The 144,179-nt window shown below is 40.6% G+C and overlaps 3 protein-coding genes and 1 long non-coding RNA gene across 30 annotated transcripts in view; 2 read left to right on the plus strand and 2 right to left on the minus strand.

Moving 5' to 3' along the window:
• Positions 1-7,559: 7,559 nt before the first annotated feature.
• On the minus strand, positions 7,560-83,149 carry PPIP5K2 (diphosphoinositol pentakisphosphate kinase 2). Of its 14 annotated transcripts, XM_030565873.1 has the most exons (32): positions 83,073-83,142; positions 70,570-70,795; positions 69,960-70,352; positions 66,539-66,734; positions 65,692-65,782; positions 63,237-63,322; positions 57,737-57,891; positions 56,666-56,767; positions 53,965-54,126; positions 49,952-50,073; positions 48,428-48,529; positions 47,774-47,860; positions 46,261-46,336; positions 46,059-46,168; positions 44,054-44,139; positions 43,212-43,337; positions 42,976-43,097; positions 41,536-41,718; positions 36,503-36,644; positions 34,922-35,145; positions 31,782-31,909; positions 31,406-31,520; positions 29,432-29,539; positions 29,231-29,347; positions 28,215-28,388; positions 24,914-25,087; positions 23,588-23,657; positions 21,343-21,462; positions 20,398-20,460; positions 16,427-16,573; positions 12,268-12,396; positions 7,560-9,394 (listed from the first exon to the last, which is right to left on the minus strand). In XM_030565873.1, exons 3-32 carry the CDS (start codon positions 70,101-70,103, stop codon positions 9,300-9,302), a joined length of 3,756 nt encoding a protein of 1,251 aa, XP_030421733.1. In that variant the 5' UTR covers positions 70,104-70,352; positions 70,570-70,795; positions 83,073-83,142; the 3' UTR covers positions 7,560-9,299. The 14 variants fall into 14 exon arrangements, 13 of the variants coding, with proteins under 13 accessions (XP_030421733.1, XP_030421735.1, XP_030421734.1 ...); XM_030565875.1 differs by lacking the exon at positions 70,570-70,795 and having other exon boundaries at positions 83,069-83,149; XM_030565874.1 differs by lacking the exon at positions 70,570-70,795 and having other exon boundaries at positions 83,073-83,148.
• LOC115653127 lies at positions 12,415-20,211 on the plus strand. Its single transcript, XR_004000852.1, has 3 exons — positions 12,415-12,635; positions 15,354-15,410; positions 19,904-20,211. It is a non-coding gene; the product is annotated as an uncharacterized LOC115653127 (long non-coding RNA).
• Positions 83,150-83,188: 39 nt separating the features above from the next.
• GIN1 (gypsy retrotransposon integrase 1) lies at positions 83,189-107,306 on the plus strand. Of its 6 annotated transcripts, XM_030565887.1 has the most exons (10): positions 83,738-83,778; positions 84,111-84,244; positions 84,603-84,656; positions 90,504-90,649; positions 91,461-91,654; positions 94,350-94,655; positions 97,103-97,291; positions 97,394-97,570; positions 97,772-98,060; positions 103,297-107,306. In XM_030565887.1, the coding sequence occupies exons 4-10, from the start codon at positions 90,511-90,513 to the stop codon at positions 103,578-103,580; spliced, it is 1,578 nt and encodes a 525-aa protein (XP_030421747.1). In that variant the 5' UTR covers positions 83,738-83,778; positions 84,111-84,244; positions 84,603-84,656; positions 90,504-90,510; the 3' UTR covers positions 103,581-107,306. The 6 variants fall into 6 exon arrangements, with proteins under 6 accessions (XP_030421751.1, XP_030421748.1, XP_030421753.1 ...); XM_030565891.1 differs by lacking the exons at positions 83,738-83,778; positions 84,111-84,244 and adding an exon at positions 83,189-83,303; XM_030565888.1 differs by lacking the exons at positions 83,738-83,778; positions 84,111-84,244 and adding an exon at positions 83,474-83,561.
• Positions 107,307-126,773: 19,467 nt separating this feature from the next.
• Positions 126,774-144,179, minus strand: part of PAM (peptidylglycine alpha-amidating monooxygenase) — a 237,785-nt gene continuing 220,379 nt past the window's right edge. For 5 of the 9 annotated variants that reach the window (XM_030566384.1, XM_030566376.1, XM_030566378.1 and 2 more), the window contains 5 exons: positions 138,602-138,701; positions 136,343-136,396; positions 130,090-130,293; positions 128,391-128,447; positions 126,774-127,786 (listed from right to left, as the gene is read on the minus strand). In XM_030566384.1, coding sequence (XP_030422244.1) covers positions 127,599-127,786; positions 128,391-128,447; positions 130,090-130,293; positions 136,343-136,396; positions 138,602-138,701 — 603 coding nt within the window. In that variant the 3' untranslated portion in view covers positions 126,774-127,598. The remainder of the gene's footprint in view (positions 127,787-128,390; positions 128,448-130,089; positions 130,294-136,342; positions 136,397-138,601; positions 138,702-144,179) is intronic. The other 4 variants (XM_030566385.1, XM_030566382.1, XM_030566386.1 and 1 more) reach the window with 2 other exon arrangements.

A 144,179-nucleotide genomic window follows, 5' to 3' on the forward strand; every position in this document is an offset into this window, starting at 1 on the left:
TGGCAGAGAGTGCAAATATAAAGTGATGGGGACAGAGGCAGTGAGATGAGCACAAAGTGGGGCTAAATGCCATTGGAAGCTCTTCACTCCGCTCCCAAGAGACAAGCAAATTGCCTCCTATGGAACCAAATAATTGTAATCCCTTGTATTTACCCCATGCATGATCCTGGGATGCTTGAGCTTTTGGTTCCTCTTCTGCTGCTAGTACTGCTTAAGTGAAAAAATAAAGCATAGGGAAATGTCTAGAGGAATACTACATATTGGCTTTCTGCCTCCACCTATCTAGTATTACAATAATCCTCCAGTGCCTGTCATTTTATAAATTATTGTGAAACCAAAATGATAAAGTAATGGGGAAAATTACTTTCCTAGGAACTACTAATATTTAGTTATCATATACTATTAATGTACAGATTTCTAAAGCTATTTTTTTTTGTTTTGCTAAGCTAATAGTGCATAAATTAAAAAATAGCACACACACACCTCTGTACACTTGGGAAGACAACCACAGAAAGTATTACTGCTAGACTATGTGGTTTGATTTTTGCAATGCTAATAATGGGGTCAAAGGGCACTCATTTCTAGTGCCTGATTTCTCAGGCTTTGAAATGGAGTCCCATCTAGTGGTGAAGGTTGAAAGTGAGAAAACTACAATAGTAAGTGACCTCAATAGTGGAAAGAAACCTTTGTGGAAAATTGTAATGCATTTTATCTAAGTAGTTGTTTAAAATATTCAGGTGTTAGGAGGACATATTTTGTACATTTCTCTTTTCAGATTTGCTCCCACAACTCAAGTACTTGAACATCTAAGTGACAATAATTGTACGACAAATTAATGTGGTGTAAAACTGCATCTGTAATTTGTCAATGCAAAAGAGGAGGCCAGCTGCTGAAAACCTGTTCCTTTAAGGTTACAATTATATTTGAAATCAAATGTTTGAAAATCATCTCCTCCTGTGCCTCAGAATCAGGTGTTTGCCTTCTTCGTGCAACAGCTGAGGACATTTCACTAACACCTATACCAATATACAGAATTTTACAAAATTTTCCAGTGTTCGCAAAATCATCTAAAGTTTACACTGAGCCATGAACTCAAGCCTAAGAAGCTGAGCATTTTTTTCACTTTGAAAGTTTGGGTAGCAGGTTAGCTGCCCCACTTATCTCCCCAAATTCCAATTATTATTGATAATTAAATATATCCTTTTTAAACTCTTGCCTCTGCTGACCACTTTTCTCCCAGTACTTTTAACTCTCCAGAAGAACAGCTTGGTCTCCTGGCATGTATTCAAGAGGTCCTGTTAAAGGCAGGGAAAGCAGCAGACCTATACACATCAGCAGCTACTGTAGGACTTTTCTTACTGTCATTGGCCTTTACTTAAAAATAATCTGACAATCGACCAAAGCAGAGATCAGCTGGAGCACACATTGGTAGACATCTGTAGAAGTTGATTTCACTCCTACTGCAGAATTGAAATAATTTTTATATTCATTAGTGGTGAGCTACAAAGGTAAAAAGGGAAGTTTTTTCTTCATCTATAAAGAATGCCCAAAAAGTTTAAAAGGTTTTCTTTTCTTTAACTTTTTTTTTTTTTAAACATTATACATTGCAGTCTTGTCTTCCCAGGAAACTGATATGGTGACTTTATTACATCACAAAAGCTGAAAGCTGAGGAAATGACAATTAAGGTCCTTTTTTGTTAACATGTAGTTAATTCCAATGCCTAACGAGCACTTGGGACAAAGGACATGTTTGTTAAAGATGCAATACTCCAGTCTCTTCAACAGTTAGCATCTGAACCCTCTGATTTTGCTGGAGATCAGAATGGTCATTCATGATATTTCTAGAGGTAAAACACAAACATTTTTTAAAATAACATTTTATGTTTTCTTAATACAATCTGAGAAAATGAAACGGGCATCACCCTCAACTAACAGAGTTATTTGCAGATCAGCTATCAAAATAGATTTTGGCACAATGTAATTTTTATTGATTTTTTAATTCTAAAGCAAAATAAGCAAACAATGGGCAATATGAGTACACACATGCAGCAGTCAAAGCTGAATTGCAGATACAGGGTCACCTACAGTACAGCTGACAGTACATAGAAATGACAGCAGTGTGGCAGCACTGAGATGCGAATGCAGGTGGCTGAAGAACCAATGCAATTTTTATAACTGAAAACATAAAATAATCAGTGGGACCACTGAACATTGTTTATGTCAGTAAAAAAAAAATCAACATTAGGGGCAACACTATCTATGTAAATTTGGGGAAATGAGATCAATTTGCGCTAAACAATTAAAAGCTCAGCCATTATTTTCCAACAGGCCTTTATAAAAGGACTGATAAAAACATGGTGATCATTTGTTTAAATCTAAGTGCCATGCACTGAGCACGTGATTTACTGTAACTCCATTTTTGTATGGATTATAATGACTTACGGAGCTGTTAAAAGTGCTCCTTATTAAATTTATTCTTTGGGCCAAAATTAATCTTAACATAATTGAGCTGACTACTGTGGGAATTATGCCTACTAATATAGGGGTTGAATTTGGTCCTTAATTTCCAGTTGGAATACAAAGAATAAAAAAGAAGAGATTACTCCCTTGGTGCAGTAACTGGGGTTCTTCGAGATATGTGTCCTGATGAGTGTTCCACTGCACATGCACCTCTAGAGCCCCGAGTCAGAGATTTTCTATTAGCAATGCCCGTTCGGTCCATGCAGGCATCCTATATATCCTTGTGCTGTGCTTAGCTGCTATATAGGGCTGTGTGGGCACCCCATCCCACAGAGAACAGTCCAAAGCAGAGGGGAAATAGGGTGGATAATGGAGCACCCATCAGGACACACATCTCAAAGAACCACAGTTACTGCACTGGGGGAATAACCTCTTCTTCTTCTTTGAGTAGTGTCCCTACAGATGCTCCACTTCAAGTGACTCCCAACTAGTATTCTCATAAGGAGGAGGAGGAAGCTTCAGAATTGAGTCCAGAACTGAAGATAGGACTGCATTAACAAGTGCTGCATCTGAACTGGATGCCTAGATCAAGACATAGTGCTCAGAAAATGTATGCACTGAAATCCATGTAGCAGCCTTACATACCTCAGATACTGGCACATTTTTGAGTAATGCTATGAACATTGCATGAGATCTGGTAGAATGTACTATTGACCTTTCCAGGGGTTGAGCACCAGCTGCTTTGTACCATGTGACAGTACACCTAAGGAGCCACCTCAACAATCTCTGGGCAGAGATCATGGACCCCTTGGATCTGTATGTGATAAAAATGAACAGCTGAGGCAACTTCTGAAATTGCTTGGTCCTATCTAGCTAGAAGACCAATGCACATCTAACATATATGTTATGAAAAGGTCTCCTTTGGAAAAACACTGGTATGGACGGACTGGTTAAGATGAAAGTTCGATAGTACCTTAGGTAAGAATTTAGAGTGCGGGTGTAAAAAGATCTTGTCCTTGAAGAACACCCTAAATGGGGATTGAGGGTCTGCCATCAAGGCCCCAGTTTCTCTGACTCTCTAGGCCAATGTGATAGCTACTAAAAAGGCCATCTTCTGGATAAGTGAAGCAAAGAACAGGTTGCCATTGTTTCGAATGGAGGTCTTATGAGATATCTAAGTACCAGGTTGAGATTCTAAGTTGGAGTGGGGTCCCCAACTTGGGTATATTGGTTCCCCAAACCCTTAATAAACCTTGAAGACAGAGTGAGCAAATATATAAAACCTTCCTACTGGAGGAGGATGAGCTGATGTTGCAACCAAGTGAATTTTAAACGAGCTAACTGATAACCCTGATTCCTTTAAGTCCAGCAGGTAACCCTGGATAGCTGAGAGTCACAAGAATTCAGACATGAATCAGTGGCATTGATACCAGTGGCTTAATCTCTTCCACTTTTGCAGGTAATTCATGCTGACTCCTTTCTGCTGTTCAATAATGTATACTTCTGCAGAGCTGGTAGAATCTAAGCCTGTGAACCATCGAGGAACCAGGTCCTGATGCAGGGGATCCCTCAGTCACTGTGAAGTAAACAAGCTGTGTCTTTGGATAAGAGATGATGAATGATTGGAAGCTTGATCGCTGGATGCACAGATGAAGCAGTTAAGGGTACAAAGCTTGTCTCAGCCAGGTTGATACTTTAAGGATAACTCTGGCTTTGTCCTGTCTGATCTTGTTCTGTAGTCTATTAGCAGTGTTGGAGGAAATGCGTAGAACAGTCCCTTTGTCCAAGATAGGAGAAAGGCATCTTTCAGAGAGTGATGGCCTACGCTACCTCCTGAACAAAACAGAGGACACTTCTTATTCCTGGAATATTGAGGAGGTTTACCTCTGGAAGTCCCCAATTTTGGAGAATATCATGGAGAATTTGAGAGCCCAGTTTGCATTCATAATCATGGGAGAAATGCCTGCTGAGAGTAGTGGTTGTGGTGTCCTGAATGCCAGGGAGGTAGAGAGCTGAACTTTGGATCTGATGGGCTAACCACCAGTTCTACAATTTAATTGCTTCAGTGCATTGGGAGGGGTATCTTGATCCTCCTTGTCTGTTGATATAGAACATGCAGGCCACATTGTCATGATCCTGATTGATTTGCCCCTGATAAGAGGTAGGAAGTGAAGATAGGACAATCAGGATCGCCCTGAGTTCCAACAGGTTAATGTGGAGACAGGTTTCCCGAGTTGCCAATCTGACCTGAACCAGGGTCACCATTCTGAACTTCTGAGACTTTATGAATATGTTTAGTAGTCTCAGATTCAAAATAAGTCTCCACCCTCTGTCCTGCTTTGACACAGGGAAATAGAACCCTTTTCCTTTGTGAGGAGCTGGGACTCACTCTATCACTGCTATCGAAGGAGAGTCTATTTCTTGTCTCAGTGCAGACTTGTGAGAGGGGTCCCTGCAGGGGGACGGGAAAAGGGGGAGTGGAAAGGAGGCAGGGCTGCACAGTATATTGGGCCCAATGTTATGACCTCTATGACTCACTTGTCCATAGTAATCCACCTCGAAGCATGCTGGAAAGGAAAAGGTGGTCTCCAAAAGGAGACAAGTGGGCAAAGGGTTGCAGCTGCTGAACTAGAGGTGTGGGAGGATTCGAACCCTTGATTGACCCATCAAAACTGTTGTTTCAATGACTACGTACTCGCGGAAGGAGGATGAGCAGCCCTTTCTCTATAACTTATGTCACTTTGTGGGGGGTCCGATGGATCTCAAACCCACAGAAACGAGGAGGGCGAGATCTCTGGGGGGTTTGAGAGCTACTAAATCTTTTTATTCTAGGTATATATATACACTCAGAGATCTTAATGTGGCCCTGAAGTTTTTCAGCATATGACAAGAGTGGTCCATGATTTCTGAGAACAACTTTTGACCATCAAAGGGGAGGTCCTCAACAATATTCTGAACTTCTCTTGGTAAGGCCGAGGCTTGGAGCCATGATGCCCTGTGAATAATTACTGCCATGGATATGGGCCTGGCAGCAGTGTCTGTGGCATCCAAGGACACTTAAAGAGATGTTCTGGCTAATAATTGATCAACTGCAATTATAGCCTGAAATTGTTCCCTCTCTTCCTGTGTAAGATGATCAATAAAGGTTGTAAGTTTATTATAGTTTGTGAAATTATATTTAGCCATGACTTCCTGATAGTTTACAATCCAAAATTGTAGGGTCATGGATGAATTGGACATCTGTTCCAAGAGGGCTAAGCACTTTTGTTCCTTGTCATATAGAGGAGACTTGGAGTAGTGTTGCTTACCCTACTCGTTTACTGCATCTACCACCAGAGAATTGGGTGGGGGATGGGAGAATAAAAGTTTGGAATCCTTGGAGGAAACACAGCATTTTTTATCCTGCTTTCCCTGTGGCAGTCAAGTATCTTTAGCTGGGTCCCTATCATCCACCCCTCTCCCGCTTCTCACAAAGTCCCACTGAGCTCTATCATAGGTGTCCTTCTGCTTTACGTCTTCCAGTGAACGTACCTATTCACTCGACTTTCAAACTATGATATCTACACTGGTAATTTATGAATTTGCCTCTTTGCTCCCACTTAACTGGGACTGGACAATGGAGTTTCTCTCTTTAGAGGTGGATTGCATTGTTAAATTCAGAAGGATTTTTGGATTTACCTCTGGGAAATCATTGCTTGGTGAGGATGGTCCATTCTGCTGAGTCCCAAGGGCTGAAAAGACTGATCCACTGTTGCACGTCTCTGGAGATGTTCTGGTGGCTGTGGAAGGGATGTGGAGGCCCCAGAAAAGCAGTCCAGCTGTCATTATCCCACTGATTGAATGAGGGTGCTCTCTGTGGATGGGGAGCAATCATGCCAGAGCTCCCCATCTGTGGATCTTGAGAGATCTCATCACGGTTGAAGCACATCTTTGTGCTTTTGGCTTCCTCGGTCTATTCTATTCCACCAGGATGGGGCAAGAAACAGTGACAAGGAATAATATTTGTCTTAAATAATAAAATTACAAGCAGCTGCCATCTTACACAATACTGAGAAGGATTAAATTAGTATCACAATTTGGAAGCACCAGAAGATACTTAAAATTATGAAATCTTCAGTTTTTAAAAACTGGTAATGTAATTATATAAACTTCCTACAAATTTTAAATGATTCCCAAAGCTTTTGAATTGTGAAGCTGATTCTTTTGGTCCTAACTCCACATCAAATTGTGTTGCTTGCTTTATGGTAGAAGGGAAAATCCCGAGTCACTGATCAAAGATAGTGACAGGGTGTGACTGAGATACATAAAACTGATTTTGAAAAATTCTTTACTTGTGGAAGGACCAGCGCCTCTGCATAGTTAATGATTAAAAGTACTTTATTACAAACCCAGATTTTCAGCTCATCTCTATCTTCAATAACAAAGCAATCCACCTCAAATTGTCACATAACATATCTCATGCCAGCATAGAATGTTTCTGGAGTATGTACATTTTAGTAAATTTAGCCATCAAATGTACTGTAACCTACTCTAGAATTTACTTTAAATGCAAATTTGACTGTCACCTATCCCAGGCAGAAGCTATCTTCTCTAAGTAGCTTAATATTTCAAAAGTAGGCTGAGTGTTTGGATAGGGGTTTTGTTTGTTTTTTAATTCTCCTTTTCGACTAATGGAAATTGTACTGAATTTATGTTTCTCTGGAAGTTGTTTCCCTACATTTGATCTGCCCAGATCTTGTTCTAATTATTTTTTCCATTTCATATTTGAGTGACTTTAGGCCCTGATCCTTCAGTTTGTTGCATGAGGACAGACTGTTGTGCCCATATGGACCCCTCAGAAGTCAATGGAGCTCTGCATGGGTGCAACAGTGCACTCACATGCAACGAACTGCAGATGGGGGGGCTAAGTGTTTTCCTATCCCCATTTCAGATGATTGCTTTTAATGATGATATACATGACTGCCTCCAATTCTTATCCAAATTCATATTTATAAACATCTTTTATTTCAGCTTTTTTGAATTGGGATGAGCAAAAAAGCAGGTAAATATACTGAAAGTCAGATACTATCTATTAATGAAAAAGCAGAATAGACATTAAATTAGCCATTGACCTTGTTTTTATTTACACACACATCAAAATGTTTATATCAGAGCTTTGGTTGACTGGAATAATATGTACTCTTAATTTTAATAGTGTTTTTAAAAAACAGAAAACATGATGTGTACATTCAAATGTGTGCAAGACGAACATTGTCCATACTACATGGTTACGTTATAGAAAATGAAATGTTTGAAATATACAGCTGTGAACTCTTTATATTTTTGGTATAATTTATTTAGTCAGCACTCAGTAGGACTATTTTCTAGAAGCCATTTCACGTGCCATGTTTAAAGATTTGTACAGACTCTGTGGCAAGTTCATAGTGCAACTGTAGTTACACTGAGAATTGCTGGATAAGAAAAACAAGGCTCTGATGCTTAAATATTTCTTTGATGCTAAATCTCTTGTAATTTAAATTGGAAAAAGGCTAACCTGCAGCTTATAAAGTCAGTATTAATAATCAGCCACTTGAACTTTCAAAAGTGGACAATGACGTTTTGAATACATTTTATAATTCTAAATGCCACAGATGAAAGCACAAAGCTACTGAACCTGGATGACTGCTCTGCAAAATCTGACCACTTAAAAGTATAAGCTGAGTTGCTAAAGCTTCTCATAGCTCTAATAAAGTCTTCAACAGTCTTAATGAGAGCTGTTCACAACAGCTGCATTTAGAATGCCAATGGTATGAACATTAAAGAAAATGCTGAAGCCTAAGTATTCAGATAAACTTTGAAACATTAAACATTCTGGTAACACTGCAGTTTCTCTTTCATATGAAAGGATGGTAGGACGCACCACCTACAGATGGGATATTTAGACTTTCTAGGGTAATTTACTACTAGACCAACTATAATTGCTTCATAAAACTCCTGTTTTTTATTGTGGCCTTTTTTAGTGACTTTTTAAAAAACAAATCTATGTAGCAAATAAAGGCATCTTTTCAGTAAACAAAAGAATTTCTTAGAATACGAAAATATATAAACAGAATTTTTTTCTGTAGGAGGATATACAGATATATATACACCTTATATAATCATGTATATTAAACAAAATAAAAAGTATATTCAAATGTTAGGGGTCTGATGTAAACACAAAAAACAAGGAGATTCAAAGTGAAAATACACCATCCTTAATTCACCCCAATGTGCCTAGTTATTGCAGCATATATGGTATTAAAAAATTCAAATGCAAGAAGCACTTGTTTAACTCAAAGAGCCAAGCGATTTCTTTGGAAATGTATTGAAATAAAAAAATGCTCCTAGCCAAGATCATGTGCATCAAATTTCACCCCAGGAAAAAAATTCACAGCCAGATTATAAATCCCCTGAAAACAGGAGTTTATAATGACAACTACAGCAGCGCTTTGAGAGCCACTATAATACATACCGTTGGGTTGGAGTGCTTTTCTTTTTGCTTAGTATACATACATAGTAAACAGACACTGAAAAAACTGGTGTGCAGCTTTTTCATTAAAGTTGTGCAATTCATTACACTTTGAGTAAACCTCTTTGCCTTAAATATTTTAGAAAATGAGAAGAGACCTTTCAGTTGAATATATACAATGTGCACTAGTTAAGAGTATTTAAATTTATATACAGGTAAGTGCACCAAGACAAACAGAGACATGAATGGCTTTGGAGAGTGGAGTCAAGATTTAGTCTGCTTTTCTACCATTAAAAATGCATACTGAAGCTTGTTTTTGAAGGAAGATGCTTCCAATTTTGTCTGAAGTGCTTCATTTCTTCTCAGTAAGGGTTTCATCACCACATTTTACAGATTCTTTAGGAGATGGTGCAACATCAGAGATATGATTGGAGGGTCCACTAGTAGCTGCAGAGAAGCAAAAAAAAACAAACCCCACACTGGTAAGATTGTACAGCAAAAGAAAGGTCAGTATTAAAACTTATATCAATCCTGCTGTGAACTGAACTCAAGTAACCCATTATAATCTCTAAGTAACTCAATTAATGAGGAGTCCGGTGGCACCTTAAAGACTGACAGATTTATTTGGGCATAAGCTTTAGTGGGTAAAAAGGCCACTTCTTCAGATGCATCAAGTTAATTAAGTCACTTTTGAGATGTTTGGACTTAAAGTTAGACCTACTTTGACATTGTTACAATGGGTTGAGCAATTCACTCTTGAAATTCAATAGTCTGCCACAGATGAAAAAAATAACCCACCAATAGCAACTGTTTGTGGAACCCTCTAACATCTGCTCTTATAGAAGTCAGACAGCTAGAAGAGGGAACACATTTTAACAAATTATATTGATCTGAACCACCTTGAAAGCCACAGAAAAACAAACAATTCTTTCTGTCCAATGAAGAGTCAGGAATTTGGTAGAAAAATATATTTTCAAGCTTCTCAGCTGTAGTACAAATAAAGGAAAGTTTTTACAAACTGTTCTTGACAGCATTTTTAAACAGATTTACTATACACTTAAGCCAAACAACTTAAAAATGCATTGCAGCCAATTTCTAGTATAAACTGAAGATAGATAAGGCAGTTTCAGTTTGGAATTTTACAATAAGAAGTTCAACCTTTTACTACAGTCATTTACAATAGTGTTGAAGTCATTCATATGGTTAGCTATAGTCAAATAAAAAAAAAATTCTTGTTCATGTACCAGTGCATAGACTTTATAGGATATCTCAGCCAAAGGCTCTAAAACACTGGATCCAATAGGGGAGTTATATGGTATCCCTGCTGTGATAGTTAGACTATCAGTTTCTTTCAAGTAAGAAGCAACAATAGACCACAAATAGCCAATTAAAAAGGACAGAAGACAAACTTCAATATCCCTTAAATCTCTGGAGAAGATAAATGGTTGACTCAGGAGGGTGTGTGTGTAGAGGGGGAGATCACATTGCAAGGGGAAGCAAAAAACTAAACAAGACATATCCTGAAGAACAAGCATAAGACATCTTGAAGGGATAAGATAGTTATTTCCCAAAAATACACTGTTACAACAGCCATCAAAATGATGCAACACCAAAGTATTAAATAGGGAGGGCCAAAAAGTCTGAGGACCCTCCAAATGGAAGATTTTGTAACAAGCAGGTCAAATCTAAAGAACAGTATTTTGTAAATGCACATAAAGAAGATAATTCTGCTTTTCAAATCTCCTGGACAGACATAGGATAAGTAGTTGGCAGACTCTCACAGAGTGAGCCTTGCTTGGCAAATCTAGAACTTGAAGGCTATGTTTATAGGACTCAGTATTTAGACCTGGTTTTTTTGAAGACAGAACCTGTCAATACTGAATAGAATTAAAAGGTGGATGAACTTTACAAAGATTTCAGTCTGTGCTAGGAAAAAACCTAGGATCATTTTTGATTCTTAAATAGAAGCCTGTGGAGAATGGCTTCACTGGAATGGATCTATTGGCAAATGATTAAGGTGAAAGTCAGTCACTCTCTTTATGATTCATCTGATTCACAATATATTTACAGAATTTAGCTGTAAACTGGGTCACTAGAATCTGAACCTTACTATACAAGGTTAAATTTATTGTTAGAAAAACCCAAGAACACAGGAAAAGAGCAACTGAAAAAGAGCTTGCAGTGTCATTTGGATCATATTAACATTGGATAGGACAAGAAGCAATGGGCTTACATTGCAGCAAGGGAGGTTTAGGTTGGACATCAGGAAAAACCTCCTAACTGTCAGAATGGTTAAGCACTGGAAAAATTGCCTAGGGAAGTTGTGTAATCTCCATCATTGGAGATTTTTAAGAGCAGGTTAGACAAACACCTGTGAGGAATGGTTTAGATAATACTTAGTCCTGTAAGGAGTGCAGAGGACTGGACTAGATGACTTCTCAAGATCCCTTCCAGTCCTTTGAGTCTGTGATCCTATAACAATGTAACAAATGCCCCATGTACTTGATAAACAGATGCAAATAATTAGTTTGAATTCAAAATTTGTTTAATAGGTAGTTTTATTTATTTCTGTTTGTATGTGTCATTCCAAGGCTATTAGTGTATCTAAATTTCATCTGTTTAAAAACACAGGGAGAAACAGTGAATTTGATCAGTATCAACTGATTAAGCCTTCCCAAGTCTAGCTCATCAAAACTAAAATCTAAAGCCTGTGGGGCTACTAGGAGCAGTGGGATACTACTCAGACCTTCACCAGCATGGATGGAATGATCCTTTCCTCTCTGCTGATTTATTTAACACACAGTAGCTCGATTATACGTCTGCATTAGGACCATCATCAGAGATATTAGTTTTCTGAAGAGCCATAGTACATAAAAACTGCCTTTATTACCAAAACATTTGTGTGTTGCTGCTTTTTTTTTTAAACTGTGCCTAATTGCCTTGAGTCTAAGTCTGGCAGTCTAGCCCTAAGTGCAGACTGACAGCCACCAAGTCACCTCAATACAATTTGAAAGGGTTTTTTTGTAACCACCAAGGTACACTACATCTGTATTCTATAGAGGCCTCAGATCAGCCATTACTGCTGAAGTGTTATTTTTAAAGTAGCTGTGCAATGCTATAATGCATGTATTTTGTGACTATCTACATGATTCCAAATACAAGGATAAGGCAGCTATTTCATAACATTTGTGAAGAAATGATTCAACAGGGAGATGGCACACTATCTTAATATGTAATAAATCTTTGCATCTTGAATATCTATTGGGCATATTTAAGCAAAAAAAGTTTGCTGTTCTGCCTCTGTGACAGAAGTTACTTACATAAGGTTGGTTTCTCTATTGCTAGCCTCTCAGGCAAGGCTGCAAGTGGTGTTGGTTGGATTTTTGCAGGGTTGTATGTATTTAAAGAACTTTTTCTTCCAGACAGTGAACTCAAATACGCTGAAGAAGCTGAAGGGGAAAACAAAAAGGGCTTTTTTACCATCATGAACAAAACGTTTGTCAAGTATTTGCACATTACCAAATTGACAAAAACATCAAATTCCATACTTATAGAATCTGGACTCTGGCCATGGATTTGGGGTTTTTGGTCTTTATCATGGCTTCATAGTGTGGGGAAGAAGAGGAAAATCTGCCTGATCCATCCTAAGAAAGCAACACAAAAGCTTCACAGCACCAGGAATAATAAGGTTAGTGAATAGTGATTGTTGCTTTGCCAGAAGTGCTCCTGACTTTTGACAGGGCATGGAATGCGGCTAAGACTGGCATTTTGTTTGCTCCACCTAGTCTGAGATGTCTAATTAACAAGCCTATAACGGAGCAAACAGACATTTGGTAACTGCTAGAAAACATCATAGGAAGAGGACAAAATAAATAATAATATAAAAAAATAAAAGTCCACACACAAATGAATTCCCCCCAAAGGGAGATAGGGTGGGAAAAAATACTTCTTTCCACTGCCAAAAGCATTCATGCTCCATCCTGCCAGTAACAAGAGCACTGACCTTTCCTCTCAGGTACCAAAACTTGTTACCAATAAAAGCCAACTTCGCACCAACAGGGGAGTTCTTCCTCACAGCGGCTAACTGAGGGTACGTCCAGACTACCCGCCGTATCGGTGAGTTAAAATCGATTGCTCGGGGATCGATATATCGCGTCTAATCTAGACGCGATATATCAATCCCCGAGTGCGCTTATATCGATTCCGGAACTCCATCAACCCGAACGGAGTTCCGGAATCGACACGGAAAGCCGCGGACATTGATCCCACGCCGTCTGGATGGGTGAGTAATCCGATCTTAGATATTCGACTTCAGCTATATTATTCATGTAGCTGAAGTTGCGTATCTAAGATCGATTTCCCCCCCCAGTCTGGACCAGCCCTAAGACTCCCTCCTCCTTCCAACTGCCAAACACTCCCTCAAAAAACAGGGCAACCTGACCCACTTCTTTTCTAACAGTTAACCATTTAATTCTTTGAAGTCTCACACGCTAAGTAGCAAGCCCTGTAGGTTTCCTCTCAACATCACAAACTATAATTATTTTAGGCAGTTTACATTTCTCATTTTTCTATTGCATCCTGAAAATTAAGATTTCATTTTAAAGGGACACTACCCGCTTAAAATCTCCTTTCCCCCCCCTAAACATAGTATAACTGCTGGTGAGCCTCCCTGTACATTTTTGTCATTTTATAATCATTTTTCTATTTCAAAAAAATGTTTCTCCATCTGTTCATGTATAAAAGACACACAAAACATGATGGGGAATTGACTACACTGGATAAAAAATGAAAGTGACTATTCATAAAGTGCTGTCAAAGTAAAAACACTAGAAAGAGGAAAGCATCTCTAATCTTGTTTGTTATACTATATCAAAAAATAGCAAGTACAATTTTTCCCACAAGTAGTTTCTTTACATGCCCCTCAAAAGTTTGCATTTCCCTTTCACCCTATGCAAAAAGTACAAAAATCACAGTGAAAACCACACATGTTGCAAGTCTAGCATTGCAGAAAACTGTTTTGAGAGAAGCAGCAACAGACAAACAGTGGAAGGCAATCATCCCCAGCACATTCACATCAACAAGATGCAAACTTGAAGTTCTATTCAGGACCATTTAAACATTAACATGTAGCATAGGGAATCTTTTATAGAAACAAAATTAAATGAAAAGATATTGTGCATGTGGAACATTTAGATTCAATAATAAAAAAGAAAGAGGAAATACAGATGTTATGTTTCCAGAAGCAACATTAGCTCAGCCAGGTTGAACATATCATATTTTCTATTCCTGTATTTCTGGTTAACTGTGTAGTTTAACATCTGTTTGCTATAATATACACTCCACAAAGCATACACGATGCACAACACATTTGAGTTTGGTTTAGTTAACATTGGCATTAACAGATATCCTGTAACAAATTACAACCAACGTGGAAATGTAGTGTAAACCACAAAGTACTGCATATTTTACAGTAGTAACACTGATTTTCCCCTGCATTCCAGAGTTACAATAATGTGGGTGGGAAGAGTGATCTCACTAAAATGAGAGAATGATTAATTGGTTCAAGTACGATGTTTCCAACTTTGGTTTCTCTGGAATATGGCAATGATCACATAGTGAAAAAGTATTTCAAACACATTAAGAGTTGATTAACATTTTTGGTAAATTATAGAATCATAGAAATGTAGGACTGGAAGGGTCCTCAAGAGGTCATCTAGTCCAGTCTCCTGCACTGAGGCAAGACTAAGTATTATCTAGCCCATCTCTGACAGCTTTGTCAACCTGTTCTTAAAATGATCGATGATCGAGATTCCACAACACCTACCCCCAGGTAATTTGTTCCAGTGCTTAACTACCTTTCCAGTTAAGAAGATTTTCTTAATGTCTAACCTAAACCTCCCTTGCTGCAATTTAGATCCATTACTTCTTGTCCTGTCCTCAGTGAATAAGAACAATGTATCACCCTCCTCTTTATAACAACCTTTTACATACCTGAAGGCTGTTATGTCCCCACTCGGTCTTCTCTTTTCCAGACTAAACAAACCCAGTTTTTTTCAATATTTCCTCTTAGGTCATGATTTCCAGACCTTTAATCATTTTTGTTGCTCTCCTCTCAACTCTCTCCAATTTGACCACATTTTTCCATGAGTGTGGTGTCCAGAACTGGACACACTACTCCAGTTAAGGCTCCTGCTAATATATCCCAGAATGATATCCACTTTTTTCATAACAGTATTACATTGTTGACTCATATTTAGTTTGTGATCCTCTATAAACCCCACATCCTTTTCTTCAGACCTCCTTCCTAGGCAGTCATTTCCAATTTGGTATTTGTGCAGTTGATTATTCCTTCCTAAATGTAGTACTTCACATTTGTCCGTACTGAATTTCACCCTACTTCTTTCAGACCATTTTGTCAGGATCACTTTGAATTATCCTCCACACTGCTTGCAATGCCTCCCAGGTTGGTACTGTCCACAAATGTTGTAAGTATACTCTCTATGCCATTATCCAAGTCATTTATGAAGATATTGACTAGAACTAGAACCAGAACAGATCTCTGCGGGACCCACTTAATATGCCTTTCCAGCTTGACTGTGAACCACTTAACTACTTTAAGCACAGTTTTCCAACCAGTTGTGCACTCTCCCTTACAATAGTAGGTTTGCCTGTCAGGGATAGTCAATAAGTGGACCGCAGGCCAAATCCAAACCGCCAGACACTTTTGAATGGCCCCAGATCTTTTTTTTTTTAATTATTTTCTCTGGAGTCTAGACTTTGACTATACCTTGACCAAGAAATCTGGACCTTGACAAAAAATAAGTGGCTACCCCTTGTCTAGGCTTTATTTCACTAGTTTTGTTTATAAGAAGATCATGGGAGACAGTAACAAAAGCCTTAAAGCCAAGATATAGCACATGTACTGCTCTCACTCATACACAAGCTTTGTTACCCTCTTGGTTTGACATGATTTGTTCTTGACAAATCCATGTTAACTGTTACGTATCAGCTTATTTTCTTGTAGGTGCTTACAAAGTGATTGTTTGATTATTTGCTCCATTATCTTTCTGGGTACCAAAATTAAGTTGTCTGGTTCATAATTCCCTGGGTTGTCCTTATTCCCATTTTTATAGACCAGTACTATGTTTGCCCTTTTCGGGTCCTCTGGGATCTCTCCTGTCCTCCATGAATTCTCAAAGAGAATCGTGTATGGCTCAGAGATCTCTTCAGCCAGTTCCTTAAGTATTCCAGGACATATTTCATCAGGACCTGCTGACCTGAAGACCTATGAACTGGCTAAGTAATTATGAATTTGTCCTTTCCCTATTTTAGTCTCATATCCTACCCCATTTACACTGATGTTCACTATGTTAGTCATCCAATCACTGATAATCTTTTTGGTCTGTTCATTTTAATAAATGGCCTATGATCAACTATGACCAATAGTATTTATGGTTTACAGTAAAAAAAATTAATTACCGCATAAAGCAGTAGATCTCTCCGGTAGGTTGTCACTTGAAGGAGCAGCAATGGAGGCAAGAAATTCATCCACCTGCTTTAAAGACAGAGAGTTGTGCAGGGTTTCTAGAGGGCAGATGGAAGGCACCATGGAATATAGTTCAAAACCTACAAAAATAAAAAAAGAGAGAGAGAGAAAAAGAGAGAGAGAGAGAGAGAGAATTTCCAGACATTAGAAATAAGACCAGAATGGAACCATTGTACAGACAGGAAACACTGCATAAAAATGAACATAAAGTACATGTCTGATATCAAAACATGCAAACATACAATATCCTTGAAGTCATGACATAGGACGCTATGCAATATGGAGTTAGAACAAGGTATGTCAGATTACATCATATAGTAAGCTCAAGATAGTGTACTACATAGTGCAAAACCCATGTCAACATAAATCAGTGTACACAGATACAAAATATATCTTTGCTCTAGTCTTTGCTCAATACATTAAGTTAATTACTGTTCCAGACAAACTTATTCAATTATTAAAAAAGGCAGGGAATATCAGTATTTTCCCTACTTGTTTCCATAGCAGTCATAATAATATATAGGTAACTAATTCATCCAAGATGGAATACCAGCATGGTCATGCTGTGAACATTTTTAACTGAGTTGCTCTTACAGAGAACAGCTAAAAACATTGGCATTCCTGACAGGCAACACCTTGTAGCATACACTCTATCCTCTGAGGTATTCTAGTAACAAGACTTGCTTTAGGTTTCCACCTTAAGGTCCACCAAGACCACTACCAGCATTTTTGTACCTTGAGACTATATTTTAATTTTATAACACACATTTATACCTATCTTTACTAAAAACAATAATTTACATCACTTGAAATTTCATAACTTAAAACTGTAAACTATATCAAGTCAAAACTGAAGTGATATTTAACTTTGTTTTCCGATATTAGTATAGGCATATTGACATTTCATAAACCAGCCATGCATATTTTTATTCCTAATGAAATAAAACAAGCATTTAAAATACATATCTATGGTTAATAGTGCAGTTCTGTGAACTGATGTAAGCTTGACAGCACTCAGTGAAACGTTCATCCTACAGCATTTCAAAAGAGGTGACACTTGTCCACATTAGTGTTCTCATATACAGCTGCAACATTAAATTTACAATATTGAACTGAAAAATTATAAATTGGTATATTTCTTCCAAGATGTTTATTTCAATGAAAAGACAATACTTAAAGAACGTCTAGAATTTTAGTTCAAGATACTGATACCTTTACAAAAAAAATGTATCTGAACTCTCTCAAAAAACATTACTAACCATTTACATAGAAAATAATTCTACAAAATTTCAACTCTTGAGCTTTTGTATTCATATTTGGACCCAGCCTTGGAATCAAGTGAAAGCCGATCCTTCTATGCAAGCTGCTCCAGCGTACTTAAATCAGCTTCACTTACACTATAACAGATAATGTTGCATGTTTTTAGAAACTCAGTTGTCATGTGCAAAACAAACACCACCACACAACTTCATGTATGCTTTCTTTAATATGACAGCAATGAAGCTGCAGTATAAGCACTAAAATAAATGTGTTTGGCATAAGTGTATACAAATACTATGCATGCATGCAAAGCACAAACCCTTTCTTTGCATTACTGTAAGTTCAACAAGATTTAATTTTAACCTAATGAAAGCGTTACCATCACAAAAATGTTTTCCAAAATATTTACATTTTATTCTAATGAACAAAATAGTGGGACAGTGTCAGGGTAGGTCCGGACACATGCTTTACTAAAAAAAACAAAAACCCCAAACTCACCTATGTTTCAATGCCTATCAGTGATGATGATGATGATTACTACTACTATAACAGCTGTTATAGAAAATCCATAGGAATTTTAAAAGAAAATTGTAGAAGAATTAACTATTTATGTTTACTTTTTGGAATTTCCTTTACCCAGACTACACAAAATACAAGACATGAAAGGGTTAACACAGCAATTTAAAAAGACATCCTGCTGTCCTACATTTAATAGCTAGACACACATACCATTGGAGCTTAGAAATTCCACAGAGGAAATGGACCAGCACCTAAAGAGGTGTGGATGTTCTGCATGAGGCCCAGAAAATAAGGTAAAGCACTGTCAGAAGATTACTTGTTTCAATGTGTTCCTTGAACGAAAGATGAGAGGCGGGGGGAGAGAGAATAAGGGGGTGGAGAGTGTCTGTGAAATAGGTTAGAGGTTGTAAGGACATCACAAAGTTATGGAAATAAAAGAGTGAAAAGGAGAATCAAATGACAGTCCAGAAGACAAAACAAACAATGATATGTTTAAAAAGTTGGTAGAGAACGCTTGGGAACCTGGAACACCTCAAAGAATGCATTTAAGATTCACAGGAGCACATGTGGCATGCATTAACTTGTAAAAGCTATGTGGAAAGCATTTATATTAAATAAATCAGAATATACAATATGTACAATAAAGTAATTGTGTTTAAATAGATAAAAAATTATCCAGTTACAGTAAGTATGTTGCTGTCTGTTCTCTTTAGCACTAACAAATTTTTTGAAACTATTCTGATCCGTGAATCTAGTCTCACTTTACAACTTTCAAAAATGTTTTGCCAACACTGAGTTTTTAAATACAGCATCTGCTCTTTTGTTTAGATTATCTGATTTGATTTTATACAGAGTAAGGCCCACCTTTCTCATTTTCAAGGAGGATGTTTAACTCAGCCTTTAAAAAACTTTTTAATAACTGCAGGTTTTGTGCTGATTCCAACAGTTTTATACTAAACACTTTCTTCAGGAAGCCACTGCAGTACAAATATTGACTAAAAATTCCAAATGGATACAATATTTCAAGTACTACTTCATGACTTAATTATTCAGAAGCAAAATAAAGTGATAAGTATGTTTTGGTTTTTTTTAACCTGAACCATCTTCTAAGTAAAAGGTTTGTTGGAGGGCAATATCACAGATCTTTATGGCTATTTTCACTTCAGTTTCAATGGCAAGACCTTATTACCCTGCCACTGTATTTTGTCAGTAAGTGGTGGTGCACAGTTTTAAAACGGTAATTAAGAAATCTGAAAAAATTTATACTAAGATGTGATAAATGCTGAAGATTGAAGCCAACTTCTATGAAAAGGGCATGCTATAGGGCCTATGTAGTGAGCTATAAAGTTATGAGTAACATTTCATACTTTCAACTTGCATATGTTGAGATAGGTTTCATTAAAATATGGTAGACTGGAGATGAGTCAGCTTTCACCATAGAGTTCAAGAGGTCAACGCAAGACGAAGGCAAATCTAACTGATTATTAGTGAAGTATTTAATTAACTAGTATACGTGACAAACATATTGATAATTACGTATGGCAAGGTTAAGTAGCAGTTTTTCTGTTCAGTCATCAAAATTGCAGATTAACTGAAATGGACCTTAAGTTTTACTTTACTTTTTAATCTAGTGACACTTCAAGAAGATGGTAGCAACCGCCTGTTGTCAGTTACTGTGACTTTATCTAGATTCAGAAGCTCAGGGAAAAGTGGAGCTCATCAGCAGGAAGAGAAAGAAGTGGAATGTTAAGTTATTGAGAAGTATATGCCATTCAAGATCAGAAAAGTTTGTTTTTATCATATACCATACATAGTCTCATCACCTGAGACACTGGAGAGAATGCAATTTGTCAAGGAATTCATGATTATAAGCAATATTTCCATTTTCACAAGATTTTTTGATGAGTGAATTTTGAAATCATATTTATATAAATGAACAATAAAGGAGGTATTTAAGACTATATCAATGTATCTAGTGATTATGAATATGTTTGGAACTATGCTTGGTTGAAGTCAGGAAGGACAGATGATTGGACGAAACTATACACCCCGTGTTTGAAATAAAATGAAATTAAGGGATGAAGCAAGGGAGTATTTTTTTTTTTTAAATAAAAGCAAAACGTACCATTGGTTGGGTGTCGAGCAAATGAGATAGAAAATCTTTTAACAGCAGAACCACGTGTGGTGTCTGAGAAAGAGAAAAACAGGTACCTGAAATTTGTAACAGCTACCAAAAGAGGGACACATTTCAAAAAAGGAAAGAAGAAAAAAGATGAACAAAAGGTTAGAATTAAGTGGCATGCAGAAAGGACCAGAGGAAAGGCTAGAGGCCAAAAAGAGGTTAAAAGTAGAAAGTGTGGCTTTACTGATAACTGCAAGGTGTTTAATGAAGTGTATGAAAGAAAAGCAGGATGAGCTGGTGATTCTGGCATATAAAGTTATACCTGGTTAGAGCTGAACATTGAGAAGAATGAATTTTGGGAAAAATTGCATTAATACTGCTCGACCTCAGCGTTAAAAGAGTAAATTAGCACATGTTCTTTAAATGCTGAAACCTGCTGTGAAAGCTGTTCTACCTAAGATTATTGAAGCCTAAAACCTACCACTCCTCTATCCACACCCACACACCCACCAAAAAGGAATCCTAAAATTTTCACTCAGTAATATTAAACTGGTCTTTTCCTTTTGGCTCCTTGTAAATACACCATGAACTGTAATATGTTTCAATTCAATGTCAATATGTAATTATCAAAATCAGAGGCTTAAGCGATGAGCACTTCCAACTACATTTTCAGCTCTTCATTGTTCTTAAACTGTACATGCTGAAAATCTTTCAATGTATATTATATTCAAGGCATATCAAATAGAGAAGCCAGGAACAAGGATTAACTGTGTCATTAAACTAATATAACCAAGCTATGGGCAGTAATGAGACAATAAAAAGTTGTACAATTAATGCTAAGGCAAAAAGAGCCTAGGATTCCACTGAATCATTAGCCTAGGGTTCATCTTTAGAACTTCAATGTGTGCACATGGATTTGTGTGTGCATCTGAGAGAGTGTGCACATACCATCTAGGCAGCCAGAAGAAGTCAGCTTTTTACGTTGAGTACGAGCATAATCCTGTAGGTTAGGTGCGCTCGAAGAACCCCCGAGTACTGAGGTGCTAAACAGGCCCGCACAGTGAGACCCTGATGGGAGTTAGAGAAAATACATACAACAACCAGGTGCTCTTCCATTCACATTGGGGATGCATGCAGCATGCAAGCACTTGGCTCTTACCACACAAAAGGCAGCCTTTGGCAGTGCCTTGAACAGTTCACAATATGCTTGTAATGTCACAGTGGTACTTGTAGATTGTAACTACTATAATTTATTGTGCTTCTACACATATCAGACCACCCTCTGCTATATGTGACTAGAGGGGACTGGACTTTAACAAAGGGACTTTATTTCCTGTTGTCAGGTTCGGTAAAGAAAAACTACCAGTTAGCATCAACATAAATAAATAAATAAATAAATAAATAGACATGAAAGTTACATGTTTTAGAACCTGCAGTTCTGAAACAAATATAACCTGGAAAATCTTGCTTATTGCTTTCATGGAAATTGACCCCCTTGAAATGGCAGTCTGTAACTTCAAGTACTCACACATTTTCCTCAGACTTTACATAGAAAAATTTCACTTTCCAGCACTCATGATTTAACATGAAACCAGTTAACCAAATTGTCCATTCTTGTATCTGTATTTCAGCTATTGTCACAGCCAACCATAGACATTTAAAACAGAAGTTTCACCAAGTTTAGCTTCACTTCTTTCCTAAAGAAGATCCTTGTATTAAGTAGTCCTCCATGTAAAAACCTGTATACTTTTGTTGCCCAGTCATTAACAAATCTTATAATTAGAAGTGGTTTACCAAATAATTGATGAAATACCATTAATACACGTATGTATGAAGACATTTTCTGTTTACATAGTCCACCATACTACGAAATTATCCAAATTAAGAGAATGGGAAGAAATTACTGTCTAGAATTTGTATTTTCCTTTAATCTTCATTATTATTATTCTGCAAAGCCAATGTTATTACTTGATGGAGGCCCAGTTTAGATTTCATTTCTTTGTATTTCATATACATAGCAGTATATTTAAAAACAGCCATCTACCCAGTGATTTATTTCCTTCCAACAGTGGGAAACATTACTAGCACATGTGATGAATCATGGCCAATATAAATTGGTGCCTGGTCTGTGGCAAAAGCCTTTTCATCAAAGTAATACCTTAAATTATACACAGAAATGTAACAGCTTCTATGAACTATACTGTGTCACATCGAAGAAGGTAGTATAATTTTAGCAAAAAGTTAGAAAGGTTGGCTTCAGTAGTCAAGATCACTAGATATATACCTTTTACTAGGAAAATGTAACAGGAATAAGAGTATCGCAACGGTCAAACATACAAATAAGTGCAAAGCCTTAAATGGAAAGATTGTGGAACTTTTACTTCTAACTCACAATGCAAGGTATTCATGTTTGTGTGTTGTTTAATGTGTTCCGAGTTAGTTATTTCTGAAAACATACAATTTTTTGCATTTACAGAAAAAGACACAATTAACTTACAGCAGAGCAAAATTTCCTATCTAATGCATAACTATACAAAGAAATGCCTGTTTCACGGTAACAGCAAAAGAACATTTCCTGAATTAAACCAAGTTAAGATGTTATAATCCACAGTTAAAATTAATTATTCAGTCCACTGATAGAAATATTTGAGGGCAGGAATGAGAGGGAAGTGCAAAAACCTTAGTCTCTCATTAGAAACTAAAGTTTCTTGGTGAAGGCCAGCTAGGGTTTTTTTTGTTTTTTTGCACCCACTAGTATCTCTTCAGTTGTCTCAACTGGCCAGAGCAGAAGACACTTATTTTCACTTGAGAAGTGTTTTTAAATAGTTTGCCTATTGGGGCTTTTGCTTTCAAAGAATTCCACAAAAATATTAACACGTCAGTCATAATTTAAAATTAAAAAATAATCCTGAGTACTTTCTTTGGTTAGAGTAAAGAATGAGTGAACAGTCTCAACTGTTTTGCTGTTCCCTAAGATCCAGTTTCCATTAAAATAACTTTTGCTGCTGAAATATTGCTCAACTCAGTGGGTTATACTGTCCCAAAGAATTAATAGATACTATTATATTCAAAATACTATTTGGAACTGTTTACACAAGAGTTTTAAAAATCCAAGGTCAAGTGTCTGTGTGCAAAACAAAAGGCATTGGAAAGTCTGCTTATTTGAAACAAAAATTCAATTGCATGTACATACCTAAACCACTCTGCTTTTGTTCCAGAATAGTTCTTGGTGTTCGTAAGTTACTATTGTTGTCTGAGAGGACCTGCATATGAAAAAAAGAAAAATAAGAAAAAATAGAATAGCAGCATGAAGTGTCCATTAAACTTGATATATTGGCCTGCTCCAGACCGATAAGTGTTAATAAGCTGTATGATAAATGTTAGTAGAAATACATAAAAGAAATATGAAAGATCATGCAATATCCCCTTGTGAAGGGAGTCCATTTCACATATGAAGTCCTTGCAATGAGGTGGAGCAAAGCGGGCATTCAGAATTAAAAACGAACACAGACCAAGACAGAGATGAAAACACAGACAGTTGAGATAGATTTTACTTTATTTTACCAAATGCACACTCCTAAACTGCTCCTGTATTGAAAGGGAAACGGGAGGGGGAAAGGAAAGACAGACAGGCTGTTGAAGTCACCATACAGTCACTGATCCATGCACGGGCTCTATCAGCGTAGCCTTCAGACGCCTTTACTGATGCACTCTTTTACTAAATACAAGTTCCTTAAATTTCCAAAAAGATTATGGAAATTACTGAAACTCTTAGAAAAGAAAGGGGCATAGTTAGAACACCATCCATTGTCCTATATACAGACAATATTTTGAACTGAGGAATCTTTAGATCTTCATTGATATTTTGACTGTCTCATTTGTCCTGCTCTTTCCCCAATATTTAGACAAGAAGTCTTCAAAATATTGTACAATTCAATGGATGAAGTACTGTGTTTGGTTTTTTCATTAGATATCTCCAAATATAGGAGTGAAGACAAGAATGGTTAGTGCTAGAGTTTGTTTCCTGCTCAATTAATACTAGGCCACTGAAAATATGATCTATACAAAACAAGTTTTGAATAGTAATATCAGACCCCACATCCTTAAAGTGGCATTGTCTGTCATTTATTTTTAAAAAAAGTTTCAATTTACCTACCACCAAATTAAGCAATGCTGTTTTAAAGTCTTAAAGGACAACTAAGCCAAAGCTGAAGTCAGTTTCATTAGACAGTAGTCTATGCCTTTTCTAGAGTGTTAATGTTTACAATTCCTGTAAAAAAACCCAATTCACTGTGGAAATATCTAACACATTCAGTGAAAATTCTGTGAAAAACATGCATTTGCTTTCTCCTCCTTCCTCCCCCAACATTCTTGGAAGTATTTTTAAAAGTACATTTTAATAACAAGTGGCAAGAATTTACTTGGAATGTAATCCATAACAAGGGATTAGATGTCCTTAAAGACAGTTGGTTGCTGCTTGGAATGCATAATAATGTTTAATGAAGTAAAGTTTAAAAACCTGTTGCCATGAGCCAAAAATACTGGATGTGAAAGCCAATGATTTAGGGGAGACAGGGGAAGAAGTGATTTGTTCCCCTGATCTGCGTCTTCGACGCCCAGTACCCACACCACTGGTGTAATGCAGCCAGGTACCAATACACTCTGGGCTAGACACACTCAGGGGGCTCTCTTCCTGGAAGTGAGAAAGGGGGCAAAAAAACAGCAAAGCATGCAAAGTTAGATTCCACAGAGCCAGTGATCAGAAAAAAAAATACAGTTTGTTTGCACTCTTTTATTTACAGCTTTAAAACTATTAAACAGTAATTAGGAATGACTAACATTTTAAACTACATCTTTTAATCCACTACTTTCACCAAGTTTCTGGTAGACTAAAATTTTACCAATGGCAAGATAGAACAATGGTAGTCAGTAACTGGTCCACGGCTTTAAAAAACACTGTTAACAGAACACATTTGTTACTCTGAACATACTGTTTAATAGTTTTTCCCCCTTCAATGTATAGTAAGCTTTTCTATCTATTATTTAATAGATTTTTATTTTGCATTTAAAGTACTACCACATATTTCAAAGAGCCAGAAGATTTTGAAACGGGACTGGAGATTACAAGACTGACTCCCCAGGTGTGGCAAGAAGGATTTCTTAACCTTAAAGCACTAAGGAACTTCTGGAGGCAAAGAGTAGAAAGAGATTTCAAGGGACAATGTCAGGCTAAAAATAGCCCTATTTGTCTACCTGTGTTAATACCATCTAGATCAGTGGGCCTCGAACTTTTGTACTGGTGACCCCTTTCAGATAGCAAGCCTCTGAGTGCGACCTCCCCTTATAAATTAAAAACACTTTAAAATATATTTAACACCATTATAAATGCTGGAGGCAAAGTGGGATTTGGGGTGGAGGTTGACAGCTCGGGACCCCCCGTGTAATAACCTCATGACCCCAAGGGTTCCTGACCCCCAGTTTGAGAACTCATGATCTAGATTAAACAGCACTGAACCTTTTCAGAAATGTAAATTTCTTTCTCTTTCTCACAATTTATATTCTTTAGTTTTTCCATTAAATTGTAAGCTCAGGGAAATGAGACTAATCAACTTCATTTCTGGTCTCCATTACTAGCACAGTGCTGCCATGTTTGTATTAGACCCTGCTGAAGACTATAATCCAGATAAATTTAAAGTTTTAATTTTATTTTACTGGAGATTATAAAATTTTAAAAAGAAGACTTAGGTTGAGCCTAAACTACCTAACAGTGTCTCTTTAAATGAATGGACTGAAGTGGAAAGAGTTATCTTTAAAGAAATAATTCAAAGGCAATTTAAGATGAAGTCAAACTACACTTTCAAGATATCAACTGGTCAAAATTCTTCAAAGACTGTTTTGCAGATTTCAGTGTGGCAGACACAAATATATTTGCTCTTCCAATTTACCTTCTTTGCACAAAGTTTCACAGCTATATGAGTAAAATCAAAATTCAATAGGAAGCAAAAATTTAGAATTTCCATAAAAGCTGGATGCTGGAACAGATTCTACTTGAATGTTTTACCTGCTGAAAGTCAAAGTTTAGCAATGCATATCAATAATACCTCTTGAAAGCAGCTTCTGAAAATTTACAAAAAATGAAAATGGTTAAAATTTTGAAATACTATAAAACTGCACGTGAACTTCTCTCTAGGAAGGGAGCTTGCATTATTGGAGTGACAGCCACTTTCAAAAACACTGAGATTACTCCTCTCGAACATTGCTTATGGTAAAACAGGAAATGCAACCCTGTAATACATTCACACGTATCACCTCTTAATTTTTTTATGTTATATACGGATCATAATAAAACAAAAACATCCGTATTATTTTCCACACATTGACAATAACCAAGTTACTTGAAATTCTTACTATTCCCAGTCTATATAAGCACCTATTCCTGAGATAATATGCAGGGAAAAGAGTATACAGTTCTTTGAGGTTTTAAGCAACTGAGGATAAGGTAGTAAACTGTACCTCTTAGGTTCCAGTGTCAGGCCAGGTCTACAGTATAAACTTGCATCACTATGTAACTATGTCGTCAAAGGTATGAAAAATCCATACCCCTGAGCAATGCAATTATACCAATCTACTCCCTATTGTAAACAGCACTATGTCAACTGGAGGGCTTCTCCTATTGACATAGCTACCGCCTCTTGCGGAGGTGGATTAACTACACCAACGGGAGTAGATTTCCCCTCAGTGGAGTAGCGTCTTCACTGAAGTGCTACAGCAGTGCAGCTACACCTCTGTGGTATTTTAAACGTAGACCTACACTCAGGGTATGTCTATACTACCCGCCAGATCAGCGAGCAGTGTTCGATGTATTGGGGATCGATTTATTGCGTCTCATCTGGACATGATAAAATCGATCCGCTAATTGATGCCTGTACTCCACTTGGGCAGGAGAAGTAAGTGACGTCAACGGAGGAGCTGTGCCAGTCGAGTCGCCGTCATGAGGATGGTCAGGTAAGTTGAACTAAGATATGTCGAAGTTGCGTATCTTAGTTCGAACCCCGCTGCTAGTGTAGCCCAGGCCTCAGTGTCACTTAGGTACTAGTGTGCACCAACAGTGTCTTTACTGTTCAACTATATTAATAGCATACAGTCAATCATCACTGACTTGCTTCACTATTGTGATGTTAGAGCACCTTTTATGACAGTTTCTCAACTCCTTAGTGTCATGGCCTCTACACTGGGAGCCCAAAAAGTCTTAGGGCACTTATCTGAAGACTCTGGAAAACACACATTCCCCACCCCTCAAAGCATACTGCCAATTTGCTCTCTTACCTTCAACCACTGTGCCACTGGAATCAGTTGCTCCCTATGAAAGTTAATTGTAGATGGCAACATTTTCTTATAGCCACTTCTCCTTCCCTCACCCCAATCCCCACAAATGAAAAAGCTCAATGTTTTGTTTCCATTAGCAGCAGTCTTGTGAGAATGAATATGCAAGCAATGTATGTTAGTCAGCTTGGAGAAGAAGGAGTTGAGACTAAAAAATGTGTATCTTCACTGTCATAGAATAAGAGTTATATAATAAGATTTAAAATACTAAAGGAAAGAAAAAGAATTTATATGGCCGAACAGTCATATGATGTTTCTGAAATTCCTTTCAGACAACCATTGCCATGGACAATTTCCCATGAAATAAAAGCATCACTTTGAGAAGAATGACACCATTCTATTTTTGTGTAATCAAAAACAGAATAGTCTGTACTTTTTTGTTAGAAGTAAATGAAGAATTCATTTCAGTAGACACGCACTATGACAGAAACACTTACTTCAACAGAACCAATCTTCCGGGATCTTGGAAGGGGTGACTTTCTGTGTATGTGAATTGGGTCTGACACCATTGGCTTGAATACCACTATTGATCGATCCGTTTCATCTCTTTTAGAAGTATGTGACTCCTCATCACTATCATTTTTATGGGAGGTTTTCTTTGAGCCTTCATTCTACAAGTAAAGGTATTATCTGTTCAAGTTAACTACATACTTTGTATTATTTGGACATGGAAATTCATTAAGTAAATCAGCCACAAAAAATGCTCAAATTATTCTATAGGTAGTAAAGTGTTAATGATATGCATGAAGTTTAGTGACACAAGGTTCTTAAATCATAAAAATACTGTTTTTTATACACTTAGAAAAAGAATTTGCTACTTAAACTCTCTTCTATCACATGACAATATGACCATAATATTGTTGCTCACACCACGTCGTCTTACAAGTTTCACTGAATATGAAAAGGATAAAATCCTGGTTCCATTTATGTCAATGCTAAACTCCCACTGACTTCAATGGGGGCAAAATTTCACCCACAGTCTCTTAACATGTGTAACACTCAATTATTTAACTATATACATGTACACAGATACAAACTGAAAAATATCATCAATAGTCACTAGCCAATATTCCCTAAAATTCCAATTCGTATTTTTTCTTAAATGTCATCTTGTGCATTTGTCATAACATTGGAGAAACGGATCTCCAACAACAAATTAGGCAAAGCCATAAAAGGTTGCAATTACAAAGGCAGTAAAAGAATAAATGAAGTGAGTATACCTTTAATTGAAGTAAAGTATCTATTTGAAATCAGAGGGCCTGAATTATGACATAACTGTTCCTCATAGTACACTAGTTTATTTTTATATGAATAAAGTACACACAAAGTTAATTCAAAACCAAGAGTCATTCTTTCTAACTAATTCTTCAGTGATTAAAACAAAAGTTATTAGAACATATTCATGAACAGAGAATCTTTGAACTTTTGTTCTAAAGTATGCCAGAAGTATTACCTCTCGGGAGGCAGGTCTATATCCAAAACCAGCTGGTAAGTTTTTATCCTCTTCACAGCCTTTAGCTCCTGGACTAAAGTGAAGCTCCACATGAAAACGTTCCTCTGAAGAAAGTTCCTAAAGATAGTGAATATCTACTCTTTAAAACATGGTTTGAACTAACCATATTTCTGTAGATATTTATCAATTGTATTTACTTACCTTGTTTGGATCCTCATAGAGCATGATAACAATCTGGGTCATGTAATTGAGTTCACTGACAATATTTAGATAGTCCATAGCTCGTTTCCACTGTTCATCTTTTGATTCCTTAAAGAAATGGAAACATTTTGTAACACATTTTAAATTAAAAAACCTTTGAAAATAAAAATGAGGTTATGTAAGAGAAAAATGTGATCTTAAATTATGAATATTTAAGTCATATTTTAAAAATAAATGTTACATTCAACCCAAAATGCTCATAGCTCCTCTAAATTAAATGAAAAGTAAACAAACATTCTAGAAAAACAAACCAAAGACTAGCCCTTCAAGTTCAGGCCACATTTAGAACCTTGCATTTGCTGAAATTTTAGGGCTGTAGAAATGACTAGAGAATTTGCCGTAAGCCACAGAATGAACGACTCAACAAAAATGCCCTTCATTGTAAAAAAATTAAAATACTGAATCAAAGCATGATCAATAAAGCCATTACTATGCTCATAGTAAACTTCTAATAAGTAGGACTGTCAAGCAATTAAAAAAATTAATTGCAATTAATTGAATGATTAAAAATGTATTGTGATTAATTGCCTTGTTAAACAATAATAGAATATCATTATTTAAATATTTTAGATGTTTTCTTCATTTTCATATATATTGATTTCAATTACAACACAGAATACAAAGTGGACAGTGCTCACTTTATATTTATTTTTATTACAAATATTTGCACAGTAAAAAAGAAATAATATTTTTCAATTCACCTAATATAAGTATTACAGTGCAATCTCTATTATGAAAGTTGAGCTTACAAATGTATAATTACATATTAAAAAACTGCATTCAAAAATAAAACAATGTCAAACTTTAGAGCCTATAAGTTCACTCAGTTATACTTCAGCCAATCGCTCAGACAAACAAATCTGGTTACAATTTGTGGGAGACAATGCTGCCCACTTCTTGTTTACAATGTCACCTGAAAGTGAGAAGAGACATTTAGATGGCACTGTTGTAGCCAGTGTCACAAGATATTTACATGCCAGATGCACTAAAGATTCACATGTCCATTCATGCTCCAACCACCATTCCAGAGGACATGCGTCCATGCTGATGATGGGTTCTGCTTCATAACGATGCAAAGCAGAGTGAACCAACACATGTTCATCTGAAGGATCATTGAGTCCAGCCGCCTGCCTTCACTAGCAGGACCAAGTGCTGATTTTGCCCCAGATCCCTAAATGGCCCCCTCGAGGATTGAACTCACAACCCTGGGTTTAGCTGGCCAATGCTCAGACCACTGAGCTATCCCTCCCCCGCTACCCTCAATTTTACCAGTAACCTGGGAGGAGAAATTGTTCTTCTTAAGTTCCAGGAACAGAACTTCGGGAAGTGTTCTGCTTTATTTCTGATTAGGCAGCTACCAGGTGAAGGCTGTTTAAGCTAAGTGAAATATATTCATGTGTTGCATATTAGACACCACCTGGTTAGTGTTAGGGACCAATTATAAACAATTTTGGAGATGGACAGTACTGCTCAGCTTCCCAAAGAAGAATTTCAACCTACTTACAAGAAAGCAAAACATCCTTACAAGATATTTTGCACTACTACCTGATCTGGATATATGTATGGAAGCGATCTAGTCTTTTCTGAGCATGAGGAATTTAGAGCTCAAATGTTAGCAAATACACTAATATTTACTAACTTTCATCAAAAAACCAAGGTAACGCTAAATGTTTTCCATCTTGTTTTCTGCTAACAAAAAAATCTATATAGCAAAGACTGGCAATATGACTTGGGTACATAACACTAAACATATTAGAAATCAATATGTTTAATAAAATAGGTTGCAATTTTCAAGGTAGCCTAAAGGAGTTAGGCACTCAACTTCTATTTAAGGTTAGTGGGATTTGGTCCCATAGGTTCTTCAGAAAAATACCAGCCACGGCTTTTGCTCTAACAGGAAAATGATCAACTTACATCACATAAGGCACCATAACGAAGAGTTGATAATAAGGAATGGACATGACTCTCACTTGTGAAATATAACCGAGTACGAACATGACGTTCAGGAGACATAACGCCTCTGGAGTATCTAAAATAAAAAATATAGTGGAAAAAAGATTATTGTGGAAAAAATATAGTGGAAAAAAGATTAATGTCAATTATTGAAGACATTAAAATATACCCATATTAGAAAACTGTTACTACAATCTTACTATACATTGTTTGAAGTAAGCATAGCTTTACTGATAGCTTAAGCTTATAAGCACATGGTTATCTAGCAAGGTTGCAGGAACATTTAAGTACTGAAGACAATTTGCAGCATACATGTAATAAAAAATTCTGAACTTACAGAGGGTGAAGCTTATTTACAGTGTCATCATCCTGAGTCCTCTGAAGGTCAGAACGAATTTTCCTAACTAAAGGAGTGCAGTAGCCTTTGGCAATCTCCAGTTTCTCAACCTTGGAAATACCATATTCCTGGACAGAAAGAAATTAAGTTTTTGAAACCAAACTATAAAGAACACTGAAATGAGTCTTGAGTTCAAAATTCACAACTGAAAAACAGTAGCTAGCTACCTGCTACTTCTTGTGACTGAAAAACATGGATTTTAAGTGTCTGAACATGGACAAAGAAATTGCACTGGAAATGTATGAACTATGAATGGAAAGAACGTTTCCTTAGGTGGCAGCAGAAAAGTACCAAGTTCCTTTATACCAGGATGAATCTGGTTTTTGAAAGAAGGTTCTCTTTTGTGGCCTGACTGAAAGGAGGAGGCATTTTATTTTTTCACTTGACCTCCAACAGTTGCAAGAAAGGTACTGCCCTTTTTTTGAAGGAAGTATGGCAGTCAAATATAATCTGAAAACAACAGTAAGATATCTCCATTAACATCAGAATGATACTCTCATTAGTCATTTTGGGCACTTAGAATATTCACCTTAAAATTCTATTTCAGGAGTCTCCTGCTCAATGAAACAAACAATCATACACTGCTGGTGATGTACTCCAATGCCGTAACAGAACTTCTGCTTACTGTGGAAAGCAAGGTAAGGGCCTTTTTCTTTGTATGTTATGTTGGTTTGTCAACTTTTTTTTAAGGGAGTATTCTTGTATATACTGTTTCCCCATTGCTACAAATAACCTATTTAAAAGAAAACTTTGCAAATCCCTATAATATGGCATTTACCTGATAAGCCTGTCCTTCTTTCGCTCTCTCTCTACACTGGCATTAGGACAGGTCCAGTGGTACTCTACTTCCCTTCATACCCCAACAGTGATATTCTGTAATCAGTAACATGACCAGCATACTGAGTGTAATTGTGTTATACCCAACCCGACTGATTCTGGACTTCGGGTGATCTAAAAGACAAGCAATTTGAAGTCCATACTATGCAGGACTTCCCTCCCACTTTGCCATGTTGAGTACTCAGTATACTACAAAAGTAAATGGAATCCTCTCTTCTATTTGTAGATCACCTTTAAGCCCACTAAATGCAAAACCTGCAATGTAGTTTAATTTCCACTGAATTTTCTTGATGTAAAAATATATTGAATAGTAATGTCAATTTGCCTCAGTTCCTGTTGTTACAATCAGTTAAATAAAACCAATCCACTTGCATTCCTCTCTATGCACCATCTTATTTCAGTGAGTGATTCAATTTTTAAATATTTTTTTTCATAAAACAAACAAAAATTTGATTGGTAAATACATTCTGAATTTAAGAACATCTTATCTGTGTTAACTATTGCTATACAGACTATAAATAGGCTTACCAAACCAAGTATTCATTTTCAGCATTAACACAAAGAACCAACACAAACAAATCAGGTTGCCGAATGAGCAAAATGACTTCTTGTCTATCCAGCTATTTGCACAAAAAAACTGCACATGGACTTCAAGCCTTCAACAGTTCAACATTTCTATAGTGCAGTATAGCATACTCCACTTTCATAACAATCTTAATTTGTCCAATGGCACCCAACACCTTAATATGAGAATTCAGTCCATTCTTTCAAGAGCTGACAAACTTGTACAAATATACTCCCAATAAGTACAAGCTGTGAAGGTTACAGATGTGCATAAGGTACAATATTTGTATTCCAGTTATGTGTTTATTTGTATCTTCTCAGGCTCTCAATGTCCCATGTCACAATATGAGATCTGATCCCCTGGGCAACTCCCAATAGCCAAGAATTTTAAAGGGGTTATACAGAGGTATTTCAATTAGAGAGTTAGTTCTCTTCATGAAAAAAAGTTTTTTCTCATCTAGGAAAAGAACTAGTAGACAGAATTGGAAATAAGACCCTGCAGAGCAGACATTTTATCAGAAATGATGTTACATATATTAAGCAAAAAAAGAAGGCAAATCCATTACTAGCGTGAATGAATTAGCCTGATTCACAGAGAAAGAATTCTAATAATATGCCAAAGAGAGACATTAACACTGAAGGTTATATTTAGGTTTTTTCTCCCTTAGTCTACTCAGCACAATACTGGATGCAGTTTAGATCTCACTGACAACGGTATCTATTGTCCATCTACATCCAGTGAAATTCCATGTAATGTATATGACTATTTAGTTTTGAAATTGCACTGCAGACAGTAGATTAAAAAAAACTAAAAAGGAAACGAGAAGCAGACAGATCTAGAACCATGTGGCGAAGGCAATACTAATGTGCATTCATTTCCATAATCTTGCTCTGTGTGTTTTTGCCATGCTCTGCTATTTTAAGTTTTGTTTCCTTTACTGACAGAAGACAATTTGCTCCCACACTAACAGTGAGATAACTATTTCCTACCTTCCTGGTTCCCTGTTGAATGCCTTTCATTAGTAGATACTATTTTGTTCAGCAATATGGATGAGTAATAAAAATATAATTTTATAGACATTAACCAAATTGTATTTTTTTGCCTGATGACCACCTGTCTTGTTAGAAATAACAGAAGGAAGATGGTATCTGTATTTAACTGCTAGCATACTATTTAAAACCAAAACCAAAATGCATTTTAGCAGTAGAAAGCTCCATTTTGGTTTAAATTCTTTACCAGTTTGCCTTTTATCACTTAACTGAAGCTAACTGTGCCCCTTACAAACAGCCTGAGAAGGAAGCAAAAGAGCTGACAAAAAAATTCAACTTCAGATAGGGACATCTTTGATTACTCCATTTATACTGCCCTCCTTAATCTGTGAAGAATAGTCATTACGGGGTACTTAGTTTTAGCACACTGGGCTAATGGGCACTAAGACCTAGTCACATTTATGCAAGCTACTGGAAAATTCACTCTAAATTTAATACATTTGATGGACTATGAACTACTAATTTATTGTGAGGCCAGTTAATCTGTACTCTACCACTGACATTCAATCTCTTCAGTAAACAGAAAGTCATCTTGAACCCTTTAGTCACTGTAAAATACAGAAGCCTTCCAAAAACAGAAGACAGTAAGCATTTTTTACAGATTTTTATTCTTGTTGTAAAGTGCTTACCTGAGGGATCACAATGTCAGCTAATGCCTTTGATAGCCTGTATAATTCCATTGTGTTTTCTAATTTTAAAGATCCATTATGTTGGACATCATATTTTATACAGTCATAAATATCAGGGATTTTGCTGATGTCATATCTTCCATTCTTTGTTTTAAAGTCCTTTTCCAGCTTGGCCCATCTGCGCAGCATTAACTCTAGCGTTTCACTATGGTAAAGTTGAATATCTAGACAGATAAATATTTTACTCTTATTTCATTATTTAGAATTGATCAGCCAACAGAAAAGTTAAACTGATTTAAATGTATTATTGAAATTATAGTCTTAAAATGTGTTTTAAGGGTAAAACAACGTTAGCTCACTCCAGATAACAAATTCATTGAGGCAAAGTGGTCAGAAGACTGTGACTACTACACCTCTACCCCAATATAATGTGACCCGATATAACACAAATTTAGATATAACACAGTAAAGCAGCGCTCCGGGGGGGGGGGGGGGGGACTGCACGCTCTGGCGGATCAAAGCAAGTTTGATATAATGCGGTTTCAACTATAACACGGTAAAATATTTTGGCTCCCGAGGACAGCGTTGTATCAGGGTAGAGGTGTACTACAAAAATACTTGAAATCATTATCTGAAGGGCTTGAAAAAGAGGGAGTAGTTATGTGTATGGGTAGTTTTGAACTCTCAGTTTTCATTGCTACTAGCATGGAACTATTACATGGTAACTAAGACAGCAGCATGTCTGCTCTAGCCCCAGCTCCCTTTTCCAAGTGCATCGCTAGATCTTCAGACAGAATTGTAGCATGATTAATCATATACAGTGTGGTTTTAAGAAGTACTCAGGAACTTCTTTAAAATTTTAGATTAAAATATTTTTTTCTGGGGATGTGCCCCCTATTTTCCATCCACTCCTGTACACAGCCCAAGTGCAGAAGACAGGAATATGGGGATCCTGGAGACTGACAGGAGCCGGGGCAGATGCCCCAAATTGCACACAAGAGGTTTGGTTGGGGAAAAGGAGCAATAATTGTAGAACAACAATTCTAGCTATCAGTGCAAGTCCTACAGAGATAAAATGCAATTAAAAAAATGAAGTTGTTTTAATACTATACAATTTATAGAGCAACATTTCTATTCATCGTGGACCTTTTTTAGTGTAGAGCAAACAAAAGCTTTAATGAAGATATTAACATTCAAAGGAAATCGTCACTCAAATTACATTTAGCGCAGCCTACCCTCTTTGTGAACTTATAGTTTTGCAGGATATTTGAGTAATATTATGCCTGGCAATCACTGTAGTTTTTAATATACATCCTGGAAATAACTGGTTATTGCAATGTTACTACATAGTCTTTTGCTCTAAATCTTATGCTAATTGCAGCAAAGTCTCTCAGGAGAAGAGCCTGTATTCTAAAGCCATATATGCTCAACTTCTATGAGTCCCTAAAGTATTATTAGCAAAAATCTGTGAGACAGTGAAGCTAATGAGGAAAGGGTGCCTGCCTTCTGCATATCCATTAAAGTTAGTGGTCTCAAATGGACAGAAGTCAAATTAAACACGTTTTAAAATATTTCAGTTACCCGCGGACTTGGGATCTTCCATTCGCTGCCTGATTTGAGAAGTCAAACTCTGGATCAAGGAATAAACCTTGTCACACGTTCTCACAGGATTTCTGATCACCTTCATTGATTTCATGAGAGAGATGCTTCCAGATGGAGTAAGCTACAGTATGAGATAAAACAGAAATATTGCTTATATCTAAATACACCTCTACCCCGATATAATGCTATCCTCGGGAGCCAAAAATATCTTACTGTGTTATAGGTGAAACCGCATTATATCAAACTTGCTCTGATCCGCTGGAGTGTGCAGCCCTGCCACCCCAAAGCGCCACTTTACTGCATTATATCCAAATTCATGTTATATCGGGTCACGTTATATCAGGGTAGAGGTGTATCTAGGAAATTCTGATGGGATGCATTAACAAAACCAAACCCTCCACAGCTCTCAACTCTCAGATTTCCAGAATCAACATATGCATAGAAGTACAAAGCCCACAACTTCCTTAAAGTCAGAATTAACACACTGTGATATAAATCAAGAGCAGAAAGCTTAACCCAAGTGTCAAAAGCTAAGGCTGTATGAGATACTTAGAGGGCAAACTATTCTGTATGGAATACCATAGCGATGTCAGGAATAGAATTAAACTTCCTCACTTATGTTAAATATTTTATTCTGAAAAGTGAGAATTCTGAGGAAGTTCACAACTTTTTGCACATTTAATAATTTATTGTATTTTGTTTTTATAACAAAGATTTTTTAAAAAGCTTTGTCAAGAGAAATCAGAATAGTATACCGTGGCTAAATGCTCCTAATACATCATAAAAGGAAACTTTACAGAACAAAACATAATTGGAGAGAAGCAGGTACATTTGGATTCTAACAATAACTCTGATTTTTTTTAAAAATAAATACATGGCTGCTCCTGCACAGCCATTTTATTTCTTTTAGAATAGAACATAAAAAAGTTACTCGCAGGAACCAACAGTCAATCCTCCAGAACCGAACCAATCAGGAGCCAAGCATGATCATCATTAAGTAAGCCAATAATGCTATATAACACACTGGAGAGTGGCTGAATGGCTGTTGATTTACCTTCACTTTTTAGAAAGGTGAAGTGCAGGGTAAGCGAGTGGTCAGTCATAATATTTAAACATGTTTGTATCATCTTTGTATCATGAATTACAAATATGTATTGATATATCTGTATTTCAAACTTATGCTGTGCTTCTGGGTGACACCCCGAGACAGACTGGCATCAGCACTAACCAGCCTGCTTGATGGCCTATCCAAGGCAATCAGCTATACAATTAACCCACTGAGAGAAGGCAACAGCTACACCTTATGAAAGTCAGCAAGACATATACGGGCATGCCTGCGGACAGAGAACTCTAAAGTTTTTCCATGGCATGTGCTGTAAAGCTTGTGTTTGGGACAAAGTGCAGGTCATATGCTAAGGATTTAAAAAGGCAGAGGCAACATCTCTAATTTGTCTTCAATCCTCCTTCTTACCTCTGCAGCATCTTCTCTACAACCTGAAGCTTTGAACAAAGGACTGAATGACCCATTGAAGGTTTGGATGTGCTCCAGAGGGCCTTTCAAGCCAGCAAACTCACCAATACTGCTATAAGCCTAATATATGGACTCTGAAGTCTTACGCATGTATTTGATTGCTTGACCATTCAACAACCCTCTTCTTGTTGTTTTCTTCTTTTATAATAAACCTTTAGTCTTAGATACTAAAGGATTGGCTGGCAGCTAGCGTTGCCAACTCTGTCTGAAGCTATTCCAGGAGATTTTTTCCCCCCAACATGACAATATCATTTTCTTAAAATATCCTATTAAAATCTCCCAGATTGCTTTCAATAGTCACCAGGAGACCAATGCCAACTCTGGGAGACTCCAGGACAATCCTGAAGGGGTTGGTAAGCGTACTGGCAGCATAATATTTTGGGTAAGAGCCAAACTAATATCGATCTGGCAATGTGGCTGGTCCCTGGGGGTCAGAAGAACATTTTGTATAGTGAGCAGAGTTTCAAATAATCTCTTACTGTATGGGACCTATCTGCTAATTGGGAGCCAGAGAACAGGAATGCAATAAAGGGGGCTGTGTGATTTCTTTTTTCAGCTTCTTGCTAACCAATGTAGGGGATCAGAACCACAGTTTGTGACTCGTTGGTGAGTCTAACTTCAGTTTTAACCACCAGTTTTGGGAGAATCTGCTCCCCTTTTTGAAGCTTGCCCTGAAGTTTATCATTTTCAGTGAAGGCTACCCCAGGCACCCCGGATCACAACTAACATACACAGTAGTGACAAATATGTAGACCAGGATTTCTCAAACTTCATTACATGGCGATCCCCTTCTGACAACAAAAATTACTACAAGACTCCTGGAAGGGGACTGAAGCCTGAGCTCCCCTGTCCTGATGGGTACCAAAGCTTGAGGATTTCTGCCCTGGGCGGTGGAGTTTGGACTTTGGCGTAAGCCCTGAGCCCCAGCAACTTTAATGACCGCTCCGCTGACCCCATTAAAAAGGGGTTGCAACCCACTTTGGGGTCCCGGCCCACAGTTTGAGAACTGCTGAGCAGCCTAATCTCCCACTGCTTTAATCTCTATGCCTCTTTTCTAATGGCAGCCCGGAATTCAATATTGTTCTGAATATTAGCAAGTTTCCATTTGTTTCTCTAGACAACTGTGACGACAGCCACTGGTAAACATGCTTATCTAATCATGATGAAATTTTCTTAGTGTGTAGAACCAGGAGTGATCACTTCCTTTTCATTTGTACAACCTGATGTAACCTGCATTACAGTGCGTCTTAATATAGAAATGGAACATTTCTTTTATCTTCACTGGTTAGAAAGTAAGAACTTAGATTTAGTGCACTTTAGAATTTCCAGGATCAGAATAGTGTTCGGCAAAAAAATCAGTAATGGCATACCTTTATAACAGATCTATAGTAGCTTTCTGAACACACATTGTCACCGTAAATATTACTACTAAAGATGCAGAGTACAAATGGTTACACACAAAGGCAGTATAGTGTGGAACAGGTTGAAATCTTGCTTATGGAACAATAAGGAAGGTTTGCTGTTTGGTTCCCCAAACACGTGTTCACAATCATATCCAAAAGTGTATCTGTTCCTGTTGTGGGACTAATATAGCTCTATGTGACAAAGTATTAGATGACTGACCATCAACTTCCCACACAGCCACTGCTATTTGCCAGTCTCTTTCTTCACACAAGACGTTAGCAACAAGTGTACAAGATAGTTTTCTAAAATCAATGGGATAAAAACTAGGTCTGTCAAATGATTGAAAAAATGCAATGAATCACGAGATTAAAAAAATAGTCACGATTAATCGCAGTTGTGATCACACTGTTAGCACTGTAAAAAACAAAAGAAATAGTATTTTTCAATTCACCTCATATAAGTACTGTAGTGCAATCTCTAGTGTGAAAGTGCAACTTACAAATGAGGAATTTTTTTTTTTTTTTACCTAATTGTACTCAAAACCATAATAATGTAAAACTTTAGCGCCTACAAGTTGAAGCATGAAGGGGCATACAAATGTTTAGCATATCTGGCACACAAATACCTTGCAACTCTGGTTACAACAGTGCCATGCAAATGCCTATTTTCACTTTCAGGTGACACTGTAAATAAGAAGCGGGCAGCAGTATCTCCCATACATGTAAACAAACTTGTTTGTCTTAGCCATTAGCTAAACGAGAAATAGGACTGAGTAGACTTGTATGAGGTGAACTGTAATACTATTGCTTTTGTTTATCTTTTTCTATAGTGCAAATATTCGTAATAAAAATAATAATACAAAGTGAGCATTGTACACTTTGTATTCTGTGTTATTGAAATCAATATATTTGAAAATGTAGAAAAACATCCAAAATATTTATAATATATTTAAATTGGTATTGTAGTATTGTTTAACAATGCATTTAAGACTGTGATTAACTATATTTTTTAATCTAGTTTATTTGTTTTGCATTAATCACTAGAGTTAACTACGATTAATACTCATTACTTTTAAACAAATATTAGGATCAAGACAATTTTATTTATTTTGCTTCACAGAAAACTAATCCTGGTAAATATCTTGTAGGAAGATTAGCCTACGCTAAGCCCAAGTGAACTCTGGTCTTAAACTGAGTTTGGTATTAGCAAAAGCAATAGGCTCAAAGCATATGACTAAACAGAATTAAACTATGAAAAAGAAGCACTGTTTGAGTTAAATTTGTGTCAGAGGGGTAGCTGTGTTAGTCTGGATCTGTAAAAAGTGACAAGGAGTCCTGTGGCACCTTACAGACTAACAGAAGTATTGAAGCATAAGCTTTTGTGTCTGACGAAGTGGATATTCACCCATGAAAGCTTATAGACTAACAGAAGTATTGGAGCATAAAGGTGCCACAGGACTCCTTGTCGCTTTTTAAATTTGTAGTGACCACTGAAACCACAGTGTTATTTTATTTCAGATTTGGGTTGAGGTAACCATGTTTTCTTTAGTCTGATTAACTGGGCACCAGGTGCAATAAATAATTGGTTATTTATGGTTTGTTTACAAAGTAATGCTTAGTCCTAAAGTTGGGAAGAAATATGGCAGAAGAAGGAAAGAAGATATCTTTGAAAAGGGGGCCCAACCATTAAGTTTGTCTACACCATGCAAAAGCGTAGGGTACAGACCTAAAACGTCTGTCTCTGGCTTTAGCTAAGGTCTTATAACCAGCAATGACATCACTTGTTTATTATAGTGTATAAAAAAGCAAGGATATTAGGGATTTCTTTGTCAGAGCTTTCCCTCACCCTTCTGGAGTCATGCCATGATGGGAAGGTATCTCCCAAGCAAGATCCTGTTGTGAATATTTGGCTGTATTGTTGCTGGGATATAAAAATGTGTATATGCCCGTATTGGTATTTTGGATATAACCAACAGCAAGTGGATTTTGGACTAATAAAGGAATGTTTGTGTGAAAACTGAGTCGTGGTAAACTTTAATAAACTTATGTTGGAAATAATTTCTCTAACATCTTCTAACCTTTTCATAGTCTTCAGGCATAAATTCTCTATCCCTCTGGAGTATTTCATGGAGCCTTGCTTTAACACGATGCTGGCAGCTGCTTAAAGAGTCACTGTCACTGTCCAACAGACCATTCATATTAGCACTTTTCACCATCTGGACAAGAATAGGAGTGAGCTCTCCCTCTAAAGCCAGTAATCCCTGGAAAGAACAATACAGTTATTCAGAAATGAACAAAGATAAAAATGTAGTAATGCATCTATTTCTAAGCCAAGATGTTAATATAAACTCTACATTATATTGTTCAAATAACTTGCCAGTGTCTCAAATGTTGTGAATACCAAAATTCACTCACTCAATGAAATCTTCATGTAACAGCTTACTGTATGTGCTCTCTCACATAAGTTTAGGATACCTGATATATCACTCTTCTTGGAGATGGGAATAAGCTATGAAACTTCTGCTACAAGGGGAATGAGTGGAAAACTTAAGTAGGTACAGAACTTCTGGGCTGTGATCAGATGGCTGGGAAATTTGTCTGATATGAAGACAGGTAAAGCATTGTGAAAGTTTGGTAAAAAAAAGTTTATAATTCTACATGGAAGTTCTGAAGAGTGCATTTTTCACAGATTGTGTCTAAAAGTTCGCAGTGTCCAGGGCTATGGAACAGTTGTTTTTTTTCAATTTTACAAGATCACCCTAGAATTTGTACAGCACAACAAAATCACTATATGTATAATTGAACAGCACAATGATTAAGAGCATTTCTTTTGTCAGTTTGCCACCATATCTCACCAGTTAGTAATTATTTTGAGATCAACTAAATGTTCAGATGTTTCTGCTCTAACAATCTTACAAAAGGATATTACTGTAGTAAAAATGTTTATTCCATCTTGTAATATCTTATATTAAAAAGAAAATGAAATCAGGTTATATTGATTTTACATCTCTGGTGGTATCAAAGCACAAAAGCAATCCAGTCCTCTATGTGTAATTTGCTGTCAGCTGCATGTCACCTATGTAAAGTGAATTTGTGGCCTCAGTTCAGTTCCTAAAAGATATCTATTTCACCCATCATGCCCACAATTTGTCATAGTTTGTTGGAACTTTTAGATAAAGAATTAAATGGGCATGGAGACTAAAATATCTTTTTCATCCTCAAAAGTGGTCTATTGGAAAGGATTGATGCACACTGCTGTGGCTACATAAATAAAAACTGTTACTGCAGCTTTCCATGCTGTATGTCTTCTGAAGCTTGGAAGACTTCAAATGCAAGAGATGTCAATTTGGATCTCCTTTCATGAGCACTAAATGAACTTAAAAAAAATTTCAACTTTTCTTTTTATTTCATAGGCTGCAATATAACTCTGCATTTCCCCTAACTTGCTAGAGAACACAGACAAGATTCTTGTTGAGAGTTTCAGGTTTCTTTTTTGAAAATACAATTTCACACAGTACCTTTGCAAAAGCTGCTGCAGTCATCTGAACTCGTCCCTCATCAGAAGCATAGATTTTCAGATCATGTCGATAAGTACTATGTAATCTAAGCAAACCACACCCAGGAAATCCAGCATAATCTCCTACCAAACAAACAGATATTCTTCTTCAGAGACTCTTTGTATATGTGTGCATGTATTTTATTTTTATGTATATTTAAAAGACTAATTTAATGCTATATAGCACAAGAAGATTACCTTGTCCACCTGGGTACATGCATCTGAAAGCTCTCCCTAGCTCCTCTGCCTGGACCCTGCCTGCAGGGGTCAGTTCTCCTCCCCATTTCAGAACCAGAAGTAGGGATGGTTCATCTCTTCTGTTATCTAATTATATGCAGACAGATCACTTCAAATAGTGTACCAACAAATGCAAATGTTTATTTAATGACTATTAAAGTATTATCATTAAATCAATATTAAAATAATACTGGAAGTGATACACTGAAGTTTGTGTGCTTCAGGAAAATGAACTCAAGGTTTGAGTTTCTTGTTATTCTAATAGAGAAATACCCCTCTAGCACAGTGAAAGCTAATACTTAACTTTGAAGATACCCATAGTTTAGATATTTTTAAAATAACTGAAACTCGTATTATAGTGAAAACAAAGTAAGTGAAAGTAAGCACAAAACTAATCAGCAGTCAGGAAAGTCACGGGTATTAGATTTTAAATACCTAGGCATTATTGTACGTTTTAGCCTTTTCTGTATGAAAGGAATAAGAGCACTAGGAGATGTATGTAAAACCTAATTTTTTTCTAGATGACATCATTTTTGGTGAACAGTTTACAAAATTTCTTCCCTCCATATTTTTGTTACCTAGGAAACAATATTAAAATGCAAAGTATATCTTAACCTTACTAATAGAAACTCAGCAGCTTAGAGATTGCTAATCACAGTATCTCATCACAAAACAAAATGTTGCTGAATACTTGGCCAGAGTGCAAGTCCTGGTTTTATTTAACACCATATTAAACAATTAACCCCCTAGTGATGTTAAGTTCTACATACTCTGTAAGTGAGTATGTATTGGTTATACTATACCTTCTTCTTCACTAGAAGTTTTCTGACAGCCATGAGGGAGATAGGTTAACTGGACTTTACGATTTATGCCAGAAAAATGCCCATACCTAAAGTGAGGTGGAAAATAAACTGACAGATTTTCCAACATATATTCAATACTATCATACCCCTCTATCACTTAGGGACATAATAATTCCTTGAATCTTACTAACCTGCCCATTTTTGCTGATTTTTCAAATTAAAAAAAATACTGAATGAATATTTAAACGGTCATCACCTTATAGCTGTTGCTATATTAAGTACTGTCCATTGCTTCTTTTCATCACATTGCCCAAGAAACTTCATGTCTCTTTCACCAGAAATAAACACTCCCATCCATCCACTCTCTCCAGCTGCATGATTAATTTATTCCATTTTGGCACCATACATCCTTATAGCTATCAGTATGCAGATCTGATCTGTCACATACTGATAGCCACTATTTGTTATCCAATGAAGCCCCAAAATGGGATTCATAACACTTCCAAGTGTAACAAGCTTTTATCACAATATATTATAGGGCAAGTTAACTGTCTAGAAACAATTATTACTATTTAGTTATTATTTAATATCAATTTCAGCACTAAGTGTTAGTTAGACACTGCCATACCTTAGATACATTATGAGATACTAAAAATTATTTAAAGTTTAAAATGAGTTTTCATACTATGTGTGGGTTACTGAAAACAAGATCTTTCATTCAATTGCAACAACTCTTTTTTTCCAACTCTCTGTACTACAGGGAGTATACACACCACAAATTACCATTTGTATTAGAGTAGTGCCTACACAGGCCAACTGAGGTTAGAACTCTATTGTGTAAGACACTGTACAAACACATAGCAAGAGGCAGCCACTGCCCCCAAAAGATTATACCGTATATACTCATTCATAAGCTGAATTTTTTTAGTAAAAAAGGGAAGCACCAGAGATGGGGTCGGCTTATGAACAGGTAGAGAGAGAGAGAGAGAGAGAGAGAGAGAGAGAGAGAGAGGTGGGACACAGCCCCTGCTCCCAACAGAGGGAACAAGGAGAGGCAGCACAGACAGCAGAGACAGAACAGAAGAGGCGGGGCCAGAGTCTCTCCACTTCTGGCCACGCTGCTCTCCCCCCCAGCCTCCAAAGCAGCTGCAGCTCTGGGGCTGGTAGTCTGCAACTATGCCGCTCAGCCCCTCCCCACAAACCAGGCCTGGTCTGGCCCGCCGGAGCAGGCTGAGGCCGCGCCACCCAGCCTACCGGAGCAGCTCCTGCCAGGTAAGAGACATCCTCCCCTGCCCTCCCCAGATAAAGTTGGAAGGGATGGGATGGGGAGAGTGTGGGGGGCCCGGGCTAGCGGTGGGGTCATGTGGGGGGTGGTCACAGGGGTTACTCCCCTGACTCCCAACTTCTCCCCCCCAAAAAAATTTCCCCACCAGTTGCTGTACTGGCCCATTAGGGTAAGCAGCTGGTGTTTCGGGACACTTTGTTTACTTAGGTTTACCTCCATGCCTCCGAATGCTCGAGGTAAACAAACCATCTCAGACCACCTGCAGCTTATCCTGATGGCCTGGGAGCCAAAGTTTGCTGACCCACGAATTATAGGGTCGGCTTATGAACGGGTTATAAAAATTTTCCCATTTTTTACTTTCCCTCTTGGGGGGGAGGTCAGCTTATAAACGAACCGGTTTATGATTGAGTATATACAACATGGATACAGGATAAGGCAAAGGAAGTATTTTCCCCACCATACAGACAAGGAACAGGTTAGATTAAGTGATTCGTACAAGGTCACACAGGAAGTAAAACCAGACCTCCTCACTACCAGTGCAATGTCTTAATCACAAAACCATCCTTCCTCTTAATATATTCAAATATATTCAGATTAGTATTGTTATACATTATATTGTCAGTTGATAAATTAACGTAAGGGAATTAGTTTTGAAAGCTAATGAGATAAAAATAACAGTTATGCCAGTTCCGATGTGAGGATTAAAAATTAGATCCTTACATCTCCAAAACAGTCTTCAGCTGCTCAAGTTTTGCTTTGCTTTCTTCAATTTCAGAGTCATTGTTTTGCCCAAGTTCTATTAAGAGCTGTCTTGCTATATCAAGCACCTCCTAAAAAAACAAAAGCAAAACCACTATATAACAAGGAATTCTATTATTCATCAATTATAGAACCAAGAAAAAGAAAATCAAGATAGACTTGCCTGTAACTGTTTTGGTTTCTTCAGTTTTAGTTTTCCTGACTTATATCCATCACATTTTTCAAAGAGATCAAAAAATCTTTAGGAGAAAACATACAGATTAAAAGAATATCTAATAAATAGGATATCTAATACACTTCAAGGCAACAGGAAGATTTTTAATTAAAACAAAATGAAGAGCTGGAACTAACCTCCCTCAATCCCCAATTTGAACACTGCAAAATAATGAGAAAGTTTGTTCTGACATGAACCTCTCTGTTCAGTGGGGTCTCATCTCATTAGCACACGCCTTAAACACAACTGAAAAATGAGAGAACTTTTTCTGGTAGCTTTCTAAGACTGAAAAAACCACAGGTACTACACAAAAGATATGAAGAATCCTGAGTAAACAGCCATGTCTGTTCAAAATATAACAAAAAACCCCAACATTATTAGCTATAAAATACTGCAGACTTACAGCAAATCTTTCACTTAAAATCTAAGCGCAGAACCTAGTCCTCAAATGATGATATTTTTATTACTATAGGACCCAATCATAGATTAAGGTCCCTGTGTTAGGTCACTGTGTTAGGTACTGTACAAATGCATAACAAAGAGGGTCCCCTAGACTCCCAAAATGCTTACACTTCAAGTATAAGGCAAGAGACAAAAGGCATCAAGAAACAACTAGGTAAGCAATAGTTTATGAAGGCCTTAAAAAGCAGAGACTAGTAGTTTGCAATTGATGCAGTGGAAAAAGAGCAGAAATTAAGGGGAGATGCGGTCAAAGCAATGAGCCAGGAAAATGATCTTTGCAGCAGCATTAGACAAACTGCACTGTCAAGGCTCGAGAGAAGGAGGTTACAGTTGCTGGAGATGTGAAATGACAGAGGCCTGGGCAAGTGAATTAGCTATGTAGATAGAGACGAAGGGATGCACCTTAGAGATGTTATGCAGGAAGAAGCATTAGGATTTAAATGTAGTTTGTGCATATGCATGTGCAATTCCCACTGATTTCATTGAGTCGAACCCGCATATCCAAGGCAAGAATTTTGCCCTAAATACCAAACTTAAGCTATGTCTACAGTTATGGCAGTGCGTTAACATACAAACACTGCATGCCCAGCTAGTATAGGGATAAATAGCAGTGCAAATGGTGAGGCACTGCTTAGGCTAGTAGAATGCGCGACATACCTGAACTCTAGGATACATACCCTACTTGGCTCCCTACTTGCCCATGCCATGCATCCCACATCTACAATACTATTTCTAGCAGTGGAGTGTCCCACTGCTGGAGCTTTTCACCACTGCAATGAACGACTCCAGGAATAAGGAAAGGTTCTGGCAGGGTGGAGGCAGCAGGAAGAAAGGCTCCAGTAATGAGCCTTTCCCCATTGAAGCCTTTCACTGCTAGGTGTAGCTACACACTACACTGAATGTGGATGCAGCCTGCCTCTCACTGCAGCGAGTAGCTCATGTACCCTACACACTACTGCACGTGTAAATAAAGTCTGTCTTTACCCAAATTCGGACTTACTTCTGATGTTTAACTTCCATTTTCATTTTTTGTTTTGGTGTACGGTCCCCATGACGTATTACAGCTATAACACATCTCAACTCCATCCTGAAATTTTAAAAAAGTCAAGTTACATTTCCCAGTTCTATACACCACTCATGGTTTTTATATTATTAAATGTGTGAGTCAGACAGATTATTATTTAGTCGACAAAAACATACTTGACTAAGCATTGAAATGATTGTAGGATATGAAGAACAAAGTTATCTGAAAATGATGTAACAATGTAATTTACTATGAATACTGGTTTTAAAAGTTAGCTAACTACAGAATATCTATTTTAAATAGTTTTTTAAACAAATCCATTTTGAGGTTTATTTAGTAAAAGAGCATGTTTATGAAAAAAGTGTGTTAAATTGATACTAGAATATTGATTAGCAATAAAGCAAGCTATATTTAGAACAGACTACACTTGAAAATCTGCTGTTCTATACTCAGCTTAACTAAGGGTAAAAAACTTCGATTGCTGGAACATCAATTACAATTCACTTCTTGATTTCATCACACAAAACAAGTGTTCTTAGCTGAAGTTGATATACCTTGGGAGAAGAGAAAATTCACACAAAGGTTACGTAAGGACTTTGCACAATTCAGCTAAAGATACTTTTCTCTTACATTGTTCCCGATGTGGTTGGCACAATAGGGATATCTTCAGCTTCCAAAGGTATTGACCATGGGATTTGAAATTGTGGAGCAAGTTCTCGCATTATGATATTTCTAAATGGGGAAAACCAAAAATTGATGACTAAATTAAAATGCTGAAATACTGTATATATTAATTTATTTAAATGGAATAGTCTGTTTTAGTCAACAACTGTTTATTAGACAAACACTGAGCCCTTACAGATGTGTTTTTATTTTTCAAATATTTAAATACTATTATGCTGAACTATTGAAGTCTGGTCACAATAGCTACAAAGACGACAATCTAACATCTGTAAAATGTAGGTATAAGTAGTTCTTCTAAGAGCTTCCTGTGATCTACTCTAGTAAGTGTCATGTTAAAATACACCAATTTGAATATATCACTGTTCATACAGGTTTTAATCTGGAGAACTTTAAAGGATGGTGTAATGTATCTTAGATACTTAACTCAATCTGTGAAGAATGATTCCTAGACTTCCCAAACTTAGTGCAAGTCTACTGTTGATTTAGCTCTGCTATAACAATGCTATTTTTAATATAAGGAAAAAATGTAGATGAAAGCTCTTTGCACCATGGTAGGAATCTAGACTAAGCTGACTGTGTAAAACTGGATAAGTGCACTTGAATCTTCAGACTTCCTGCCACTAAATCTAAGCAACAAGACTGTAGTTGATGTTATTATCTAACAAGAATTATTTCCCTTCTTTCAGCTCAGGTGATTCAGTGTAGTATGGCCTTTCTGCACTACATCACTAGTCTAATCTTGTTGTAAAGACAGTTTAACTAGCCAACACAGAATAACCCTAGTTTATGCGCGACAAATCAGTGGCATGGTAGGAGAGAAAAGGGGGCATGGTTGAAGGAAGGGAAGGCACAGTCAGGATCCTTCTATATCACACCAATCCTGGTCTAAATTTTCAGCCCTTTGGGCTGTTGTAGCCAATATGAATTACAGTAGTCTGATGAATGCCTCAACTCAATGTGGGCAGCAACAGCCAGGCCCAAAGCCGCACTCGGACGAGGGCAGCGCAAAGCTGTGCTTTCAACCAACCTCTCTGTACAGCACACCTTAACTTGCACTTTTTATCTGGGTTAGTTAATCCGTTAGGCAAATTTAACAAGTTAGCGTATTTATTTTTTTCTGTCTAACAAAGATATTCTCAGATTGATTTTGAATTCTGCAATTGTCACTTTTCTAAGGCATAAGGGAATGCACACGAAAATAAAAAAAAAAAAACTTTTATACATTTATTTTTTATTTCTAGTTATTCTAGATGGTGCTTGCTTTAAAAGCAAAGGCTTTTCCTGCTTTAAAGAAAAAACTATCCAGAAGATTCAGTGAACTTGTTTCAATCCTGGAGTAAAAGGAGCCCTCAAAAAAAAAAAATGTTTAAACCAGAAATATTTTGGAAACTGGATGAAAACTTCCACAGCAAAGAAATGATTGCATGAACATATAAACCAATCATATAATATCAATTAACGAACTCTTACCCAAGTATCTTCGCACAATCATCATAGTATTTCATGGAGTTCTTCACAAAACTGAAGCCATTGACGTCACAGACATAGGATTGTCCATTAGCACGCAACAAGTCAAAGCCACAAACTGTTTGCTGTTAAGAATAAATAGTGAAAAGCACAGTTTCCATTTCAGTCAAGGGTCTCGTGTTTCCAGACCTACATGTTAAGTATGGTTCTGATCTGAAAAGGCAACACAAAAATGGCATTGTGGGTTCTATATTTATTGTTCTTCAGTGACTCCATATTAAATTTGTTCAGTTTATACACAACGTTTTCCTAATTACTTGCCTTACATCCCAACCTGAATTCTTAACTTCTCACACATCAGTAGCAACATGAATTCTGCAGGCCAAATTCTGCTTTCCGTTACACTCGTGCATCCACATTATCTTCAGAACTCCCACTGTCCATAGAATTTGGACTGCAGAATCCTCTTTTCTGGTAGTGGTAAGAGACAAGGAGAGAGACAAACACATGCCCACCCTTCTTATCTCTCACAATTACCAAAAAATATGCTATTTATAAAATTGATGCAGTAATGCCATTTTTAACCATCTCTTTTCAGAATATTATTATTTGTATTACTATAGCACCTAGGAGCCCTAGTCATGGACCAGGAACCACTGTGCTAGGTTCTTTACAAACACAGAACAAAAGACAGTTCCTATCCCAAAGATAGCGTGAGAGTAGAACCACACACCTGAAATTGGTGGGAATGTACTGAACATGGCTCAGCCATGCCTCCGCTGTCACCACTAGTGCTATCACAGCTACATTGTTGTTATACTTGTGCTAAGTTACGGAGCACTATCGTGAGTATGCGTACATGAGGAGGGGACTCACACCCTAGCTCATAGTGTAGATGTAAGCCTTAAATAGTTATTAGTAAAGACATTTTGCTCCTTATCCAGATTATTTCTAATTAGTTTTCAAATACAAAAACTATACACTTTATTTGGGACTCTTGGTTCTGATATCACTGAAGACTTTACAGCTTAATATATTCTAGCACTGGGACCAGTGCTGGCACCAGTTAGGAGTCACACCTACGTGATTAACTGCAACTGCATCACTAAAGGCCCATTGTTACCAACGAAGCATATATTTAAGGTTATGCAAGCTGAATGCAAATGGATTTGTTTAATACAAAAAAATCAACCTTTACAAATTAAACAGCGAATGTAAGCTAGCATGCACATGCACAAAACAGGAGAGAAAAATATGCGTGTCGTAATAATCTATAGTTGTATATTGTATGTATGAGTTTTCTGAATTCATCTCTCTCTATTTGTCCACAATGGCAATAGTAGGCATCTCTCAGTCTCAAGAGACCATAGGAATCCACCCCGAGAGGTAAAAAAATGTACTCAGTTGGTTTTATGGCAGCCACGGCTGTGGCTGAAGAGACCCATTCGAGAGAGAATCTCTGCTGCATCTGTCACATTTAAAGGTGACATTTTGACCTTTTGGGCTCTGCCTTCTGCAAGCTCTTTTCTCCTCTGCTAAGCTGGACTGCTTCCCCTCATAATTCAGGAGACCTTTGTTTAGCTCGTTTCCAAAGGCTGCGGTCTTGAGTGTGATCTTTCCAGTTGTCCACATCCATGTCCATTTCTTTGAAGTCTCACTTGCACACATCCTTGAAACACAATTTTGGGTGTCCTCTGGGTCTTTTTCCAGATGCCAATTTGCTGTAGACTATGTCCTTCGGGATGCACCCATCATTCATTCAGCACACATGACCAAGCCGCAGAGGCATCTCTGGTTGAGGAGTGTTTGCACGCTGTGTATCCTGGCCCACTTGAGCACTTCAGTGCTGGTGACTCTGTCCTTCCAGGACATGCCAAAGGTTTGATGAAGGCAACGGATATGAAAGCCGTTGAGCCTCTTTTCCTGACGAGAGTATAAGGTCAACATCTCGCTCCCATAAAAAGAGTGTGCTGATAACACATGCACAATACACACAGATCTTTGTGTGTTCTGTCAGTTTGTTGTTTTGCCATACCCTCTTTCTTTAGTCTAGACATTGTGGCGGCTTTTCCAATGTGAGTTCCATTTCAAGTGAAAGGTTGACTGCAACAGTGGATCCCAGGTATGTGAACTTGTTGTTGATCTTCATGGAAGGTGCTTTCTCAGCTCCTTGGCACATTATGTTCATCCTTTTTAGGCTTATGGTAAGCCCAAAGTCTGCCAAGAACTTTGGAAAAAACATACGTAAGATTTTGGAGATGGGCTTCTCTATGGGCTGTCACTGCTGTGTCATCAGCAAAGAGGAAGTGTTAGATAAGGGCGTCCCAAGTCTTGGTTTTAGATCTGAGTCTTGCAAGATTGAACAGCTTCCTATCAGATCTTGAGTGCAAGTAGATTCCCTTGGTTGAGGAACCAAAAGCTTGTTTCAGTAGCAAGGAGAAGAAGATCCCAAACAGAGTTGGGGCAAGTACACAACCTTCCCTAACTCTGCTATGCATCTGGAAAGCCTCAGAAACTGTGCCATTGTATTGAACTGTGCCATATGTATTTTCATGGAAAGATCAAATCATGCTTGAGAGGGACAGCCAATCTTTTCTAGAAGCGTAAATAGTCTACTTCTACTGACAAGGTCAAAAGCCTTTGTGAGATCGACAAAGGCTGTTGTGACAAAGTTCCTCCTCTGCCTTGGAGGGTTGTGCTTTCTGGTGGATTTGCTCACCGCAGTCCTCAGTTTGGCTCCTTTTGTTAGTGGCACAAACCTGCCATTCACTCGGCTAACCTCATCACTGGCCAGCATGGGGAAAAGGAAGAGAACAATCCCCACAGTCTCTGCTGGCCCACCTAATGGGTTGAGGGACAGGCGAGAGACTTTCCCCTCTGTGGGACCCACAGTCCAGACCAACTCTTCTTATATCGAACAGGAAATTGGGAGGATGGGGGGAACCCGGGCCCGCCCTGTACTCCAGGTTCCAGCCCAGGGTCCTGTGGATTTCAGCTGTCTTTAGTGTCTCCTATAACAGCTGTGAGACAGCTACAACTCCCTGGGGCTACTTCCCCATGGCCTCCTCTCAACACCTTCTTTATCCTCACCACCGGACCTTCCTCCTGATGTCTGATAATGCTTGAACTTCTCAATCCTCCAGCAGTACGCCTACTCACTCTCAGCTTCTTGCGTGCCTCTTGCTCCCAGCTCCTTGCACGCCCCTCACTGACTGCAGTGAGGTCCTTTTTAAACCTGGTGCCCTGATTGGCCTTCCTGTCTTAATGGATTCTAGCAGCTTCTTAATTGGCTCCACGTGTCCTAATTAGCTTGCCTGCCTTAACTGGTTCCAGCAAGTTCCTGATTGTTCTGGAACCGCCCTGTTACCTTACCCAGGGAAAAGGGACCTGCTTAATCTGAGGCTAATATATCTGTCTTCCAGCACTCTCTTGTAGCCATCTGGCCTGATCCTGTCACACTATGTAAAAGGGCATTTTTTGTTGCTGGTTTTTGGTGGTTTTTTTTTGGTACTTATCTCAGTGTTAGTAGACCTTTCAGCTGTGAAGTCGCACTGTGATTCAAGATAGATTTTGTCTGCAAGGGTCTGCAAGTCTATTCAGGACAACTTGGGCAAAGGCTTTTCCCATAATCCTAAGAAGGGAAATGCCACGATAGTTGTTACAGTCACGCCTGTCACCCTTGTTTTTATAGAGAGAGGATGTTGGCATCTCATTTCTTGTGGTACTTTGCCCTCTTTCCAGCACAGGCAGACTAACTCATGAAGACATTGCAGTAGAACAGGTTTTCTGCATTTTATGACCTCTGACAATATGCAGTAAGAATATTAAAAAACTAATTATTTAAAAACAGTAGAAGTCCACCAGAATTTTAAAAAAAAAAGTGAGTGTAATTTCTTTTTCCATCCCAGGAGATCTCTAACAATAATACCTCTGTTTATGAGCACTGACTAACAGAATTTTCACATAGTAAACAATTAGTACTACACATTCTATCAGCTAGTAAGTGGTCTGTTTACCTTAAATGCAAGGCACACTTTCCAAGCAATCAACTTCTCCCTTGCATTCAGAATGACTGGATATCTCACTTCTTTTCCTTCACTGTCTCGTTCTACCTTGCCATCCAAAGCTGGGGACTTCCTAGCTTCAGCATGTGCATAGTCTGGACCAACTGTGTACACCTTTATTTAAAAATTAGAAGTTATTAACTTAGCTACACCGAGTTTACGTCAACTTCAGATCATGTAGCAGCATACACATGTTCAAAAACATTTCGAGGGCTTGTCTACACAGCAAGTTACTATGTGGCCACCCACAGGCCAACCTTCAGTCTACAGCACACCAGCAGATGTAAGTGTTCCCTTATACCTCAATCACACTCTTAACCACAGTTCCCTGTGTGTTCTAAGTGACCAGGTTACCGGTTTCCGCAGAACCCAGTCTGAAGCTGTTAATAGAATCCTGTTATATAGACTCACTGCAAATTAGATGGTAATGCTCTTAACCAATGATGAGGTGGCTTCTAGGCTCCCTCTTTACTTTGTTCTCACAGGACATCCAGCCTGATGGATTATCAGTGATAAACAAAGTAGGAAGGAAGATGGCTAGAACACTAGTCGTGGAGGTCTGTGCCAAGGCTAAAAAAAATATTTATGCTACAACTGATCAAACTCATATGCTGTGGCAGTACAGGAAGCAAAGAGTAAGTTCTGTTCCTCCACCATAGGACCTGCGAAGTCTCAGACAGCAGATATATATATGGAGTGGTAAAATGTCTGGTTTTACTGAACTATCTCAGTTTGGGAGCTAGTCCACGTACCTTCTGTTGTGAGGAAATTGCTTGATTTTTTTGCAGACAAAACTGATCAAATTAGAGATGCTGCAGTGGTGGAAGAATTTGGTCTTGAGAGAACAAGGGCCTCATTTTTTCTTCCAGAATTTCAACCACTAATACTCGCTGAGGTACTTAGAGAACTTCATACCTGAACCTGTATTTTGGATGTATGTCCTTCCTGGGCGATAAGGCCAATGGGGAAGTACTGGGTCTTTTACTTTTGGAGTCTGTTAATGCCTCAGAGCTGGCAGGCTGCCTATTACTTTAAAGGAAGCTGCAGTGTAGCATTTACTCAAGAAGTCATCACTTGACACTAACAATCTAACTAATTATTGACCAGTATCACATCTTTCCCAAGAGAAGGTTGTAGTGAGACAATTCTCACTGTATCTAGAGGTCTTTGACCTCCTAGGCCCTTGTCACACTACATACAGGCGTGGCTTTGGCACAGACTGAAGTGCTCAATAATCTCCTCCTGGATGAAGATCATTTGTCAATACAGGTACTACTACTTCTTTCAGCTGCCTGTGATACCACTGATCATAGGGAGGTGTTACTTGTCAGGACTACTCTGTCTTCAATAGCTTTGTTCTTTTCTCTCCAAGATGTCAATAGGTAGTTGTGGGCAATTGCTCCTCTCCACAAAGAATTCTCAGATACACTCAACTGTATGTCTCCATCACATCTGATGTGATTCAGTAGCTCAGCCAGTGTCTAACTGAGATTAAGAAATGGATAAGGATGAGCAGAGTTGGGGAAGCAACTGGATGAGATGGTGGAGGTAACATCAGTCCTTCTGATTGCTGGAATACATCCATTAGTTATGAGAGTTTGCACCTTAGGGTTAATTTTAGACCCCCAGTTTCTGTTTGGTTGCATTACAACACAGGCTGCCTTTTACCATCTATGTTTCGCTAGGAGGCTCTGACTCAGGCTTTCATAACCTCAAGATTAGCTACTGCAATGTGTTCTATATGGGGTTACACCTTAAAAACATTTGAAGAGAGACAATGGTGAACAATGCAGCATCTTGCTTACCAAGGAAGGCATCTAACTGGGAGTATACAACATCAGTACTCTGGGATCTGCACTGCACCGCACCATCTTTCTACTGGTCTCCAGGTGGAGTTTAAGATGTTGGTTATGACCCATAAAGTTCTACCTAGCCTGGGAGTAGGCCTGCCCGAAAGACTGCCTCTCCATATGCCATACTGTCACAGTTCTGGGCAGCCAAAGTATCCAAGCAGGATCTCCCCCTCATTATAAGAGGGGGTTCTTGGTAAGGCATTCGCAGCAAGGGCTCAGAGACTCTGGAACGTGCTTCCTCCCAGGGTCCAAAACAACAGGAATTTGGTGACTTTCCAGGATCTATTCCCCACACAATTAAGGGAAGGAAATTCTGTAGGTGACTGGCTGAGTTCCTGCTGAAATAATTACTTTAACGCTGCTGGAATTTTATTTTATTAATAATAATGTGAAGATGCCTAGTCTTTTATAATTATTTTAAATCTAAATTAATAAAAACTAAATATATAAAGCAAATGAACTAAAAAAAGTATAATGTATTAACAATGAACTTTTAGTGTATTTTCTTCAAAGCAGTGTACATTTATAATTAGTCAGTTTATTAGTAAATATACTAATACTTCTCAAATGTCTACTAATAATAACTAATAATTTATAATACTAATAATTCTCAAACTTCATTGCACCGTGACCCCCTTCTGACAATAGAAATTATTACAAGACCCCCACAACGGTCTTGTAATAATTGAGCCTGCCTGAGCCCTGCCACCCTATAAGACACATTTCCATCTCAAAAACTGCCAAAGCTCTTGGGAGTATTTGACTGTTCTAAATATAAATCAGAATGTGCAGTTTCATACCTTTACATCAGTGCCATCTGTAGGCATGAACTCCTCATAAATGTACGAGCCCGTTTTTCTCACATTGCTTTCAGGGGAATAAACACTGCTCCTGCTGCCAATCTGAAACAAATACTTTCTATTAAAGCCTCTCTTTAAGATAGACCCTTTCACTTCCTTAAATATGCACAGACACAGAGCTGATTTCTGTCTCTTCTTCCATAATTTCCTTCCTCGACCTGGTTTTGGATAACTAAACATATTCCACAAAGGATGGCTTTATAGATACAAATAAATTAAACTATTTAGAGACTTGACTATGAAGTCATATCTATTTAATAGAGGTTGAAAATATTAAACAAAAAAGTTTCCCAGATGACTGACTACTTCTATACCATAAAATGGTACAATGCTACCTCTGTGCTAATATTTTGCAGCACTACCAGATTAAGGGCACAGATTCTGAAATTACACAGTACTACATTTAGGCTATACACAAAGTTACATTACATCCAGCCTCAGCATTCATCCTCACTGCTAACTGCAATGACTTTTTAATTAATCAATAGTTAGTAGGAATGCATTGCCACTATAAAGAACCTTGTTTTAGTTTTAGTCAACAGATTCAGGTCAACAGATCTCTATAACAGCTTCCATTCTGACCTGTTTGAGTATTTGAGGTGAAAATACAACAAGCTCCTCAAGAGGAGTTTGTGTATGTTCTCTCACCACTTTAGTTTAAACCACCAATATATTAGGCAACTTGTATTCTTGAAGATGAATCCATTCATATGTGCAACAAGATGGTGGGCAGAGAAAACGACCCTGGTTGCAGTGTAGATATTCTAGCAGACCTTCTCTATGTTATGGAAATTGTCAGCAGGTAGATTACAGACCCTTTTTGCACCACTTCTGTGGTACAAAGGCCATACATCTGCTAGAGAATTTGGTCTTTTGATTCTGGCTTGTGTAGATTCTCCAAAGATATTTCAGAGTTTGGTTGTTTTTTTTAAGTCTCTATAATAGAACCAAGATTACAGTAATTCAGTACAATTTTTTTTTCCAATAATTTAAGTGTGGCAATTTCCTCACCTTTCGAAAAAGCCTCTGGCTTCCACCGCCAGCAGATGTTGGATAATAAATGTATACATTGTGGTCCTCGGCACTCACTGGCTTCTCTACAAATGGCTTTTGGAAAACTTCCCCATTCACCTCCACTTGGTCTTCTCCTTCAATCAAACTGCATTCTGGAGAAATGAGCACAAATTAAAGACATATTAAGCAGTAAAGGTATATACAATAAAAGTCACAATTACTCACTTTCCAAAAATTAACAATTTATTATTATTATCTTTAGTCTTCAGTTTAAGACAAGAAAAATATTGAACTATTGAAATTGAATCACCAATTTAAGTTCCTATAAATCATGTTTGGAGCAGTCATTCAAGGAAGGAAGCACTAGGAACAGATCCAGATTTGGCATCAGAACACCTCTCTGGTACAATCTGGGGATGAACCTCTACTCCATCTGTGCTGGACTGAGCCCTAAAACACTTAATAACCAGCAAACTATGGTGCACTGGTGCCTGCTCTTCACCCTCCTCTCCATAACTTAGCATCTCTCTGCCATCCCTATAGGTGCAGGAAGGGAATTCACCTTGTCTCGGGAGAATCTGTGTTTCTTCCCTGCAGGTCACTGGGAAGTACTTTCTTAGTGCAAAGGTGATTTACAAGCAACATCTAGGCACACAGAAAGAACACACCAGCAACTCTACCACCCTCGCTTCCTGGGTGGATTGATTTAAATCAAAGCAATTTAATTATGAGTTAAATGAGCATACATGAAATTGATTTAAGTCACTAATTTTAATCACATTTTGCCTCTGTACTTTATTTTCCTAAAGAAAAGCAGATTTTCAATGGTTGGTATAATTTGGCACTTCTTTTTGCTACCCAGGAGGATACACTTTATCTATACACATTTATTTAAGCAATTATATAATTTAACATATATTTATTCAGGTGCTTAATTGATCCATTTATTATGGCAGAAAATGGTGAGTGATACATTTCTTATGTACTAGATTGATTTTCCATTCATGGTTTTGTCATTTGTGGACGGAAACTTGAATTCAATTAAAAATGTATAAAACTAGCATTTTAAAATTGTTTATTTGTTAAATAAAACTACCTTAAATGGGCATGATACATAAGAAGAATGAGTTTTTCAAAACATGTTTTACATTTAAAATTGACTGATCTGATTAAAAAAAAAGGATGCATTACCAATAGTTAGTGAACTGAGCTGACTGTTTCTGGTCACCATGCCCTTCAAGATTTTAGAACTAATAGATCTCATCCTCTAAACCTCATTTATATTCATACAGTGGAAGAGAAAAATAAACTTTCCTACTTTTTTAGCTCCGAACTGGTTTCTCAACTTTTGATTAACTAGTCGCTGAACTCATCTAACTGAATAAACTGAACAAAGAAAATATTCTCTTCACCTGCAGAAGAAGCTATTGCTATCAAAGACTGGTCTAGCGCATCAACAAACACTGGTTCCACATGCTTAGCCAGTGACTTCCATCAGTACACTGGTCTGTCTTTTAAAACTTTGGCAGCAAACATGCATTGCTTGATTTTTTTAAATTTTAATTTAAACTATTTTTTGATAGATTATAGTAAGTTTAGCTTGTAATGTGAGTTATGATTTCAAATTTAATTGAAAATAGTTTTAAAAGATAAATATTGTATTTTAATAAAAAATGCTATTAAAAAGATTTATTTTTAAATCACTGATCTTTTTTTAATCCAATCTGCTTGCCTCAGTCTCTCAATTTCTGGGAGAGAGAGCGAGCCAGCATCTATGCTGCAACACCTGCTCATAACAATCTCCTTGGCATTACAGAACAGGGAAATGAACCATCATTGTCACATCCTTCCAAACTGGGCAGAGCCAGCCTTGGTATATCAATGTTTTCTTCACCTTAGCATCTCTCCCCTCACCCTCTTATTTCAAGAAGATGCATATACTTGTACATAACCTCAAGAAATCACTCTGTCCCAAAGTGTCTGTTTAATCATCTCAAGCCAATCATGTTCACTGCCATATATTAGAATAGAAACCAACTCTTGGACAGAAATTCAGATTTTTGAGATAACTTATACAACATGCCACAATTCTACCAACAATGAAATTAAAAATACAAAAATCTTAAAATCTCTGAAACTAAGTATTTATTAATGGAATAAACTGTAAGACTGCATCATAATGGATACATAAACACATGGCAAAAGTTCAGTAACTTGCATTGCAATTTTCAACTGAATTGAGTTCCCTTTTTTCAAGTTGCCTATTGCACAAAGTCCAGCCAGCTACAGTATTTGCTTAAGCAGGTCGTGTGCAATTTCCTGGCTGTGGTTTATAGATTACAAAGTTTATGATACAAGAGCTAGAATCTCAAAGTGAGTGCCTTTTTCTGAGGAGGAAAAAGTTGATGAAGAAATTCTGGTCTATCCAATTGTTTAAAATGTTTAAGGAATGTTCAAAAGGAACTTTGAAACTTGATCTACCATCCAACCTTATTTCATTGCTCATATGCCTGATGTTACCACTGTAGTTAAATTACTGGACTCAAATGCAATACACAAGAAAAAGTGGGAATACAAAGAGACTTCAGTAATTAAATGGATGATGTAAGTAAGTGACTTTATGAAATATTTTTGAAGTAAGATTGTTTCTTTTACGGCTATCACAGCTACACTTGCATCTTTATTCCCTCTTCTCTCCCCACTCCTCCAGCAACATCAGGTGTGAGAGAGTATTTGTCCATGTATATTAGAAGGATCCAATGTCTCTACTATAAATGTGATTAGGACCTAATACGCCAGGGACATCCATTTCTCCAAAAATGGATATCTAATGGCCTTCCTGCCAACCATCTTAGTGATATCAGTCTTGATATGCCTTTAATCCATTTCAAATATCCCATTTTCTTTCAAGCTGCCCTTATATGTGGAATGCCTTTCCTGAGGCAAGATATCAGGCCACCAGTCTCTCCTCATTCAAATCCCTTTAACTTTCTATTGCAGTGACATGAAATACTGAGTCTATATACACACACAACATTAAAAAAAAGCATACTTCCCACTAGCTTTTGCCAGGTTATCTTATTGCTCTAACTCCTGTCCATCTAGCTGTGTTATATTTTGTTATACTAAGTCTGAAGTTAGTGTGTCCCATTGTATTATTTTAACAGTTTCTAATCTAGGGTACTGTGGCACTTTCTGATAGTCAGGTCTCTAACAGGAATCAAGTTAAGCTTCCAAATTTTGAGGTACCAATGGGTACAATTTTCCAAAAATGCCTCATTAAACTTATGAGCCCCAGCCCTATTTTCAAAAGTGACTTATACTTCACTGAAAATCAACTGAAAGTGATTGAGGCACTTTGAATGTTTTACTCAAAAATTATCAGTCATTTTGGAAAATTCTGACCTATGCTTTCTGCTTGCCTTCTAAACGTCATAGTTTTTCTAATTTTTATGAAAGACCATTCAACCTCCCTCCAAAGAGGAAATTAGTTATATTCACAGAACACAGTTGTGGTATTTCCCTCAATCCCAATGTTCCCTAAACCCTTTTTTCTGCATTCTTTCTCAGTTTTAGATATAGCGTCTTACAAGACTTATATAAAAACTAAAATTTGTTACATTTAAAAAAAAAAAGTATTAGGGAATCACCAGTAGGCCGACATGCAGTTAAGGATGCACTGAGATTTGCACTTCTAGTGAGAAAGAAACTTCTGTTTTTTTGAAAAACAATGAATAAATCCAATTCCAAGGCAACAATCTTAAGCAGAGTGAATTTTCAGGACAGATGGATTGCCTCTCAAGGACTCAGACTTTAAGGACACAAAAGACCATCATAATCATCTAGTCTGACCTCCTGCAGACTGAAGGCATAGAACCTCATCCACCCTCTCCTGTAATAAACCCCTAACCTATAGCTGAGTTATGGAAGTCCTCAAATCATGATTTAAAAGACTTAAAGTTACAGAAAATCCATTTACTCTACTTTAAACCTGCAAGTGACCCATGCTGCAGAGGAAGGTAAAAATAAACCAAAAAAAAAAAAAAAAAAAAAAACCCCCACCCAAAGTCTCTGCCAATTTAACCCAGGGAGAAAATTCCCCCCCCGACCCAAAATATGGCTATCAGTTGGACTCAGAGCATGTCGGCAAGAACCACCAGCCAAACAGTTACACTTTCTGATCTCAAAGGGGTAGCCTTTCTTGCTAATTATCCCATCTTCCATTCCTTGTAGGCTTTTTGCTTTCTCTTAATCAACTGTTTGAAATGCTTGTTTATACAGTTTGCTCTGCAACCACCTCCTATGAATTTTTTTTCCTTGCTTGGGATGCAGGCTTCCGATAGCTTCTGCAACCTTAACTTAAAGTAATTCTAAGCCTCCTCCACATTCAGATCCTTGGGTCCAGTCCAGTCCACTTCCATAATTCTCTTAATTTTTATAAGTTTTCCCATTTGAAATCAAGGACCTTAGTTGCAGACCTATTGTTGTTTCTCCTTCCATTTTGTTTAAACTGATTTAGCTCATGATCCCTCGAACCAAGGTTGTCTCCAACCATCAGTTCTTCTATGAGGTCCTCAACTACCCATCAATACAAAATCTAAAATGGCATCACCTCATGTCGGTTTGGTGACTATTTGGTGTAGAAATCTGTCAGCTATTACATTAAGGAAAATCTAGGCCCTATTAGTAGTAGCATTTGTCATCTGATCTATATCTGGAAAATTAAAGTCTCTCATAATCACACAATTCCCAGTAGTGTTTATTTAATTAAATGCAGTTTCTATATTTTACAGATGGGAATTGAAGTACAAATAGTAGCACTTCCTTGCCTGACAGGTATGTTGTGAGTATAAATACATTAGACTGTGAAGCATTCAGATACTTTAGAGATGAGGGTCATATAAATACCTTAGTTAGATCAACAGAAGCTTGGATAGCCTATTTTCATTATGAAGTTATTTGCATATTTGCCATAACTGTTGATGTTGACCCTTTTAGCCCAGGAGCAACATCTTTGTTGTAAGTCTGTTGAAGTGTTAATGCACTGACTGTGCAAGCTCCTTGGTACCAATTCATCCCTAGCACTCTCCAGAATGACAGCTCTCAGCCAGCTCAAAATGTTAGCTCCTCCTACTGTCTCCCAGGATCTGTGCCCTGTGTGGTCTCATTATGTTGGGCTGAGGGAGAACAGCCAGCCAGATTTGGTAAAGTTATTCAGGATGGGACTGCTTCTGAGGGACCACGGCAAGCATCTCCACAGCAGAGTTAAAAACTACATTTTGTAGGGAACTTTTGCTGTAAGCATCTGCTCCTCCCCATCTCCTTCCCCCCTGCAATGAGCAGGAAGTCATTGACTGAATTAAAGGAAAGGGGCACAGAAGTGGGTGCAGGCAAGCAGAGGGTTCAGAATGTTAAAGGTTACCATTCAAAAGGTTTAACAAAATATTCCAAGTTGTAAAAATAGAACCTTAATAAGAAAATTAGGAAAATCTGTTACCTTTGGGATTGTTTGGATCACGGTTCAGAATTGCATAACGAGGAAGTAAAATGCCTTCAGCTTTGAGGATGCTATACACTTCTCTCCTAAAAGAAGAGCACAAAGGTTATCCAACCAAAGCAATAAAGTCTGAATATTTACATTTTATAGTCCATGAAACCCAAAGCTTACTTTATATAATCATAACTATCATGGTACTTTGTTCACGTACGCAGTGTTTTAAGGGATGTCTAATTAGACTGTTGCACTTCACACCAATGTCACTGAACCAGTGCGAATTGCAATGCCAACACTTTCAATTTGTCACAAGACAGGAAGAACAGAGTATGGAGAGACTTACTCCATGCAAGTGCAATTCCAAATTTGCTGAAATGCTTGTGCACTGCTGCAACAACTGTTGGTCATTAACTGGTAGGTGTCTGAAATTGTACTTTTTTTACTGTACAAAAGGCTCCAGTGTTTCTATACTTCATTAACTAGTCATTTATTAATATTTGCTTTTCATGATGGAGAGAGAAAAGGTGAGTCAGATAATATCTTTGATTGGATCAATTTCTGTTGGTGAAAGAGACAAGCTTTTGAGCTATCCAGAGTTCTTTGCCAGGTCACGATGCAGACAGAGAAGATACTTTGGATGACAATGAACTCAGAACACTAACATCTGAACAGGCTTTTTCTTTGCATAAATGTTATGGATAAAAACGTAGCAAATAAACCACATGAACTCTACAATCAAATAATGTTGTACGTAAGTATAACAAATAGTATATGAAATGTAATATCTGACTTTTTGGGACATAACTAACTTCTCTGTGCATTTCAGTGAGACTCATCTGTTTAATACAGGGGTAGGCAAACTTTTTGGCCTGAGGGCCACAGTGGGGAATAGAAATTGTATGGTGGGCCATGAATGCTTACAAAATTAGGGTTGGGGTGCAGGAAGGAGTGTGGGCTCTGGGATGGGGCTGGGGATAAGGAGTTTGGGGTGTAGAAGGATGCTCTGGGCTGGGACCGAGGGGTTCGGAGGGTGGGAGATCAGGGCTGGGGCAGAGGTGTGGGAAGGGGTGCAGGTTCTGGCTTGGGGTGCAGGCTCTGGGGTGGAGGTGGAGATGAGAGGTTTGTGTTGCAGGAGGGTGCTACAGGCTGGGATGGAGCGGTTAGGAGAGCAGGAGGGGGATCAGGGCTGGGGCAGGGGGTTGGGGCATGTGGAGAGGATCAGGGCTGGGGAACGCTTCGAACGGTGCCTACCTTGAGTGGCTCCCAGAAGCAGTGGCATGTCGCTTCTCTGGCTCCTATATGCAGCCAGGCAGCTGTGCATGCTGCCCCATCCACAGGCACCGCCCCTGCAGCTCCCACTAGAGCGCATAGGAGCCAGAGCGGGGCCATGCTGCAGCTTCCAAGAGCTGCGTGGTGCAGAACCCGAGCCGGCGCCCAGGCCAGAGCGCTGGAGCGGGGGCCAACCTGCATCATGCAGCCCCGACTCTGTGCCCCGGCCAGAGTGGGGCTGAGCCACATGGTGTGGCCACCAACCCAGTGCCCCGGCCAGCGCAAGGCCGAGCTGCATGGTGCAGCTCGCCGCAGTTTGCCCACCCTTGATTTAATATAATTTCAGCTAAACCTCTCTTTGTTTCACAATCACTGTTTCACAATTACTATCTTGGCCTTTACCATTGCCAATATCTTTCAATGTTTGTCACTAAACGTCTCGTGCAACGACAAAGTGAAATGCTCATGAAATAATACTTTGAGACTGACAGTAATTACAAATGTCTCCACAGAACAAAGTTGAAAGTAAAAAAAGTTAAAGTTTTAATTACTTTTAAAAACCCAACATCAGGATGTCTGCTTGAGCTTCACAGACTCAACTAATGGGGGTAACGGAAGGACATTAGGGACATACCTAAGCGAGATAACTTGTGATTACTATTTCGACTGCAGTAGTACCCACTATATGCTAAATCTTACCAAACTGAGAAAGGCATTGCCTCTTCTCCATTCTAGATTTACTTTCAGACTGTAAACAATTTGAGGCAAAAATTGTCATTTACTATATGTTTGTACAGAACCTAGCACTATGAGGTCCTGACTTAGACCAGACCTCTAAGAGACACCACAACATAAAGCAATAAATAATTCTAAAGGACTGATCAAAGGCAGTACAGTCCAATTCCAGATTAAGGTCAACAAGATACACTCATTATTTACTAGTCATTTGTTTTGTAATTTACTGTCTTCTACATGTATGTAAGAACATAAGAACACACAATATTTTTGAGATAGTGTCAGCCAGTATATTTACTAGACTATTGTAGAATAATGCATATTGGTGTTGCCACTGTGATGACAATCCCAAGATATTACCAGTATTTCACAGTCTTAAATAGTTATTTTATTTGCTGATTTTCAGTAAAACAGAGTTGAAGTGGTTTATATCTGATTTGCAGTTATTACTTACCTGTCTTGTATGTGATACTGCATATTCAAGTCATTGATTACAAATGGATTCCTGAGTTTTGCATAGGCAACTGCTTTGTCCAGTGGAAATCCTAAACAAGGTTTATTAAGGAATATATATTAACTTACTAGTGTCATGTTTTAAGTATTTGGGTAAAAAAACCCTTCAATTTCAATATTATACATATGACCTGAATGAGTAGAGGGTTTTTTTTATGTTTTAATCAGTGTGATCTATAGCTGAATTGAGCTATGCACAAAAGTCAGAGTAGCCTAGTAACCCAGTAAATCAAGTTAGACTATTAGAAAACACTTTTCGTCTGGCTCCTTGCCCTTTCGTTCCAACCATTAGAAAACTGTGTTCTACATCCCTAGTCACTGAATACTTTAGTATTTTGCCAGTGTACAGAGGAGAGAGATAGAGGGATGTGACTATCCAGAATGAATGTTGTTTCTTATAGAGCAAGATTCCTCAATAGATGTACAAAAGTATTTCTTTAAGTGAGAATGGTCCTGTGCTTACTGGGGTGAGGTGAACAAGTACATCTGATAGCTTCATAAGTAAATGTTATTTGTCTGGTCAGCAATTAGATTTCAAATACCACAGCAGACTAGATGATCCCAAACATTTAATACAATAATATTTTAACGCTGTAATAGCTGAAATACTAAAAGCTGGGTTTAAAATATTATAATTGTGATGTTTTTTTTTTCAAATACCCAAAACAAAAAGCCCCTAGAGACTGCTAACTTGTAATTTGGCTAAATATTCAATTAAAAGAATTAAAAGAGAGGCTAAAATGAAGTTTAAAAGTGAGAGATTCATGCTACTACTTGGAAAGCTTTACCTTTAGAATGAAAAGAAATGAGACAGTCACATAAAGGCCAGTTTTCTACAGGTTCATTCAAAATGACATCCTCTTCAAATATTACCACTGTGATGTACTTAAACATGGAGAGGCGTTCCAGAATTTCGTTCATTGGTTTAGACTTGGATTTCTTTGCCATGGAACATATCCCAACCACAATCAGCCTTTCTGGTGGCTAACACAAAAAATAAAGTTAATAAGAGTTAGTGGTGTTGGGTTTTTTTGTTTGTGGTGGTAAGGAGAGTGATTAAGTATTCCCAGGGTACAATAAATGCTTAACTAGCCAATGAACAGGAACATTATATTCCAATCCAACATTTGTGGGTATTACTTTTAAATTATCATCTAGCAATTTGCAATATTAGATGTTCACAAAAAACAGTGTTTGACAATTTGCCTTGCTATTGCCACATGAAGAATGACTTCACAAATTGTCAGCAGCACTAGCATTGCAATAAGTTCTGATGCACTACTGCACACTTATGAATATTGTTATGGGTGCTTTTCTCAGGCACAAATTTGAGAGAATCAAAAACTGAGCTGTGAATGTCAAAACCAAATGAGATCATGCAGAAGAGTCCCCTGGAAATTAATGTAAATAATTTAGACATACCTAGAAGCCCCAAACCTCCTTTTATTTTATTACATACTATTGTTACAAATAAAGTAGGATTATTGTAACAGATTAGAAAAAAATCTTTCTAGTTTTTCTGTTTACTTTGTGCATTTCAAAACACCTCCTGTATAGCCGCTTTCACAGTCTCTCTTTATATTGGTTTCTCCTTTAAGTGGATCTTTCAAACAGCAGAGGAGGAAAGCAAATTTTTTAGAGATAAGAAAATGTGACGATTTTAAGTGGATTTATTTAAATGTGTAGTGTACAACTTTTTCTTAATATATACCACAAATATATCAAAAGCCAATATGGTCCAAGTTATCAAATCCTATTGGATGCTTAGTTTGCCTTTCTAAATTGATTTTAACTGTGCAGTCTTATGATGCATTAACAGTGTATTGCACTTAGCTTATAAGCAGACATGCTCACAATCAATGAAAATGTAGTCTAGTGACCACTTTCTGGAAAAGTCAAGTTATGCATCTTCTAGCATTATTTTGAAGCAAAGGCTGAGCTGAGAACTGTAGTTTTCAAAAGAGTTATAGCATAATGATTTAGATAGACTGAAAAGCAAGAGCTACTATATCAGTCAAGCTAAGACGTTAGCAAATACACCAACTGTAACTCCAAGCTCAGAACCTTCTGAAAGACCATCTATGGCAGGGGTTGGTAACCTTTCAGAAGTGGTGTGCCGAGTCTCCATTTATTCACTCTAATTTAAGGTTTCGTGTGCCAGTAATACATTTTAACATTTTTAGATGGTCTCTCTCTATGTCTATAATATATAACTAAACTATTGTTGTATGTACAGTAAATAAGGTTTTTAAAAAGTTTAAGAAGCCTAATTTAAAATTAAGTTAAAATGCAGAGCCCCCCAGACTGGTGGCCAGGACCTGGGCAATGTGAGTGCCACTGAAAATCAGTTTGCGTGCCGCCTTCGGCACCTGTGCCATAGGTTGCCTACCCCTGATCTATGGTAAACTTTAAATAAATAAACAAATAAATAAATAAAATTAAAAAAAAACAAACAAACCCTACCTCCTTGTGTATTTCTAGAGACCAGTGTAAGGAACAACAGGATAGTGGAAAGGTGGCAGTCAATTACTGGAAAATGAGGAGTAATTGAGGGAATGAAAAAAATCTTGTTTTTCATTCACTACCCTACCATGATAAAGAGTGACCATGCGATCACCCAAATATCAATTTTAGATCACTGCTTCAGAAGTTAAGTACAGTACAATGTAAATTAAATTGCAAGATTGCAGAGGCTAAGTACTTGCTTACTGACTGAAACTTGTAGCACCAGAAAATTGCACATATGTGAACTCTGAAGCAACACACAACAAAAAAAAATGTTCAGAATTTTTTTTAGAAGTTGTTAGCATGTGACTTTCTTCACATAACATGATTTCATATTAAAGCTGAAACAAGGACCTTAATCAGTGATTTTCTAAATTGAAGAATTTTTATAAGTATATTTTTTCCTCTGGGTTAGTATCTTGATTCACCAATAACAGTCATAAGACCTGATCTTTTTAAAGTAATCTGCGTAGTTATGTGTATACTACACTGATGAAGGCCAAAGAAGAGTCCTGTAGCAGCAAGAGAAAGTAGCTACAAATATGCTAGTAGATATACTTATTCTAAGACCATAAAGCTACGGTCTGCAGGCTGGAACTGGCCCCTCAGGGTTTTGGAATTGCCCCCTATGGTGCCGTGGGCCCTGCGCCACTCTCAGAAACAGCCGGCACCACGTCCCTCCGGCCCCCGGGCAGGGGGACAGAAGACTCCGTGCATCACCCTTGCCTCCAGGCACTGCCCACCACAGCTCCCATTGCCCAGGAATGGGGAACCGCGATCAATGGGAGCTTCGGGGGAGGTACCTGGAGGCACGGCAAGGGCAGCACACATGGAGTCCTCCGACCCTCCCTCCCCCAGGGGCCACAGCGCTTCCTGGAGCGGCACGGGGCTGGGGACAGGGCAGGCATGCAGGGAGCCTGCCCTGGCCCCGGTGCGCACCACTGCCATCCCAGAGGCACTTTAGGTAAGCGATGCCGGGTTGGAGCCTGAACCCCTCCTGCTTCCCACCTCCCAGCTCTAAGCCCCCTGCCTGCACCTTGCACCACTCCTGCACCCCAACTCCCTGCTCTGAGCCCCCTTGTACACCCTGCATGCCTCCTGCACCCCAACCCGTCCTGTGCCCCCTCCGCAGTCTGCACCCCTGCCCTGAGCCCACTCCTGCACTCCCCTTCCCTGAGCCCCCTCATATACCCCACACCCCTCCTCTTCCCCAATCCCTTGTCCTGAGCCCCTTCCTGCACACTGCACCCCCTCTCACACCCTGCACTCTCTCCTGCACCCCAACGCCCTGCCCCGGCCCTGCATACAATTTCCCCACCCAGATGTTGCCCTCGACCCAAAAAGCGTTCCCACCCCCCCATAAAGTCATGTTATTTTTACTGATGCCTTTATTTCTACATGTTGCACAAAGGACTCAGTCCTGCAAGATTCTGAGTTGCCTGGCTCCAATCAACCAAAGCACTAAAGCATATGCTTAACTCTGAATTTAGTAGACTACTCATGATTTAAGTTAAGCGTGTACTCAAAATATTTTGCTGGGGTGAGTCTAATGCGCTCAGAAACTAACAGAATTAAACTCCTAATGCATATTATGATCACAGTACCCGTAAATTCTGAGAATAATATTTCTCAGCCTTTAGTATTTTAAAATAAGTTATGCCATAAACTATATCTTTAAAAAAGATACTTTCCTACAGTACTTACAGAATCATACTCTTCATCCTCCTCTTCTGCATGGTCATAGAAATGATCAAAGTCAGCAGATCTGGATGAATCCAATAATTCATCTCCATCTTCACCACCAACAAAGAATCTAGGAGGGTCACTCTCTGTTGCGCTAACCGACATCTTTACAAGCACTAAAACTGATTTATGTTGAAACTGCAGCCACTCCAATATCTGAGATACTGTGCATATTCTCAGTAGCCAGGGAACATTCAAATCCTTTGCAGTTTGTCACTTCTTGCAGTCACTTGTTACTGTGACAAAGTCAGCTGCCAAATGAACTTTAACTGCTATCATCAGTTCATTGAGTTGTTGCTCCAAAAGAAACAAAATCCCACAGGTTAATTTTCTCTGAGAGGGCAATCTTTTATCCTAAAGAAAAGAAAGAACAATTCCTGAAAAAAATTACATTTCATCGAACCATTTTTTTATATCACAATTTTCAAATTTATTACCATCTGGTACAAAAAATACATACCTGGTCAAGAAAAAGTGCCAAAATAATTAAAAATCCCAAGACAAACTAAAAGTAGCCTTAAATAAATGTGTATATTTTAAGAGGAAAAGGTTCTTTCTGAGACTGACTTACAGTTTAATCACCACTGGACATCAATCATGAAACAAAGGAAATAATAGTCAAAAGCAAATTTATTTCCATCAGGAAGGGTGGTAGAAAAAGATGAAGTGCAGAAAATATTTCTTCCCTCTGCCTTTGTTAGAGAAGTGAATAAAATCCTCTTTAAAAGTTCAGAAGTTTAACTTCCATTCTTGACTTCAGCTACTTTACTACACAGTCTTCTGATTACATTATGCATCTAACAAAGATAAAAAGAAAGGTGTTTGACAATAATATTAGCCAAAAATTAAAGAAGGGAATCACCATGATTAGAGATTTTAAAGCCAGTTAAGTTCTGCAGATAGACCTACCTTCAAAAAAATTCTGCAGTAGCAGAGAAACAACTATATTTCTACTTGACAGCATGATTTTTTTGCAGGCCATTAAAAAAAAAAAAGATTGCAAAATGAATGCTACTTCTACACTAAAGAGATAATACAAAGTTAAACATTTACAACAACTTTCATTTCAGTATTAAAATGGTTTATAAATATAAAGACTCAATGATTTTATGAAGAAGGCATATGTTATGCCCATTTAAGCAGAAATCTGAAGCACAGCAAAGTAACTTGGCCAAAATAGTTGTCTATAGAACTAAAGAGCTCTGATGATCAATCCGTTGTTGTAATCTGTAGCTCTTGGGATCCACACAGACAAAACAAAGAATCACAATTATTGTAAGGTAAGCAACTGTTCTTTCTCTGAGTCTTGTGTGGATCCCTCTTATGGAGACTACCTAGCAGTTCCAAATTAATAAGAGGCGAGTACTAGAGGATCCTAACTACAGTTAACTAAGAATCGCTCACATCACCAAATCCAGGGTAAAATTTTTGATAAAGATGTGGGCTGAGTGCCAAAAGGCTGCTCTGCATATCTCAGATACACAAATATTCTAGGCATGTTAGGGGTAGTCTCAACTGTAGTTGAATGGGCCTGAGTTCCTGATGGAAAGGCCGTATCTGCCAATTGGTAAAAGACTGTAATGCACTGAACTGAACAATCTCTGGGATGAGTTGGCCTGATCTTGCACACCCTTCCCCAGTGCCAAAAACAGGGTGATTTCTTGAATGGGTTTCTCCTGTCTAAGTAATAAAGAAACAAACTCTGAAAACATATAAAGTACTTCCTCACAGGTTTCAGGGTGCTTTGGAGAAGAAAACAGGAGATTGATGGTTTAAATGGGGAAGAGAAAAAAAAAAACCACAAAAAGCAAACACCCAGACACCATCTCATCCCAGGGAATCTCACTAATACTCCTGGCTGAGGTGATGGCCACCAGGAAGACTTAAGAGTGAGATGGTGAAGAGAGCACTTGGATAAGAGTTCTAAGGGGAGGTGGCGATAGTCTATACAGCACTACTGCTGATAGGACAAAACTTCCTAAACTGTCCCTGTTATCTTAGCGGTCTTCTCCTGGGAGCAGGTGTATAGATATCCAGGGATTCCAGTGTAAGCCAAAGGCCTAATGGGAAGAAATTGTCTCAAGTAAAATTGTACTCCATTTTGATTATTTTGCCTTATACTCCATTTTGCTAGCTTTGAATTAGTAAGAAGAAATTATTCTGAGTTCATTCTTTGCTGATTGTGTTAACATTTGCTCTCAGAAGGATAGAAGTTTTATGGCTGTAATTGCCTTATTTGCTGTTGTGTGTGAGTGAAGCATGTATGGTGATTAACCGAGAAAGGATAACTGGGCCGGATGATCAAGAAGGGAGTGGAGGAGTCAAGAGGCACCAACTTTATTGTCAATCACCCGGATCACAGATTGACCACCCTAAAGCAAAGGCATACACCTCAAAGACGAGATAAGGAGTTGAGCCAAAGACAGACGTAAGAAACAGCTGTGGATCTTCCCGGTAACAACTCAAAATAATGCTAAACCAGGGATCGGCAACCTTTGGCACGTGGCCACCAGGGTAAACACCCTGGTGAGCCGGGCCAGTTTAACAGTGGGGGCTGCGGGAAGCAGTGCAGGCTGAGGGATGTGCTGGCCACGTTTGACAGAGCCCAGCTCCCCCTCCCTCCTGGCCACTGGACCTGACCGAGCAACACTTAGGACTGGTAACTATAAGATCCAGCTGCAGAACCTTTTGGGGTGTGTGTGTGTGTAAGCATATGCTGATTTCAATGCTTAAATTGTACTCTCATAAACGTGACCGACTGCCTTATCCCCTTTAAAAAGATTAAATATAAATATTTTATACATATATATATATACACACACACACACATATATGGAGATATACCTATCTCATAGAACTGGAAGGGACCCTGAAAGGTCATTGACTCCAGCCCCTTACCTTCACTAGCAGGACCAAGTACTGATTTTTGCTCCAGATCCCTAAGTAGCCCCCACCAGGATTGAACTCACAACCCTGGGTTTAGCAGGCCAATGCTCAAAACACTGAGCTATCCCTCCCCGTTCCGTGTGCTTCTTATAAGCGTAACATCAGAGCAGCTCTAAAGTCATTTACAATATGCAAGAACTCATCCATGCAGGAGCTCAACAGATCTGAACTTTCAAACTGGAGATCATCTTTAGTCATTTGGGCTCCTGAGAATCCTTGAGTGTAATAAGGATGCCCTTCTCATAGTGATAGCTATGGCCAAGTTCTGGCTACTAATCGTTCCTCTTAAACAATGGCTATGAGGTCAGCCCTAGCTTCCTAGGGGGAGCTCAATGAACAGTGATAATCTGTCCCATGCTAAATAGTCATATTTAGCAAATAGGGTTTGACAGTTGGCTGTCTGTAGTTGAAGGGATGCCTGAGTGTAGGTCCTTCTACCTAAGAGGTCTCTAAGGAGCTTTGTCCTCAGAAGTGTGGTTTAGGTGGTCCTGTCCGCTTGGATTTCTCCTGTGCTGCAGATACCAGTAGGGAACTAGGAGTCGGATGCAAGTAGAACTACTCAAATATCTTTTGCATGACTTGAAATCTTTTCTTCTGCTCATTTCACTCTGGAAGTAGAGAGGCTGAAGTCTGCCACAGGTCTTTTGCAGGCTTCTATTACTCCATTTATTTGCATTGCCAATCTGTCTAGCAGACTGGAATGGAGAATGTCAATTTACTTTCCCTATCCTTCCCAGTAACTCCTGAAAGAACTCGACATCATCAGGAGGTGATACTGGAGCAGCTGTCACCTCCTCATCCAGAGAGGAACAAGATATATCTTTAGAGTAAGAGGTATCTCCTGTGGATCTTCAAGAATCTTCAACTCCTCCCTTCTGTTCCTCAATACAGTATGCTTTCAAGGTGCACCAAGTTAGACTGTATGTACCCCTTATACCTTGACTGACAAATAGGCATTCTGTTTTACAGTTTAATCTGTAAATAGCTATATTCGTGAAAAATTGTGGTTTTTCAGAAGATACCCAGCAATGGTAAAATTCCTTTAAAAGGAATGTCAACAGAATGCACATCATGTTCATACTTTCTGCTTTAGTTACAAGCCTTAGCACTTCCTGTTTATGCTCTCCATAGTCATTTCTTGACCATGCATAGCAGTAGCATACCAAACTATTTAACTTTTTTGCACCTAAACACGTACCAGAAATAACACAGCAAATTAATAAATCAAAAACAGGTATAAAATACATATATGTAAACTTAATCCTACCCAAACGAAGGATATGTGTTCCAATGATATTAGACCTTCAAACATTCAGCAATAAAACAGCCAAATCAGACATCTGTGAGGTTACTTCAGTGACACGTCATAGGAGTTTTGGAATACAATGCCACTTCCCTCTTCTCCAAATGTACTCTAAAATAGGAATTATAATCCAAAGAGCATTCTTTGCCAATGTAAAACCTAATCTTCCCTGATTCAAATCTACTTCCCTTTAGCAGTTTTCCCTGTTCCCAGAAACCTCCACAGGAATTCAACTTGGGATTTACCATACTCATCTACATAAAACTTAGTATTTCAGCAACTGCCAGTAACAAAGCAACTGCACCAATAGTAGCAAAAGTGCATGTGCTAGTGTGGAAAGGGTTCTGGGTTTTACTGCTTTTATGAAATCCTGATTAAACCTAACACATAAGGTCCTACATGAAAAGATAAGTACAACTGCATCCGTACCATTACTGTTGGCTGCTGAAATAGGGGTACTAATTTTCCTAGGGTGGACACACAGGAAAGTAACATAACATTATCTCTACTGCATTCTAGGGGGTTTTAACCATCATTTTTTAAAAAAATTAAAATTACAGTATATATGTCCTTTTGTTCTGTCTCATGGAGGGCTGTATCATATTCCTAGTAACTACCAACAATGCTTAGCCAAGTATGTTACCTACATAAATGCTTCCTAAATAAAAAATTATACCATTATTGTCAGAATTGGAATTAAAACTTCTGACTTTTACAAAACTCATATACCCTTAATAATTAGGGGAATTTTACTTAGTTTGCTTTTAAAGGCACTACCCATCATCTGGTTTCCGTTCTTATCATAAGAAAGATGGTCAGACTTCTAAGAGTTTCCTTCAGTTCTCCCCCATTCAAATTCTGTGAAAAAAAGAGACACAACTCGCGTGGTCAGGAACTAAAGCAGTGTGTGCAACTGTATGTAGCAATTAAGGGAACTAGCCAACTTCTGAAGACTGTGAAATTCATCCGTTGCTATTTTCAGGTCATTCCAGCCTAAAATATCCATGGGCGTGAGAAAAACAACAGACTAGTATTGAAGGCAGGTATGTCATTTAGATACCCACAGTAAGTTGTCAAAAACTGCATTCAAGATGCATACTATTCATGGGGACAACTATGCCATTATCAAGAATCAAGTGTTTGAAATACTTGACACTTACTGTCAAATATGTTCTGTGGTCTAAAAAACCCAGCTTCACATAAAGCACGTGTACAGAGTACATCAGATTCATAATGCAGTAACTTACTGATAGCACAATTAAAACATGGATACACACTGACCAAACCCAGCAATTGCTAATTCAAGAGCCATTTGTCAGCATTTAAAGGCAGTCAGTATTATACAACTAAAAGTGTTTTACCTTTGGAACACTATTTACTTCTCTATTCAGAAAGAGACTGACAATTATCGTTTGCTTAAGCTCATTTGTTTCCAAAAGCTTCTTAAAGGCCTGAAAATAAAGTGTTTCTCCTTACCACTTCACTTTCCTTGTCTGCCACATGAAATGATTTCTTTCCCACTGTTATGAATGGACTTTTATTTGACTAAAAATTCTAGTTTTGCAACATAGTTGATGATGTAACAGAAGACTAAAGATAAGGTTGTTAGGTTGCTCCTGATGTGGAGCCAAATGAGGGAGCCAAGCAGCAAAATATGTAGAGCTTGGCTAAAGTCATGACTTCGTTCTCAGGAGGACTATACTCCACAGGGGAGCTTCAACTAGAACGACTCAGGATAAGGCTCTCAGGTTTAAAGGACTATTTTAAGTGCCAGAATTGTAGATGTGGAACCTCTTACTACAGGGGATCAAACCAAAGTCAGACTATAACTATGTTCAGATTGAAATGCAAGAATTACATCTTTAATAAGGCCTAACCCCAGTAAAGCATCTTCTCAAGTCCAACACTATCCGGAAACTTTGCAAGGGGAGGAAGGAAGGCAAGCCAGATGGAAAGAGATACAAAACAGAGTGAACAAAAATGGTTATGAAAATATTACCATCCAGGGCACATTCAGTGCTTTATTTGTTGTACAGTGCCATATATCTTACATGGTAATAAGACACATTAGAAACACGGAAGATGGTGTATCTTCCCCACTCGTTTACCACAATTTTAAGAATAGATCTGAGGTTTTAAGATCTCTGATCCATTTAAAATAATTAAATACTTACTGTGCCACTTTGACATTAATCTTCCCATAACAACATTACAAAAATGTTTAACACACATCTGCCAGACATTAATTACACGGACATGATCTTTTAAAAGAACTGAAAAATGTCTATCCTGCTATTAACCCCCCCACCCTCCAAGCCATACAGACTTATTTTAGGAATATCTGACATGCAGTTTTGATGGGAGGAAAAAGGAATTTAAAATATAGAATTAGTTAACTTAGTAAAATTTATTACAGCATACAAAGAAGAATTAAATGAGTTCAATCCAGTTGATGAGGTCCAATAGCTATTATAAAAAAGTGATAGAAAATTTACACAAAAATCTACAAATAGCCAAGAAATTATGGGTGAAGAACCACCAAATCAAGAATCTTCAACTTTCATTGGTAGATACCTACTTTTCAGATGCAAATTACAATGTTCATTCCCATCTTCCATAGATAGTAAAGTAGCAGCTCTTTGCTTAATGCTACAGAAATAATCACAACCAATAAAACACTGTGTGAGCACAACAGGTTTAAAGTTGACAAACTTCTCTAAAATGTTTCTTTTTGCATCACACACATTAGTTGAGGAATTAAATTAATATACAACTGAAGTCAACACGTTGGCTAAAAAGAGCTCACTATCAAAAGCTTATGTGCCACAACCGAACTAACTAAATATCTAATTAAGCCTGTGCTGTTTCTTATAAACCTGATGTCAAAGATGACTTCATGTTGCATCAAACTGTGTAACAATCCACACTGAGCTGTTGATTATTTCACAACATTCACAGACATGCCATTAACAGAGGGAAACTGTATATTAGGAAAAACTCTATTCAGAAGTTAACCCTTTCATTCCCTAAAGCCATTTTTTCCCCAGTCATTTGGAAACAAGGGTCTACACTGGACACTGATTGTGGATATCCTGATTTTTTCCAAACCCACTCTGTTCACTATTTTTTTTAAGCATCATACAAAAAGTAAGTAAAGGCTATGAAAGAGCAGGGATAGGGGGAAATCACAGACACACCATACTGAAATAGACAAGCCTTGACAGTTTAATTCTAAATTCCTGTTGGGCTCTGGGGAAATATTCTGAATAAAAAGTGAAGTCAGCTGCCCCTTCCATACTTGTATCTGACTGAAGCAGAGAGGACACAAACTGGAGAGACGAAAAGAGGGAGAATTCAAGCCAAAAATTTTTCTACAACAATTTTATAAGGAATAGGAATGTGAAAAAGCAAAATGTGGGAATTAAAATCTTTCAGCTACTAAACTAGATATATCCAACTTAAAATAAATATAAAATATGCTTGTATTAGTGCTGTATTTCACCAGCAGATTGGTGCTTGTAATGTAATCTCTCAGCTCCCTCACAATGAATGCTACATTCTAATTTCTCAGTCAGAAAGGAGAGGTACAGATTGATATTCACGACCAGCACTATAGACAGAAAAGCTACAAATGAGCAACAACTCATCTGGACAATGTATAGAATCTAAATATATTCCAATAAAAAGGTTAAATCAAATTTTGCTGTTTAACTTACATTCCCATCTCAGGTGTTAATTTTACACAAAACCTGTAGCTCCACTTGAGTACCAGCAGGCTGTTTCTGGACTGGAGTATCATACTGCTTTCTTAAATCTTGTCAGCAAAATTGTACAAACAATTTAAACATATAATATGGCTTTCTTCTATGAAACTTCCTTGTGACAGTGCACCCCATATTCTTCACAGTGACATTATGATATAATTATGATGAATTTTATACAAGACGAGTCATGTGAAGTGTCATTGGAAAAGTTATGATTTGCTGAATATGCTTATCCTATGTGTATGTATATATCATTTTTGAATTTAAAATTAGGAATATTGAATATGTATCTGTATTTCAATCATGCTTACTCAGGGTGACCCCCACAATTAGCCTTTCTGGTACAACAGTGAAGAAGCCAAACAGTGCTGATGGCCCATCAGCAAAGACAATGGACCATGGAAGAGCTTAATCTTCCTGTGAATGTTCTGGGCAGCTTGTAAGCAATGGCTGTTATAACACTGCAAAGGCATGTGACCAGATGACATGTCTCTGGACTCCATCTTGGGATGTCAGTATTTTTCCACAAAGCGGTCTGGGAACCAAGTTTTCTAATTAATAAACCTGTTTTTGCTTTATCTAAACCAGTGAGCTGGAGTGAAGTGCATGGGGCAAAGGATGTTGCATTTCCTCTCCACACTGATGGGGAGGCGAACTGGATAATAAATTCATACTGGTTGGGGTTTGGACCAGGACAGACAGGTACCGCTCTGGGGTCCTAGGCTGGGAAGCTGGTGGTTATTTTGGCTGTAGCCTCTCTATTGCTGGTCCACATGCAGTGGCTGGCCAGAGAGCCTGCATGTAACTGCAGCTGGGTGTGTCGTTACCTATGTGTATGCTAGTGGTAGTGTAAGACCACAGGACCATGTCTGCAGCTAGACACAGCAGCACAGTGAGAGAGGGAGCCCAGGCTGGTGGGTCAGGGGGCTCAGTGGTTCTCCAGTTCCAGGTGGCACCCAGAGGGAAACCTGTCACATTCATAACACAAATATTTGTCTTTCCAGGGCGTGACAGGCATAACTGAACTGTATGGAAACAAGAGTCACCAATATACCAGATCTGCCAACCCCTACTAGTTTGTAGAGCTGCTTTCCCTCTTTAAGTACAGTGCAATATTCATCAGATCCCCTCTTAAGATAGGAGGAAACATTAAGCCAGACAGATGTTTCTGTTATCCCACAATCTCTTTCACACATTCACTCACCCATGACACACCTTGGTGAAGTAGATTTAAGAAAAATACATATACGTTTTTAAAGCATCAAAACATTGTAAAAAGACATCCTTATATTTGAAGACAAGAAACTGTGGAAATAAATTTTACTCTCCCCCAATATTCCCATTCCCTAATTTAACACAAAGACCAGACCATTCTATGCCTCATATTTCAGCAATCATCATCAACATGGAAAAAATTTATATCATCCAGCTCCATCTTCCTGCTAATATATTTTAGGGCTGTCGATTAATTGCAATTAACTCATGTGATTAACTCAAAAAAATTAATCTTAATTGCAGTTTTAATCGCACTGTTAAACAATAAAATACCAATTGAAATTTATTAACTATTTTTGGATGTTTTTTTACATTTTCAAATATATTGATTTCAATTACAACACAGAATACAAAGTGTATAGTGCTCGTTTTGATTATTTTTATTACAAATATTTGCACTGTGAAAAAGATAAACAAAATAAATAGTATTTTTCAATTCACCTCTTAAAAGTACCATAATGCAATCTCTTTATTGTAAAAGTGCAACTTACAAATGTAGATTTTTTTAACTGCACTCAAAAACAAAACAATGTAAAACTGTACAGCCTACAAGTCCACTCAGTCCTACTTCTTGTTCAGCCAACTACTAAGACAAACACATTTGTTTACATTTACGAGAAATACTGATGACTGCTTCTTATTTATAATGTCACCTGAAACTGAGAACAGGCATTCGCATAGCACTTTGTAGTTGGCACTGCAAGGTATTTATGTGCCTGATATGCTAAACATTTGTATGCCCCTTCATTCTTTGGCTACCATCCCAGAGGACATGCTTCCATGCTGATCACACTCGTTAAAAAAATTATGCGTTAATTACATTTTCACTGAATTCGAGGGAGAATAGTATGTCTCTTGCTCTGTTTTACCAGCATTCTGCCATGTATTTCATATTATAGTAGTCTCGGGTGATGACTCAGCATATTATTCATTTTAAGAACACTTTCACTGCCAATTTGACAAAACGCAGAAAGGTACCAATGTGAGATTTCTGAAGATAGCTACATTACTCGACTAAAGGTTTAAGAATCTGAAGTGCCTTCCAAAATCTGAAAGGGACAAGGTGTGGTGCATGCTTTCAGAAGTCTTTAAAAGAGCAACATTGCAAAGTGGAAACTACAGAAACTGAAGCATCAAAAAAGGAAAATCAACCTTCTGCTGGTGGCATCTGACTCAGATGATGAAAGTGAACATGCGTCAGTCTGCACCGCTTTGGCTCATTATTGACCAGAACTCGTCACCAGCATGGACTCATGTCCTCTGGAATGGTGGATGAAGATGAAGGGACATATGAATCTTTAGTGCATCTGGCATGTAAATAACTTGCAACGCTGGCTATAACAGTGCCATGTGAATGTCTGTTCTAACTCTCATGTGACATTGTAAACAAGAAGAGGGCAGCATTATCTCATGCAAATATAAACAAACTTGTTTGTCTAAGTGACTGGCTGAACAAGAAGTAGAACTGAGTGGACTTGTAGGCTCTAAAGCTTTAGATTGTTTTGTTTTTGAATGCAGGTTTTTTTGTACACAATTCTACATTTGTAAGTTCAACTTTCATGATAAAGAGTTTGCATTATAGTACTTGTATGAGGTGAACTGAAAAATACTATTTCTCTTGGTTTTTTTTACAGTGCAAATATTTGTAATAAAAATAGTGAGCACTGTACACTTTGTATTTGTGTTTTAACTGAAATCAATACATTTGAAAATGTAGAAAACATCCAAAAATATTTAAATAAATAGTATTCTATTATTAACAGTGTGATTGTGTGATTAATTTTTTTAACCATGCAATTGAGATTGTTTTTAATTGTTTGACAGCTCTAATATATTTTCTATTGTTTTGTCCAGCCTAGTTTACAGGGCTTTCATTACTTCCCTTAGTGAACAATTTCACAGTTTGAGAAAGGTCAAAGTTTTTCCTAACATTTATCCTAGATTTCCCCTTAATTTTGTTCCCACACAGAAATATACCCCATCTTGTATTACTATAATTCTTCTCCATCTTTTGTTTTTACAAAACCTTAATACTCAGTGACTCCCAAGCTATTATCCAAGTGATGCTTAGCTCATTTATTCCTTCCTCAAATCAATCTCTATAACCCCAATATCTTTAACTGATTTTTCTCTAAATCTGTTCCTCATTGTGAGCATCTTAGTAATATAGCGCCCTAAAGTCAAAGTACTAGGAAGTATGATTCCACCCAAGACTATCATTTCCTCCTTGCTCCATGTTTCTCTGTACACATCCAAAAGGTGCATTGGCCTGTTTGTTGTCGTATCACATTGCAAACTGGTGTCAGTACAGCTCCATATACATTCATGTATACAATACTGTTCTGCTGGTTGTTGCAAAACCAGGACAGAGATCCTTAAGCACCTCTCCAATGCAGCAAAGATGGAAGTTCCATGGATATTTCTCTCTGAGGTCTGGTCTACACCTAAAACTTAAGTTAACCAAGCTACATCACTCAGAGCTGGGAAAACAGTCTCACAGGGCAAAAATTTAGGACAACTTAACCCTTATCAGAGAGGTGGATTATCTACATCAATGGAAAAATCCTTTCTGGCAACATAGGAGTGTCTACACTACAGTGGTACAACTGCAGTGCCAGGGCTGTGACTCTGTAGCACAGATATACCTGGAGTCAGCTGACCACAAAGCAGGTGAGAGCTGGGTATCAAACCTAACGATTATGCCCACCACGTTTAAAGGAAATAGGTTTAATTTGCTAGATGATGGACAGCATCCATGTGTTTGGGAAATGCTGAAAAGTTCTGAAAAGCAAATGGAAATCCAGTTTCTTTGAAAAAACACATTAGGATTGCATCCAACTTATCTGACTGAATAGTTGGAGAAAGTCAGCTGGTGGCCCAAGACTCTTTATTAGTCTAATTTTATTTCTTATAAGTTTAACTAAGATTTTGTAAGAACATTCATGCAGTAGCCTTTAAAGTTGTTTTTTCCTATGGAAAAAAGAGGGTTTCAGTTTGTAAATCTGTGCAGCACCCTAGTTATCATTCCACTGCCCTCAGGCTGACTCTACAATTAAAGAATAAGGAGTGTGACATTTTGTGACTGCTCATGTTTATGGAACAAAGACCAGCGTCACCCGCCTCAAACACGCGGTTACAGTTCCGGAGAGTTTGGTGACAGGAAAGTTAGTTTTGTCCTCCAGAAGTAACCTCTAGTTCCCTGGTTAAGATTAGCATTTAGTCCCTAGGAAGCAGCCCTAGCACCGTTCACGCTACACATGCGAAGGGTGGCCGCACGTGGGGAAGGAGGGCGAGCAGCCCAGTGGCTCTGGGAGCCCCCTGTGTCCCCACCGCCCTGGAGAGGAAAGGCACTGCAGATCCTGGGGATGGGGCCATCTAGTGCGGGGCCCCGGTCTCTGCCGCAGGCCTGCGGGGATCGCTGCTCTTGCGCTCCCCGGCTGCGCTGTAGCACCTACAAGCGGGAAGCGCGTAGGATGGCGCGGCCACACGCGGCTGTAAACGCTCCCCGAGCCTGGGGCGGCGCCGGGACTCAACAACCCCGCCCTGAGCCCAAGGACTGACACCCCGACGCCGCGGAGATGGGCAGGGACGCGGGGATGGCTCCGCCAAGTCCTGGCGCCGGGACCGGCCCGGCCGCCCAGCGTGGGGCAGCCCCTTCCCTGGCGGGCTCCAGCTCCGCGCGGCCCCGGGAGTGCGGAGCTGCAGCGACCTTCGCGCCACTGGGCTACACCCTGCTGGAGAAAGGGGGACCCGCCCCAGTATCGCGGGACGCCTCTCCTCACCTACCCATGCCAGCTCGGGTGCCAGGGGCAGCGCGCCCCCCGAGCCCATTGAGGAACGAACAGCAGCCGCCCCGCCCTCGGGCTGGCTGGGCCCGCCCCCCGCGGGCCAACCCCCCTGGGAGTCGTCACTTCCGGCGGCGCCACATAAGTCCCTCGCGCGGAACTGCAACTTTTTCTTGCCAGAACAGAGAAACACACTCTCGGCCCTCTCGGGGCAGGATATCGCGATAGCCAGGTGCGTGTTTATGAGTCTAATGCGTGGCTGGTTATCGTTGTACGTGCTCGACTCGTTGCGTCCTGGCAACAAAAGGGAAAATATCGCGCAGGGTTGCGGGGTTTGTTTCGCGCATGTGCAAATCCTCGCAGGCAAACTGAACTTAGAAACGGACAGTAGGGACTAAAGTCCCCAGCTTGCATTGCAGTCTCGCGAGGACAACCGTTTTCGGCACATAAGGTTCCTTTTTAATCTCCATGGAGACTGAAGTGTTCCAAGGTGCGGCCCCGCCGGGCCGGGGGATAATCGGAGCGGTGCATGCTGGGAATTGTAGTCCACGTGGCTCGGAGTACTCCTGCTGGCTGGGCAGGGGCGGCTGCTGCTCCAGAGAGCGGGGCTCGGCGCGCGCTTCCCCAGGGCTGAGGGAGGGACGCAGCCGCGCTCAGTCTGCAGCCTCGCATCTCCTGCTCCCAGGCGTCCGCAAGCACTGGGCACAGTGAGTCCGTGCGTGAGATGGGTAGGGCTGGACGGAGGCCCTCTTCCCCGCCCTGCTCCTGCCCCGCGGTGTGACTGCCGGGCTGCCAGGCCCTTCAGCTCCGCTCAGGGCCCTCAGCTGGGAGTTGAGATGATTGGGGTGGGGACACTCCGCTGTCCACCCAGGCGCAGGACCCGTCTCCTGGCGTGAGTGGCAGTGGGGCTCGCCCATCACTACTCGCACTAAATAAACTTCCATGCAGAAAACCGACCAATGTTTGCGGTTGCAAAGATAATCTTCTGAATGCGTTAACAGTCTATAATAGTGGGGCTCAACCTTTTTTTCGTTTGCAGAGCCCTTTGGAAATCTTAGACGTAGTTTGCAGTCTTGCATACCTCCCCGGGGGCCATGGCCTGTCTGCCCAAGCCCACAGATAGATGGCTCCAATGCCAGCTGCTGCCGATGAATAGCTCTTGCCACCAGCAAGGTGATATTAACAAGACTTTGTTCAGTTTCATGTTGCCTTGCAGCAACCTCTGGGCAACAGTGAAAAACATGTTTTGCATCCCCACTCCCCCCACAGAAAGTGTTAAAAGAACATCAGTGTTGCAAAATCAAGCACTCAGAAGTTAAGAAATGCCAGAATGACAGTTGCTCATGCAACCTTCATTCACTTCCTTGTATGTGTCCATTATGATCATCTTTAATTACCCAGTCACAAACGTTTTCCCCATAGGACCCCTGCCTCATTCATTACACAGGATGCACTGTGCTCTGAGAAGCTGAGTCAGGGTTGTATAGTGAATGGGCTTTTATCAGTAGGATTCCTGCTCTGTTTGTTTCAGAAGTTGGAAGGTACAGAAGGAAAGAACCTGGAGACTGCAGGACAAGAAAATACGGTAATATGTGGTCATGTAATTAAAGACTATCAGAATGCATATGCACAACAAGCGATAAATTAAGATTGTACAGACAACTTTAATTTGACATTTCCCAGTAATTTCCTAAACTTTTCAGTGCTTGACTTTTCATTGACATTGTTTTAATTTTGGGATGTAAATTCTTAATTGTTTAAAAACTGCTGAATAAACAGAAATTTCATCTTGGAGAAACATATTAACCCCTCAACTTCATGCATTGGGCCGTTCTCGGGGCTGTGTTGCTTTATACCAGCTGCCTGTGGCCCCTAAATTCTATTCTGTCAGCTGGAGAAGGAGGGGAGAGTAGATGCTGCTGGTGAACCATGCCACTTGTCAGTTCTCCTAAGCAGAGAGACTCCTTAGATAGCTGGTTAAGGGCTGTTTTGCACCACTGGAATAGCAGAAAGCAGCGGGAATAGATTCAAAAATCTAGCCCAATATAAGCAGTAATATCTGAGGAGTTGCAAGACACTTCCTGTTCTCTTTCCTTCTATTGTTTGTCATGTTCACTTGCTGAAACATTAATGAAATTACAAACTGTCTGGGTGAATCCAGACTAGGAAAAGCTGTCATGATGGAGGTGGGTGTTTCTCCACAACCTGCTCACTTGAGTTAGGACTATAATTGCCTCATCCATGCTATGATTTTGACATGTGCTAGTTAACAAATGGTTTTAAAAAGCCCACCTTTTCTAGTTACTCCAGAGGGAATGCTGTGACAAAAAATTAAAAATTCTGTGCCCCCCCCCCCACAAATATTCTACACACTATTTTAAAATTCTGCAAAATTTTATTTGTCAACAAATAAATGCGGAGGCGCCACATGGCAACCCCCGGACACAGACTTGGCAGTGAGACTGTGCCCAAACCTGACACAATGCAGGGGCCAGGCCAACCTCAGCGGTCTGTGTCCTAAGGGAGGGGGGCTTCAGGGTGATCTCTGACCTACATACAGTCAGTGCTCCCCACTGCCATGCTGGAACCTCCACATTTAATTATTGACAAATAAAGTTTGCAGAATTTTAAAATCATGCTCAGAATTTTTATTTTTTTGGTGCAGAATTTTTTGGTACAGAATTCCTTCAGGAGTAGGAAGTGTAGCAACTCACTAGGGTAAGCAGCCCCATGCCAGGCGCACCAAGTGTGAGCAGGGAGGTTCAGCCCAGCAGGATCCAAGTGTGGAAGGGCTTAGTGGGTGCGGGGTCCAGGTGTGGGATGAGAGGGCAATCTGGGTGTGGACAGCTCAGTGTGGGGGTGGGCCGGGGTGGGAGCAATGGGACACTGCAGGGGGTCCAGATGAAGGTTATTGGGGCTGAGTATGGGGTGATGGGGCTCAGCAGGGGGTCCAGGTACTGGGGAAGTGGGGCTTAGCAGAGTGTGGATCCAAGTGCAGCTGGTTGGAGTTCAGTGGCATGGGGGTTTGGATGTGGGGGGCTCATGGGGTGGTCCAGGTGCATAGGGAGTGGGGCTCATCAGGGTGGGGTTTGAGGTTGGGGGACTCAGCGGGGTGTGACTTGGGTACGTGAGTGGAGGGTCTGGATGCAGGAGGGGTGGGGTTGATGGGGGGAGGGGCTTGGTGGGGGTCCAGATGCAGGGGGGCTTGAGGCTAGGGGGGGAGTCTGGGGGGATCCAGTTGAACAAGAGTTGGACAGATGGGGGAGCAGCTCCCCATAAAGTGATCTCTCTGTCTGCAGTTGAGGAGTGATGGGGGCAGGAAATAGGGGAGGTGTAGAACCGAGGGAAGTTTCTGGAGGTGGGTCAGACCCGGCCATTCAGTGCAGGGGAATTGTACTCTTCACCCAGCTCAGCCAGGACTAGCAGATGAGCCCGGTGCTGGGTACGAGCCACTGGCTGGGTGCAGGGGGTGAGACTCAGTGGGGTGGAGGTTTGTGGGGGATCTGGGTATGGGGGGGTCTAGATGCAAGGGATTGGGTGGACAGGGCATGGGTCTGATCTGGCACTAGCCAGCGTGTCCCCAGTCCTGTAGCAATTTACCTCTCTGTGAGATACTCCAGGTGCCTGAAACGATATGCCCACGCTGCTGAGGAGAGGCACATGATGGCTCTTGCAGCTTCCTTTTGCTTCCATGTCAGAAAGACATCTAATTTGGTGTGAAGAAAAACACACAGTAAGAAAGAAAATACTAAAACTGAAACAATCCATAGGGATGTAGGAAATTCTTAGCGTCCAGGAAGGAAGCTTATTTAGTTCTTTCCAGCAAAGCACTTAAGTACATGTTTAAGCATTTGCTGTAGTGTTTGTTGAGTTAGCCATCGTACTTGTAGTCTACAATATAATCTACCTATCAGCCCTCTTTTTCAAACTAATATAGTTGCTACCATTGCTGGAGATGATAAAGACTTCTCACTTAACCAAAACAAAAGCAGTTTTCCTGCACAGGAAGACATAGGAGCAATTCTAAATAGTGTTGTGTGATTTCATGCTATTCTAACAAATGTGAAAAACATTATGTGAAAAACATTCACTATTTCCAGTGACTTGATGTATGAGGTACTTAGAAAACTTTTATTACATTTAATACAGCTTAGATTTTAATGCTGTTGTTCCAGCATGTCTGATCTTATAGCAATAGTATAACTGAAAATTGGAAATATTAATGTTATTTATTTTACGTAAGTTAAAACAATCTTATTGCTGTGTAGCCCATCCCTCTTCTCCTCATCCACTTCCTGTTGTTTGTTATCCCATATATACTACTTCCACCAGTTGAGTTAGACCAGCCTCTGGGTTGCTCCAATTTATGCTGGCAGTTTACACTTATCCTGGTTCCCAAAGAGCCACTCTGTCAGCCAGGATCACCAGAGCACATTGTGTTCAGGCCCCACTCCTGATATAGCCCTTCCCCATCCACAAATATCCTCTATGCTGGAGGACTGGGATCAGCTGGTATAAGCTTAGCTACTCCAGACCTATAGCACCTGAGTCGTTTCCACTGCCTTACAGCTGTAGTAAGCCCCCTTTTTGTTTCTGCAGTATTACAAATGGAACTTATAGGTACATGAAAGTCTGGCCCATGATGTCCAAAATTAGACATTCTGTGGGGTAAAGACCTTGTTTTTCTGCTGACCTGTGAAGCACAATTTTAGGTTCCTTAAAAATAACAACACTTAGACCTGCTATATGTTGTTGATATTTATGAAATCTCATTAATGGCAAACACATGACATTTCGTTTTTTTTTGGAGGGGGAATATACTGCATATTCATGCATATGTAATAATTGGAGAGCTTTTTCCCTCCCAAGAGTTTAACGAGGAAGATATAAACGGTAAACTGAAAACGAATACCCACTGATTTACATTTTTAGTGTTCAAATAGGAACATTAATGAGACCATACAAGACACAATGGATCACTTCCAAAGTGACTAGATAGTTTCTCTTAATCATTTGTCTCTTGTCAGACATAGTATGGAAACTAAAATTCTGATTACGTGCTCGGTCACACTGTGCATCTTGTGATGCAGTGCAAGGATGAGTGGGGAAATTGCTTACACACCAAGAATAATTTCCTAATTACAATAAGGAATGATAGATAGATAGATAGATAGATAGCATGTCAGTCTGTTATGGCCTGATTTTGCTCCCATTGAAGTCAACGAAGCAGGATTAAACTGTAAAAATTTAAACTCTTGCTTATAAATGCTGGATCAGATTTTTTTTTAAATGGACTACTGGAAAAATCCATGCAACTTGCATGGATTTTTGTCTTTCACCTGTCATTTATTGGGAATTATTCTGAAGCTATTAATGTTAGACCTAAGCTTTTTCTGTACTAATGACATATTCTGTTAGTGGCATTTCAATTTATTACCATGAACCGAGGAAAGTCAACACATGGGTGGGGAAGTAATTGTTACCTGTCATGCAAAGTCTGATTTCAGAATCTAATTTGCTTGACAGATTAATGAACAAGACAAGCTTTTGTGGTAATCTCTATTCTGGGAGTTCTTTTTGTCCATTTTTTCCATCAAGATGCTGTCTGTCTGGGTAGATACTTATATGATCCCCAACCGTAGTATTTAAGAGCCTTACTAAGTATTTGCTATTTCTATTTTTAATCTCCCTCTGTGGTTTGATTGTCTTTCTATGGGATGTGATGGAAGCCCCATTGCTTGGATCTTTTACAATGTAATTGACTAAACAACATCAGGTATAGGCAGAGGGATTGACTTTGTGATGTGATAGGTGTTGTGTATGTTTTACATCTGAGTAAAGGATGAGATAACAAATGATGTAGCATGATGGCCATAAATATGGAGTAAGGGAACGGAGTGTTTAGCACAGGGGTCAGCAGCATTTCAGAAGTGGTGTGCCGAATCTTCATTTATTCACTCTAATTTAAGGTTTCGTGTGCCAATAATGCATTTTAACATTTTCAGAGGTCTCTTTATAAGTCTATAACATATAACTAAACTATTGTTGTATGTAAAGTAAATAAGCGTTTTAAAATGTTTAAGAAGCTTCATTTAGAGTTAAATTAAAATGCAGAGCCACCCAGACCGGTGGCCAGGACCTAGGCAGTGTGAGTGCCACTGAAAATCAGCTTGCGTGCCATAGGTTGCCTACCCTTGGTTTAGCATAACAATTAATATGGCCAGATATTTACACCTGAGAAAATCACTAAGACAAAAATTATATTGAAGTGTTTAGACTATGTAAAGTTTGTTTGGGCAATATATTTACAGAAAACTTTCTATGTTGTGATTTCAGGAATTTGTCAATGTACAATTTATGAATTCCACTTCGATTTTATAACCTATCTGTGGCTGTCTTTTACTCTATTCTTACCACAAACTCCCTGCACTACAGGGCAGCAGGGTCTGTCTGTGATGAGGTCAATCGTTAAAGATCATCAGCATCTGAGTAGAAATTGCCTAGGTGGAAAAAAGAGTAACCGTATCCTAGATAAAACTAGTTTTCTCCAATTTCTCTGCACAGTACTAGGGTTTGACGGAATTGCCTTTTCTCAGGTGAGGAGGAAAAAGTGATACGACATTGGTATAGCTCTTTAAAAACACAGCAACTGGGTGGTTTAGTTAGAGAGACTAAGGATGCGGCAGGAGAGAAACAAAGGGACTAGTCTTTTGGAAGGAGAGGGACTTGGACTGTAGAACCAGCCAAGGCTGAAAGAAATTGACTGCGGGAGATGGAAAGAGTCTATAATTCAGAAGAGAAGCCATGAGCTGCAGCAGGGGGAGTCTAGACACCCATGAGGACTCTGACTAAACCCCAAAGAATGCTTGAGATAGGAGGAAACTGAAGCAGGGAAGCACATACAGGTGTTTTGTTGTTTTTATCTACATCTCCATATCTCTTGTGCTGCCTAAAGTAGAAAGTCACTGTTTTTAGAAATCTCTTTTGCAAAGCCGCAGTCTGTTTGCTTCAACTTTCACATGTCTCTGAAGAGAGAAACTATAAACCAAAGGGCCCACGAGGTTGGAGCTCTAGGAGAGGGTGTGCTTAAGCAACTGGGGAGTCTGGGAGAGCTAGCACTAGTCTCAAGGCCTACTCAGATGGATTAGGTCTCAGGAGGGGGTGCTACAAAGAGAATCTACACCTTGTGAGTCATCCTACAAACCCAGAGCGGAGGCCATACCTGGACCATTTTCAGATTCAGGAAAGCATAAAAGCACACGGATCCAGCATGTGGAACCCAAACACAAGAACGTGGTGAGGAAGAGGGACAGTCAGACATTATGTGTAGATTTGATATTCAAACGTAAGGGAATGAAGAGGCTACAAGGGATCTCATAACAGTTGGAGCAACTGTCACTGCAATACACTGTAAAATATTTGTGCATTTTAGGCAAACAATGGTTCGTAGCGGAAAGAATGGTGGGCTCCATCTGAAACAAATCTCCTATTACAAACGAACAGGAGAATATCATCCAACTACGTTAGCAAGTGAGAGAAGTGGAATAAGAAGAGCAGCCAAAAAATTTGTTTTCAAAGGTGAGAAATATTTTCTCTCTCAGGAAATCCATTACTTCTGGTTTCCTTCAGGTGAAGACTTGCTCATAGCACATTGAGAACAGTATCTGATTTTTTTATTTATTTATTTTTTTTGTTTGGTACTTGCTTTATAAAATAAAACTCGTCTGTCTATCCCAGGTTAACATATACATGAACATTCTCAAAAACAGAAAATCTGTCCCCTTTGGCCTCTTTATCCGCATGTTTAATTGTATTTAAAGGATATGGAGATCCATCTAATAATTAAAGCCCATTTCAGCTACTAGTGAAATCTGTAGCTATTGGGGGACCATGACTCAAGGAAACTCAAAATGTCAACCCTCAATTTTAACTCCTGACAAGGAGCATTTGGTTTACCACAATAGTTAGGGCTGGAAGGAGTGGCATAGAGCGGATGGGAGGTTGGCTCCCAAGGTGCTCGTGTGGGAAATGGAGGGATGTGCAAAAAGCCCCTGGTGTGTGCAATGACCTCTGCCAACAGAAACTGTGAAGCATGTGACCCTCTTAATAGATTATGCTTCAGAGAGACTTCATGGGGAAATGCAATCTCTCTTGTGCTCCTGTGGGGATAAGTAAGGGTGCATTGTCCTGTATTCAGAGTTAATGGAGTACTGCAGTAAATAAATATTCCCTGCAAAAGATAGATTTGATATGTAATTGTACACAGCTGAAAATGGTGAATAATATGAGTTTAATAAAATACATAACCAAGTATATCCAATAGTTTAATAGACTTCTGTGATCGTTCTGTCTTGATGACACAATCTGTAATATTTTTTTTTCCTTCCAGAAAATAAGTTGTTCTATGTGGGAAAAGACAGGAAACAGATGCGTTTGGTAATTGTTTCAGATGAGGAGAAGAAGAGAGTGCTACACAAATGCCATGAAAGTGCTGCAGGTGCTCATCATGGAATATCAAGGACTCTGACTCTGGTGGAGTCTAGTTACTACTGGACTTCCATAACAAATGACGTCAAACAGTGGGTATGAGTCATAACTACAGAATATCTTTGTCTGATCTTTGTAATAAGCCTAATTGAGATAGTGCTGATTACTTTGTATAATTCTTTTACAAGACTCGTATCTTTTGCTTCACTTTAACTCAAATAACTGAACAGATATTTTGCTCATACTTAAAAATAAACGTGCGTGTGATGGGTGTATGAGCATTTTTGTGCTAAAAGTAAACCCTAAGTTACTTAAGAACATGTTTCTCATTAAAAGCCAGTGGGACTTATGATCTGTAGATACTTTTGAAAAAACACCTAAGTCCCATTGGTTTTTATGAGATTTGTGTTTTTAAGTCACTTGGGGGCTTCTGAAAATTCCTCCTCAAATTGCTATTGGGCTGGTACCTAGCTTCAGTTCAGAAAGAGAGACTGTTTTCAGTATTATGAGTGAATGAAAATGTGGTGTTAGAAAAACTAAACTTCCAATGCTCTGTGTAGCTTGGGGCCCTGAGTAGCTCTAAGACTCTGATTTAGCAAAGCACATGAACTTATTTAGATTTTTAAATTATTTTTAAAGTTATAGTGTTAGTCAGATAATAAAGTCAGAACTACAAGTTTAAGATCCCAAAAGGATCAGTGTTTACATATGTGCAAGGTGGCCAAGCAGTATTTTCTATTTCTCCTTTTCTTGTTTACAGTGTAGCTTAATATATAGCACAATTGTGCATTGTAGACACAGCGTGTACTAAGTGATAGTGAGGGGTCGTGCTGCCTCAGTGAGAGCATCAGGAAGCATTCATATTCAGGGAGGCAGAATACATATAGGTGCTGATAGATACATAGAGGCTGCAAGACCACTGTTAACCCCCTTAATGGGATACAGCTTACTGTCCCGCACCACCCACACTCTGCCAGAATGGCTGGTCAGAGCATGGGAAGGACAGAAATTGTGGCTCTGCCAATCTTTATCTCCTTTTGGGCAATTAGGGGTACATGGGGGAGTTTTTCTTATGTGGGACACCCAATTGGAAATATTCTTGCACCCTGTCATAAACAGATGGTTAAGGGTTAATGTCTCTTTTACCTGTAAAGGGTTAAGAAGCTCAGTGAACGTGGCTGACACCTGACCAGAGGACCAATGGGGGGACAAGATACTTTCAAATCTTTGTGGAGGGAGGTCTTTGTTTGTGTTGTTTTGTTCGTTGTTTGCTCTTGGGGCTAAGAGGGACCAGACGTACACCCAGGTTTTCTCCAATCTTTCTGAATCAGTCTCTCATGTTTCAAAATAGTAAGTAATAGCCAGGAAAGGCGGATTAGTCTTATGTTTGTTTTCTTAACTTTGTAAATGTGTCTTTTGCTGGAAGGATTTTTACTGTTTGCTGTAACTTTGAATCTCAGGCTAAGTGGGCGGGGGGAGGTCCCTGTAGGCTATATGAATCTGAATACCTTGTAAAATATTTTCCATCCTGATTTTACAGAGATAATTTTTACCTTTTCTTTCTTTAATTAAAAGCTTTCTTTTTTAAGAACCTGATTGATTTTTTCCTTGTTTTAAGACCCGAGGGGATTGGGTCTGAACTCACCGGGGATTGGTGGGGGGGAAAAGCAAGGGGGGAAAGGTTAATTCCTCTGTTTTAAGATCCAAGGAGTTTGGATCAGTGTAGCCTCTCAAGGAAACCCAGGGAGGGGAAAGTCTGGGGGGAAAAAGAGGGGAGGAAAGCTAATTTCTCCTTGTGTTCAGATCCAAGGGGTTCGGGTCTGGGGTTCCCCAGGGAAGGCTTTGGGGGAACAGGAAGTGTGCCAAACACTATATTTTTGGCTGGTGGCAGCGTACCAAATTTAAGCTAGTAATTAAGCTTAAAAGTGATCATGCAGGTCCCCACTTCTTGGACGCTGAAGTTCAAAGTGAGAAAAAACCTTGACACACCCCTTATCACACACGTACATACAGATTGTGTACCCACAGAATCTGGTCCTGAGACATAAAATGTATATACAGATATACATATACATGTTGTTCAGTGTTGCCAAATTATTGTTGCTCTTGCAATCAGCTACATTTCTTTATACTTGTGATCATCTATCTAACTTTCATGTTAAATGAAAACAGTTCTTTGTATTTGGCTTACATAGATATAAGATGAGATCCTGCTAAGCAGATAAATCTGGTCTGTGCATTGCTATGCCAGATTCTGCCTATATAACCTGTGCACCTAGCCAAAGGAAAATGACCTTAGTGCAAGGGATCTTCTGGTGGCATAAGGCCAGCATAACTTGTCCTGTGCGCATCACCTCCCTTCTACCAGAGGAGGAAGCTTGACTGGAGCAAAGGGGACATGACCAGGGGTTCCCTACCTGCTGCTGATGCCCAGCTGCTGTATTAATCAAAGATAGTGAAAGCTGCTTTAATTTATACTGTGGGTCTAGAACAGCACGCTGAGTCCCAGGATAGTGGTATTCAAAGTCGAGCTGTAAATTATTTTCATACAACTACCTCCAACCTGTGCTATGTTGCGTGGTTGTATTTGTTTTTGCTATAGCTGAATATCTGTCTCAAATGTTTAATAGTATAAAGAAATGTAAAATGAATGGGATTGGTCTAGAATGACTGAGATGCCCTAATCTCCAGCTCTCGTTGGAATGATAATATTTAAGTGTTTGTTCTAGTGATATTATGCCTTCAGCAGACACTTGTTAGTAATGTCCCTCTTTTCTTGTTTCTGACCCAGGTGTGTGCTTGCCAGCATTGCCAGGTGGCAAAGAATACAGCCATCATAGTACCCAAATTACACCCTATTAAAGTAGAGGATCCATGGACTGCAGTCGCAATAGACCTAATGGGACCATTTAGTACCACCCGTAGAAACCATATGTATGTCATAATGATGACAGACTTGTTCACAAAATGGGTGGTGGTTCTGCCACTACAAGACACTTCAGCGGTAGAAATTGCTAAGGCAATTGTCAGTGTGTTTTTCTCATATGGACCACTTAAAAAAATGGTTATTGATCAAGCAGAAGAGTTTGTTCATCAGGTAAGAGAAGTCAGCCCTAAAGAGACTTTATTTTAGGGAAGATGGTGTGTTTGATTACCATATCCTTGTATTTTAGACAATCTGAGAGGCTTAGGTGCCAAATTTACAGTGACTTGTTTGTGAAAACTGGTGTGTTGCCATTTACCTTTGAGGAGTTGAGGCCATTGACTTTGCTCTCATGATTCAGGGCCTGGTCCAAGCTATCTGAGGGTGGGCACTAATTTATAATGCCTTAGATGCCTTAGTCCAGGGATCAGCAACCCTTGGCTCGTGGCCTGCCAGGGTAAGCACCCTGGCAGGCCGGGCCGGTTTACCTGCCATGTCCGCAGGTTTGGCTGATCACGGCTCCCACTAGCTGCAATTCGCCACTCCAGGCCAATGGGGGCGGTGGAAAGAGGCGGCCAGCACATTCCTCAGCCCGCGCCACTTCCCACAACTCCCATTGGCCTGGAGTGGCAAACTGTGGCCAGTGGGAGCCGCGATTGGCCGAACCTGAGGACGTAGCAGGTAAACAAACCGGCCTGGCCCACCAGGGTGCTTACCCTGGTGGGCCACGTGCCAAAGGTTGCTGATCTCTGCCTTAGTCTTAGATATTTTTCCAGAACGCTCCTTTCTGATCACTGAAGATTAAAGGATAAAACAACATTTACTCAAGACATATCAAAAAGTCAAAGTATTTTCTCTTCTCTGTCTTGTATAAACATAAATGTATTTTTATTAGTAAAAGTTCTGTGAAGGAGTAATGGCAGTGACATATAGAAGACAATCATGCTTCAAGCATAACTCTCTCTACCTCATGAGAGAAGGTTCTGTTCTTTCCTTTATTATTTGTAGTGGTGTAGTATCCCAGTCTTTGACCAGGACCCCTGTGTGCTAGGCACTGTACAAACACAGACGGTCCTTGCCTGTGGAGCTTACGTTCTGTGTAGTCTCCTTAGTACTAGTATATATTACAGTGGGAATCCAATCTGTGGCATGAGGATCACTTGTCTATCAATGGTGACTCTGCTAAATTTGTACTTGCTTATACATTGAAAATATCTCATGACCCACACCCTGTGCTTTTAAAATGAAGTATTTTGAATTAACCTCATCACTACCTCCTCTTCAACTGCATCTCACCACTTCCCTTGCAGTCCCAGGAGTACTTCTAGTGTGAATTGAGAGCACTCTGAGCAACAGCTTCCTTAGTGGTTGCCTGCTGTAGTGTGAGGGGAGAGGAGAGGGTAGCTGTGACTCCTCTGTGGCCTAGTTCTCTGCTGGGCTGTGGGAGAATAAGGCCTTGTCTACACTACAGTGCTTTGCCAGTGTGGCTATACTGTCAGAGCCCTCTAGTATACAGTTTTTCTGTCTGCATAATACCCTCCCCTGAAAAAAAACAACAAAAAAAACATGATCTATGCTTAAAAAAACCCCGCTGTGGTCAGCATAGCTGTGTATAAGTTGTGCCAGCAAAACCCACAGCGACAACACTAGGGTGTTTTTTTCACATCCCTGACTGACATAGCTATGCTGACAAAATCTTGTAATGTAGACCTGGCCTAAGATAGGAGTATGACTGGCTCTGCCTGGGCCTAGCTGAATACCTCGCAAAGGATGGCTCTCCTTCAGCCAGTTAGGGCAGCCTAGGAGACAGGGGAGGAGAAGCAGCTGAGAACCAGTCATCAATTACAGCTCCTGATTCTCTTCTTCAACTTTGCTACAAGCTAGAGCAGTATGGGTGCTGCTCTAACTTGTGCCAACTGACAATCCCGAGGAGCCACCTGCCAGCTGGGGATAGCACTCCAGCCACTTCCTCTTCCTGCCTCTAATATGCCCCTTTGCTCCAAAGCAGCTCCTATTGAACTTGACACATTAAGCAATAATATAACTATTTTTCATTGTAATGTATTTGCTCCAGTCTCTATTGACTCATCAAGCAGAAGAACGTCAAGTGACTTTTCTGAGGTCACAGTCTAAGTCAGTGACTCAACCTGAATTAGAACCTTATGTTCACCTCCAGCCCTCTGCTGTATGTTGCCTTTCCTGGTCATCTGGTAGAACAGATTTGCCCCAGGTGGAAAATACTGTAACACTTAGTGATGCTGAAGAACTTTACATTTTCAAAGCACTCTACAAACACTAATTAACACCTCAGAGTTAGATTGATAGTAATAACCATTCTACAGATGGGGGAAAATGACAGACTGATATTCTTGAGGCCACAGTGAGTCCGTAGCAAAACCAGGTTTAGAACTCAGCAATTCCTGGATCCCATATCCATGCCCATTCCTTCAGACTACACTGTTTAAATTGGAACTGCATGTAGATGGATGTATATAAGGCAATCTTTTCTGTCACTCATATATGGTAGTAGGAAAGAGTAGAAACTGTAATGAGTACATATTTACTGCAGTATAATACAAGCAGTGATTGTTCCTGTGCATTGTGTGTTTTTGTCTTTAAAGATCAACAGAGAACTATTTGAGCTCTTTGGAATGAAACAAATAGTATTGTCCTATCCTCAGACAGATGACACAAATGAAAGAACATGCAGGACAATCAAGACTTTCCTGAGCAAATACTGCGCAGAGCACCCCAATGACTGGGATGATGATTTATCTGCCATTGCATATGCTTTTAACTTGACTCCCATGGTATGTGCACACTATGTCTCTCTTGTTGGGAGTTGACTGACGTTGTGCAAATACCCACTAAGACAAGTACTAAGTTTGCCTGTGTTCTCTCCCTATAAATAGGAGCCAGTCCAAAACACACCATATTTCCAAATGTTTAATCGTAACCCTTATGTGTCTGAGACTTCAAATGTACTGCAGGAAGCACGAGAGGATAATAAATGTATGTTTGCCAAAATCCTTGAAGCAATTAAACAGGCTGATCGAGTATTGGAGGAAAGGAAAGCTACAAAATGCCAGGTAAATACCTAATACCTCAGTGTTATCAAAGAGAAGATTGAAAAGTGTTAAGGTGAACATATTGGAAATATTTAGAAAAAATTCATGAATCATGCGTGACGGAAGATCTTTGAATAAGACTTCTGTATTCAATCAATGTTATGAAAACATGCGGTTCCTCTCAGGAAAACAAGCTATAATTCATGTTATTTCTCCATGTAGATTGAGAAAAATAGGATTGATGAACAGCAAACTGGAAACAAGGTCAATATTAAAAGGAAGCCAAAGCAAATAAATCCATTTCATCTTAAAGTTGGACATGAAGTGCTTAGACAAAGGAAAAACTGGTGGAAAGATGGCCGTTTCCAGTCAGAGTGGGTTGGTCCCTGTATTATAGACTACATCACAGATAATGGATGTGCAATACTAAGAGAGACCACAGGATCCAGACTAAAAAGACCCATCAAAATGTCTCACCTTAAACCATACATAAGAAGATCCAGTGGACAAGGTAAATCTGTTACTTCTCTAATTCCACTTGCTTTAGTATCAGACGAGGATATATTATTGAGCAGGAGGGAATCTTAGCAAATGTATCAATGTTAATTACAAAGACCTTGTACAGTAGTCTGTGCAACTCAGTGCATTTTCAGCAAAGAAGATTCTGGGCTGGGAACAGCGTTAAGGAACCATGTTTAAACTCTTCTCCTGGTAGAAACCAGTTCAACGTGGTTTGGCCCTAATCACACTAACTGGTAAACACAGTTCAACCTAGATCTGCTTTTAATATCTTTAAAGATTATTTCTTAACTTTTGTTCTTGTCCCAATGAAGATAGGAGCAAAACTACTGAGATTTTGCATTTATTTGTTCATGGGGAAAAAAGGGGGTAAACTATTCATCTATTTCATACATCTGGAATTTTGGATCATTCTCAGTAATCTAGAGAGAGCAAACAGCTGAATGTTACAAATTCTGTAAAAAGCACCTATAATATAAGAAGTCCATGTATAAAGGTGTGGGCAGTCCCTCTGTCCCCTTGTGACCCCGCAGTGTGGTGCTGCTGCAAGTGTGGCCTCCCTTAATTAACTTCCCCTAATTGGAGTGGCAATAGCCATGGGTCGGGGGGAGAAGCCAACACACACTAATAAATAAATAACGTCTTCTTTTTAATAAGGCTCTAGCACAGGACCAAGTACCATACCAGCTGATAAAATTCTCACCTCAGGGCCTGGGTTCAGAGCTCCCAAATATAACCCCAAGACTAAATCAGGCTTGGCTGGACTTTTGGAGCCAGAAAGAAACCACTGCCCGCAGCACAGGTGGCTTCTACTTCCCCTTTCTCAGCTTGCTCTTCCCTTCCTGTTTATATATAGCCCAGCCGCAGGGCAGGGACTCCTTGACTGCCCTGTTAGTCTGTCCTTGAAAAGTAGTTACCATCTCAGTGGACTGTTTCTGATCGGATATCTTTCAACCTGTAGTGTACAGGGGAGAATGCTTTTAGTTATATAGCTAATTTATTAAGGATGTGAGCCACAAGGTACATAGATGCCAAATTCCTATTTTAGGCACCACTGCAATCTACGAAACTTCTGCTTGGCTGCCACCTAACTTTGAAGATGCCTAAAGTCACTCATCACCTAAGTTTCTCCTGTCTGAGCTTGTGCACTATTACCTCACTATAGGGGTGGGATGCTTATCTCCCATCTAAGCCCAGAGTGATTCACGAAGTAGGAGAGTCATCTGGCCCACCTAAGTTGCAGGCAGGCCCAATCTGGTAGGTAGCCTCTGAGCACACCTACTGGCTAGTGACCTTCAGGTGAATTCACACAAAATAGCCTTTTAACCTCCCTTTATAACCTTTAGCCTAACTAGCGGGTAGAGTACACACGCAGGATATCGGAGACCTCCAGTTGAAATCCAGCCTCCCCACTAGGCTAGGGAATATTCTGATATGGATCTCCCTCATTTCTCCTATTGCAATTGTTCCACCTTTAATTACATAATTGAAGAGTAAAATATTAACTGGATCAGGAAAATGAGAATTACTGGCTCTAAAGCCTAGCAGTGCAGGCACTATGATGCTTCTTCCCCTCAGAAGAAAGAGGGAATTGAAGCAGAGGTCTTGTGCATCCTGCGTGAGTGCCTTGTTCACTAGGCTAAAGGTTATAAGGGAGTTCCTTCTCCCCTACCAGTTTCTTTCAGGCCCCACATGCAATTTAAAGTAAGGGTATGTTTATACTAGCCGCCAGATTGGTGGGTAGTAATCGATCTGTTGGGGATCAATTTATTGCGTCTCATCTAGACATCTTAAATTGATCTGCGAATCGACACCCGTACTCCACCTCGGCCTGCGGCAGTCAACTTGCCGCCATGAGGACGGCCAGGTAAGTCGAACTAAGATACTTCAACTTCAGCTATGCGAATAGTTGTGTATCTTAGATCGATTTTCGCCCCCCCCTTCCCTCAGTGTAGACCAGCCCTCAGATCAGCCTGCCTGGTTCATGGATTGATTGATAAGCAGATAGGATCTGTACAGCCCAGAGTTAGGTGCCTATTTCCAAAAGAAGGGCAGGACTTAGCGCACACATCTTGTGAGAATTTCCCATTGATAGTTTAAGGTGGCTGCCCACCTAGTATGCTGGCTTTTGTGGATCCCATTCTTAGGTACCTATTTCTCCTCACTTACTGTATGGGGAGACGAGGCACCTCAACTCAGGCTTTGCAAGGGCAGTGTTCCTGTGACTTTTCTAGGTACCATACCACTCAGTGTTACAACCTCTAAATCCCTTCATGGATCTGTGCCTAAAATGTTATACTTAGAGAGAGAGTTACTGGAAGTGCCTCTACTCATCTCCAGTCTATTTCTACTGCTTCTGTGACATCTTGAGCTGCACTGACCTTACAGTGTAATCTGTAATTGGATAACAGTCGCCATTTCTGTTGCTAGTGCTGAGTCACTTAACACAATCTTTGGAAACTAATGAATAACTCAAGGTTCAAAGACCTTTACCACAGAACATAACTACTTTTTTTTTTCAGGCAGGTCTACTACACTACTGGCATACATGTGATAGTTCCCACTGTTGAAAATGCATCAAACTCATTGAGCCTTGTAGCAATACCAATGTCATTGTAATTAACACAGCAAAGACACCTGAAACCAACTTGGAACTTCTTTCATTTCTTAGGAGAAAGTGGTCATTATGCTAAATGTCAGCCTCCATTACACACAGCTACAAGAAAACTTGGCTTCTTAGTCATTTTTCTCCCCAGAAGTGTGATAAAAATAACCCATATTTTCTCATCTACTCGTTTCAGGGTTAAGAGTTAACTCTGAGTTCTGTTTAAGGCTCCTCAATCATGTGAAGATGTACTCATGTGCTTAACTTTATTCATGTGAGTAGCCCCACTGATTGAGTTCAACGGAGCTATAGTGTGAAAAGTTAACAAGTCTTGATAGGATCAGAGCCTAATATGTTTACTATGTTCTGCATAGACTGCATAAAAATTTAGATTTCCCCTGTTCTCAACTACTGCTTCAGAGATTAAGGACAACAATCACAAGATAAAGGAGAAAAGAATCAAATCTATTTATACAGCTAATAAAATCCTGGACTAAATATTTACAGGCATTAAAATGACGAGAGAGATTAATCAGGTTTTTCCAAGTAATTAACGAAACTTTAACAAAAACAATTTGGGCCATATTTTGATGCATTTCCTTATGTGGAGCAGTGAGCAATCCCCGTGATTGTTAAATTAGAGGAGCAAAATATTAGTTGACATGAGCAAATGTATTGCTATGTGGCCTTTTTAGAAATAAATACAGGGAAAGAGAAAACTATCATCCATATGTGAACATGTACTTCCTTAACTGAGACTTTGTCTTCACTAATGAAAAGGTGTTTTCTTACTCTGGAAAACTAAACTGTTAGCTACCTTGCTGTAAAAACATAAGGGAGAGTCCTTTAGTTTTTACTGCAAAGTAAACTAGACAAGGCCGTGCATAAGCAGGGGTATAATGCTGCCACCTTGTTGCTAACACAAGGTAAACACTAAGTATATGTTGTATCAACCAGGCAAGGTACTAACAAACTTCACCAGGACTTTAAAAATAAAGTGGAGACCTCTTTACCAAACTGTTGCTGCACCCTCTGTAACTCTCACTTAGCCTCCTCAGCTCCTCCCCCCTCCTTCCTGTTCTTCCAGACTTCCAACAGCCAGTGCTCCCAGTTCTAATAATCACAAGCAGCATCTAAATACCACAGAATTTTACAGTTCCATAACTACTGCAGGTTTATTATCTTTCTGTAAAAGCCCCACCTTTTTAAGCAGTGAAGTACAATGCTAAGATTTTCTTATCCTTAGCACCTAGGAAACGGCTAGTTAGAGCCAGGACTCCTGACTTTCCAGGTTAGGACAACTGAGAATCACTCTAAGAATCAGTCCTTAACCCATGACTAAGGCTGTGAGTTTGTTACAGATTCCATGACCTCCACTACATTTGCAGCAGCCGGTGTGCCTGGCTCAGAGCTGTCTCTGAGGCTGCTCAGGCAGCCCCTGCAGCAGCCTCTCGAGCCCCTGCTCCTCCCCCAGCAGCAGAGTTTGGGTCTGGGAAGGAGCAGGGAATTGGGGCACGGGATGGATTGAGGTGGGCTCTGGGCAGCATTTACCTGGGCGATTCCCTGGAAGTGGCGACTTCCCCCTTGCTCAGCTGCTAGGCAGAGGTGTGGCCAGGCAACTCTGCATGCTGCCTCCACCAAGAGCACTGGCATTGCAGCTCCCATTGGCCAGGAATCCTGGCCAATGGGAGCTGTGGGGTTGGTGCCTACAGGCGGAAGCAGTGCACAGAGCTGGCTAGCCGCACCTCCACCTAGCAGCTGAGCAAGGGGGATGTTGCCACTTCTGGGTATTTCTCCAGGTAAGCACTGCCCAGAGCCCACCACCTCATCCTGTGGCCCAATCCCCTGCCCTCTCCCACACCCAGACTCTGCTGCTGGGGTGGGAAGACCACACCAACCCCTTCCCCCCAACACCGTTGGGGCTGCCCACTCTCTCTCGCCCACCACAACAGCCAGGCTGCTCCCCTCTACCAACCAGCAGGGCCCCCAGGCAGCCCTCCCCCACAAGTTATATTCAATGATATTTATAGTAAGTGTCATGGACAGGTCACGGTCCATGAATTTTTGTTTACTGACCATGACCTGTCTGACTTTTACTAAAAATATCTGACTAAAATGTAGCCTTACCCATGGCCTCTAATAACCCACCTTTCCCCAAAAAAGATTCCAACTGCAATCTCCCAGGAGTTTGCAGTCTGCTATGGTAAGAGCTGGGTGAATTACAGATTTTTCAGTTTACTCACAATTCTGAAAAATTTGTTTTGACCTAAAATGAAACATTTCATTTCACTTTTGAGTATTTAATGGTTTTCTTAATTTTTTGTTTAGCAATTTCCTTTAAATTAAGAGTTTTTTCTTGAATGTACACTGCTATGATGGCATTACAAGCCTTATCTTAGAGGAGAGGAGACTGAAAATTTGGTGCACATAGAAATTGAGCCTGAAATTCTGTCCACATTGTAAGACAGACTTCACAAAAATGTTTTAGCCCTGCTATTGAAACTACTTTGAAAATGGGTTAGCACTCAGCATCATCCTTTTTTAGTTTTTCTATAATTATGTAGAATGACTTTTTAAATGAAGTAGAAAGGGCGACTCTAACAAATGTTCTTTGTTGTTGCAGACAACCATTATCTCTTACAAGGTTCAATAGTGGTTGACCATGACTACGTTGGCTTATCAGAAAGTTCGTATGGGCCATGCCCACAAGACACCATTGCCGAAGGGGAAGTAAATACCCCTGCAGCAAACAATCTGCTGTCTCCACCCTGCAAAGACAACGAACCATCAGAATGTAAAAGTCAGTCGGAGTTTACTGAAGATCATAGCATTATGTCAGCTAACTCAAATCCAGAGCAATGGTCTTCAAGCTGTTGGACTCTTCAAACCAAGCTAGAGGATACTTAAGTAAATAAAATCCCACAATGTTTCACTAAAAGAAATGGTCCTAAATGTCTCTGGTGGAATGGAAAGGGCTTTAGCGGCTTTAAATTCCTTAGCCAAGTTTTAAATATTGAAATGTTAGATGCTTGTATTTACAACTGTATATATTTGTGAATAATGTGTCTGGTAATTAGTTTGTATATATACACTAAGATGCTTATGCTTGTTTTACAAGGAATATGGGAATAGTTTAGTAAAGACATATTTCACCACTATACAATGGGATTTGGTCTATAAACACAGTGCAGATTAGAGTTAACAGTATGGGCCTGTCTACAGCGCATTAGTCCTTAACCACAAAAGTAAAGGATAGCATTTCATTTTATGGCCTCTTCACTGGTCCTGTGGATGGTTCAAGAGCTCTGAAAACTCCAGGACTGTAAGCTGAACAACCTGACTGCAGTCTGTCTCCAGCTCCAGGAAGGTGAAATGGTTCACCATCCTACTATTGTACAACTTTGTTTCCAGCTCTTTGGGGAAGTTGTGAGCTCTGCCTTTTACACCTTCTATTCTTTATCGATGGCACAAGATTCTACAACCACATGAAACAGCAGAGCTGCCAAAGTGCAGTGCAAGAACTGTTCTGTTTGAGAAACAAATAGCCCTACAGTGACATGGGCAGAATTTTTCCAGTTTTACTCCCAGCCCATCAAAACTCTTTAGGGAAAGGAGGTTTTTAGAACCTTTTAGGACTTTAAGGCCGCCTAAAGCACGAACAGGGACTGTCTCTGCTCATCTCCATATCATCTTCAAAACAAATCTCAGAGATGTGGCCTCCTTGCAGCATGAGCACCCCAGACCAACTGGTTTGTGTAGGTGCTTAGGACTGCCTGGATGGCTGCTCAGTCTGTCCCTGTCATTGGTGATTTTTATCATGCTATCAAAGATTTTGGAACTCATGTGATTAACCATGTAATGACAGTCCTTGGTAAATGTGTTGTGTGGTTCATTGATCTTCCAGCTCTGAATCTGCCTGCAGTCTCCCTTCCCATTCTTTCTTTTCATTAAAAAAAAACTTGTTCTAAACCTCGGAAGGGCCCTGCTCTTCCTGACATCCACACATCTGACCTTGCCTCTCTCTGAAAATTTGAGTTGAGATGAGTTGCGAGTTTGGAGGGGAGAAAAATTACCATGTGTGCATGCATAGGAGCTTTTGTACGTGTGTGCTTGCTATGCTGCACCTTTCAGAGTCCCAAAACCACACAACACCACAATGGGGCTAGATCCAGGAACCATGGAAGTAGATAATTACCACCCATTGACTTAGGGAAGTAGCCCAGGGCTGGGAGCTTTAGTCTAACCTCTTTCACTGACTGGCATTACTTGTTTTCTGCACTTCATGACCCTTATTGTTGACCAAGGCTTCATACTTCCAGTGGTATTGCCATTAGTTCGTAGTTTTGATAACAGTACTAGAAGATACAGAAGGAGAGCTGGTTGGAAATAGTAGTTCTTCCTGAGGGAAAATTTTGATGAAAAGTTAGTTTGATTTTTTTTTATGGAGAATTTTGATTTTTTGGTAAAAATTGAAAACAAAAAATTTCAGCTGCAAACTAAAATCTTCATTTTGGAAATACCTCCACAGGGCAGATGGGGAATATAAATGTAGGTACCTTATGCCCCCCTTCTTCTGTTTGGGAGGGGCTCCCTGGCCAGCCTATATCTCCCCACTTGCTTCGCTACTATGGTACATCACTGGAAACTTGGTCTAACTGGTGAGCCTGGCCCATAAAGGAAAATGGGGGCATGAGGCACCATGCTAGCATTTCCTAATCTGATTTATTTGGGATTTGGCCCAAACCTTTTCAGGTGATAAATTTTTGGACAAAAAGTAGAAATAGCTGCAGCAAGCAGACATTACTCGTGAAAAAATTATTTTTGTCATAAACCCAATTTGCCACTGAAACAGTTTTCATTGAAAATTTTCAGTCAGCCCTCATGCTTATTGAAGGCTCAGCTAGGAAGGGAACCCAGGACCAAGATTTTCAAAAGCTGCTATTGAATCTGGGTGGCTAGTGTGAAATGCCTGTAAGAGAGACTTAACTCTAAAAACTGCTGAGTGCCTTCTGGAAAATCAGGTCCTGAACATGGAGGAACACAGTTTTGCCCATTAAGTGACACTGCCAGTTGGAAAGAATATACCAAACCTACGTGCTTGGCTATGCTGTCTGTAAAATAAGTCTGTTTCCACATACCCACTTTACCAAGCACTTTTGAGACCCACAGATGCCTGAGGGTTATATCATTCATTGACAAATACACATTAGCCAGGAAACCTATATCTCAGACCCCTGCTTTAACCATCAATTTGCACTCCCCTCCAAGAAACGAGTAGAGTCCAGTAATCCTGATCTCCAGCATCCTATTGCTATCTAGAAAACAGTGGTGCATAATGCACTTTCTTTGGCTCTATCTTAAAACTTTTTAAAAATAAAATCTTAGGAAATTCCACTTACAAAACTGTCATTATTAAGGTTTAAAAGTCAAGCACTCAAATAGGAAATAACTGTAACCTTCATTCTGCCCATGTGTATCATCATATAATCTGGAGTTATATGATCACATACTATTTTTTGTAGGACTCCTGTTTTGAAGTAGAAGGCCAATTGTTCTGAACCATTGCCTGCTCCCTGTATGCCTATATTTTCTCAATTGCAATTTCACCCATCAGAGGTCAGATTTGGCAGAGCCAGCTCCTCTAACCTCATGTCCATAGCATAAGGTGCACTCTAGCAATCCCCCACTAGGGGACAGTCTCTTGGCTTCAGGAATAAGATCAGACAGAGAACTAGGAAGCTGCCTCCTTCATTTCCCTAACCTCCCTGTAGAGCATCTGGCCTGGATGTTTTTCACCAGATACTAACTGGTCTTCTCTGTGTTAGTGCAATACCTAGCCCAGTGGGGCCCTTATCCAGACTGAGGTCTCCAGGCATCAGTATAATACAAATAATTAATGAGTGCTTTCATAGCTAGAAGTGCCCAAAATAGAGAGTACCAAACTATGTGTTGGACAGGAAAGTAAAGGGCTGAATGCACTAAAAGGAATAAATAGAATACATGATACTAATATTTCATATTTCCTGGTAATTGCGCAGTGGCAGCTACACATGAGCTCCTCAGCTCAGCTGACTAGATCCCTCTCTGGGTATATATAGTCAGGAAGATATTTAATAGTTTTAGGCAAATTAGCAAAAGGAATTGGGAATTTCTGGAGACTTGTTCAAATTTGCCATAAAAGCCAGGAGCAAAATTGGAAGAAAGGCAGGAGAAAGCCTGAACCATTGCTGCAGGTAGGGTTGACAACCAGCCATGCTCAAAGAAGTATCATAGGAATACTTATTATAGAAAACTTTTCTACTGTTTGTGACATTCAATGAGTTCTGTCTTCCAGGAGAAAACTCAGAGCCACTATTTCATCAAGACTGACTGCCCCCTCTATTCACTGCACATGCATTTAATTTACAAGGGGACATACCTCAACTTCCCTAGTCAATTCTTTAAAAGATGGTTTGTGACAATTGTGGTGTTTATAACTAGAAGGGGGGAAAATGGAGCAAATATGTTCAGGGAATTGAGAGAGAGAGGAAGTTGGTGAATTCCACAGTACAGAAACATGAAAATATGTTTATCTGGTTAATGTACTAAATTATTTACATATACAGTTAGTTGAAATAAATGGATGGAAATTCACTATGCTGTCATAAGAGAGTTTTGTTCAACGGTCAATGTGTGTTTAAACAAGGGAGACCGGAGTATAACAATGACTTCTTGACCTTGCCATTTCTTCTGTTGGGGGTGGTTATAAACAGACTATCCTAAAATGTTTACTTTTTAAGTACAGACAATGTATGGACAATTATTAGCTTTTTGCAATAGGCTTAATATTCTACAGTGGAGAAGGCTGTTATGAGTCATCATGTGCTTTTCACAACAGGCAGCTCTTGGAAATGTTATTCTTCAGGACTAGATTAATTTCTTATTCATGTGTACAGCCAAGATCCATGACCTTCTGTGACACGTAGTTATTTTAATGATCTAGCATAATAAACTGTTATCACAGAAACCCCTCCTGATATTTCAAAAGTAGGCAATGGCATATGGCATGTTTTTCTTTTGGGAATGGAGCTGATGCAGACAATTATTGGACTAGCTAAAAATAAGATGGGTGAACTCTAGAAGTTCAGCAGGCACTGGAAACAGAGGAAAGCAGCACAGCAGCAGCCATCATAATCTGCTGGCTTAAGTTGAGTGCACTTCTCTGTCTTGCTCTAAATTTAGTCTAAGGAAATGCTATTAAGACACTGATGGTAGGAATTGTTTTAAATTAAAAGAACAAAAAATGATGAGGGACAAAAGAGAATTTAACAGTGTCTGCCGAGAAAGAGAGATAATGTTGCTCTGTAGCACATTAAAAGAATTTCTGAGCCAAGGTAGAATTTTTTTTTTAAAGACATTATCCTTTAGACATTTCTAACCAGAATAATAAACAATGTCAGAAGGAAGTTTCCATCAAGTGGGAAGAATCCTCTAGGAGGGAATCTTAGATAAAAACACCTCATTGTGGAGGTGTGAATGATTACCCTTGTCTATTATTCTTGACAGAAATGGTCCCTTTTCAGATCTTGCTTCTTCCTATGTGACTTTTTATATATTATTACACACCAAAACATACGTTCTTAAAGTTGCAAAGTCAGACGTTCACAAGTTAGGAAATGCTAGAATTAAGGCTGCCAATGCAACCTTAATTCAGCCCCCCCAGGTATCATACTGCTTACACTGTGTTTAATTACATAGTGACATACCACTTTCTCCACAGGATTCCCTGCCTCATTTAGTGCCACAGGCCTACTTGATCCATATGTTCACAGCAGATCCCTATCTACCAAACCAAATGGACCTCCCACTCCTCAGAGGGGAATGGGTGTAAAAGACTATAGGAATCCCCTGAGCCTAGGAGATGACAAATGAGAAAACAGAAAGTGAATGTTCCAGAATAGCACATCAAGCAGAGAACCACTAACAGCACCCACTGCTCCTCAAAAAGAGTCCAGGGAATGAGTGGATGCCCCCAGAGAAACTCTGCCCAGAGATGTAATCAAACAAGTGATCATAAGTGGGACCCACAGTTGCAGTCACAAAAGGCATCACTACAATCTAACCTCCTCCTTCTTGACTGATAGATGGCCATCTCAGGGCTAGGCAAAGGCTAACAAGAAGGTCCAGAGACTTTGTGGGGCCATACATAGGCTATGACTAAATAAAAAAACTGCAAGGGAAAAGAGCAGTCATCACCCTCATTTGACCCTACTCTGCCAGGGCCACTTCCTACCTGCATCGAGCAGCTGGAGCTCCCAGTCCTGGCTCCACAAGTGAGACCATCCTGATGCAGGTGGGGAGGAGGGAGGAAGAGGAGTGAACAGAAGGCAAAGTCTTGGGGGAAGAGGCAGGGTAGGGGCAGAGCCTTAGGGAGATGCTGGGCATGAGCAGTGCCTTGGGGAAAGAGGCAGGGCAGGGGAGGTTCCACCTCCCTGGAGCACAGGGTGGGGCAGCCCCAGAGCCAGCTGGCCCATCTCACTGATTGTAGTCCAGGAAGTTTCTTTCTTTGGTGACACCACCCAGGACCGGTCTCCAACACACTGAGGGGGGCCTTTGCCACCTGTGCTGTGAGACATGGATTACACAATAAAGGTTCATAACCTTGGCAGCTGTGACGGACCTGGTTACAGAGACAAACGTCCAGGGACTGGATTTCCTGGAAGATCACTTGGAGGCCCCTGCTTACCATAAGGGAGTGCTCCTCATCAGGGGGCCAAGATTAGTTCCACCTCAGCACCAACAGGGGGACAGTTGGTAGAAAGTCGGGGGGGGGCGTTTGAGGTCTCCTCCATAAGTGACTCTGAGGTGGGTGACATCACCCCTTTCACCCCCACTGCCAGAGCCTCCTCAGCCAGCTCTACCTGCTGGACTTTCTTGAGGGGCATGGAAGCAGGCCCAGCTGTGGCCCCCCCAGAGGCCTTATGGGAGACCTTTTGCCTCTGCTTGAGGGGGAGGTGCTGGGCCTGTGCCTTACAATTGCTGCATGTTACCTCCATAACCAGTACCCAGACTACTGTGGTGGTGTCATTAGAGATTTGGCCAGCAGGGGTAGGTCCAGGAGGCAAGGGCAATGGGATCGGGGCTTGGGGAGGCTGGGAGGGGTGGTTTGCCTCCAAAATGTCCTCTCCTGGGCTCCCTGGCCACTGCCACCCCCTCCCTTTCATCAGCTGTAGGGTCAGCTGGGTGCAATATTGGGGGCCACCTCTGGCACCTGAGCAAAATTGTTGGCTGGTGGAGGATGAAGAGGTGTAATTGACTGGGTAAAGTCACTGGTGGTGGCAGGGTTGGCACCATTCTGGGTGCTGGGACGACCCAGTGTTTCTCCTTGTTGAGCCAAGGAACAGTCTTTCCAGATGTGCCCCAAAGTCCAGCAGAAGAAGCACCGAGCCTTCCAAGGAGAATAATGGATCTGGTTTAGGGCACCAGGAAGTACCCCTCCAAACTTCTCCCACCACAGACAACTGGATGGTAACTTGTCAGCAGAACAAGAAGACGTGAGAGAGTGTGAGGTCCTTATAGCCCAGCAGTGGAGACCAGCTTTCCCAAGTTGGAAAGGGGAAGCAGAAGGGCAGCACTGGGGAGGAAGTGTGAGACAGAGATGAGGACACACCCAGGTCCTCCAAGGCCTTGAAAGGCACAAAGAGGCCCACCACCTCTTGGGAGTGTTCTCCAATATCAGGCAGAAGACAACCTTCCCATATGTCTTGGAGGCAGCTGCACTGGCCAAGGGTCCCACCACTCATGCCAACACCTACATATAGGTTTCTATGCGGGATAAGGTGGCCAGCAGGAGGCAATGCTTCCTCATCAAGATGGGGAATGGGTCCTGGCTGCTGTTGATGGTAGAGGATTTAGAGGCAGTAGCAGGCAGAGGGGCTGTGGCAGATGATGATGGGGTTGGGAGACAGGGCCATGGCCACCTGGGCCTACACTGTGGGGGCTGAGACGCAAGCTCCCCCAGAGCTGATGGAAGGGTTTGGAGGGGACATTGGGAGTCACAGCCAACTGTGGACAATGTGGGGGCCACAGCAGTAGCCCCTTCTGCTGATTGAAGGGGCTCCCTTAGCAGTGGTGGGAGGTTTGGCATCAGAGTCCCTGTTTGTGACAGCTGCTGCTCACAGGGGGCACTGATGGGCCTGGCAGTAGTGATGTGGTGGTAACCATGAGGGCAGATGGGGGAGAAAGCTGAGGTGGGACAACAATGGTGGCTGGGGATTCCCCAGGCTTCCCCCTCCATCATTCCCCTCCATGGGTGAAGAAGCTAGAACAGAAGCCTCACACTTGGCTGAGTTGGGGAGTTGGTCAACCATCGAGGGCAGGAGAGCAGAACCACCACCAGAAAGGAGGATAGAAATAATAAAGGGAAGGGGGATAGGCAAAATGGAGGTTGACCTGTTTTGCACTAGAGTACTTGTGTGGTAGAAGGGTGCAGACAAAAACTAGGGGTGAGGGAGGGGTTAATGAAAAAGCAAGGAGGGTGTGGGACACAACAGGCAGTGTTGGGGCACACTGGCTCCTCTGGTTACATTGGGTTAGTGGCTGCTGTAAGAGTGAGGGGTGCAGTGAATAGAGAATGAAACAAAATGGTGGGGGCAACCACAAGTGCAGGGAAAGCACAGATGTGTGGGGCAAGGGACACAGGGAACAAACAGCAAAAAGGCTGATAGCTGGGCAGGTGACTACCAACCATGAAACGGGCTCAGCAGTGCAGGTAGAAGACAGTAAAGGGAGCAAGGGTGGGGGCAGAACAGGCAAGTAATAATCAATTAGGGGAAAGCAAGTAACAAGCAGCAAAGTGGTGAGGCAGGTAGCAAACTGTGGTGGGGGGAGATAGTAGCAAACTGCAAGGAGAAGGGGGCCAGTCAAGAGTGGGGGGTAGGAGTTTGCAAACCACAAGGAAGAGGAGTAAGTGGGCAAGCAGGAGGAGGCAGCTCACCGGTTCAGTACAAACTGAGGGGAAGTGGGAGAGGGAAAGTCCAAGGTGGTATGTTCACTCACATGTGCTTGTGAAAATATCTCTGCTGCAACCATCCCAGAAGGGGTGAGTGGAGGCAGGCGGTCCAGCAAGCAGATGGTCTTCAGTAACCAGAGCAGGAACAGATGGACTAGGAGAAGGGCTCTATGCTGCTCCTCCAGAGCGACAGCAACCACCTCAGTGAAGCAGAAGCTCAGCAGCAATGACAGACCCCACCCCCAGAGCCACAGGTGTGAGGGGAATGAGGGAGGGGATTGCAGGGAGAGAAAGGAGGGTCTCATGGCTAATTCAGTTGAATGCTGCCTTGGAGAACTGGATTATACCTCTACTACAAAGTTCCTATGTGATACTGGACAAATCATTTACACAAACTCTCCACAGGTCATCATTACTGGATGTTTCTCATTTTCTGCGTGCCCAACTTGAGAGCCTGGGGGTCTGAGTTACAGAAGTGCTGTGCACTTGCAGCACCTGCAACTCAATAGGAGCTGTGCTTTGAACATATAAAGTACCATAGGCGTAGTTTCCATAGGCTCAAGCACATGGAAAAAAAATAGTGGGTGTTTGGCAGCTTGCGGAGGCACTTGAGGGAGGATGGAGAGCAGTGGGTGTGTGGGGGAGGGGTTGGAGCAGGGACAAGAAGAGGTGGAGTGAGGCAGGGCCTCAAGGGAAGGGGCACAGTGGGGGTGGAGCATCCCCAGGGAAAAATAAGTAATGCCTATGTAGAGTACCACATAATACTAGAGACTCCGGTTCCTCAAGTGAGGCACCCAAAATTAATGGACACTTTTCACAATTTGGGCTTAATCTCTCTGTCCCTCAGTTACCCATGTGTAAAATGTGAACAATATCCATCTTGTGCTCTGAATGAGGAATCTGGTGAGAAAGAGTAGTACGGGATCAAGTCGGCATAGACAGTATCATAATACACACATAGCAAAGGACTGAATTTAGGTTGCAAAGTCAGCCATAATTCTGGCATTTCCTGATTCTGGAGTGTTAGACCTTGCACCCCTAACAATCTTTTATAGTAATAGTAACTCCTCAGTTAAAGTCATCCCAGTTTACGTTGTTTCATTGTTACGTTACTGATCAATTAGAGAACATGCTCATTTAAAGTTGTGCAATGTTCCCTTCTAAAGTCATTTGGCAGCTGCCTGCTTTGTCCATTGCTTGCAGTAAGAGAGGCTTGTTGCATCTGGCTGGTGGGCTTGGAACCAGGGTGGACCAGCAGCCCCCCTATCAGCTCCCTAAGTTCCCTGTGCAGCAGCTGCCAGCAGGCTATCAATTGCCAGGCAGTTCAGCTGTCCCTCCCTACACTGCCATGTGCTGCTCCTGCACTTTGCCTTGGAGCTGCTCTCCAAGACTCCTGCTTGCTGAGCAGGGGGGAGGGGAGAAAGAAAGGGGGCTGTCAGGGTGTCCCCCTCCCCCTGCACCCCGCTTACCCCATCTTCCATAGAGGAGGGGGGACACACAACAGGGCTCAGGATGGAAGGAACTTGCTGGCAGCAGCTGCAGTCTCAGCAAGCTGATCTAATTAACAAAGCGGTGTACTTAGAGTAGGGTCAGTGTATTTAAAGGGGAAATGCACATCTCACACGCTCTCTCTCTCTCTGGGATGCTGTCTCCCCTACCTCCATTCCTGGTGCCTTGCAGAATGTGAGAGTTAACCCTTGAGGACTCAGCCAATTGCTAGTTCATCATTTAGCAGTAAGGCTTTCCCTGGGAAATATCCCACCCTCTGACTCCTCACCTCAACCAAGCTTCACAATCATCATCACTGTGTTCTAGTATTAAATTGTTTGTTTAAAACTTATACTGTGTGTGTCTCTCTATATAATATAGCCTTTTGTCTGGTTAAAAAAAATATCCCTGGACCCTAACCCCCTCATTTATATTAATTCTTATGGGGAAATTGGATTCACTTAACATCATTTCACTTAAAGTCGCATTTTTCAGGAACATAACTACAGTGTTAAGTGAGGAGTTACTGTAGTTTTGGAAATTATTATTTAGACATGATACACCTTGACTTTAGCAAAGCTTTTGATACAGTCTCCCACAGTATTCTTGCCAACAAGTTAAAAAAGTATGGATTGGATGAATGGTCTATAAGGTGGATAGAAAGCTGGCTCGATTGTTGGGCTCAATGGGTAGTGATCAATGGCTTGATATCTAGTTGGCAGCTGGTATCAAGTGGAGTGCCCCAGGGGTCAGTCCTGGGACGGTTTTGTTCAACATCTTCATTATTGACCTGGATGATGCACTGGATTGCACCCTCAGCAAGTTCACAGATGACACTAAACTGGGTTGAAAGGTAGATATGCTGGAGGGTAGAAATAGGGTCCAGAGTGACCTAGACAAATTGGAGAATTGGGCCAAAATAAATCTGATGAGGTTCAATGAGGACAAGTGCAGAGACCTGTGCTTAGGATGGAAGAATCCCATGCACTGCTACAGACTGGGGACTGACTGGCTAAACAGCAGTTCTGAAGAAAAGGACCTGGGGATTATAGTGGATGAGAAGCTGAATATGGGTCAACAGTGTGCCCTTGTTGCCAAGAAGGCTAATGACATATTGGGCTGCATTGCGATTGCATCCTATTGCCAGCAGATCAAGGGAGGTGATTATTCCCCTGTATTCGGCACTGGTGAGGCCACACCTGGAGTATTTCATCCAGTTTTGGGTCCCCTACTATAGAAAGGCTGTGGACAAATTGGAGAGAGGCCAGCGGAGGGCAACAAAAATGATTAGGGGGCTGAAGCACATGACTTATGAGAGGCTGAGGGAACTGGTCATATTTAGTCTGTGGAAAAGAAGAGGGGGGATTTGATAGCAGCCTTCAGCTACCTAAAGGAGGGTTCCAAAAATGATGGAGCTAGATTGTTCTCCATGGTGGCAGATGACAGAACAAGGAGCAATGGTCTCAAGTTGCAGTGGGGGAAGTCTAGGTTGGCTATTAGAAAAACTATTTCACTAGGAGGGTGGTGTAGCACTGGAATGGGTTATCTAGGGAGGTGGTGGAATCTCCATCCTTAGAGGTTTTTTATCAGAGGCTTGACAAAGCCTGGGGTGGGACGATTTAGTTGGGGTTGGTCCAGATGACCTCCTGAGGTCTCTTCCAACCCTAATCTTCTATGATTCTATGTATATACAAAATGTGGTTGTATTTCTTCCTTACAAACTTTGCCACAAGGTGTCAGTCACTCACTGCAATAGTTTAAATAAAGAACTGTATTGTAATGCTAGTCAAGTAAATAAATGTGGATGAAAACACTGTAGTAACCATTAGAAACAGATGGGAAACATATCACTGAAGCACTATTCTCTCCCAAACTATATTCTTGACAAGAAAGGGAGGGCACAAGTACTTTGATTTTTCATGATTCTTGTATGGTTTTATGCCATTATCAACAACCTAACCACTACAAAAATACCAGTTTGGTATCTTGCAACTTAATCTCAGAACATAAAACAAACCTTCCTATCAATGAATAGCCAATATATGCATTCAGATACATCACTTAATTTCTCTGACTGCTGAAACTGTGTGCTCTGCAGGGTATTACAAAGATGATATACTAAAACAATACATGGGGTACAGCTTTCCAAAATGAAAAAAACTAGGGCTCCCATAATAGGAGAGGTGGGGTGACTGCATTGCAGGGGATGGTTCTTGTGGGTATCTGGGAGATAAGCATGGGAAAATGAGAAAGAGAAAAAGGTGCCCCACCTCTCCCTCTCCTTCCCAAATGCCTGGCTCCAGTGGCTTTGACTCTACATGCTGGAGAGAGCTAATTCAAGGACTGAGAGCCAGGGTTGATTTAGTGAAAGTGCTTGTGTATACACCTGATGACACACTATTATTTTCATGAGCTCATCCAGCAGTTGGCTCCTTTAGGTGGCCAGTTTGGAGGGGTTTATATAAGACAGGCTCTGAAAAACACCAGGGCAGAAACTGAAAAAGACGGTTACTCACCTTTGTAACTGTTGTTCTTCGAGATGTGTTGCTCATATCCATTCCAGTTAGGTGTACGCGCCGCGCGTGCACATTCGTCGGAAAACTTTTACCCTAGCAACTCAGTGGGCCGGCAGGTCGCCCCCTAGAGTGGCGCCACCATGGCGCTCCATATATACTCCTGCCGGCCCACCCGCTCCTCAGTTCCTTCTTGCCGGCTACTCCGACAGTGGGGAAGGAGGGCGGGTGCGGAATGGATATGAGCAACACATCTCGAAGAACAACAGTTACAAAGGTGAGTAACCGTCTTTTCTTCTTCGAGTGATTGCTCATATCCATTCCAGTTAGGTGAATCCCAAGCCTTACAAAGGCGGTGGGGTCGGAGTGAAATGTGGCAGAATAAAACTGCCGAGCCAGAGGCTACAGCCTCTCTTGACTGCTGAACCAGGGCATACTGCGAAGCAAAGGTAAGGACCGAGGACCAATGGAGCTTCGCGACAGGTCTCGTGGGTAGAAACACGAGCCAGCAAGGCGGCAGATGAAGCCTGAGCCCTGGTAGAATGCACGGTGATGTGGCTTGGGGAACTATGAGCCAAATCATAACAAGTGGGGATGTCCGCCATCACCCAAGATGAGATCCTCTGAGAGGAAAACAAGCAAGCCCTCCCTTTGGCCCGCTACCGGGGCAGAGCTGGGGCGCCTTAGGCAATGATTCTGTCAGCACAATATAATGCGAGCACTCCACAGATGTCCAAGGAGTGCAACGGTTATGCCCATTGCGTTGAGCTGTGGGTAACATGAAAGGCCAAAACACTTTAGGGAGGAAAGCCGGGTGCGGTCATAACTGCACCTTGTCTTTGTGGAACCTTCGTAAGAGCTCTGATCTCAGAGACCCGTCTGGCCAAGACTAGGTTGAGGTCCCAGGGCGGGGCTGGGCGGCGCACCTGAGGGTGCAAGCGCTCCAAGCCCTTGAGGGACCTCGAACCCATAGAGCGTGGGACACTGAACGTCCATCTTAGCCTGCTGGAAGGTAGGGATGGCTGCTGAGAGTATCCTCAGCGATGATACCGCCAGATCCTGCCGCTGAAGGCCAGAGGCAGGCCAAATAGAGGGGATCGAGACCTCAGCAGGAGCAAGATCGAGCGTACTGCAGCTGTAAAGGAAACGCTTCCACCTGGCTCGGTACGTTGACCAGGTGGAAGGCTGCCTGTCACCCCAACTCAGGTACGCAGGAGCCACCGTGAGGCGAAGAGGCTGCAGGTCCGAGTGACGAAGCCTGTCATTGCCCTGAGTGATGAGGTCTGGGCTGACAGGCCGAGCAACGTGGTATGTCAGTGCTGCCTGGACCACTCTGGAGTGATCATGATGATGCACGCTCTGCCCCTGCGGAGTTTGAGCAGGACGTAACGAACCAGTGGGAACAGTGGGAAGGCATAATGCAGTTGGCCGTTCCACGGCATCAGGAATGCGTCCAAGATCGATTCCGAGGAGAAACCTTGGAAGGAGCAGAACACCTGGCATTTCCTGCTCTCGCGGTGAGAGAACAGGTCTGTGTGAGGAACCATCTCCACTTCCGGAAAGCGGGACGCCTCACATGGGGCAGAGTGATCACTCGTAAGACAGGAAAAACCTGCTGAGTCAAAGAGTTAAGACGTTCCGAACGCCTGGGAGAAAGGACGTCGCCAGCTCCATCGAGTGGGCCATGCAAAAGACCCGGAAATGGATGGCCTCCTGACAAAAAAGGGGGAAGGACTATGTCCCCCCTGAATACTTATGAAGCACCTGGCCATTGTGTTGGCTGTAAACACCGAGATACAACGGCCTCGCAGCTGCCGCTGGAACCCCTGGCATGCCAGGCGGACTACTCTCATTTTTGGGGCATTAATGAGGAATGCCAGCTCCCTAGAAGACCGAAGGCCTTAAGCTCGGAGGTGACCATGAGCACTCGAGCAGAGAGATGATGCGTCCGCCGTCAGGGGCAGTGAGGGCTGGGGCGGATGAAACCGCATCCCTGTCCACACCAAGGAGGGAGTTAGCCACCACTCTAGGGAGCCTAAGGCGTTCGAGGGAACGGTGACTACCATGACCACTGGCTCCCTGTCCAAGCGGTACGCCGAGGTGGGCCGGACTTGGAGAGGATGGAGGCGGAGCTTGGCGTGTTTGGTTACAAACTTGCAGGCAACCATGGACCCAGGAGACTGAGACAAGAACGAGCTGAGGTCGTTGGGAAAGCCTTCAGACCTCAGATGATTGTTGCCATCGCCTAAAACCGCAGTTGTGATAAGCAGGCTCCGGCTAGGTAGGAGACCAAGATCGCCCCTAGGAAGCCCAACCTCTGCGTGGGAACCAGAGTGGATTGCTCTATAGTAATCATCAGGCCTTGAGCTGTGAATAAGACCGTGACGATGCCCACGGGCTGAGTGGTTTGTGTCTCAGAGTCTCCTCGGATAAGCGAATCGTCCCAATACGGAAAAACGCATATCCGACATAGCTACGGTAGGCGGCGACTATGGCCGTAAACCGGGAGTATTCACCGCTGGCTATAAAGCGGAGGCATCTCCCGTGCAGAGGGAAGATGGCATTGCGAAAGTACGCGTCCTTCCTATCCAGGGCGGCATAGTAGCCCCCAGGAGGCAAGGATGGAATAATGGTTCCCAGGGATACCATGCAGAACTTCAACCTTATCCCAAACCGGTTGAGTCCATGCAGGACCAGGGAGGTCTGAGATCTGTGTTCGAGTGGGGGACTAGGGCATAACGGGAGTAAAACCCCTAGCCCCTTTCGTCCGCTGAAGGGGGACAGGGCTGGAGCAATTTAAAGGTGGTACCTATGCTCCATCGTGCGCAGGACCCAGCGATCTGAAAGTAACTGGGGCCATGCCAGGAGAAAGCGGGATCAGGATCCCGTCCTGCAACTGGTACACCGCCCTCCGGCGAACCTTGGAAGGTCCGTCTTTTGTCCCAGTGGTAATTGCGAGGGACCTTGACTTTGGCTTTTTAGGGGGCCTGACTTTTGTCTGCGACCACTTGGCCTTGCCGTTCTCCAGAGTTCTGCCTCTGGCTAGGCACAGAGTATGGCGGCTGGGGCCATAAAGGCCTGCGTTTGGTCGCTGGCGTATACATGCTGAGACGCATTAGGACCCTATTGTCCAGCAGGCTTCGCAGTCTGGGGCTGTCTCTGCCGCGAAGATGGCTTTACCAACAAAGGGTAAATTCTTTCCCCCGTCCTCCAAGACGGCAGCGAACTCCAGGTGGGAGGTTCGAGGGAGAAACTCCTCCACCCAGGTGCTATAATTATCGCAGCTAAGCAAGGCTTGTTGCTTTGCTACCCAGAGGTGCAGGGCCCCTGCAGAGTACACCTTGCATTCGCCAAGGCTCTTTCTGCTTCGGGGCTGGCGCCCGCTGGCCATCATATCAGGATCGTGGTCCTGAGCATAAAATCTGCGCATATGAGATGACACGGATGCGTGTCCGGACGGCCATGGAGGTACGAAAGAAGGCACGGGCCGAGTCTCTGACTCACTCGGACCTTGCCCAACTCGGCACCGGGGACCGGCATCGGGAGGCGTATCGGTACCTGGAACGAGATCCAGACCCGCAACCAGAACGGTGTCGGGAGGTCGACCGAGATCTCGAGGCTCGGAGAAGAGCTACAGGAGTCAAGGTACCTGCCCCGGTGCCAGATGTCGGAACGGTGCCGATAGCGGGTCGGCGAACGGGATACCAACCGGTGCAGCGAGTGTGACCAGTACCGAGGAAAACAGCACCGGGACTGCCAGTGGTGTCCGGCGTGCCGACAGGACTTGGAGTGTCTGCGGGACCGTGATCATGAACGGTGCCGCTCTGCTGTACTGACAGGGGACAGTCCCTTGAAGAGACTGTATTACCCGTACCGGCGGTGCCCGGGTCAGGCAGCACTGACTCTGTCATGGCACTGAGAGCCCTCGCCGTTGGTAACATCTCCGGCGTGCAGGGAACAGCAGGCTCAACCACAGAGCGTACTGGGGAGCTGTCAGGCACCGGATTCGACGGCCCTCGTGGGGCCGGGATCCACGGTACCGAGGTCATCAGAGCTTCGGTAGGTGCCGGTGCCGGGCGAACCGAGCTAGATAAGCTGTCTGGCTGCGGTGCCGTCAGCACTGAAGCAGCGGGAGTAATACGCTCAACCACGGCGCGTGCCGGGGAGCCGTCGGGCACCGGATTCGATAGCCCTTGTGGGACTGGAATCGATGGTGCCGATGTTGTCGGTGCCTCAGAGGCTTCGGTTGGCATGGAAGCAGCCGGAGCAGGAGCTCAACCACGGCGCGTGCCGGGGAGCCGTCAGGCACCGGATTCTACGGCCCTTGCGGGACCGGGATCGACGGTGCCGACGTCATCGGTGCCGCAGCAGGTGTCGGTGCCGGGCGATCCGACTTAGACCAGCCCTCTGGCCGCGGTGCCGTTGGCACGGAAGCAGCCGGAGCATTAGCTCGACCACGGCGCGTGCCGGGGAGCCGTCAGGCACCGGATACTACGGCCCTTGTGGGACCGGGATCGACGGTGCCGACGTCATCGGTGCCGCAGCAGGTGTCGGTGCCGGGCGATCCGACGTAGACGAGCTCTCTGGCTGCGGTGCCGTTGGCACGGAAGCAGCAGGAGCAATACGCTCAACCACGGCGCGTGCCGGGGAGCCGTCAGGCACCGGATTCTACGGCCCTTGTGGGACCGGGATCGACGGTGCCGACGCCATCGGTGCCGCAGCAGGTGTCGGTGCTGGGTGATCCGACGTAGACGAGGCCTCTGGCTGCGGTGCCGCTGGCACAGAGCAGCAGGAGCAATACGCTCAACCACGGCGCGTGCCGGGGAGCCGTCAGGCACCGGATTCTACGGCCCTTGTGGGACCGGGATCGACGGTGCCGACGACATCGGTGCCGCAGCAGGTGTCGGTGCCGGGCGATCCGACGTAGACGAGCCCTCTGGCTGCGGTGCCGCTGGCACGGAAGCAGCAGGAGCAATACGCTCAACCACGGCGCGTGCCGGGGAGCCGTCAGGCACCAGATTCTACGGCCCTTGTGGGACCGGGATCAACGGTGACGACGTCATCGGTGCCGTAGCAGGTGTCGGCGCCGGGCGATCCGACTTAGACGAGCTCTCTGGCTGCGGTGCCGCTGGCACGGAAGCAGCAGGAGCAATACGCTCAACCACGGCGCGTGCCGGGGAGCCGTCAGGCACCGGATTCTACGGCCCTCGTGGGACCGGGATCGACGGTGCCGAGGTCGTCGGTGCCGGGCGAGCCATCTTAGACGAGCTGTCTAGCTGTGGTGCAGCTGGCACAGAAGCAGCAGGAGCAGTAAGCTCTACCACGGCGCGAGCCGGGGAGCTGCCAGGCACCGGATTCCATGGTCCTGGGGGACTGGAATCGACGGAGCCGAAGTCATCGGTGCCTCTGCAGGTGACGGTGCCGGATAACGCAACTTAGGCGAGCTCTCTGGCTGCGATGCAGGTGGCACGGAAGCAGCGGGAGCAGGGGGCTCAACCACGGCGCGTGCCGGGGAGCCGCCAGGCACCAGCAGGAATCGTAGACTCTCTCGACCTCGGAAGAAGGGAGCGGTGCCGAGTCGACATCGGTGCCGGCGACGGTCAGTGCCGAAAGGCCTTGGTGGTACCGGCGGGGTCCGGTGCCGAGGAGGCGCTTCTGCCCGCCGCTTGAACATCGCTCGGCGCCCAAGGTGGAGGGGTAAGTGAAAGTCCCGCACCTTTTGTTCTCGGCTTAAAAGCCTTGCAAATGGGGCACTTATCTGTCAAGTGTGATTCCCTGAGGCACTTCAAACAGGAGTCATGTAGATCTCTCTTCGGCCGCGGCTTCTGGCAAGCCGGGCCCCTTTTAAAACCCGGTGAGCCATGCATGGCTCCGGCACTGGGCTCATGGAAGGGGCTACTTCCTGAACCCCGCTAACTAAACTAACCATGTTAGCAAAGAAAACACGTATAACCATACAAATATATATATAAAAGTGTTATAACTGCATAATTATATACGAGAAAACGAGTAGCTAGGGAAGTGGAGGTCAGCTAAGCCGCGCTCCACTGTTCCAACGACCGACACGGGCGGTAAGAAGGAACTGAGGAGCAGGTGGGCCGGCAGGAGTATATATGGAGCGCCATGGTGGCGCCACTCTAGGGGGCGACCTGCCGGCCCACTGAGTTGCTAGGGTAAAAGTTTTCCGACGAATGTGCACGCGCGGCGCGTACACCTAACTGGAATGGATATGAGCAATCACTCGAAGAAGAACTGGACATTATTAGTATCATTTGTTTCCATCTCTTCTTACTACACCCATAATGCTCAGTTTTGAGGGACATATGGCTCATTCTACACTGACAATATAGCATAAAAACTGGAAATTATGTAACAGTTGGTTTATTACTAAACATTGCACCAAACTCTAGGTATGTTTTGCAATTTCCTCAGCACACTGCACGTCCTCTTGAATGCACACTTGAAAACCCATTGCTATCCACATGTGCCTCACCTACAAATGGTTGTGTAAGTAACATGTGACTGAAGCCCACTCAACCTGCTCGTTTTCAAATGTGGGACACAATAAATGACCCAAAATTAACTATAAACTAGCACAAACCATTCAAGCAAAAAACAAAATATTGGGATTTATCATTTTAATGTAAATGGCTGTCTCTAGAACCTCAGTTTGATGCTGTTTTGTTTCTGGTGTTAATAACTTTAATAAAAGCGAGAGGATACCAAAGCTCCGTGGAATGGAATTACAGAGTGATGTTTGAGAGGTATATGCACATAGCTTAAAATCTGTGTCCCTATAGTTTCACTCAGTTCTCACCTACAGTGTACTTGTTGGAAGAGTTGTACAATGAAGTCAGCTAGGTCGGTTAGGTTCTCAGACAAGAAGCTCCAAAAGCAGAAAGAAGTTGCAGGTTTTGCAGAGCGAAACAACAGAGATCACTGCAGAATACAAACCCTCCCTGTATGATATTAAATTCCTCTCTGCCGTCCCATGGTGTTCAATTGCACAGATTAATCTAAATATTACATAGGAACAATGGTGGAAAAGTATCAAAGAAAGGTCATTTGAACAGACCATTCATGCAAATGTTGAATATTTTAAAATCACGTTTTACAATAATTCACAACAAATCTAGAAGTTATTGTATTCATTCTAGAGTAAAAATGTTAGATATAAAAGTAAAATAATGGGATGGTAAAACTGTGCTGAGCAAGCTGTGTGTTGCTATTTTAAACAGAAAACATGTTCTACGCATCATAGGCATTTCGCTTGTGTTCTTTGTAACATCTGTTAGAGGCATGCAACCACACTGAAGTGCAGAGCCAGAATTTGACTAGCGGATCAGAGATGAATTAGGCGTCCCATATCTAGATTCAGGAACAGCAGTCTGTCCCCTTTTTCCTGTTACAGCAGTCACCCGTCACACACAGCAGGAGACCAGAATAATTGTGCAGTATGTCACAGGACATTGTTTCAATAAGAAAAGCACATTTAAGAGAACAATGTCACGGTGTTTCTGAATGTTTGATTTAATCCAGTGTAGCCCTTATTTTTGGCTTGCTCAATAAGCAGTGACCTTAGCTAGTTTTTCTACCCAAGATATTTTATGTGAATATGTTGCTAGCACATTTGGATAAACAAACAATTTTTATTAATACAACACTTCTTCTACACTTCAGGGTGTCAAAGTTAGAATCAGGACTCTCAATTTGTCAAACCACGCTGTTTTATTAGCACAGCGCTCTGCCAATAACACCCAGATAATGTGAGAGTGGTCATGCAAGACCCAAACAGTCTTATTTATATAGATAAAAGAACGGAAATTAGACAAAGGGACAAAGAAAGCAAAACAGTAAAATTCACCTGGGGCACAGCATGCATATCCTACTTCCTTACTAACTCTTATCGATCTAAGGCTAATACTTCACCAATTGCCCTTAAACGGTGCAATTGTTCTATGTTAATGTCTGTATTTCAGACACCTGGATTGCAGTATTCCAGCAATTTTGCTTAAAAGTACAGACAGCATTTCTTTAATCCCTTCTATTTTCACAATATAATTCATTCTACTTTCACAAGGGTAAGGCAGCAGAAAACTGCAGGCTCCTCCTGCCACGCCCCTCACAACTCTACCCAGCCCCCACCATTTCATGCCCCTATGTGGCATACCAGGAATCATACTAGGGAACTAAACAGTTGTCTGAAAGAATGCACATAAATCTAGCTTAGTGGAGAGCAAGAAACTTGCAATTTACCACATTGATCTATAAATCCTCATTAACTGCTACAGTGCACTGCTTAATTGGAAAACTCTACTTAACCAAGTGGAACCAATTTATACCTAATGATACCTGATAGAAAGGAGAGCTGCTTAACTGGGATGTAATTTCATTTAACTGGGACACCATCAGGTGACTTAGTGGTGCTTAGGTCTGTCTGCATGTCTCAGTCTCATGCTGGTCTGTCCATTGGCTCTTCTACCACGAACCTACAGTTGCCTCCTGTTTGCTCATTGTGAACCACCTAAATTCAGAGAGGCCACCTCTCCGAGCTGCCCAACACAAACTCGGGATAAATAGCAGGCTCCTTCCCTACCTTATCCAAAGTTCATGGCACTATTCACTAATGGGAGAGGATCACTGCAGCTCCTCAGACAGAAGTGTTGCCAACTCTCACAGTATTTGGTATTTTTCTTAAAGCCCCAGCTCCTAGAGCCATGTGATTATATGAGAATCTGAGCTTTCAGCTAAAAAGTCTAGCCCTCACAGTGGCTGAGAAAAGCTCACAAACAGTGAATCCACAAGACAATTTTTTTTAAATCACACTATATTGTCAGTCATGATTTTTGAAGGCTTAGAATTGGCATTTCTTCTACTGTTTATTACTGAAAAAGCATTTTCTGTTAACTGGTGGACATCTGCTGTCAGTGAGATTAAAGGGCACATGCTATGTAAGCCAATTCTACTTTGACAACAAATAACTAATATTCTTCTTTCAGTAGATAACACATGGTTATTCTTTTAACAGATATTCTTTTGAGAAGGATTTGCTGGTTTATTAAACAGAATTGTGTAAAAAGAATACTCTGTTCTATTGTTTTCCTGCATGACTTTTCCATTGCATTTTACTGTTAGGTACAGCAAAATTTAGTTCTTTTTACTGAATCTTTCCTCTACTCATTTAGGGCTAGATTGTAGTTAAAGCACAGTTTTGAATAGGAAAAGCCATGGAACTGCAGTGTGGCAACCCAGCCCTTTGGAGATTACAGTATGTGCCCTTATCCAAAGCTAGCAATGTAATACTGGCAAGTGGAGCTATATTGTGCCTGAATTCAACCATTTTCGGAATGGCTTACACCAGAGTAGTAGAGAATAGTCCCTGCATGGTGGAGAAAGAATAGACAATTGTTTTATGTCTTCCTGATCTAGTTTGTCCTGGGTTATACTTCCATTTAAACCATGTTCAGTTGCACCCATTGTCAGTGATACATAATTTTTGTAGTGTAGACAGGCTCAAGGAAGGAAGAGAAGGCTCATATGTGCTCCACCCAGAGCCACATTGAAACAAGAGGTGGTCACAACCTGGCTTTTAAAACCCCAGATTATTTTTGATTGGTTTCTACAGAACATTAGTGACCCAGGTTTATCATTTTTAACAAGTGTTAAAGATGGCTCCAATTTTAACAACATTCAACAAAACAATCAATGGACCCAACCTAACATCTCCTGTAAATAGTATGGTGCCTTTATGCTTTTTGGTCAAGTATGTGTTCTCCTGCACTCAAACTTGATGGTGATTTTCATCTAAGAAAAAAAAACCAACAACCATCAATTGAGATGAGTTTGACAACCCAGCTTTCAGATGGAGAAGTTACACACAGTTTTCCTCACTGCAGTTGTTTTCAGTTAATATTTAATTACAAGCTAATCTCTGAGCGCATTTCCATATATTGTGGCTCCCAAGATAGTTAGCTCACAATTGCTAAATCTAAACATTAGAAAATGGACAGGCTCATAACAGCACGTTTAATAAGAGTGCACATGCTCAGATGCACTCTTGTTATTAAAAATAAGACCTTGTCTTGTCCAATAATACGGTACCACCAGGGGTCTTACTGTATTAGTTAAAAGTTGGGCAGTTCAGCTCTCACATCGCAAACCAGATAACATCCTTGCACCTTAATGAGGTACCCTCAATGGTTATGTATTACTTTTTTAGGTTTCATCATGCTCAAATTCCCATTATTTTTGCTGGTATGCAAGTTTAAGGAGAGCAAATGGCTCAGCTATAACTATGTTTCACTCAAAAGAACACTAATGCTCTCCAGGGTCCCAAGTGTGAGATAGAGTCATGTTGTTAGGGAAAAAACAGTACTTACAGAGCTACAGCATCAGCACTCTAATAGCCTGGAAAACTGTGGCATTTTGGGAGTTTAACCCTGAAGAGTTACCACTTCTCTTCTAAGAAAAAAATAGACAAGCGTAGTTAAGTTTTTTTAATCCTTTGTTCCAGAAAGAAGAGGTACAAGGCCTTATCTGGCTAGGGATGGATCAGTCTGTTCCAGCAATACGATATATTTGCCCCCAAAAAACCTCCTTAAGTACTAGCAACAGCCCATTATAGTACATGTGATGAAAGTTATTTCATAGGACCCTGTAGCAATTTTTTGTTCTATACTCTCAGCCTGTATGTGCAGATTTTAAATAAAATTAGGTTAATCTATGCCTCTGATCCTCAAAGGAGACTGATGAATCATGACAATGTCATACACATGAGTCACTTTAGATGACTCACACATTCAGCATAATTATCTAGCAAGTCTTCAGCAAATATAAAATAGTGAGTCATCATATTGCAGAAATGAGGACTGTGTTGCATGAATGGGAGAGGAAATTTAGAGAACTTAGGAGTATCAGTTCAATAAGTAAACTAATACTAGTTCCCTAAACTAATTAATTTGCATGTGCAATCTGGAGACACAGGTTTCCTCTTAGTGCTGATCATGTTTTATTAAAATAAATACCCTGCAGTTTTGATATACAGGCAAGATTCCTCTTTAAATGTTTAAGTTTGATTTTATACATGTATGTAAGTTATTAGTCTTGGGGTTTTTTTTCCCTTTAAACCCGCTACATAACAAAATATCTTCCAACTCATACAAAATAGCATCTTTTTCACTGTATGAAGTGGACTGTGTTTTGTTACGAAAGTTGTATACAAAAAAACCTTCAAATATGCAAAAATTCCAAAGTACACTCTGACAGCAAATGCTCTGCAAACACTTTATTACACAAACTACATTCACCCTCTGAAAATAGTATTTTAACAGTAATACTATCTAAAAATAAGACATCTCAGAAACACACCAACTAAGGAGGAAGAAAAAAGAATTAAATAGAGACTTTTTTTCCTCTTTCTCAATGCAATATTATGTTAGTGATTTTAAAAAAATAGAAGAAGATTTATCAGCTTTGTTTTCTTGTGGCACTGTATTTTTCTCTGTACTGCAATAGTTTAAGGACATTGAACAGAAAAGGCACAAAAGAAAAACTGACAACTGAAAATATTGTGCTAAACCAGATAATGGGACTTATTTACAAATACAGAAAAGGTCCCAAAACAGAAATGAGAAAATACTACTACTTTAAATCAGTACTGCCATTAAAAGAGGATTGTTTTCTTTTATTAAGATGTTTACATAAAGACAACAGCACTGATATGAAACTTCCACATACTCCTCCACTTTAAAAAAAAAAAAAAAAAAAGCCAAACCAAACTAAAACCAAACTAAAACCAAAAAATCCCAGTGTACAGCCCCACGCAGACTAGTACAGTTTACAATTAAATACACAAAATCTTAAACGTGCTAAAGGGAAAAGGAATCTGATGTTCTTGGTAGAATCGTTCAATGTAGAAGAAATCAAAGGCTGGTTTCAGGATGAAGAAGATACTGGTGGGGGTGGGGGAGGGGGAGCTGAATACTCTTCTTCTGAGTCTGTACCATCGTCTTCATCTTTTTCTTGATCGCTCCCTTCAGTACTAAGTCGGTCGAACCCTTTCCGACTGTAGCTTTTGTGGCTTGCAAAGAAGTTCCCAAGGTTAAGACCTCCACTACTTTTTCCTGTAGAAAGGAAATACCTGAGTTAAGCTTTCCATTACTGAATTTTAAAAAAATTCCTACCATTCCATTTACCCACTTTAATGACCCTTATCCTTTCCCCAAAAGTATTTTCCACCAAGCCCTCAAAGAAGGCCAGCACATGAACCATTTTGGGAAGCTAGACACATAGGATGTGGCAAACAAAATTACCAAAATTTTTTTTTTTTTTTTAGAGCTTCTATTAGGATTCAGCTATACAACTGTCTGAACAGTATCTCTTGTGTCCCTACCAGTCTGAACATAATTAGCAATCCTAGAGGTGGTGCTTCATTTAATTCACTATAAGAAACAGGGATAACTCACTATGACAGCTATCGGCTTCTCGGTAGGAATGGCAGATCATCTTGAGTGTATAGATAAAAGGTGGTAGGAGGAAGGCATTATATACGTTTATAATCAAAACAGAGCTGAGAAGGAGAGCCTTCCCCCACCTCAGCCTTTGGAAAACCCCACTCCCAGCACCAAGGTATTAAATATACAGCATTTATTCTCAAACATGTTTATGTGTTGACTTATTTGAACAAGATCTGAGTAAAGGGTCAAAGATATCTTGCATTTTACTTACCTTGAAGTCTGCCCAAGATTCTTCCTGAACTTGATTCAAGTTTGTGGTCAGCATCAGCTGGAAAGATAAAGCATATTTCAAAATAAGCGTTAACGACCCTATTCTGAAATGGAGTGCATTTTCTCTCTATATGTCATTCCAGCCATTAAAGATGATTAAATTCTCAGTCAAATCTGAGAACCAGTCTCTCAACTACTGGCTTTTGTGATTGTGAAGACTATAGTTGGAGAAGAAGAACTTCATCACTTCCACTATCTGGACATTTATATTCCGCACACTGCAAGTTGTAGTAAGACATGCCAAACAGTACTATACTCCTGTTCTCATTTGGATGTGCAGATGGTACAGTTTGCTCTTGAAACACTCTAGATCCATGGTAGACACTTCAATGATCTTCATATTTCTTGAGCTACTGGAAAATGATAGTGATTTCCCCATTGCAAATCCAAAGGAAAACAAAAAACCACAACCAAGTTGGTTTTTCTACACACTACTTTGTATATACTCAATCAGTGTAAAGAATTTGCAGAACTAAGTAATTTGTTTTTACCAGTATAAATATATTGTAGATATTTAACAAAGTCCAATTTTATCAAAATGTTCCTATCCACTGTAAATTCAATTACTCCAAAATGCACTGAAGGGAACAAATCTGCATGCTGGGAGATGGACAGGTAGATCTAAGAGGTCTTATTCATATTTGCTTTCTATAATAATATAGCCTCTGGAGTGTTTGCATATTTAACACTAAAAAAATATATCACTCATACAGTATTACTTTTCAATGCTGAACATTTGCAAGCAAGACTTTCTTCCACCATTATCACTGCACTTCAAACTTTATGAATTTTGTGCAAGGATTTCAATTACGTTGGGTCTGTAATAGTGATAGAACTATGTTATTTGCACAATTCATGTATATTTTATTTTGTCTATGTTTTACCGGTTTTTTTTATGCCATACAGATAGCCCAGGAAATGAACATTTAATTGCTACTTCATGTGACAGTTTTGAAGAAAGTAAAAGGTGTTATAATAAGTTAGTATAGTATAAACTGGGGACAACCTCACTTTTTTTAGCACTATAACTACTCATTAAGAAGGCCACAGCTGGATTTCAAAGGGATGAGGGCACATACATAATGGAAACGTATGTATGACTAAGAAAATGCATGAAATAGTAAGTGAACTACCATTTATGTTCCCCTCAGATTTTTTTTTGTTAATGTTTGCAATTTGTTTATTTTTGGGAAATTCTGTAATATAGTTTATATCTTTATCTGTCATTTGTTTTAAAAAACTGAACTTATTTTGAAGAAAAGTATTCTAAGCGCTTCCAATGTGAAAAGCATCTTTAAGTAAATTATACATTGAATTTTAAAATAAAGGATTTATCTAAATGAAAATAATTGTAATCAGAAGGCTCTTTCTGGGATTTCACACCCGGATAGCAACTAAAGGGAAGATTTAGAAGGAAATACTGAAAAAGTGGTATATTAAGGTACAATAATAAAAGTATTTGCAGATACAGTCGTTTGTGGATGCCAACACAGGATTAGAATGCATTGCCATGGTAACTGTACACAGGATTAAATATAGACAATGGGGCTCTTTTCATAATTTTGGCCCTGCCTGTTCAAATGATGTCTTTGAATAATAAAAGTCTCTTGTTCTGGAATTTAAGAGTTATTTATGGTTACCTCCATAGACCCTTGTCTTCCTCCATCGAATAAATACAGCAATTGCCAACAGGACAACAATAGGAATAATTAGAAGAGTTGTAATAAGAACAAAGGAAATTCCAGGACTGGCCTGTTCGACCATATGATGTTTTTCCCACTTCTTTGAAGACTCCGTTGAAATAGGTTTGTTTTTCAGTTTGGCTTCTATAACTGTCTCTGCTTCTTTAAGAAAAGAAGAGAATTGACACGGATATTTTAACATTTCAAGCAACATGCTTGAAAAGAGCATGCTAACGCACCTGAAATTTTCAGTAATTAATAACAGGCACCATTAAAACTATAAAATGACACTAACAGGATTTCTTAGCTACTGCTGGTGTCATCTCAAGAGTCATGCAGGGGGAGAGAGATATAACTTTCTAAAAGTCTGAGAAGATTAGCGTGTGCTCTCTCTATTTCTCTAATATTTGCGGTTCGGAGGATGGAGACAGGACAATTGTCAGGGAGAGTTGCTCCTAAAGAATTCCAACATTTGAATGATGGGAAAATCATGAAGCATTCTATTGTTACAACAAAGCAAGGCATGACATTACTTTCTCAGTAAAATATCCCTCTATGTTAGCTGCATAGACCCTTTTGCAAGTAACAGGCTACCTTTTTATATTATCAAGAATAAAAAAGGAAGGTATTTGTTACTGTCCTTGAAACAATTAATCCAGAGGGGACATGTATGTGCGTGTCTACATATGCGTGTTTTGTGTAAAATGTTTAGTCTGTACAGAGCAGCTTGCACTTTGCGAGATAGGCTTTAATTGTGTTGTGGTTGCATTTTATCCACAACTTTAGTTTTGTTAGAATTATGCCATGTAAAATGATTCCACCAATTCATTTCCTTTTTCCTACAGTACTAAGGAGGAGGATGAATGGGAAAAAGAGGCTGATGTCATTGGTAGACTATAGTTATCAAGGAGGAGCATGTGCCATACCAAGAAGAGAGGTGGATAATATGATCCCCAAAAGGTTCAATTTAAGCTGTGAAGTTTGATATGTGTGTACTGCTAGTAAATCTGTATAGCTGGTAATGTTTTGGATGAACTCCTATAAAACTATATACATTTCAGTATTTTCTACCAAGGATAGCCAAAGTGTGGCCTGTGGAGTCAAGTAAAGTCCAGAGAGTTCTGGAATGCTGTGAGTTTCCTTCATCTTTAATATGGAGATGTGGCAGCCAACAATTACCAGGGCCCAGCATGAAACGAACCACTGAAACTTCCTTTGGCTTGTCTTCACTGGGGCATTTGTGAGAGTTAACTACACTTGAGTTAACTCCCCAGGAGTTAGCCATGGTCGAGTGAGAGCAGTCACACTGTAAAATGATCGAGCTACACAGTGATTGGATTAGCAGCTCGCTGAGTAACCAAGTCCCCACTGCTTTATTAGCTGGAGCATCAGCAGCACACAAACTTCAACCCACAGCCTCTGACAGGCCAGCTGGCTTGAGTTTAAAGCCGCAGTTCCCAACATTTTCCCTCTATGACCCCATTTTCACATGTATGGCTTCCTGTGACCCCAGACAGCATGGAGGACGCCATTTTTAAATGGAGTTGTCCTAACAGCATGACCTCATACACACTTTGTGTGCAAAGTCAACTGCAGCATGCAGGACACCATTTTGCTTTACAAAATGGCATCCTCCACACAGTGTGACCTCGCGTACAGATGGTATGTGTGAGGTCATACTACATGGGAGGGTGTCATTTTGTAAAATGGCATCCTATGAACACCTGGGATTGCTGCAACGCTACTTGGGATCATGACCCAAAGTTTGGGAACTGCTGGTTTAAAGTATTACTTAACTTGAACTAAAATTTCTGTGTACACAGGAGTCAGGCTAGCGGCAACACTTCAGTTATATCTCAAGCTAGAACTGCAGTGAAGACAAGCCCTTACTCTCAATGGACCACACTTCTGTAATGAAGATGAGAATCGTTGCAGACTGTTCAATTTTATGCCTAAGTATATGTTGCCTTTAAGCTCCCAGCGAATTCTTTATGTCGCCCTCACTTCAACACAGCAGAGTTGGTATTGGGGACAGCCACATTGATCAGAGAGGGGACTAAGTTCTAGTTTAGCTCCCAGAAAGTGTAAATCAAGATATTTTAAAACAAATAATTTTTTTACTTAAATTCCATTTTCTCCATTTTTAATATTTTTATTAAGACTACTGTTTGGAAGTCTCACAGGAGAAGAGTACTCCACAACTTCTATGAGGAGGGGTTGGAGAAAAAGAAGTTTCTGGAACCTACATCCTCAACTCAGTCTTGGTCAAGGAGCATGGGGAGAGGAGTGCGTTGTGCTGCCATCAGGCTGCATCAAATGGGCACACCGGGGAGAAGCCAGAAGAACAAGAAGGAGGGTAAGTTGGTGGAGGTGTTTGACCTGGGAACATAGGGTGAAACTTCAAGCAAAATGAAGCCACAAATTCTGTTTGGAAGTGAATCCTGCCTAACTCCAACCAATAAATTCAATACTCCTTTGAATTCTGAATACTTCAATTCATCCTGGAAAGTATATTCCCAGTTAAGTCACACAGCAAGCAGCCTTCTCCTTCACCATAAGGTCCATACTGTACCCTTTAGCATTATAGCAATGGATAGACTGATCTAGCTTATGTAAATCTCACTGATTATTGGACTGCTCATTGGTAACAGATTACAAATTAGTGACCACTGAAAGGAAATAGGATTTAGGCTCTTTGCTCACTTGGGTGCATTTGAAAATTTTACTCTGATTCTAGGACTGTATTTTGTTGCCACACAAGATTAGAGAAGGGGTTTCTAATGAAATTCTTTAAAAACAATAATTTTAACAAATTTTGCAGGAACTTCTAAGGCATATTTGTGTGAACTATTTTAAATTAGTAAAAACATTTAACTTCATACTAATATCATGGCCTCCAATTTATTTTATATTGTTTTAAAAAAACCCACACAGATGCATCAGAAACCTTTTCTGATATTATGCTATATATCGTATGAACATATATGTGCAATATTTGTATGTATATTTATAAATATTATATTGTGTGTTTTGTGAAATGCTCTCTTCAATTTTTGTTATGTAGTGAGTCGTCACATTTATGTTGCATGCCAGAGACTGACTGTGGTGGCTTTTGTAGATCTTTGGTTGCTCAGGTAGCAGCTATGGCTAAAAGCATTTTTCCCTAGTACAACCTTTCTGATTGCACCAGTTTTCCCTATTTTTGTCTCATTTTGAGATTATACTACTGCAATAAGAGCACTCTACCATCTGTAAATTGTAGCTAGTGCATACCACATCAACCCACATTAATATGCTCTCTGTGGCAGAACATCACACAGAAAGCATATTATATCTATACATTTTACTCCTGGGGGAATTCTGTGCCACTATGTTCGTGCAGATTTTCTGTCTCTGGCAGATTTTATTTTCTCAGCAGAATACAGACCCTTCTGGAGAGGTGCTGCACTTACACCCTTTCACCCACCAGGGGCTGCTGTGGTGCCAGAAGAGAGGGCAGCCAGCCAGTTGAGAGGCTGCGTTCCTTAGAGCAGGGACAGGTGAGGAGGCACCAGACAGAATGGAGCACATGGGGCTGCTGATATAGGGTACAGAAGGGCTAGTGGGGGAGGACAGACTGGGGCATGAGCTCAGGAGCTAATAGGGTGACAGCATTGAGCCAGGGGCTGAATAGGGGAGGGGGATGAAGGGCCCCATGGGGACAGGGGGTAAGAGGGTGTGCAGGGGGAGATTTTTGGTACCCTAAAGTCAGTAACATGCCTACACCACTGCCCACAGCTGGCATACCAATTGTTATGCTCATTGCTGAAAGCAGTTAGAAAGGCAGTTGCTGAATCCTTAGGCACAACTAACAGACCAGGAGGGTTTGGGGAAGTGAGTGATGAGGAGTAAACATGACCCAGTGCCCTCCTGACTTGAGTTCTTGCTGAAGCTGCAGTTGTGCAAAATGAAAAATCTAGTTAACTATTGCCATGTGAAATACAGCTGGTTAACTGATGGAAAATTCCCTGCCTGACAGGCTGGAAAACTCCACATCTAAGAAGCTATGTAATACCAACAAATTGGGTATAAAAAGAGGAAGAGATCTGAGCTTGGTGGACATTTGAATACATGGGATATTTTGGGACACCTCTCAAGTTCCCCTGCAGATGGAAAGCTGGGCACTGGAAGTCTACAGATATCCACTCAAGACCTTGGGTAAAATATTAAATGGGGGTTAATTTGGGGTGCTCTACTAACCTGCTGTGGACATGTGTAAGTACTCAAGACTAAATAAATTAGAAGCTTTGAGTGAAAGCACCTTTGTTTGCCTGCTTGCATCAACTATCTTTTGGCCAGAGGTGCCGTGTCCCCCATTGATTTATTTCCTGCCACCACCTTGCAAAGAGTAACATTATTAAGAGCTTTGGGTTCAGCAAAACCCTAGGTAACATGGGAGGGGGGGGCTGCAGACACACATTGGGACATGAGATAGGAGGGTGCAGGGACACACGCAGATAGGGGGCAGGCATGCCTGACTGAAATGGGAGAGGCTAGGGGTCAGCCAGGGCCTGCATGGGGGAGGCTACCCAACTCCCTATAATCTCTTCCCATCCCCCCCACAAAAAACCTGTTCCATACTTCTTCCATCCACACACAAGCACCCTTCAGGTTCACTCCCAGGCTCCTTCCCTCCCTCTTCCCCAAGTCTGAGTGGAGAGGAAATATGTTTATGTAGTGTAGTTTAAATGAATTACACAAAGTTCTGTATTAATATGTCTAGTAAGGAATCTATTTGTCAAAAAAAAAAAAATCCTAAACCTTTTTTTGTCTGTATTGTTAGAGACACACTTGCGGACAGGTATTTTGAAATAAATCATCAAAATAATTGAAACTGACATGATTATATTGTGTTATTTTGACAAACATAATATGCAGAATTTTAAAATTATTGTGTGCAGAATTTTTAATTTTTTGGCACAGAATTACCCCAGGAGTAACATTTGCTGTCTATTAGCTTCAAGGGGGAAGCTAAAAACTATTGGCTTTAACCTAATGTACCCTGAAGTTGTCTAGCAAGTGGTTACTTGAAAGACTCTCTCTGAATCTATGTGATACTGCTGAAATATTCTAATCTAGATATCCCTGATTAAATGACAGGTGGCAGCTAGCATAGTACCTTTTACCAGTGCTGTCACAGGCTTTTCACCCTCATCTGCCAGAGCCTGGATTTGTTGCACTTCCTTGCATGTTTTTCTGCTGAGTGCTTTGGGTGAGACTGTCTGAGAGGAGGAGGATGCTAGTATTATTGTGTCTTAAAGGCAGTCTACTTTGTACTAATATGTCTACATTTGTTGATTTTGATGCTGTTTCCTTTTATATCTAAAGCTGGTGCTCTGAATTCTGCCAAAGAAAAATAAGTAAAAATAGTATAACTACAGTCCATTAAGATCCCTCAATAACCACATGCGGTTTTTTTTTAAAGGGGAAATTATTACTACTTCTATATGAGAGACTTGTGCAATAGACTATTATAATTTTAAAATAATTCCTCTTCATCTACCTTAAATCATTATTTTACCCCCATCAACCTTGTGCCATATATGTTTCTTTCCCTGCCTATTTTAAGTCCCTACATTCTTTTGATTCTTTTCTCTCTTTGAATTCATTTTCACCCTGCTATTCTGAAAAAAGGGGAAAAAAAGTAAATCTGGAGGAACAAATTTGAGCAAAAGAAAATGCTTTATACCAATCATTAATAATGTAACCAGCATTATCAATGTGCTGTGCAGACTCTAAATGAAAAGAAAATGGAATCAACAGCTATTTCAAATATGCTTCTAGTTTTTTCTGGATAATTGAGACAACTACATACCACAACTACTTCTGCATTTAACAGAGCTGATGCAAATGCTATTTTGTGGATAATGGAAGATCATATAGGACAGTCCACTGGGAAAACTTCTATGACTCACTTTTCACCAGTGAAGTTGAAGTGTTTGATTCCACCATAATATCAGGTCTACCAGCAGTGCAACATGCTACCCTATGTCCCTTCCCATGCCGGCTCATTGTAACTCTGAACTATAGAAAATGACAGTGAAAAATTTAACTGCTGTCAGACTAGTTAGCATTCCCTCCCTGATATTTTCTAGAAAGAATATTTACAAAGAACAGAAACGCTTTCCAGTACAACTTTGGTATGCCCATTCTCAAAAGGAATCTGACTAACCTTTTATTTCCTGCACCTCGATACCAGCCTTTTTAACTGATCGATGCTCCATTTCTGTAACATAAAATTGCTCTTTAGGTCAAATGACATTTTAGAAAGACTCTTGACATCTTTACCAAATGTACAATCCTTTGGCAAATATCGCATTGTGTCTGAACTTCACCAAAGAGCGTCAAATAACTATCAATAGCATCAGAATCCTATAAAAGCACAAGGGTGATTCACAAAGGCAGTTTTCAATAATGTCCAACTCCTGTGCCACAGAGTGGTTTTGTGGGCACATAAAAGCTCATCACATCTCATATGATTAACATGGTTGGAGTTAATTAGTAATTAATGGGATATTACCAGGGGAAAAACCTAAACCCTGGAGGAAGGTGTTGGGGATATATTAAATAGTGCTTTGCCATTAGTGGCTTCATTGAATCAATACCCCATATGGCATTTGGGGCACTGTGATACTGGAGGTGGAGTCTTTCAGGTGAAATAAATAATCCAAGGTTCACTTATTATTAAAAATCCTAGCACTTTGCACAAGAGTTGGGGTATTAAATCTAGTGCCTTGGCCAAATTCCAGCATAGCAATTCCATTCTGCCCACCCAAAATTACCTCTGAAATTCCAGGGGACATTATTCTTCACTTCCTGCCCAAAACTGTGTTGCAGCTGGTATACAACATGAAACAGCCACCACATTTTACCTCAGAAGTGGCTGTATTTCATCAGTGGATGAAGTAATTCTATACATGCAGTTTGCAATATGGTTTATAAAGCATTTTGAGACCTTTGTGGATGAAAAGGTTTTAAATAACAAAGATAAGTCATTAAACAGTAGAAGTGTCATCCTATCTGAAAAGGCACATTCTGAAAGATTTCACTAGTTCCAATTTCTTAACACTATTTAGAGGAAAGAGGAGGAGGGGAATCAGTGTCTGATAGTATGCTAACATGTGGTCTTGGACAGGTGGGTGAGGACCAGTTTAACAATGTTACCATAAATTAGATGCAAATCCCATCTACTAGATCTGGGGTCGGCAGCCTTTCAGAAGTGGTGTGCTGAGTCTTCATTTATTCACTCTAATTTAAGGTTTCGTGTGCCAATAATACATTTTAACAAGGTCTCTTTCTAGAAGTCTATAATATATAACTAAACTATTGTTGTATGTAAAGTAAATAAGGTTTTTACAATGTTTAAGAAGCTTCATTTAAAATTAAATTAAAATGCAGAACCCCCCGGACCAGCAGCCAAGACCTGGGCAGTGTGAGTGCCACTGAAAATCAGCTTGCGTGCTGCCTTCGGCACATGTGCCATAGGTTGCCTAGATGGATATCCCTTGTAGTTATTATAATTCTATACTTCTAAAATATAAACAAAGTCCCTCTCCTCAAACCTCTTAGCCATGTTGACTGAACTTGTTACTTGTGTGTTTTTATAAACCTTAGCTGTTCCCATCTGTCTGTGAATGAAAGCTTGGATGTCCTTTCTATTTGGAGTTATTCTTCACAGGGAGAGACAAATCCAAACAGACCAATGGTCCATCTAGTCCAGTGTATTGTTACTAACAGCGGCTAGTACCACATGTTTCAGAGCAAGGTGCATGAAATGTAAAAAGTATGGAACAACCAGATCAGATGGGAAGTGGGTGGCTTTCTACATTTTATACATTTTCATCCTATCTAACGTAATGGTGGATTATATTGTTATTTCTAGAAAATGCCTAATCCATTTTTTAATTCTGCTAAATTCAAAAGTCTTACTCAGATCATATTCACCTCATACCCCTGAAGTCAAACTGAGGATAGCAAGTTGGGAAGTATTCCCAGTTAATGGAAATATAACAACCTCTAAATAAACAGAGGGCATTGTCAACAAATGACACATTAAAGAACTGGAAAAAATTAATCTTTAGATATATACAAATGATGCAACAAGAAAAATACTCACTGGCATATACAATTTCGTATGAAGCTCTCTGACAAATTAGTTAATTTGCCCAGGATTCATATTTGATATAGACTGGGATTTAATGTTACAAATGAGTGGTAAAAAGAGCAGCCAGTTTTTTGCTAAACATGCTTATTTTAAGCAGTGAAATGTGAACATGAACATGGAAAAAGAAAATTCAACTGTTTAGCTAAAGCAATGAATCCAATCCTTAATTACTCAGGGGACAGACAATGGACAGGGGATGTCAGTCATTGAGAACATGGTTTCAGGGAAGTGTCTTTTAAAGTTCTAGTCAAAACAAAAGCAACGTACTTTCTGTGGAAGTGAACTTCCATACTGTTTTGGCATGAGCATCTCCAATGTACACCGTTTTGTCTTCTGAAGCAACAATGTCATGTGGCATCTCAAAGCTCTATCAAGATAAACAGCCACAAATCACTTCTAAATAACTACACAATGAATTAGATCACAAATGCAAAAGGCCTGTTTAATCAGAAATTTGAGATACAGAGCCAAATTTAGCTCTCATACAATGGGAGCTATAGCTGATGCTGGTGCCACACCTTAAAAGGAGAGAAGAGACAGGAATTACATCTCCAGGGGTAGTAGTTATTGTCATGATTTATAGAGAACTCAACATGCCATACATTGTGCAGACAACTCAAACCTAGAGATTTACACGTTTTTTGCACAGTCTGTTTTTGTCAATATTTTGATTAAACATTTAAAGAACTGAATGTGGATATTACTGTGCTACACACAAGAGCGGCGCCAGGGTTTTTGGCGCTCTAGGCGGGGGTCCTTCCGCGCTCCCGGTCGGTGGCAATTTGGCGGCGGGGGGGTCCTTCCGCGCTCCCGGTCTTCAGGGCACTTCAGCGGCGGGTCCCAGAGCGAGTGAAGCACCCGCTGCAGAATTGCCGCCGAAGACCCGGAGCGTGGAAGGACCCCCCGCTGCCGAATTGCTGCTGAGGGCCGCAAAATGCCGCCCTCCCAAACCCTGGCACCCTAGGCGACTGCCTAGGTCGACTAAATGGAAGCGCCAGCCCTGGCTACACAATTAAATTAAAAGCTAATTTGTTTATAAATATAGTAGATGGACAAAGGGGAGGGAAAGTAGCAAATATGTATAGCCATCACATAAGTAGAGTGCACATATATTTTATAAACATATATATGCACTAAAGTAGAAGCTTTTTATGTATAAACCTCCACATATTTGTATAGGCAACTGGCATTTCCTAACTTTTGAGTGCTTGACTTTACAACCTTGATGATATTTTAATGTAGGTTTTTGGACATAATATACTTCATCACTATCACAGCTGTAAGCATTGATACAGAATCAATTACTCGCTACTAATTCTAGCAAGGTGCATACAAAGTGGTTCATTACTTCCAAAACAGAATAAAATTAGTAAACTAAGAATTGGGCCCAACAGCTGTAAGCCAATAATATTAGTTTGCCTTTTTTTCCATATGGTTTCCATATATTTTTCAAGTCAGCAACTGTCCCAATTTCTGCACATTCTTAGCAGCATGAAAAATGCCAAATCCCTTCACCGCCTCCCTATTTTCCCCCACCCCCTCCATGCAGTCTTTTGAGGATTGAGAGACGGGAGTGAAGAATGAGAATGTTTCCCACGTGTTTGGGAATAAGAATCATGAGGCTGATCTTGTCTCCTACATGATAATGCATAGTGATATCCACTATGTCATCAGGCCTAGCTAATTGTGTCTGAATATTTGAAGTAAACAATTATTTCTGAATATTTTACATACTAATATATTATCAACTGTTGCAAACAACAGCATATTTAACTCTTGGAATAGGTGGACGAAGGGCTCCTATGTTAGCTAGGGTTGACAACTTTCTAATCACACAAAACTGAACACCTCTCCCCGGCCCATGCCCCTCCCCCTGCACCACCCCTTCTCTGAGGCCCCACCCCCACTCGCTCCATCCTCCCTCCTTCTGTTGCTCACACTCCCCTACCCTTAGTCACTTTCACCAGGCTGGGGCAGGGGCTTGGATGTGGGAGGGGGATGCGGGTCTGGGATGGAGCCGAGGATGAGGAGTTTGGGGTGCACAAGGAGGCTCCAGGCTGTGGCTGAGGGATTCGGAGTGTGGGAAGGGGTGCAGGCTCTGGGGTGGGGCCAGGGATGAGAGGTTTAAGGTGAAGGAGGAGACTCAGGGCTGGGGGCAGGGGTTTGGAGATGGGGCAGGATGTGGGCTCCGGGAGGAAGTTTGGGTATGGGAGGGGACTCTGGGCTGGGGCAGGGGTTGGGGTGAGGGAGGGGGAATCAGGGTCCTGGCGGTGCTTACCGTGGCTCCCAGGAAGGATCCGCCAGCTCCCTGTAGTCCCTAGGCATATGGGTGGCTAGGGAGGCTCCACATGCTGCCCTCACACCTTCAGGTGCCACTCCCGCAGCTCCCATTGGTCACGGTTCCTGGCCAGTGGGAGCTGTGGAGCTGGCTGGACTTTTAACGACCCAGCCGATGGTGCCAATTAGAGCCGCCAAGGTCCGTTTTTGACTGGGCATTCCAGTCAAAGACTGGATGCTTGGCAACTCTAATGTTAGCATGCTGGCAAAAATTTTAACTCCTAGCTTCCTGATGTTGCATAATTTACTAGAGCAAATTATTAATAAATAGTTTTTTGTGCCAGATAACATACTGTGCAAGACAAAGCAAGGTCAATATCAAAGTCCATCTAGTAGCTTCAGTCACTAACCGATTCTCGTAAAACCAACAGGTAGTGTTTTCTGCAAGTGCTAATCTCTTCCAACTTAAAAAGAATGTGGGAGGAGGATGGGGGGAGGAGAGGGAAGAGGTTGAAACAGAGGGAATGAAAAAATAATAAAATTGGACATTTGGCCTTTAATGTGCAGAGATCAGTCTCTTCTTCTGTTTGGCTTTACACATTAAATTAGTTTCTTGACTGGAATGCTATCCTTAGTGTTTGTAACCTAGTTAAATGAGGGAATTCCATGAGAAACAATAAGCTGCTGTGTGCTGAGTAAATTCTAAGGCAGTGCAATGTGTTGTGCAATTTAAAACTCGTTTACTTAGGGGAAAAAGGAAAATTAAATAATTTGTATTTTCTGTTGAAACTACTATTGCAGACTTTTCAGCAGCGAGTCTGATAGCTGATTTTAGCAAAGCTTTTGATATGGTCTCCCACAGTATTCTTGCCAGCAAGTTAAAAAAGTATGGATTGGATGAATGGACTCTAAAGGTGGATAGAAAACTGGCTAGACTGTCTGGCTCAGTGGGTAATGATCAACGGCTCAATGTCTAGTTGGCAGCCAGTAACAAGTGGAGTGCCCCAGGGGTCAGTCCTGGGGCTGGTTTTGTTCAACATCTTCATTAATGATCTGGATGATGGGATGGGTTGCACCCTCGGCAAGTTCGTGGATGACACTAAGCTGGGGGAGAGGCAGATATGCTGGAGGGTAGGTATAGGGTCCAGAGTGACTAGAAAAAATTGGAGGATTGGGCCAAGAGAACTCTGATAAGGTTCAGTAAGGACAAGTGCAGAGTCCTGCACTGAGGATGGAAGAATCCCATCTGCTGCTACAGGCTGGGGACCAACTGGCTAAGTAGCAGTTCTGAAGAAAAGGGTCTGGGGATTAGAGTGGACGAGAAGCTGGATATGAGTCAACAGTGTGCCCTTGTTGCCAAGAAGGGTAATGGCATATTGGACTGTCTTAGTAGGAGCATTGCTAGCAGATCTAGGGAAGTGATTATTCTTCTCTATTTGGCACTGGTGAGGCCATATCTGGAGTATTGCATCCAGTTTTGGGCCCCCTACTATAGAAAGGATGTAGACAAATTGCAGAGAGTCCAACGGAGGGCAATGAAAATGATTAGGGGGCTGGGGCACATGACTTATGAGGCTGAGGGAACTGGTCTTATTTAATCTGCAGAAAAGAAGCGTGAGGGGGGATTTGATAGCAGCCTTCGACTACCTGAAGGGGGGTTCCAAAGAGACTGGAGCTAGGCTGTTCTCAGTGGTGGCAGATGACAGAACAAGGAGCAATGGTCTCAAGTTGCAGTGGGGGATGCCTAGGTTGAATATTAGGAAAAACTATTTCATTAGAAGGGTGGTGAAGTACTGCAATGGGTTACCTAGGGAGGTGGTGGAATCTCCATCTTTAGAGGTTTTTAAGGCCTGACTTGACAAAGCCCTGGCTGGGATGATTTAGTTGGGGTTAGCCCTGCTCTGAGCAGGGGGTTGGACTAGATGACCTTCTGAGGTCTCTTCCAACCCTAATCTTCTATGTGCTCTACCCCCTACTAACACTGCTCTCAAGAGTCAATCCCCCTTAGAGCTGGGACAGTTTCATGAGTCTTGCACTGAGGAGCTATCAGTGCAGAAGCGAGACTCTTTAGAGAAGCAAATGTTGTTCCTGCCTTACATGCCTTTTCCAGATATCTTTCACATTGTTCAAGACACAGGAATCAACTGATCCCTCATTGGACAAATATTCCCATCAATGTAGGAATCCCATCTTCTCTCTCACTCTTCAGCTTTAATTCATTGTCTTTTGGACTAACTTGGGAATTCTTATACTTCCAAAGAGGTCAGTCTTAGGAACCCTATTTAGGATCATCTTCCTATTCACCAGCAAGGAAACAACTGTTATATCAAGCCTTTTCTGTTCCAAGTGAGTTCACTGGAGGCCTGAATGAAAGGGTGAACTAGTTCTGTTGGGTTCTGAAAGTGATCTGTTTCCTTAGAACTGATCAATATATCCTTAACCTGAGAATCCCAGCAATGATCTGCTATAAATAGAGAAAAAAGTCACACTAAATATACGGGACTATCAACTGATATGGGACAATTATCCTCAATCTCCTGAATGGGGTGCAGAATGATGCAGAAGGAACAATATAAGCATTAACAACACACGTCGCTGCAGTTATCCTGTCAAATCACTAATAAATATAAGATCTCCCTTCCCTACACCAAGCTATTTTAGTATCAGAAGGGTAGCCGTGTTAGTCTGGATCTATAAAAGCAGCGAAGAGTCCTGTGGCACCTTATAGACTAACAGACGTTTTGGAGCATGCATCTGACGAAGTGGGTATTCACCCACGAAAGCTCATGCTCCAAAACGTCTGTTAGTCTATAAAGTGCCACAGGACTCTTCGCTGCTTTTACAAACTATTTTAGGTAATTTGTCCCTTCCTAAGGGAAAAGACGCAGATGAGTGTTTCACTTGCTTTTATTTGTAAGAACCTGAAAAATGTTCTTGTATGAAGAAATATTGACTTTGAGCTTAAATAGCTTTCATTCATCTACATCTCTGAAGATATTTCTGGGAAAAATAATTACATCTTTTCACTACAGGATATTTCTGAAAGTTGTGCAAATGGTTTACTATGCAGGCTCAAGAATCAAATTTTCAACAATCCTCTTTAAGTGTGCATGAAAAGTTTGCCAATATAATTAAGGAAGTCAGCTGCAAACTTTGTCCTGATTATCAACATCCACTCCCTCTCAAAAAATAAAAACTTCTCCACAGTCTTGTAAGGTCTTTCTCTGCCTGGAAACACTAGTAACACAAAAATTAAAAAGCATAAATTACTGTGTGGCAGGTTTCTAAATAGGTTTGTGTAAAACCATGAATGTTGGTTTCAAGCCAGTTTATTTTTATTTATAGAATTGTATATACGCGCACAGCAATTTATGAATACTGAGAAAGACAACATTTGGCACAGCTTAAAATAAGATTGCGACAAATAGGGTATGATACACACAATACTGGCATCTTCTGACATCCCTTCTTTGATTTACACCAGGCTATGAGAGCTTTTAGTATATTTAAAAATAACTTTAAATTACAATATTACTTGAGTGAAAGTTCGGTATCCCATAGTTCTACA

This window comes from Gopherus evgoodei, chromosome 6 (assembly GCF_007399415.2).
Source record: "Gopherus evgoodei ecotype Sinaloan lineage chromosome 6, rGopEvg1_v1.p, whole genome shotgun sequence".
In the NCBI taxonomy this organism is placed as follows: domain Eukaryota; kingdom Metazoa; phylum Chordata; order Testudines; family Testudinidae; genus Gopherus; species Gopherus evgoodei.

Excerpts from the sequence above, each read along its gene's own strand:
- PPIP5K2 (XM_030565875.1), bottom strand. The coding sequence starts at position 70,103 with ATGTCGGTTAGCGCAACAGAGAGTGACCCTCCTAGATTCTTTGTTGGT. Across the intron at positions 48,530-49,951 it reads GATTGTGCGAAGATACTTGG|AAATATCATAATGCGAGAAC; the intron begins GTAAGAGTTCGT and ends TTCCCCATTTAG. Across the intron at positions 25,088-28,214 it reads GGAAGATTGGTTCTGTTGAA|GAAGAGAGCCCCCTGAGTGT; the intron begins GTAAGTGTTTCT and ends TCTCACTTCCAG.
- GIN1 (XM_030565891.1), top strand. The coding sequence starts at position 90,511 with ATGGTTCGTAGCGGAAAGAATGGTGGGCTCCATCTGAAACAAATCTCC. Across the intron at positions 90,650-91,460 it reads CAAAAAATTTGTTTTCAAAG|AAAATAAGTTGTTCTATGTG; the intron begins GTGAGAAATATT and ends TTTTCCTTCCAG. Across the intron at positions 94,656-97,102 it reads CAGAAGAGTTTGTTCATCAG|ATCAACAGAGAACTATTTGA; the intron begins GTAAGAGAAGTC and ends TTGTCTTTAAAG.